This window comes from Haliotis asinina, chromosome 4 (genome assembly GCF_037392515.1).
Source record: "Haliotis asinina isolate JCU_RB_2024 chromosome 4, JCU_Hal_asi_v2, whole genome shotgun sequence".
NCBI lineage: Eukaryota > Metazoa > Mollusca > Gastropoda > Lepetellida > Haliotidae > Haliotis > Haliotis asinina.
In genome coordinates, this window is record NC_090283.1 from 61127164 (window position 1) to 61271342 (window position 144179).

At 42.0% G+C, this 144179-nt stretch overlaps 6 protein-coding genes across 8 annotated transcripts; 2 read left to right on the forward strand and 4 right to left on the reverse strand.

Moving 5' to 3' along the window:
- Positions 1-10260: 10260 nt before the first annotated feature.
- On the reverse strand, positions 10261-11379 carry LOC137281069 (uncharacterized protein F54H12.2-like). The gene has a single exon (XM_067812211.1). It carries the CDS (start codon positions 11377-11379, stop codon positions 10261-10263), a length of 1119 nt encoding a protein of 372 aa, XP_067668312.1.
- Positions 11380-20459: 9080 nt separating this feature from the next.
- On the reverse strand, positions 20460-23315 carry LOC137281070 (uncharacterized). Its single transcript, XM_067812212.1, has one exon. The coding sequence runs from the start codon at positions 23313-23315 to the stop codon at positions 20460-20462; it is 2856 nt and encodes a 951-aa protein (XP_067668313.1).
- A 6168-nt stretch (positions 23316-29483) lies between these two features.
- LOC137281757 (centrosomal protein of 19 kDa-like) lies at positions 29484-43835 on the reverse strand. The gene is made up of 2 exons (XM_067813357.1): positions 43732-43835; positions 29484-34706 (listed from the first exon to the last, which is right to left on the reverse strand). Exon 2 carries the CDS (start codon positions 34694-34696, stop codon positions 34199-34201), a length of 498 nt encoding a protein of 165 aa, XP_067669458.1. The 5' UTR covers positions 34697-34706; positions 43732-43835; the 3' UTR covers positions 29484-34198.
- Positions 43836-44081: 246 nt separating this feature from the next.
- LOC137281759 (BRCA2-interacting transcriptional repressor EMSY-like) lies at positions 44082-68026 on the forward strand. Of its 2 annotated transcripts, none has more exons than XM_067813358.1 (24): positions 44082-44145; positions 45021-45202; positions 45724-45798; positions 46329-46504; positions 48206-48334; positions 48509-48732; positions 49089-49311; positions 49700-49921; positions 51137-51307; positions 51896-52039; positions 52757-52881; positions 53214-53372; positions 53651-53765; positions 54887-55043; positions 55843-55907; positions 58241-58398; positions 58959-59394; positions 60236-60423; positions 61257-61497; positions 62787-62955; positions 63877-63959; positions 64268-64347; positions 64881-65045; positions 65424-68026. In XM_067813358.1, exons 2-24 carry the CDS (start codon positions 45042-45044, stop codon positions 65484-65486), a joined length of 3729 nt encoding a protein of 1242 aa, XP_067669459.1. In that variant the 5' UTR covers positions 44082-44145; positions 45021-45041; the 3' UTR covers positions 65487-68026. The 2 variants fall into 2 exon arrangements, with proteins under 2 accessions (XP_067669459.1, XP_067669460.1); XM_067813359.1 differs by having other exon boundaries at positions 58241-58395.
- A 3265-nt stretch (positions 68027-71291) lies between these two features.
- On the reverse strand, positions 71292-92843 carry LOC137281760 (alanine--tRNA ligase, cytoplasmic-like). Its single transcript, XM_067813360.1, has 22 exons — positions 92784-92843; positions 91933-92164; positions 90278-90466; positions 89639-89784; positions 89079-89270; positions 86613-86757; positions 86268-86413; positions 85585-85705; positions 84640-84678; positions 84193-84339; positions 83948-84068; positions 83518-83687; positions 82484-82600; positions 81686-81823; positions 81240-81380; positions 80069-80148; positions 79389-79497; positions 78171-78281; positions 77886-78005; positions 76288-76359; positions 74872-74973; positions 71292-72912 (listed from the first exon to the last, which is right to left on the reverse strand). The coding sequence occupies exons 2-22, from the start codon at positions 92140-92142 to the stop codon at positions 72739-72741; spliced, it is 2790 nt and encodes a 929-aa protein (XP_067669461.1). The 5' UTR covers positions 92143-92164; positions 92784-92843; the 3' UTR covers positions 71292-72738.
- A 5468-nt stretch (positions 92844-98311) lies between these two features.
- LOC137281761 (uncharacterized) lies at positions 98312-107259 on the forward strand. 2 transcript variants are annotated; one of them, XM_067813361.1, is made up of 4 exons: positions 98312-98326; positions 101491-101669; positions 105557-105646; positions 106297-107259. In XM_067813361.1, the coding sequence occupies exons 1-4, from the start codon at positions 98316-98318 to the stop codon at positions 106926-106928; spliced, it is 912 nt and encodes a 303-aa protein (XP_067669462.1). In that variant the 5' UTR covers positions 98312-98315; the 3' UTR covers positions 106929-107259. The 2 variants fall into 2 exon arrangements, with proteins under 2 accessions (XP_067669462.1, XP_067669464.1); XM_067813363.1 differs by lacking the exon at positions 98312-98326 and adding an exon at positions 98356-98425 and having other exon boundaries at positions 106297-107012.
- Positions 107260-144179: the final 36920 nt, after the last annotated feature.

The window sequence follows — 144179 nt, forward strand, 5'->3', positions numbered from 1 at the left end:
AAGCTTGTATAACATTTAGTCTGATTCCGACACGACGATAACGTCATGGTAAATGTAGTCTGATTCCGACACGACGACAACGTCATGTTAAAGCTTGTACAACAGCTAGTCTCATTCCGACACGACGATGACGTCATCATAAAGCTTGTATAAGATTTAGTCTGATTCCGACACGACGATAACGTCATGGTAAAGCTTGTATAACAGCCTGATTCCAACACGACGATGACGTCATGGTAAAGCTTGCATAACAGTTAGTCTGATTCCGACACGACGATGACGCCATGGTAAAGCTTGTATAACATTTAGTCTGATTCCGACACGACGATAACGTCATGGTAAAGCTTGGATACCAGTTCGTCTGATTCCGACACGACGATAACGCCATGGTAAAGCTTGTGTAACAGTTAGTCGGATTCCGACACGACGATAACGCCATGGTAAAGCTTGCATAACAGTTAGTCTGATTCCGACACGACGATGACGCCTTGGTGAAGCTTGTATAACATTTAGTCTGATTCCGACACGACGATAACGTCATGGTAAAGCTTGGATAACATTTAGTCTGATTCCGACACGACGATAACGTCATGGTAAAGCTTGCATAACAGTTAGTCTGATTCCGACACGACGATGACGCCATGGTAAAGCTTGTATAACAGTTAGTCTGATTCCGACACGACCATAACGTCATGGTAAAGCTTGTATAAGAGTTAGTCTGATTCCGACACGACCATAACGTCATGGTAAAGCTTGAATAACAGTTAGTCTGATTCCGAGACGACGATAACGTCATGGTAAAGCTTGTGTTATAGTTAGTCTCATTCCGACACGACTATAACGCCATGGTAAAGCTTGTTTGACAGTAGTCTCATTCCGACACGACGATAACGCCATGGTAAAGCTTGTATAACAGTTAGCCTGATTCCGACACGACGATAGCGCCATGGTAAAGCTTGTATAACAGTTAGTCTGATTCCGACACGACGATAACGCCATGGTAAAGCTTGTATAACAGTTAGTCTGATTCCGACACGACGATAACGTCATGGTAAATGTAGTCTGATTCCGACACGACGACAACGTCATGTTAAAGCTTGTATAACAGCTAGTCTGATTCCGACACGACGATAACGTCATGATAAAGCTTGTATAAGATTTAGTCTGATTCCGACACGACGATAACGTCATGGTAAAGCTTGTATAACAGCCTGATTCCGACACGAGAATAACGTCATGGTAAAGCTTGCATAGCAGTTAGTCTGATTCCGACACGACGATGACGCCATGGTAAAGCTTGTATAACATTTAGTCTGATTCCGACACGACGATAACGTCATGGTAAAGCTTGTATAACAGTTAGCCTGATTCCGACACGACGATAACGCCATGGTAAAGCTTGTATAACAGTTAGTCTGATTCCGACACGACGATAACGCCATGGTAAAGCTTGCATAACAGTTAGTCTGATTCCGACACGACGATGACGCCATGGTAAAGCTTGTATAACAGTTAGTCGGATTCTGACACGACCATAACGTCATGGTAAAGCTTGAATAACAGTTAGTCAGATTCCGAGACGACGATAACGTCATGGTAAAGCTTGTGTTATAGTTAGTCTCATTCCGACACGACAATAACGCCATGGTAAAGCTTGTTTGACAGTAGTCTCATTCCGACACGACGATAACGCCATGGTAAAGCTTGTATAACAGTTAGCCTGATTCCGACACGACGATAACGCCATGGTAAAGCTTGTATAACAGTTAGTCTGATTCCGACACGACGATAACGCCATGGTAAAGCTTGTATAACAGTTAGTCTGATTCCGACACGACGATAACGCCATGGTAAAGCTTGTATAACATTTAGTCTGATTCCGACACGACGATAACGTCATGGTAAATGTAGTCTCATTCCGACACGACGACAACGTCATGTTAAAGCTTGTATAACAGCTAGTGTCATTCCGACACGACGATGACGTCATGATAAAGCTTGTATAAGATTTAGTCTGATTCCGACACGACGATAACGTCATGGTAAAGCTTGTATAACAGCCTGATTCCGACACGACGATGACGTCATGGTAAAGCTTGCATAACAGTTAGTCTGATTCCGACACGACGATGACGCCATGGTAAAGCTTGTTTGACAGTAGTCTCACTCCGACACGACGATAACGCCATGGTAAAGCTTGTATAACAGTTAGTCTGATTCCGACACAACGACAGCGTCATGGTAAAGCTTGTATGACATTTAGTCTGATTCTGACACGACGATAACGCCATGGTAAAGCTTGTATAACAGTTAGCCTGATTCCGACACGACGATAGCGCCATGGTAAAGCTTGTATAACAGTTAGTCTGATTCCGACACGACGACAACGCCATGGTAAAGCTTGTATAACAGTTAGTCTGATTCCGACACGACGATAACGTCATGGTAAATGTAGTCTGATTCCGACACGACGACAACGTCATGTTAAAGCTTGTATAACAGCTAGTCTGATTCCGACACGACGATAACGTCATGATAAAGCTTGTATAAGATTTAGTCTGATTCCGACACGACGATAACGTCATGGTAAAGCTTGTATAACAGCCTGATTCCGACACGAGAATAACGTCATGGTAAAGCTTGCATAGCAGTTAGTCTGATTCCGACACGACGATGACGCCATGGTAAAGCTTGTATAACAGTTAGTCTGATTCCGACACGACGATAACGCCATGGCAAAGCTTGTATAACAGTTAGTCTGATTCCGACACGACGATAACGTCATGGTAAAGCTTGTATAACAGTTAGTCTGATTCCGACACGACGATAACGTCATGGTAAATGTAGTCTGATTCCGACACGACGACAACGTCATGTTAAAGCTTGTATAACAGCTAGTCTGATTCCGACACGACGATAACGTCATGATAAAGCTTGTATAAGATTTAGTCTGATTCCGACACGACGATAACGTCATGGTAAAGCTTGTATAACAGCCTGATTCCGACACGACGATAACGCCATGGTAAAGCTTGTATAACAGTTAGTCGGATTCCGACACGACGATAACGCCATGGTAAAGCTTGTATAACAGTTAGTCGGATTCCGACACGACGATGACGTCATGTTAAAGCTTGTATAACAGTTAGTCTGATTTCGACACGACGATGACGCCATGGTAAAGCTTGTATAACATTTAGTCTGATTCCGACACGACGATAACGCCATGGTAAAGCTTGTATAACATTTAGTCTGATTCCGACACGACGATAACGTCAAGATAAAGCTTGTATAACAGTGATCAATGAAACACCTGAAATTCCGTAAATGTCATCTGACTACTTTCAGCTAGCTCGGCGAAATCTCAGCACAGGTCCTAGTTACGCACGTAGTGCAGATAAAAATTAACGAGAAAATCTGAATTAATAAAAAAAATTACATGTCTGTACAGAAAGCAGATTCACGAATCTGACATTGGAATGAGCTGTTTGATAAGTGCATAAGTACTTTCATGGATACACGTGAATCTATTTCACGTTCTCAGTCAGTTTCCGGTTTGTATGTAAAAAGAAACTGATTTGCACGAAACCTACCAGGACTACGAGGGTTGGCTGAAAAGTTCTCTGCCTGAGTGGTTTTTCTCCCCACCAGGTAGAGACAGGTGTTTGCCACCAATGAGGACAATCATTTAGTGAATCATAGACACAAGAACTACAAACGTACTAATAGTTTTATCTCAACTACAGCTCTTTTGGTAAACCTACCCTCTGAAATCATCAGAAATGGACAAAACGGAATACAGGGCAGTCATCAAGTACTTGCAAAAGAAAGGGATGTCCCCAACACAGACACATGCTGACATGGTCTCCACTCTAGGGGATGATGCTCCTTCATTTTCCACAGTAAAGAAGTGGGCTGCAGAATTTAAGCGTGGCAGACAAAGCCTTGATGATGGCCCACGCTCAGGAAGGCCTTCAACCGCAACCACTCCAGAAAACATCACGCGAGTGCTCGATATGTTGATGGATGATCGACGATTGACTACTCGACATATTGCTAGCGTAGTGGGCATCTCTCATGAGAGGGTTGAGCATATTATCACCAACGAATTATGACTAAAGTTTCTGCAAGATGGGTGCCAAAGCTCTTGACAGCAGAACAGAAACGTGTCAGGTTCCAGACGTCCCATGACAATTTGCGTCGTTTTGAAGCAGATCCCGATGATTTTGTGGCACGATTTGTAACCATGGATGAGACCTGGATACATCACTTTCAACCAGAAACAAAACTACAGTCAAAACAGTGGAAGCATCCTGATTCACCAGCTCTGAAGAAAGCCAAGTCTGTTCCTTCAGCTGGAAAGGTGATGGCATCAGTCTTTTGGGATTCCAGGGGTATTCTGCTCATTGATTATCTTGAAAAAGGTCAAACTATCAACGACAGATACTATGCTGATCTACTGAACCAGTTGTGAGAAGCAATCGAAGCCAAACGACGAGGGATGATCGCTAAAGGTGTCCTCTTCCACCAAGACAATGCGCCTGTTCACAAATCGGTGGTGGCCATGTCAACAATCCGCGATTGTGGCTTTGAACTCATTGACCATCCTCCTTATTCACCTGATTTGGCTCCTTCTGACTTCCACCTGTTCCCCAAAATGAAAAAGGAACTCGTCGGTCGCCATTTTGCAAGTAATGATGACGTCATTTCCGCTGTGACTGATTTTGTTAGGGTAGCTGTAGAAGATTTCTTCCTGACCGGGATTCGGGCCTTGCAACATCGCTGGCAAAAGTGTGTGAACTTGGAAGGGGACTATGTAGAAAAATAAATTACAAACGTGGACTTTTTTTCACAGTGAGGCTTAGAACCTTTCGGCCAACCCTCGTACTACATCGGGGAAATATCCACGTCCTGCTTCAGTGTCGTGTCCAGAAGTAAAACATAAATGTTTTCACTGAGATAATCCAGCATTTCACATCTTGTTTTGGGTGTTAAAGAATCTGCTTTCATTTCATAAACTGAACCCACTGAGGTGTATCTACATTTGTGACCACATTGTTCAGGAACAATGCCCCGTGGATCAAGGACTGACGTTTGTGGCCACATTGTTTTGGAACAATGCCCCGTGGATCAAGGACTGACGTTTGTGGCCACATTGTTTTGGAACAATGCCCCGTGGATCAAGGACTGACGTTTGTGGCCACATTGTTTAGGAACAATGCCCCGTGGATCAAGGACTGACGTTTGTGACCACATTGTTTTGGAACAATGCCCCGTGGATCAAGGACTGACATTTGTGACCACATTGTTCAGGAACAATGCCCCGTGGATCAAGGACTGACGTTTGTGGCCACATTGTTTTGGAACAATGCCCCGTGGATCAAGGACTGACGTTTGTGGCCACATTGTTTTGGAACAATGCTCCGTGGATCAAGGACTGACGTTTGTGGTCACATTGTTTAGGAACAATGCCCCATGGATCAAGGACTGACGTTTGTGACCACATTGTTTTGGAACAATGCTCCGTGGATCAAGGACTGACGTTTGTGGCCACATTGTTTAGGAACAATGCCCCGTGGATCAAGGACTGACGTTTGTGACCACATTGTTTTGGAACAATGCCCCGTGGATCAAGGACTGACGTTTGTGACCACATTGTTTTGGAACAATGCCCCGTGGATCAAGGACTGACGTTTGTGGCCACATTGTTTAGGAACAATGCTCCGTGGATCAAGGACTGACATTTGTGGCCACATTGTTTTGGAAACAATGCTCCGTGGATCAAGGACTGACGTTTGTGGCCACATTGTTTAGGAACAATGCCCCGTGGATCAAGGGCTGACGTTTGTGACCACATTGTTTAGGAACAATGCTCCGTGGATCAAGGACTGACGTTTGTGGCCACATTGTTTTGGAACAATGCCCCATGGATCAAGGACTGACGTTTGTGACCACATTGTTTAGGAACAATGCCCCGTGGATCAAGGACTGACGTTTGTGGCCACATTGTTTAGGAACAATGCCCCGTGGATCAAGGACTGACGTTTGTGACCACATTGTTTTGGAACAATGCCCCGTGGATCAAGGACTGACGTTTGTGGCCACATTGTTTTGGAACAATGCCCCGTGGATCAAGGGCTGACGTTTGTGACCACATTGTTTTGGAACAATGCCCCGTGGATCAAGGGCTGACGTTTGTGACCACATTGTTTAGGAACAATGCCCCGTGGATCAAGGACTGACGTTTGTGACCACATTGTTTTGGAACAATGCCCCGTGGATCAAGGACTGACGTTTGTGACCACATTGTTTTGGAACAATGCCCCGTGCATCAAGGACTGACGTTTGTGACCACATTGTTTTGGAACAATGCCCCGTGGATCAAGGACTGACGTTTGTGACCACATTGTTTTGGAACAATGCCCCGTGGATCAAGGACTGACGTTTGTGGCCACATTGTTTTGGAACAATGCCCCGTGGATCAAGGACTGACGTTTGTGGCCACATTGTTTTGGAACAATGCCCCGTGGATCAAGGGCTGACGTTTGTGGCCACATTGTTTTGGAACAATGCCCCGTGGATCAAGGACTGACGTTTGTGGCCACATTGTTTTGGAACAATGCCCCGTGGATCAAGGACTGACGTTTGTGACCACATTGTTTTGGAACAATGCCCCGTGGATCAAGGACTGACGTTTGTGACCACATTGTTTTGGAACAATGCCCCGTGGATCAAGGACTGACGTTTGTGGCCACATTGTTTTGGAACAATGCCCCGTGGATCAAGGACTGACGTTTGTGGGATAGTGCTGTAAGAAAAGAAAACTAAATGATCACGATTCTTTTCTGAGATTGTAAATTTCACACAAGGGTACTCCGAAACGTTGTGTCCCCCAGAAAAAGAAGTTGACATCCATGAATTGTAGCTTTATTTATGTATAACTTTAAATGTCTAAGACTGAATCCTTTGAGGTTCTGAGAATCCATATGGTATTGATCCAGCTTGTCTCCAACACTTCCTGTATACATACATGCGTACGTACGTACCCGCATACATACATACATACATACATACATACATACATACACACACACACACACACACACACACACACACACACACACACACACACACACACACACACACACACACACACACACACACACACACACACACACACACATACACACACATACATACATACATACATACATACATACATACATACATACATACATACATACATACAATGTAGAATGTCCTTCCTCCACAGTTTCTTAGGTTATTGTTAATTGAACGGTACATTTGCGGGACCCATATACGATGTACGTTTATCTGTACGGACTTTTGTGGCAGCTTTGCAATCTAATACAAAACCGGAATGCCTTTGTGCCATGCCTTTAAACCAAACCCCAGTAGTTCAGAATGGTTTGGGGAGATTTCTTCCTGTCCTTACATGTACCATAACGAGATCGGGTGATCAAGCTCGCTGACTTGGTTGACACATGTCATTGGTTCCAGATTGTGCAGATCGATGCTCGTGCTGTTGATCACTGGATTGTCTAGTCCAGACTCGATTATTTACAGAACGCCGCCACATTGCTGGAATATTGCTGAGTGTGACGTAAAACTAGGCTCACTCACTCACTTAAGTCGATTCATTCACTCACTCACTTGTCCTTCCATACAGAACAGTAGTGAACAGTGTCTCCCTGGGGTCTTTCGATTGTTCTCGGTCACGTGACCCCCATGGTGACGTCATTCGATTGTTCTCGGATGACGTCATGAGTTGGTGTGTACGGGGTGTGACGTCATTTGATTGTTCTAGGATGACGTCATGAGTTGGTGTGTACGAGGTGTGACGTGGTCGTTAGCAACGGGGGTGTTGCTAAGCAACGGTGGTTTGTGCGCGCGATTTCGCGTGATCTCGCGTGATCTCGCGAGAAGGAAGCGTGTTTCAAGATGGCGGCAGACGGACGGCACGGCACGGGACGGGACGAGGGAAGGGAAGGGAAGGGAAGGGAGGGAGAGGGGGAGAGAGGGGGAGAGGAGAGGGGGAGGAGGGAAGAGTGAGTGGAACGACGGCGATGGGGGATGGGATGGGGATGCATCGTGTTTCAAGCAGTCTTTAGGGAGCATGTGGGTGGCCCTGAAAAGGGCCGTGAGGTGTGGATGCTTCACAGTCAGCATCGGCAGATGAGTTGGAGTCCTCGGAAAACATATTTGCCGGGACAAATGTCATCGTGGAGGGATTGCGTTCCTTTGGGGACACCCCCACCACAATAGAGACATACGTAAAACTTGGCTGTGGGGACGACATCGTATCGATCGGATGGACGGGCTTTCAAACAGGTAGGGCACATGATGAATCGCCATTGGTCTGCTAATTCTTGTAATGGCACCATTTCCGTGTTGGCTGTTTTCTTGGCTGTAGTGCCTGTTCTCGCGGTGGTTGTTGTTGTTGTTGGTGGTGGTGGTCGCGCTGTCATGCCAGCTCCCGTCGTTCCGTCGTCGTCGTCGTCGCCACCGTCTTCAATCTTGATGGTCGGTTCTAGTGGTGGTGAGGGTGTGGTGGTGGTGGTGGTAGGAATGAGGGGCGTTGTCCCTTCTTTCTCTTCTTCTTCCTTCTTCGGGCTGCACCGGAGACACTGTTTTCGTCCACAGTTTCTTCGGTAAGGGGTTGGTCGATCCATTTTCACTTTACGTGTATCCATATCTTCGTCACACACACAAGGAGTCGGCGATATGTGAGGGTGACTAGTCATGGCCACGTTTATATAGCCTCGACGACGTCACAGCCGTGACGTCGTGCTTGCACGTGAGATCGTGACATCATCATGGCGCGTGAGGTCGTGACGTCATGGTCGTGAGGTGTTGTCTTGTGATTGGCTGAGTTCTGTTATATAAGATGAGGAGGAAGACGACAGCGGACAACCATGGAAGAAAACTGGGATCTAAAACTGATATCCGTGGAGACACCCCCACCATCGCCAGCGCCCATCCCTCCACCACCACCGGCTTTTCCATCATGGCGACACTTGCCAGCTTGGCAGTGTCGCCAATGCCAGGGAGGGTTGCCCGTGTATTGCAAGGGCACGAATGACTACAGCGGGACTTTTCAATGTGTGTATTGCGGCACGGTGTTGAAAGATACTTATCATCGCCGGCTGACTCACGGGGCCAAGTGCCCCGTGAAAACCAAGATAACCATTCACCCGTGCCAGTGCATGATACCGCCCCTGTGGTCGTTGTGATCATCACAACGGAAAAAAACGGCCCTTTTCAGGGCCATCCAACTTTCTCTAAAGAATGCTTTCATGCTATGACAATCATAACAAGACATGTGTGTTGGTTTTTTTCAACGTTTTATTTCCCCCGCTAACAAGAACCATGGTGACAAAAGAGTCAGGATTAGGGGCGTCCCTGATCTTTTGTTTACAAACGGTAGGAACTCGAACATGAAGAGAACATCATAACATCAGAACCATAAGAACAACATGTTTGACAGGGCTGTGGATCCTGGACGTCGTTGTTGTTGTCTGGTAGGCGTGTGAGTTGAAACCAGCGTTTCACACGTTCTTCATTGACGAGGGTGTTGAAGGGATCAAACTGTTCCATCACGTCGTCGAAAGTCCATCCACGGGCACGATGAGCCAGGACAAACAGGCAGTACATTCCGCAAGAGCTACTGAACCAGGGTTGAAGCGAATTCACATTCCACCGCTGCGCGAGCCATCCTGTGTAGGCCATGACATGCCGAACGTCTGGATGCAGTTGGGTGGGATCACTTATAGAATACCTTGGTCCATAGTAGTGGGTAGGGACGCCATAACTGTCAAAGTACTCAAAGACACCCGGTGCTGGACGATACACGCACACCCAGTGTTGTCCCGGGAGATGACTAGGGTCCGTGTTGACGATGTAAGCTTTAGGATAAGGTCCGTGTCGTTCACTTAGCACAGTGATGGCAAAGTGATCTCGGGCAAAAGTCCCTTGGTAAAGGGGTCGCAGCAGGGGGTCCTGTTGGACGTAGGCGTTCAAGTCCTTGGTCGTCAATCCATCCATCCTTAGACCGTGTGTCGTGGGTAGTTATGACCTTCGTCTGCTCCCAGATCTTCCGTCAAATCCACCACCCACAGGGTGAATCCGTTCCTGAACTCGTCTAGGGTGAGGTTGCAGGGATGTTCTTGCCACAGGTGTCCCGTGTTGCGAAACAGGTTCATGTACAACTGTTTGAGCGAACCACTGTTGTTCTGAAAGTCACTTTTGATTTCTGTGCCATGCACGTCCTGGCCATTGAGTTTCAGTTTGAGACTGGTCACGTTGTTGTGTTTGAAATGGAAGGGGGTTCTTTTCCTTGCTACCGGCAAAAGCATCGTTGTCCACCAGTTTGGGCAGTTGTCCTCCCACCAGTTGATCTTTGTGGAAATCGCGCCCTCCTCCTGGAATGTTGTGAGCCGTGACTTGGACTCGGGTCAAAGGATATTTGGCCGTGACTCCTGGTGACATGTGTTTCACGTGCTGTTCCCGTATGGCAGGATCGATGTTGACTTGGCGTACGTAAAACTCGGCTTTGGTCAGTTCAAATCGACATTCCACATCTCCAGCACTCATCAAGTAGAAATCACTCGGGCTCGGAATCAGTTCTAGTTTCATGGGGACGCCATCCACCAGGTACCGGTCTTGGAGAAACAGGTCACAGTGGAGACGTCCTGTCAGTTCCACTTCTCGGGTGGGTAAAATGACCCGCCGTCGTGCGACGAGTCCTGCATTGACATTCTGAGCGACGGCATTGAAGTCATCCATTTTTCCAGCTTCATCGGTGTACCATCCTGGGCACTGGAGATGCGTCCCTTTGGCTGCCTTCCCATAACTCAGTAACGTTTCCAAATAGGCTCGGTAGGGATAGGTTCCCATGGAGGGGGTGATTTCCAACTGGTTGTGTCCCACTTGCACACGCACTTCTCGAAAGAGGGAATGCATCATGTTGTTCACCGTGGACATGACGAGTCGGTCATCCCCATCATGAGTGGCATCCGTGCCATCGGTATTCTTGATTTTGAGGCAGATGCGAAGGTAACACTGATTCAAATCGATGTACGCATTCACAGGGTTGGCAGTGTTAAACTGGAGGGGACCCGCCACCGAAGGGGGTGCCAGAGGACTGTATCGAATCCACTGACCCTCTTGAACTGACGTCACCACAGGAGGAACCGAAAAGAGATCCAACTGTGACTTGGCACATTCACAAGCATCCCGGCGCATCATCTTGACAGGTCTGCCCAACAGGTCTTGACAGGTTCGTGTCTGGTGTTGAACTGACCCTTGTTCATGGGAATGATCCTTTTTTATGTCAAGTCCAATGTCACAAAGTTCCATGACGACTCAAAACAAAGCTTGGCGTTTTTGTTGTTGTTTCTTCTTCTTCTTCTTCTTCTTTATGGGACCAGATGACGGATTTCGTTTTCTTTTGTGTGCCGGTGATGACTGTGACTGCAAGGTGGTCAGTAAGGCCTGTTTTCCATGATGTTTCAAACTGTCCCGTACACTACGACGGCCAGAACGAATATCTTGCACTAAGCCTGGCAGCATCTTCACACCGGTTTTGAGAGCCGATTTTCCCACCGTCTTCAGCATGGAGAGGGCTGAACGGCCCAAGCTTCCCAAGATGCTTCCGAGACCTCTCCCGCGTTGATGAATGCGACCTCGGTACGCGGCTAAACCTCGTCCTTGTTGTTGTAGGCCACCCAAGCCGGTGCTGCACCGGTGTCGGATACACTGATGTCCTACCATGTCAGTACGTGCCCAGACGACGGGGACGGAAATGGAGTGTCACGATGGTCTTCCCACTCTGGAATGGCACGGGTCGTCCTATGTCATCCATTAAATAGATTTGAATGGCATCCGTGGTTCCCTGGCGCAATCCCATGTAGCGTACATGCTGGGGAGTTTTCATCATGACGCTGTCTTCCATCATTCGACGAGATACGGGAACATACATCAGTAAGGGAGCCATGGTATCCCCACATCCGAGTAGACGTACACCGTATCAAAGCCAGCCAGATGGTCGGCTTCCTGTTCCCCCACCACAAGAGGACGGTCAAACACACTCACTTGGACAGGGTAAGTGGAGACTTGACTTATTTCCTCTGCTTCGTCGACCACGGGGAGTTGCATGAATCCGAGCATGCGTACCAAGGAAACAGGCAACACCAGTTGCGTGGTGTAGGCAGACCTGATGGCATCGTGGTCTGGTTGGGAGGCTGTTTTGCAGGAAGAACCCGAGATGGCCCTGCACATGTCTTTCGGTGTGGGAGCATAAAAGTTGACGTGCGTTGGGCCGCGCATTTCAAATCGGAGTTCTTCTTTGGGGTAGTTCACGGTGACTGTGTAACGACCTCTGGCATCCGACTGGTACACATTAGCTGTATGCTTTTCCAGCAATCGTGCACAGGCACGCTGAAGCAGGATGTTCAGTCTCTGGACCAGTTATCGAGCGGAATACACGCCTTCGGGAATGATCACCTTTTCGCTGACGGCTCGGATGATGCCTGAGGTCTCTTCGGTCACGGTCGCATCCGGTGCTCCTGAACTGTAAATCCTGGTCAACCGTTCCAAGTTGATGCGAAGCACAAACCAGTTGAAGGGGTACGACACGTTGTACCACGTCATGGGAAAATGAAGTTCACTGACGCCCACTTCCCACTCTTGACGATTCACTTGAATGGGAAAGGGGAGTTTGACTTCGTAATGGTTCACCTTGTTGTCGGGATGAACATCCATGGACGCATCGCTGGGTAAGGTGACGTAAAAGTCCCGCTTGGAGGAAAACAAGGACATGGCCATCCTTGCGCTTAGGGAACCAGACTGGACACGGAGGGAGTCGAAGATGCGGTAGCGGCAGCAGGAGCAGAAGAAGAAGAAGTCAACGATGACGGCGACGATGATACCAACGTGGGTTGTGGGAGCAAGTATCCCAACGAACTGGCCAACAACGCTGTCCACAACTGTTTCTCACCGTGATCCAATGCCAACTGAACCATGCTCATGACGACCACGCCATATATCAGCAACACTTGGGAGAAAAACACCACTTCACTGCGTGGCAAGTCCATGCCAAAACAACACCAACGTGAGGAGGAGGAGGAGGAAGCCTTGTTGTTGTTCTCCTTGCACCTGAGCCTGGGTTCGCTCTGCATGATTGGGCAGGGAGTATGACCCAAATGACGGTGACAGAGGGATGTCACCCTTATTTAAAAGACCAAATGAGCTGCAGGGATCCATGAATCGAAGCTGGCCGGGTAACCTGACCACCTCACTAACACTTCGTCCTTCTTTTGACGCCGTCGACGTTTCAAGACCTGATCGACTTTGTACACGTCATCCGTTTTCTGAATGGGTTGTAGTTCCTCGGGGTAAAAGGTGCCTTGGAGCACTTCTCCATGATCATCTTTCACTCGGTAGACAGGAGGCACACGCCCTTTCACGACGCGATCCACGGTGAACAATTCGCTGGTCCAGTTGGGAAGATACCCTTTGTCAAAGGTCCCTTTGGTCTTGTTCAAGCGAACACGGGTCCCAGGTAACAAGAGAGAATGCTGGTGTTGACGGTGCTTCTGCTTCTGCTGACGTTGCTTCTGCCGTTCCTCCTTCTGACGCTCCATGTGATCCAACACCCGAATTCCGTCGTAAGGGTTGTGGGGATGCACATCCACGGGTCGCTGTCCGATCGTGCGATGAATGCGATGATTGTAGGCATGCATCAGCTGGGGTAAAGGTAGTGACGTGTTCCATGTTGGGTGAAATAACGCCACATACGGTTTTTCAACGTTCTTTGAAAACGTTCCACCACCGAGGCTTTGGTTTCTGGGTTTTGGCTGGTGTAGAAATGAATGTCCTGTTTCTTGAGGAAGGCTTGCAAAGGTTTATTGACAAATTCGGTCCCTTTGTCCGTCTGCAACATGGAGGGCACACGTCCTTCAGCTTGTTTCAGGATTCGTTGAAAGGCTTCGATCAACGTGGTGCCGGTCTTGGACTTCATGGGTTGCACCCAAGCCATTTTGGAGAAGACATCGATGACACACAGCAGATACCGGTAACCTTGGTTCTCTTTCTGATAGGCGAGGAGGTCGCTCAAATCGGCTTGCCACAATTCGTCCACGCCGCTCACACGGTAATGATCCCTGGAAAACGATCGTCGGGCAGGTTTGTGCAAGGTGTACGTGTCCTGGGTTTTCAACCATTGTCGAACCTGATGTTGCGTGAGTGGGGGTTTCCCCTTCTGGGATTTCCCCTTCTGGTGTTTCCCTTTCTGGGATTTCCCCTTCTGGGATCCCACGGCTTGCTGTTTGACTGCTGCTTGCCACAAACCACGCCACCCTCCATAGCCTGCCGGATGTTTGGGATCGTAATAAGTATGGTGAAGCCATCGTGCCCAGGCAGGCGACAAAGAGGAGGAGGAGGACTTGCTGCTGTTGTTGTTGTTTCTCTTGGGACGTCTCATGCTAACACTGTTGTAAATGTCACCCTCTGCTCTCTTTTATGATTAAAAGTCAATCCATTGACGCACTCGGTTCAGAGGGGAAGAGGGAGTCTCTGTCTCCTTCTTCTTCTTCTTGACGCCAGCAAGATTCGATTGAGGTGGTGTTAAAAACAAGGCTTCTCCTCCTGGACGTTTGACAGGGGTGTCAGGTGGTGTTGCCTGTCGTGTGCCAGGTTGCTGGGTGGTGGATGCTGATCCTTTTGTTTTCATCATCCAGGACCAACGGAGAGGGTTGCCAATCAGTTCATGAGGGACGTTGCTGGAAGCGAGATACTGAGCCAGAACGTTCCAACCCCGTGGAGGATCTGCTTTGGTACGTTGTCGCACCAGATCATTGATGAGATCCACCATGTGAGTCCCAGGCATGGGTTCCCCTTCCACCACGAATTGACCGTTTTCATTCCAACCCAAGTCAGGATGGGCTTGTATCCGTGCCAGCAACTGTTTGGCCTTGGCTTGCAGCGTTTTAGGAATCGTTTGCACCACGTCATTCAGAATGAGGTCAGAGGAGGAGGAGGAGGAGGAGTGTTCTGAAACAAAAGAATAAAAAAACCAACATGAGTCAGTGACTCTGTAACCGGCTTCGCGCTCTCCATGCTTAGGATGACAGCTCTCTTAGTCTTGAGACTTGTAGACCTAAGACTTCTAGGCGACCTCTACACAGGCCAGAGTGTAACTCAGTAAGTAAAACCGTACTTACGGGGAGCAGCTAGGAGAGGGGGAGTCCCTCCTTTCCCGAGGGGTGTTGTTCCTTCCTGACTGGTGTTGGCAGGGATTCCGTTCCATGGTTGCGTGTGGCTGGTGCGTCGTGCTGTTGTTGTTGTTGTTGCTGCAGCTGCTGCTGCTTTGTCTTGAAACGCCAACATCTGTTGCAACAAGGTGTTATACTGCTGCTCTCTGTCCCTGAAGGGAATCGTGTCATCACGAACGAGGGTATCCATATCGTGAAGCGTGTGTAACCGTTTCTGTTCCAACAGGTTGGACTTGAGCAAATGACGTTGTCGTTTTTCGTCTTGCAGACTTTGCCATACCTCTTCGGGGACCATGACCATTTTCCGTGCATGCTTCATCATGGTGCAGAGACAACTAACCCCAATCCGAGAGGATCCCTGTATTTATGATCATCGCCCCAACAGACCAGACACCAAAGGACCCACCACCGAGGCCAAGGCAGACAAGAGACCCAATCCCCTGCCTTTCTGTTGTAACAGTTTGCGTTTCTTGGCCACAGACACTTTCTTTTTCATCAACGTATGCATGAGGGGTCCATGCTTTTGTAAACGATGGCGTTGCTGTGCTGTCATGGGAATGTTACCTCCATACAAATTCACCACACATTCGCAGATGGCTTGAATCAGTTCAGACGGAGCATGTTTCAAAATAGCCTGTTGCATGGCTGGTGTTGCTGTAGGACTACACACATGACAGAGCGCTTCTTTGTGACGTTTCAAACGGGCAGACATGATGTTCCTGCTGCTGCTGCTGCTACCATGGAACTGACGAGGATAAGGATGGGATACCTCTATTTATTTATGGTAGCGTTGGTGGTGGAAGTGGGAGTAATGCCGTTGTCTTCTTGTTCTTGTTCTTTTTCTTCTGGCTTCGTAACACCATGCGGGTCAAGGCTGCCCCTGGGTCTGTTTTCTTGTTGTTGCCCTTCTTGGTCTGTTTCCTGGAGTGCCGACGCCCCTGAGGTTTCCTTTGAGGCTGTCTTTGAGGCTGCCTTTGAGGCTGCCTTTGAGGTTTCCCTTGAGGTTTCCTTTGGCGACGAGTTGGGTGTTGTCGCTTCTGTTGTTCCTCCTGCAGGTAGGACTGCCAGTTCAACAAAATGCGTGTCAACACGCCTGCCAACGTTCCACTGCCACTGCGTTTCATCAGGTAATTCAGACGTTCATCCACAGGCAAACGTGGATTAGTAATCTTGGTCAAGACGTCTTGGTGTCTCAACAGCCAGGTCTTGTGTTGCGTTTTCAAAGGAACACGCCCTGCTCGCATATTTCTCACGGCAATGGCAAACCATTGCAACAGCCGATGACGTCCTTTGATAGCCACACTCTCTGCCAAAGGCAAGCGTTTCACAAGGCGGATGGGTTTGACTCTTCTGCGTGTCGTCGGTTTGGAGCGTGTCGGTTTGGTGGAGCTAGGAGCACGAGGTCGTTGAATCATGGCCGGAGACGTCAAGGGTTGAAAGGGTTGAATCATGGTAGGAGACGACGACGACGAGAACAAAGGGGTGGCATCAAAAGAAGAAGAAGAAGGAGGCGACAAGGTGACGGCAGGTGAAGCACGATGCGTATAGACAGGGACAAACGTGTTTGCTGTTGCCGCCATGGTGGGAGTGGCGGGGTACAACTCTTTTAAGGAAGGTCTTCTGGGTTTGGCAGAGGAGGAGGAGGAGGAGGAAGCAGGAGGAAGAGGTGTCCTGAGACTTTCGTACAACCGTTGTACACCCGAGCGATGACGTTCGTCCCAAGGTGGTGGGGAGGGTTTTATGAGCGGGTTTAAACAAGCCTGTGGCAACAACAGCACGTTTGCGGGGCTGGGTCTGTTTTCGTCTGTTTCCCATGGCAGGTCAGACTCAACTGATGGGTCAGGTCGACAGTCAGCGCTATTTATCACTTGGGAACGTAAAGGGTGGTGGGGTTGCGAAAGAGATGGGTACGCACACGATGCTCTTTGGCCGTGGTGGGTTTCAAGTCCAGAAACAGATAGGAATAAGGAGCCAAGGTGGCATCCTCGTAGGCTTCTCGAAGGAAAGCCGTCTGTCCTGGAAAGATTTGTCGAGCCAAGTGATCCATTTGAGAGGCATCTCTTGGGTTTTTAAACAGCACCAGATAGTGAGCATTTAAACTAATGGTGCGATGATGAGGCGTCGAGGCAAAGAGGTTTTGCGTCAGGTACAACACGGACGTGTTGTGATGATGACTTTTCTTGGTAAACCATCGCAACACGTCTGCCTCTTCCTCTTTGCTATGATCGCCCAGCAAATCGTCAATGATCAACCAGTGGGGTGCAGGCAAACCACCCCCACCCCCAGCCCCAACAGACCCTGCTGCAGGTAACTGCGCGTTGGCTTCGCTCATGGTTTGCACAAAGGTCAGGGGAAGGTTTAACTTTGATGTCAACACTTCCAAATCTTCGTGCATGGGTTGCCATACACTGTACACACAAACGATCCCCTGAGGCGGTAGATCGAGAATCCCTGGTTGAAACACGTGTTCCAGCAACGTTTTGACGAACGACGTTTTACCCGACCCTGTAGGGCCTGCAATCAACATGGTAAAAGGATGACGTAACGTGAGTGGGGTGACCATGGCATCCACCAGGTCGTCGCCCCTTAACAGTGCCCCTGACTGTGTCCCTGACATGGTCCCTGACATGGTCCCTGACAGTGTCCCTGACATACGTCTTATCGCCCTGCAGGTGACACCAGAAATGACCTCAAGGATCAATGAACCTTGAAGATATATACAACATATTCAAACCATTCACGTTGAATTTTATTGGAACAACACCAACAACTTGTGAACCACAACAACAACAACAACAACAGATCACCACCAGTTCAAATGGTCGTGGGGATTACAAGTCGAACAACGTAGAAAGTCCATTTGTCCAGGATGAAAATGATTTTCATCGTTAAACATGGGAATGTCTGGATAGTCCTCGGGAGGCATCGTCTCTGATGCAGTCATCTCGGATGAAGTCGTCTCTGGAGCCATCACGGATGTCATCATGGGATCTGTCGTCATCAGACCTGAATGAGCAGACGTGTCGGCGGAAGTCTCCCCTGACACTGTTGTTGTTGTCTGCTTTGCATCAGTCATGGGGACAGTCGACGGTGGCATCTCTGGTGACAGCATCGGTAGTAGATCATACAAGTCTTGTAGATCAGGAGGCAACTCATCGTGGGGTGTTGCGTCGGGGCTAGCAGGAGAGGCTAACTTGTCGGGGCTGACATCAACAGTTTGCTGATCATTGTTCCATAGCACATCAGACGGGGGTGGTGGTAGGGGCTTCCTTCTTCTTCGTCTTCTTCGTGGTAGGGGTACCTTTGGGAGGGGTACCTTTGGGAAGGGTACCCTTGAGACAAGTACTCTTGGGAGAGACACTCTTGGGAGAGACACTCTTGGGAGAGGGACCCTTGGGAGAGATACTCTTGGACACCTTCTTAGGGGATGTCTTGACGGGAACCTTCTCCTCCAACTTCTGTTTCTTTTGTTTTGGAGGAGCCGTGGCAGGGGTATCCATAGGATTAACCAGGGTCTTCTTGGTGGGTGTTTTCTTCTTCTTCTTGCTGACCACCACCACCTCCTCCTCCTCCTTCTGTGTCTTCCTCGTCATTGTGGCGGCAGGGGTTGTCCCTGGTGGTGGTATCACCACCCATTTAGGAGGGACGGCCTTGGGTGTCTTGACTTTTGTCTCTTTGGAGGATTCCGACTTACGAACGGTATAAGTGACACAGATGAGGTCCTCATGGATGATGAGTACGTCCTTCACATGATAACGTTCATCCTGGAGAAGAGCAAAGTACCTCGAAGGGGATTGGATGTATTCAGCCCTCATGATGTGGTCCATGTTGGAAGAAGGGAGCAGTGAACAATCTCTAGTACCTGTAACATGAAATGGAAAAAAGAATATTAACATCAACGTTTCGACGGTTGCATTGTGCAAGCATGATGCCCTCGGGCCTACAAATGCTCTGTGCGGTCGCGTACTTTGTTGAGTTAAGTAAGTGAAAACCATACTTACTGTGCTGACGTGGAGATGCTGACATGCTGACTGAACTGGTACGACTGAAGACGTCTCGATGGATCCCGAGTTTTTTATAGTCCACAGCAGCTGCACGTGCTATGACGTCACGCATTGACGTCACGCATGGCGTCACGAGCCTGTTGCTTCTGCACCGCCTCTTGCACCGCTTGTCTGATCTGTTCTAAGAAGTGTCTCTCTTCCAGATACGTGGCGATCACAAACAGCAACGTGAACAACATGATGATGAATGACAAGTCTCACACACAAACTCTTCTTTATATATACACACACATGCGATGACGTCATGACCTTGGATGACATCACTCGGTCGTCTCTGTCACTGTGACTGCTTCTGCATCGCTTCTCTGACCTGTTCTAACAAGTGACTCCGTGACTCCGTCCCTCCATAAGATCAACCTTCTACGATCATCCCAAACATCCTGCAGAGTCAGTTGTCGTCTGTCACTGGGTGGAGCCTCTCTGGGAGTCTCTGTGGAAGTCTCTACTCCCAACACTCTCATGGCGTCTGTCTCGTCACATTCCTTCAACGCTTTGCAAAAGAGGGTGTAAGCTTGGGGTCCTCGCCGGGGCAGAACATCTAATAAAGCTCTGATCCGATTGTAAGAGGTTTGTGGTACCTCCATGATGTCAGCCTTCATGAAGAGGGTAAGGAGTTTAAACTCCACCAATTTGTCGACCACAGCTTCGATATCTTTGATGGCTACGACGAGACTGAAACGATTGGTCCTGAGCTTATCACGGTGAACAGACTGCATCCTTTTTTGTGTGCGTGTGTGCTCTCTCTCTGACGACTAAAGTCAGAATGAGGAGTTGCGTTGAGGAGGTCTTTATGACACGTGACGTCAGGACAACAGGGTTTGACCAATGAGGTGCTAGGAGGGTGTGCGACCATGGACTCCACCAGGTCTGTGCCTAACAAGATCATCATAAAAAAAAAGGGGTGACCATGGACTCCACCAGGTCTAACCTTGAAGACAAATGACACGACACATGAATATCCATACATCACATACTGTTTTTATGACTCTTGATAAACATACAAACAAACAAACAAACCATGTATACAGTATCATCAGTTTTCTTGTCCATGACATGATCAACAACCACCACAACAGTCCCTTTGTTGAGTCCACAGGTATAGTCACTCGCCCTTATAGCCATAAGGTAGTGTTTCGACGGGCATGCCTTCGGAATCGTAAATCACGCGTCGCTTGGTGTACACCATGCGGTACACTTTGCTGGTGTCCTTGGACAGCAAGGTGTTGTTCTGGCGGAGTCCTGTCCGTATGATCCGACGTGGATAGGGGACTGTGATGCTGACTCGATCCCTCTTACAGATGAGGTTCTTCATGCTGTCAAAGTGAACGTATTGACTTGCCCTGTGATTGAGAGTAAATCCTCGGACTTTGCTGACAGCTACTACACTGCCGTCGGGTTGAGGATGTCGTAGCTTGTAGGTGTAGTTCTTAGGTCCTGCCGAGGCAAAGATCTGAATGCTATTGCCCCCTCCCAGCTCGTCGGTGAGTTCTCCCAAGGTGTCTCCCAGGGGAGGGTTGTACTGTAGGGGACGATGAATGTAAATGATACTGTCTGTATCAAAGTACAGGACGCGGCGATCCAAAGGTTTCAGGTAGGAGTAGAGCTTGAGACGGGCTTGTGCTGTGACCCAGGCTGCAATGACCACGTTGTGAGCAGGATGTGGGTCGCAAAATTCTGGGCGAGGTTCATACGTGACACAGAGGAGGTCTTCGTTGATAATGTTGACATCCTTTACTTGGCACCGTTCATCCCGAAGGAGGGCAAAGTACCTTTGTGGAGAACTGATGTACTCTGTCCTGTCGAACCCGATACGTTGACCAAACTTGCCCCAGTGGTTGTTTAGACAGGCTTTCGCGAGGGCACGTAGTCCAGGGTTTTTGCGAATGTGAGCACGATCCAACGTGACTCCTTCTTTTTGCTGAATCTCCCTGATGTACTCCTCGGGGTCTGTACAACCTTCAGGGTATCCGCTGGCCTCTTGTTTGATCTGGAAGAAATTGTTCACATACTTGGCAAACAATCCTCCCTCTTGCGTGTCAGGGTCGTAGGTGGTGAGACTGTCAAAATGCCAAGCCTCGTAGATGTCAAGCACTTGATAGCCGCACTCTTGAATGGCATACTGCAACTCCTTGCTGACGTAGGTGCCCACCCATGCTCGATCTTCGTCACCGTGGGGACAGGAGTCAACAAACTCTTCTTCAGCACAAGTGCGACACAGAGGAAACAGCAGCTTGCCATGGACGCGGTAAGGAAGCACGGGATGGTAGAGGTCCGTGGGTGGCAAGACCCGACACTGAATGAGTCCATGTAGGTCAAACAAGTCTGACACGGGAGGATGATCCTTGATCTCGGGATGTCCCAAGGGGTACGTGCCATACTTGCAGATGTAAGGGTAGAGAGAACACACGTCCACATATTTGATCTCTTCCTCTTCCTTCGCTTCATAGTAGAGTTTGGTGGCGTTGGTGCGTCCTCCAAAGAAAGCCTCTCTGGGATCCAAGGGATCAGGCAGGTAAGCATGAGGTCCTTGCAGGGTGGTCAGGAACGCTCTCAGATCCTCGTTGTCTTTCTGTTCTTTCAAGAAATCACATTCCCACTGGGTCACTACTTGGTCGATGTCAGGATGCTGTCGTAACACACCGAGCCGGTACATGGTGTGATGGAATCGTTCCCAAGGGGCTGTGCCCAGGGTGGCATGGGGTACACATCGGTCTGTCTTGTAACATCGAGTACACCCATGCCAGAAACAACCCAGGTATTCGTACACGGTACGCGTGTTGGCATCGTAACCGTCCACCGTGTAGCGGCTGCCATCACCACCATCAAAGCCAGCTTCCCCACCATTACGAGCATGTTGAATGTGGAGGCCAGGGTGTTGATGCATGATCCAGTTCAACCAGTGCAGACACTGAAGAGAGTAACGACGCTGTGGACGATAACCTTGAGGAGGTATGATGGCAATGGTACGTGGTTCCAAAAACAGCTTTCTGAAAGTGAGCATGCAAGCCATGGGGAGAGTCACTGCTTCGTTGAAAGGGTCCACGTCATTCTGCTGAATGAAGATGTGACGGAAGGCAGCACAACCTCGACGTAAAATATCCACATCACTCTGACAGTAGGTCAACAGTTCTTCGTCCAGATCAAAGACGGCCCCTTCAGCCACTCGTGCATCGTACCAGGTCAAGAAAGCTTGACGTTCTGCAGGAAACATGCTGTCAGGATCATAAGTGGAGACGGGAGGATAAGGACCCACATAGCCTTGGTTATGATCGGTGTTGAAAAAGTGTGGAAAGTATCCTTTCTTGAGTTCCGTCAATCCAAACGTTTTTGGAAACTGTTTGAGAGCCATGGTGAGGAAATTGAGGGAATCCTTGAAGACGAGACGCCCCACGTTCATTTGTAAGATCTGATTCCCTCGTAGCGTGACCTGCGGTGCTTTCACGAGATGGCGGTGGAAGTACTGTTGGAGCAAGTGTCCATCATACCCACGGTAACTGTGAGCCATGACCAACACTTCGTCATCGTCAATGGCAACGTTTTCTTCTTGTTCTTCTTCATCGTCTTCTTCTTGTTCCACATCAACTGGGGAGGATGGTTTGGCGCGTTTCGAGGGTGGGCGGTTTGATGATGGTGCCTTCTGTTTCTTTACGGTTTTCTTTTCTGCCAGACTGAGCAACCAGTCGCCCATGTCCTTCAAGGTGGTCGCCCCTCGAAACACTTTCATGCGGCTAGGGCCTTCTCCTTCTTTACGCCAGGGACACTTTTCGCAAAGTTCGCTCGAGGCCTCGGAAATACATTTGCCGCATCCCAGATGCACCACACACAAGTTGGGAACGTGTGTGCCTTGATCTTGGGTGCATTCAAAATCGTAGAAGATAAACTGACGCTGTTGCCGTTCTTTGTCTTCATTCCTTTTCTCACCATCATCGTTGCATTTGGGTGGTTCGATGGGTGTCATGTAGCACTGATGGTTGGGTTTCAAGGGCTCTTTGCAGATTTTGCAATCACGATTCGTGCCACACTTGTGATTGGCGATCCCCTGGATGTGTCGAACGTTGACTTTGGTATAGCAACGGTGACAAGTGTGGATGGTGGAGCAAGTGCTGGGATGCTTGGGGGAAGCTGCTTGATGGCGCTGAAAACAGGTGGGGTTGCGAAACCATCCTCCACATTGAAGGCAGGAGAGTCCTTCGTTGACCACGTCACCACAGTACCCAGCATGTAGACACCAATGGCAGCAAAATTCCCGAGTGCAGCGATGATTTTGCGGGTTACTGTATCCTTGGTCACAGGTGTCGCAGTAATATGAATAACCTGTAAAAGCGGCCATGGAGGTGATGACATCGTAGTGGTGATGGTGATGATACAAGTGCAGGATCTTGGTCGGTTGAGGCACCTCGCTCTTGTACAGGAGCCGATTCATGACATCCTGAGAGTAAATTTTGAGTTGATAGTCAGGCGGCAAACGTTGACTGAACAAGTCCCACGTGGCATGCCCTGTACACGGTCCTTCGGGAATCCCAAGTTGTCGAAATAAGGCCTTGGCGACTTCCAGCTGAGCGGGTTTACGATGGTCGCGGATGTATCTCCATTGCTGGGTCCATTCCTTCGTCACGGGATCAGGTTGGTGGACATCCTGATGTATCTCCATTGCTGGGTCCATTCCTTCGTCACGGGATCAGGTTGGTGGACATGATGCATGGCCACGACGAGGGCGCGAGCAAAACAGAGTGGATCGTTTTCATTCTTGATTTGGACAATGCATTGTTTCTTTTCCAGGAAAACGTTCAAACCAACAATGTGTTTGAGACGTCCGTGTCCCTCGCCAAGACGATCAGGATCATCTACGTGCAGTAAGAAAATGTCCATCGTGTCGTCGATGTTCAAGTCATGGTTACTCTGTTGCACTTTTTCCACTTTGGCCATGATGTGTTCCCCCTGGAGGTTCTCCATACGTCGAAACGTGATTCGAATGGGTGTATCCAAGGCAGGGTGTTCTAGGGTCAGTCCCACTCGATCCCCATCATGACCATTCACTTCGTTTCTGAGATCTTGCAAGACGGCATCAAATTGCTCCCTGAGAACGATGGGTAAGTCTTCAGGTTGTTGACGTTGCAGCCATGCTGGGTTAAACCTAAGTTTGTAGCGATGACTGTCAGTACGGAACTTTTTAGTGACTAGTTTGGACGCCGGCTCCAACTGGTAGGGTACAGGATCCTCTTCAAGGTCTTCTGCTTCAAGTTCATCGCTGTTCGTGGTCGTTGACGGCATGATGAGAACTGACAAGACCCACGCGGAGCCGGCTTTATATAGACGGTTTATGACGTCACGCTATGACGTCATCGTAGGCTGAGCAGTGTGAGCCAGTGCTGGCAGTGTTGGTCTTTGTCGGCCAGTGTCAGTCAACCAGGAGTTCGTGGAGTGCACCAGGAGTTCGTGGAGTGCACTAGGAGTTCATGGAGTGCACCAGGAGTTCGTGGAGTGATTTTTTTTGTTTCCGAGGGGCAGGCCCATGACGTCACACATCCATAGGACGTCGCGTCACACGAGGCCAGTGATGCTGATTGGCGGTTCGCACCAGCGTGACGTCATCGACTCTATATATAAACTCGAGGTGTTCCAGCTTTTCCTCATCAGTTGTTGACTGAAGCTTGAAGCATGCAGACGTCTCCCACCGTCGCCGCCTCCTCTGTGTCCTTTCGTTGCCGCCTGTGCGAAACAGATGACCACAGTTATCTGCACTGCCCCAAGGTGACCTGTACCGAGTGTGGTGTTCAAGGGCATCGCCATTACATATGCCCAAAGAAGACCAACAACGGCAGTACCAACAAGCACGATAACGACACGTGTTACAACTGTGGTAAAAACGAAGGTCATCGCAGTTACGACTGTCCACATCCCTGTCGTCACTGTGGCCATGAAGAGCACAAGAGCATGAACTGCCCTAACAAGACCTCGAAACGTTCGGCTAACACCAACCAGTCGAGTGAACCGCCGAAGAAAGTGAGTAAACAGGAAGACAATCGCCTACTGACTCGTCTCCACGACAAGATCACCCTCGTTCAAGAACGCATGGACACCATGTACACTCTCATCCAACGCATCTTGGAGTTTGTTGAACCCATGGACGATGACGTCTCCAGCGACAGCAGCAGTGGACCACAGTCATAAACCAACCCCCAAACAATATCAACGGCCCTTTTCAGGGCAACCCACATGCTCCCTAAAGACTGCTTGAAACACGATGCATCCCCATCCAATCCCCCATCGCCGTCGTTCCACTCACTCTTCCCTCCTCCCCCTCTCCTCTCCCCCTCTCTCCCCCTCTCCTTCCCTTCCCTTCCCTTCCCTTCCCTCGTCCCGTCCCGTGCCGTGCCGTGCCGTCCGTCTGCCGCCGCCATCTTGAAACACGCTTCCTTCTCGCGAGATCACGCGAGATCACGCGAAATCGCGCGCACAAACCACCGTTGCTTAGCAACACCCCCGTTGCTAACGACCACGTCACACCTCGTACACACCAACTCATGACGTCATCCTAGAACAATCAAATGACGTCACACCCCGTACACACCAACTCATGACGTCATCCGAGAACAATCGAATGACGTCACCATGGGGGTCACGTGACCGAGAACAATCGAAAGACCCCAGGGAGACACTGTTAACTACTCAGAACAATCATGATGAAGCTTCACGCTGTAATTGCCGCCGCATTAGTTGGAATCTGTGTTGGCGACATCGTGTACGGTGAGTTCACCCAAATACGTCTGATGTCCTCTTCTGCTGTAGGGAGTGTGTGGGACAGGCCAGTGGTTAAAACTTTCGCTCGTTTCGCTCCGAACTTTTGTCCTTTGATACTTGTTTTGTAAATAGATAAGGTTTTATAATTGGTAGATTATCTACTTCGATTGTTAGTGGCTGTACTCTCAAAGGGGGCTGAAGTATTGTAAAACCATTGTCCTTCTGAGAGAGTAAATAAGTCCCAACACATCTGAAGTAAATTTAAAATTGCCACTTTTTAAATTGCATAATATGTCTGCTTTTAATTCATGAATAGATTTGTCTTTTGTCACCAATGGCTGTAGGGATGTTGTAAATCCAGCCAGGGTCAATGCAGGTAGCAAAGGTACTGTAACTCCCCATGGTCCCTGGTATGGCGACCTACCTTTCGTTGTTGGTGATTTATAGCCCGTTTTTATTTTGCACCGTCTATAGTGAGTTTGCTTAACGATACACACTAGTTTTAAATCTATATAGCTGTGACACTCTAGTATTGTTACTGTCCTTAGATGACAGTTATGTTACGTTCTAACTTTACTGATTTTCATATTGATATAATCTAGATTGTTCTTGCCATGATATGGCTGAAATATTGCTGATGTTACTCTAAATAATAACTCACTCACTCGTAGAATTTAAACCCTTACTCGCGTTGATGTAATATTCTCCCAATGACTAACTGTGGTGTTTTAGAGGCCTGTGTTGGACCTAACGGTACCAAGTACAACGACGGTGACATCTGGACGACAAGCGACCCTTGTGCCAGATATATGTGTCACGCTGACTCACTTTCACACGAGTTCGTGGAGATCACAAAGTAAGTATTCCACACAGACAACAAGTGATACACCGACCATGCAAATCTACAGTTTCAAAAGACTCATGAATGAGTGAGTATTTGTTCTACGCTGTGTTTTTACCAATGTTTCGGCAATTTCACAGCAGGGGTCACTAGAAATGGGCTTCACAAATTGTACTTATGTGGTGAATCGAACCGGAGCATTCAGGGTGACGAGCGAACGCTTTAACCATTCGGCTACGCCACCCCACCAGTCATTTTATGACTTGTCCCTTCGGTGGTGGTTGTTGCCATGAGGTCAGCTAAAGTCAAACACAGATTGGTCAGACTTTGATGCAAAGAACTTACGTGTGTAACTCGAAGGAGACGCTTCGCCCCTTTGTATTCTTTCATTATGGATTACCTGTTGTGTCGAACCATAGATAACTCAAATTACTACCTTCAACTTCAACATGATTTCAACTTCGACACGACCGTTCTGGGCTGTGCTTGATTGTCTGGCGTGATTTGGTCCAGACTTAATGAGACGCCGCCGTCATAAAATGAGTGAGTGAGTGAGTGAGTTTAGTTTTACGCCGCACTCAACAATATTCCAGCTATATGGCGGCGGGCTGTAAATAATCGAGTCTGGACCAGACAATCCAGTGACCAACAACATGAGCATCGATCTGCACAATTGGGAACCGATGACATGTGTCAACCAAGTCAGCGAGTCTGACCACCCGATCCCGTTAGTCGCCTCTTACGACAAGCTGAGTCGCCTTTTATGGCAAGCATGGGTTGCTGAAGGCCTATTCTACCCCGGGACCTTCACGGGTCCGCCGTCATAAAAGGCGGGACATAAATAAGAAGTTTGTTAATTATCACGCAAAATAAAATACGAAAGGTAGGTTAGGATATGAAATGCACCACGAAAAAATATAATATGAAGAGAAGATTATAGAATATGAAGCGTTCCAGGTGTACAACGAAAAACATATTTGGGTTATTTTAAATGGACAGTTGACTTGGTCTACCAACCATTTTGACTTTACAGATCCACAAACCGTACTTAGCGGTTCTGTTGTTAGTCTGGTCAAATTAGTGGTTTTCAAAATCATAAGAGGGGAGTGTGGTAGTGCAGCGGTTAAAGCGTTCACTCATCACGCCAAAGACCCGGGTTTCATCCACCACATGTGTGCAATGTGCGAAGCTCATTTCTGGTGTCATCCCACTGTGATGTTGCTGGAATATTGCTATAACAGGGTCGTAGTTAACCTTTCGTAATAAGTAGGACACGGTCCATGTTCTGTGCGCGCAAGGATCTAGGTGTGTCCGGGATCATGCTCCCCGGGGATTTTTTTAATTAGACGCTCTCAGATGGAATGTCCTGCTGTGTGAAGGTAAAATGACTCAATTTATGTAATCTCCAATTTTGAATAAGTTATTTATATTTTTCCTGCTACGTTTGACCAATTTGTTTTTAAAAAGTATTTTTTGTTCAAAATTGTATGTGTTCTACTTTTTACCGCGTCCGTTTCAAAATTGGGCACAGAGTTTGAACCTCACAAACCAAACAAAACACAGCCCAAACTTTGACGCTGTTTGTGTTGCAGGTGCCCCAAGATTAACGTGACGGCGCCATGTGGCCTGATGTCGTACCCCTACAAACAGTACCCCGACTGTTGCCCCTTCAAGCAGTGCAACCCCGTCGGCTCATATGTGTGGAATGCCCACGGTCATGGCAAGTGATCGTCATCTCTGTATATATGAGCATTGCTTCTATAATAAAATGAACAGGCAAAACTGGTCTTTCCTTGTGCGTACGTACTTTCGTGACTGGTTGTAATGTTTCTTGATCTGTGCCGGTAGCTGAGTGTTCAAGATTATAGTAACGTGGTGTGGTTATATGTTGTTAGTGAGTTCGCTTAGTTTCACACCGCACTCTGCAGTATTCCAGCTATATGGCAGCGGTTTGTAGACGATCGAGTCTGGACCGAACAATCCAGTGATCGACTGCACGAGTATCGAACTACGCAATTAGGAACTGATGACATGTATCAAGCAATTCAGCAAGCTGACCACCGGATCCTCGCCTTTTATGACAAGTATGGGTGACAGAAGATCAGTTCTAACCCGGATCTTCAAGGGTACTTAATGACTGGGGTGAGCAGGGATTTGAGCCCAAGACTATAGGTTTCCAGTTTGTCCAAGACACATCTCTGCACGGTGAATACTGAAGCTTTACTGAGCCTGCCCATGATAGTCCTAAAATTCATTGAGAAACAAACCCTAAATTATTGCTGTTTTGTTTTGGGATTGTTTAATCTTACATCCAGCAATATGCCAACTACACTGCTGTGGTCTGTAATTAATCTAGTCTGGATCAGACAATCCAGTGATCAACAGCATAACCATCAGTCCATGCAATAACGAGCCTGACCACACGATCCTGATCACTTCCTATGACAAGCACAGGTTGCTGAAGATATATTCTTATCCGGATCTGCACTGATCCATGTAATGCATCACAGTCAAACAGAAACAAGAAACACATCCACATGTATGTATTTTGTTTATAAGTTTGTAAAGTTGTAATGTTCATATGATATGGAATAACAACCAATGGCACAGAGAGCATTTCAATAAATTAACATATACGGTAGTCTGATTTATCTATATGGACAATCTAGTACATCTAATATTGTAGTCTGTTTGGCTCAAAAGCGGATCGAAGAATTGCAATGTAACTCAAAAACTAATAACCATAACATACTCAGTGAAACGCTGATCATAATCAAAACATCAACTGTGTGAGGTTTTTGCAGAATTTATGCCCTAATAATAAAAAAAGGTTGCATAACAAAATATCATTAAAATACTGACACAGTTCACTGTTTATTACGAGGGAGTAGTGCAGAGGAAGGCACAGTCAGGTGTTCGAGGAGCATGTGCACAAGTGCTGAGAAAGTTTTATGTTCATCAACCTGTGCTGTGCTGTCTCCATGCTTCATCGCACACCTGGTTGTGGCTTTCTCTGCACTCCTACCTCGTAACAAATAGCTATAGTGAACTGTGTCAATATTTTTAATGATTGTTTGTTAAACAACTTTTCCTCTTAAAGAAAAATTGTCTGCAAAATCCTAAGAGTTGGTATGATGTTTTGATTATTACCAGCGTTTCACTAAATATACTACCTTTATTAGTTTTTGAGTTCGACTGCAATTCATCGGTTTGCTTTTGAGCCAGAGTACACAAGAAAAGTGTAACATTATGTACTGCAATACCTCCTGTTTCAGATACAAATCAGGTTACGTCCACAATACGTTATACAAAAGTGTAAAATGGAAAGTCAAGACATATCAGCCACTGAGAAGAGTTTAAGTTCTGCATTCATACATACCTGTTGAAAACAGAACTTAAAAACACGCTCTTGACATCTAACTTCATTAGAAATATATTCAAAAACAGAAATCCTGCAACCACCTCCTCACTCAAGACAAAAAATGTAACAGCCAACATTCTGTGACCTTCAATATCAAACACTGAACTACAAATAAAACAATGATCACAGATTTGATTATCCTCTCTCAGTAACCATGGCAACTAAGTAAACAACAATAGAGTAAGTGCAAATGAGTTCTCCAACTTTTCAGTTTTATAAAATACAAGTCTAACTGGGTGCCCTTGTACAATACAACCTTATCACTAAGACTACCTTAAGTCTATGAAAAGGTATTTTAGTTGCAGTCATCTCAGAACTAAGATCACTTTGTACAAGGGTACCCTGGGCACCACATCATAATATGGAGTGGGTAAAAAGGTAGCAATTTTTATCGCTCATAATTTAGTGATAAATATTTACAATGAATATTGTAACAATGAAAATGTAAACATGTAAACAGAGCCTCGGGGACTAGGACAGACATAATGGCACTACCAGCAGTCTTCCTCTTGCATCTGGGTCATTTCATCTTACCACAGCTAAAAAAGCAGAAACTGTATCTGCTGGACGGATGTTTGAAATCATATCATATTTGGTCTGCATACTGTCAATACAGACTTTTCCAGAATACAATGATAAATAAGTGCAATTACTTTGACGCTGTTTTATGTAAGGGGAGATAACTCAGACAATGCTTCACAGAGAGGGATAATCCAGACACACTCTCACATAAGGGAACCACTATTGCATTGTCTCACATAAGGAGGACAACTGTTGCACAGGTTCACTTCAGGGGACAACTCTAACACTGTCTCACATTAAAGGAGACAACTCTGGCATGTCCCTCACACAGGAAGGACCACTCTGAACCAGCTTTGCAAGGAGTGGAATACTCCAGTTGTGAATGAATGAAAGTGGGGATCTAAGAAGAAAACTGGAAATGACTGATGATGCTGACAATATCAAAACCAGCCATTAGGACTTCAAAATGCGACCAGCCCAAAACAGATTAAGCCAGACCTGACAATCCTCCCTGCCCCACTCCCCAAAATTATCTTAGTTTAAACTCACATGTGATGTAAAATTTTGACCAGACTATCAGGCTGGATAGCTGTAAATTTAGACTGAGCATCAGCAATCTAGCCCATCTTGGATGGTTGGACAGGCAATATAAAATCAAATTCATGCCTATGTTACTAAGAGATACAACTCAGGTCCTCCTTAGGGCACTAAGGTGATTGTAAGTCACTAAGGTAACCTTAGCGCAAAGTTAAAGAATGGGCGTTAAGGTTAACCTGAGTTAAGGTTGCTTCATGAAAGGAGCCTCAGGACAACATCCTTCACCCCTGATCAGTGAAGCCAGGGTGAGGATGATGAAGTCAGAGAATAACCTAGCTAGAATTCAGATTGATAAGACACTTCTCACACATACACACAAAACAATACAAGACTTAAGAATATATCTGTTTCAGGATCATCTAACAGAGAATGTTCACAACATTCGAACCACTTGGAAGATCTGGGACTGTAATGCCATAATGCTGCAATGAAAGTGTGACCATAACAATGCCCTTATATATTATCTGTGTGATCTAATGACCTGACTTAGTGATGCACATGTGACAATCACACTGATTTCATTTGTTGTGTGATTAATGGAATGGCCTAGAGGTGATAGAATGTTCTCAATGACTTCATATATGAATGAGTATAAAAATGGTTAAACAGAACTGTTCTATGCAAAATATCTCTGAACAAGCAGTGAAGACTCATTAACCCAGATGCTACAGTGTCAGTGAAGCTCTCAGGTTTCAAAACACCTGGTGTTATAAATCATGGTTAGTAACACTGATTGAAATGGATCTCAAGTGGGTCATGCTGCTTTAACAAGGGTGTTCAGGAGTGCCAGAAATAAGTCATTTCGCCATTCACCACAACTATAAACAAACAGTTGTAATTTAGGAAGAGTATCTCCTCTTTTTTTTCACTGAGATGACCAATACTCTCATCAATAATTATCAAGTTTACCTTCAAACCATACAGTGTGTTGCAAGTGTTGACATGCTTGTATGTTACTTGTGAGAAAATATTCTAATGAAAAGATGTCAAAGAATATATGAGTTTTCTACTGGTTATAGTCAACCTTTCAGGCCCCCCAAAAATAAATAAATGTCATTCCGACAACACCCCTTTAAAATTTTAGGGTAGGCATGTAGGATATTTTTTCATCTTTTTTTCCAGAAGTAGAGTACGAACCAATAACACCCTAATCAGTGTGTGATGATTTACTAAACGAAGCAGCCATCATGTTAATTTCTCTCATGGCCATGTATACAAATTTACAGCATTGCTTAACTTAACAACTGAGACTGCCAAAAGGCCAATGCCAGTAAAAATGATAAGACCAGAATTTAATTTTGACAAGTCTTGTTACATAAAAAACTAACATTATTGTTTTTCAAAAACTTAAATCCAGTTGGAACCAAAAAACCTGAATGGTCTGAAAATGGCATTTTAGATTTGACAAGTCTTGTTACATAAAAAACTAATATTATTGTTTTTCAAAAACTTAAATCCGGTTTGAACCAAAAACCTGAATGGTCTGACAACATTTTGGAAGGGAGCAACAGTTTCCAGTCAGCTTTAATGATACCATGGTTTTCAGACCAAGATTTTGGTCTGTTTCCTTACATGGAGATGGAAATAGGGGAGAGCACTCCAATCCATTTACACTGACTATGATATGGCACTTCGGTCATGTACTGAAGTTATATGGATCTGGGGGAGTGAGTGAAGTTAGTTTTACGCCACACTCAGCAATATTCCAGCCATAAGGTGGCGGTCTGTAAATAATCAAGTCTGGACCAGACAATCCAGTGATCAACAACATGAGCATCGATCTGCGCAATTGGGAACGGATGACGTGTCAACCAAGTCAGGGAGCCTGACCACCCGATCCAGTTAGTCGCCTCTTGTGACAAGTATAGTCGCCTTTTATGGCAAGCATGGGTTGCTGAAGTCCTATTCTACCCGGGGACCTGCACGGGTTATATGGATCTGGGGTATTAAAAAAAATGCAGATAATGAACATTGTTATTATTGTTGTTGCTTGAGAAAACACTTTCTATGTGACACGAAATACTTTAGGTAATGTAACGCTTATATTACAATGACCTAGTTTTACTGTCAATGAAGTTACATAACCATCAGTTGAATGAAAGAAAATGTAAGTTTTGATGCAAACTGAGGAATATATATGAAATATCAAAACTTTACTAATGCGAATAATATCATTTCCAATATTGCATATACATGTATATACAGGCCATAGGATGAATGAATCAAATTTCTAATAAATCTAAAACTTGTATAGAACAGCCTTCATGAAATAACATATACACATTCAAGAAGCCATCATCCAAGTTAACTGCTCGAAAGATCATTGCTATGACTACAGAAATAAATGTCATGTTTCTTCAAAATACATTTCGTAAATCAAATACAAATCATAATTTGCAAGCACATTAAAGAAAATATCTAAGTGTAGTCATTTGCAAATTGAAGGAAATTCTGAACATCGTGAATGAAAATTAATTCAAATAGCATTTCTACATCATCATAGCAACTATGAATTCTTAATAATGAGGCATTCTGGGATATGGCGGTGACTATAAGCTACTACAAAAACCCAGGCACATCTGTTCTGAAACCCTTAGGTTAAGATACAAACACCTTGTATCTCAAGATACATCTAATGTCCAACACTACCCTAATATCGACATCTTCCCAACTGACTTTTGTCAAGGACCCATCATCTTCTTCATCATCATCATTCTCATCAAAACTCCGGATCACTGCCTTCCGAGTCCCAGCCCGAGGTTTCTGCAGCCCCAGTGTCAAAGTCAACCTCAACATCATACTGAAAATCTGGGTCACCTGGCTTTTTGCGATTTTTCTCAAATTCATTGTCCATCTGCAGCTTCTTTCTCTTCAATGTTTCTTCATCCACTTTATTCAGATCTTCATTGGGATCAATACTGTCCATGTCGAGATTTCGTGCTAAACTGGCTTCCAGGCTCATTCCTTTAAGCCTGTCTTTGATAATTGTCAACATTCGCAGGAGTTGGGCTTGAGGCAGGTTTTTCACATATTTTGAGTTTCTTGGACATGACCTCAAATCAGCAGCAAATCTGTCCACATATGACAACTTGGTAAAGTTTCTGAGCGGCATTGTTCTTTGTCGTTGCTTTTTTGTCTTCCTGTCATAATATATAAGCACCAAGGCAGGCGGATCTATCTTAATGCCACATTTCTTTATGTCTATCCAGTCCGACATCTCTAGTTTTCTGAAATGTAAAAGTACGAGAGAGAGAGTGAGTGTGTAAGTTTTAACGGCACTTTTTACAAGTGTTCTTGTTACATCAAAGGAGGTCTGCATCAAGTAGGAGGAGTGTCCAAAATTATGCAGGTCAACTTGGAAACATAATCACCCAAAATCAAATCAGCTCAGTGCATCAAAACCCCTTACACATCTTGGCCACCTGTGACCTCTAAAACCATATGAGGTTTTATATATGGTTTGCACAGACTTTGTGGTCGTAATATATACTCAAATGCAAAAGAAGCGCAAGTCAAGTATAACAAATATCTGTATGCAATTTTCAGTATTAAAAAATAATAAATACAAAGAGGATTTGATAGATAAAAAAAACTCTGTGAACAAATTTCTTTGTCTACAATGCTGATGACATTATCAAGTTTTTGAAAGATTAAGTGGTTGACAAGAACGGATCTCAGTGGTGCTGCCCGTAAATGTGCCGATCTTGTCGAGGGAGACGGTAAATCATGGTTATGCTTGTATTGAAATGACAGGCAACAGTTTGGACAGACACTCCAAACATCCAATAGACTGGTTTCTTGCAATTTGAGTTAATATGTCATTGTTGAAGAAGAAGTGACAGAACCAAATTTTGTGCAGTTTTATTCCCTTTGATGGTGATGACAATTTGTGCTTGTTGAATTTCATGAGAAGTGTGTGCATGACACCCACATGTTCATTGGTGTGGTGTGTTATGGTGTAAATCCTTCAACTGATGTGTTTTCACGCGGGCCTACCAAAATGCAACAAGAATTATTGACAAATACCACCAGGCTTCACTATATACCAAAACCCATAACACTTCAGTTTGTTTTTCTGTTTGGATGAAAAACTTAAATTTTTTATGTGGGTGAGCATAAATTTATACAAACCTGTAGAGGTTATGAATTCTTTGAAGAAAGTCCTCCTTGGGGTACATATAAGCATTTTTATGTCCATTAAAAATCCCTACGACAGTTGTAACTATTTTTGATAATAAAATATTTACAAAACAAAAAACTCGTTTTTTGTCTTGTGAGACCACCCTTACAGGGCCTCCCACGCCCCCTACAGCCAAGAGCAGGTAACTCTGGCCGTCTACCTCGCACCTCACTTTTCATGCTGAACGTATCAGACAGAATGAGGGGAGGAGGGTGGCCGTACCCCAAGGAGGACTTTCTTCAAAGAATTCATAACCTCTACAGGTTTGTATAATTCTTTTTCAGAAGAAGTCCTCCTTGGGGTACATATAAGCATTAAACAGACTCCCAAAGATAACCAATAGGGAGTGGTATTCTGTCTGACAGCACAGTCCATTTGATCGAAGTGCGAATCTACAACCACACGGAAGTAGAAAAGTCACCGACCTGGTCACCTGACTGCTGATGTCAATCAAGGCGGGGGCGTGACAAAGATGAGGACCCGCTTGTCAAAGCTTACATGCCCATTGGCTAGAATTTGGGAAATCCCAAATGACACAAACCCCGCCCACCCAAATCAAAGTTTGGAGACCTGGACATACGGGACACTCGCCAAACTGAACCCTGTCCATACCGCACTAGCAAGCTAAGCGGGGAAATGGAAAGGAAAGTAAGGCACCCAGCCAAAGGGGGACGGGACTAACATCGCCGATTAAATGGGAATGGATAGTCACCCACCACCGTGTGCAAACAGATATAGTCACCTGACAAAGCTTAATCAGCTTGAGCGGAGCTATTCTGTTTACTGCAGAGAACTGACTGACCGAACCGAGCACGCTCTCATGAGTGTGTGTTCAGTTGGTAATGACGGATGATCGTGCTCGGACGACTCTAAATAGCCGCTGAGCAGATCCCCACAATGGGCAGAGCCGCGGCCTACGATTTTGACATAGCCACTGCTCTCACTGAGTGAGCTTTCAACCCCTCTTGGGGAGAGAAGCCTTTATGTAAATAGACCTTGTAGTCTGTCGATACAATACAAGGGGATACCGTCTGTGTGCTAGCCGGATAGCCAGCTTTGCCACCACCATAACAGCAAAATAGCTGTTTCTCCTTACGGAGTAAGGCTATTCTCTTAAAACAACTTGAAGAGGTTTCAGAACGTCTAATACATAAGCCTTACGGTATGTATTATCAGACGACGCAGGCAGCATAAACACAGGAAGATCGATAGGCGCAGTAATACGAAGCTATATGGGCGGTATGAATCCGGTAAGCGTATGCAAACCGATCCTTATGGAACATAGTTCCGGGTCTGAAAATATGACGTGTGAGTCGCTAACACGTCCACCAGACGCAACCGCCACTAAATAAGCCGTTTTCCAACTTAACAGTTGTAACGAACGACAGGTTGGCCAAGTTATGAACAAGAGGAGTGGGCACCCATCCCAACACTCTAGACAAATTTCACGACCGGACGCAGTCTGTCCACGCCTGCAAGAAACGCTGTACCTGTGGGTATTGTCCCAACAAGGCACCCTCAACGGGTAGGTGGAAGGCTGAAATAGCCGTGGAGTAGCATCGAATCGTAGAAGCGGCTAAGCCAGATTCTAAACGAGACTGTAAGAACTCCAATACTTCAACTATAGACGAAGAAAAAAGGGATCGAAAATCCCTCTGTTTCCACACCAGCGCGCATAACAGGCCTATCTATCCTCATACTGTACATACGTGGAATCCCTCCACGAAGCCAGAATTGTGTCTGCAACTGATGCAGGAATTTCGCTCTTTTGGAGACGATTCCGGACAGTGGCCATGCCACCCACTGAATCCTGGGATTGGGGTGAGGCTGGCCGTCCTGGGATAGTAGGTTCAGTCGCCGTGGTGATAGTACAGGCGGTCGCGCTAGCGACCTGAGTACTACCGGAAACCAGCGTTGAGACGGCCACAGAGGTGCGAGAAGCACTAGTAGCCGCGCTGGTTGGGTGGCAAGCTGAGACAGAACTTTGGAAATCAGGGGAATTGGTGGAAACGCCCACAAGACCCTGTCCGTCCAGTCCAGCTGGAAGGCGTCAGCGGCAATAGCTCTCGGATCTGAAATCCGAGAACAAAAAAACGGAATCTGGTTCGTCACTCCAGAGGCAAACAGATCCACCTGGAACGACCCGAACAACTGGGAGATAATCCCGAATATCTCCCGATCGAGCAACCACTCGTGGGGAGCTAGAACACATCGTGAGAGCGCATCTGCACGCACGTTGTCGACCCCTGGGAGATAGACAGGCGTAGCCCGTATGCTGAACTGATCGCACCATAGCAGAAACTGCCACGCCTCCTGAAGGAGCGACGGAGACACAGTGCCGCTTTGCTTCAGAATGTAGGACATCGCCGTCTGGTTGTCCATCTCTAGACGAACCGCTCGGCTTCGAACCTGATCCACGAAGCGTTCAAACACCAACCTCACAGCACAGCTCTAGCACATCGATGTGCAAGGTCGCCTCGTGTTCGGACCATAGTCCCGACACTGTGAGTTCGCCTAGGACACCTCCCCACCCTGTGAGGGAGGCATCCGTCTGAACTGTGAGCGGCGGTACCGGAGTCATCAGAGGTAAACCTTTGGATAGATTCCCGGTATCTGTCCACCACCGCAAGTGAGGTATCAACCACTGGGGAACCGCCAGATTCTTCTCGTAGCTCTCCGAGTGGGACCACTGTTGTGCTAACGCCTGCTGAATGGGACACATTCTCAGACGTGCACGCCAAACTACGTCCACCGTCGCCGCCATGTTGCCTAGCAACTGAAGCCGAGGCCGTGGGGGACTGTAGGAACCATAACACTATGCTCTGTACCTTGATAATGCGCTCTTGGGACAGAGAAACCACCCCTCGGGTTGTCTCGAACCTCGCCCCCAAGAAAACCAGATCCTGTGTCAGCACCAGTTCTGATTTTTTTAGATTGATAACCCAACCTAGCCTGGTGAGAATATCCATCACTGACTGTGTGGATTCTCAACTTAGGTGTTGGGACAGCGCTCTGAGGATCCAGTCGTCCAGGTACGGGAAACAAAAGTTGCCCTGCGCCCTGGCGACCTGAGCTGGTACTAGCATGAGTTTGGTGAACACCCTTGGCGCTGTGGAGATGCCGAAGGGGAGCACGCGAAACTGGTAGCAAACCCCGTCGAAGGAAAACCGAAGGTATTTCCTGAACTCGTCATGCATCGGTACATGGAGGTAGGCGTCTTTGAGGTCAATTGACGTAAGCCAATCCCCTGCCTCTACAGACGAGATCACTGACCTCAGTGTCTCCATCTTGAAAGACGGCACCTCTATCAGATTGTTCAAACCCTTGAGATTTAGAATGGGTCTGAACCCTCCGTCCTTTTCGGTCACCAGGAAATAAGTGGAGTAGAACCCCGTATTCTCCTGTCCCAATGGAACAATCTCTATGGCTGCCTTGTACAGTAAAAACTGAATTTCGGCACGGAGGATTGCCACCTTTTCCGGCGATTTCGGCACCGGAGTGCAGCGAATCCCGGTAAAAGGAGGAGGCTCTCGCTTCCACTGTGGCATGTGGCCATCCCTGAGTGTGGACAGGACCCAGGGATTGGACGCGACTCTCTCCCATTCCCGGAGGAATAACGGGAGGCGACCACCCACCTGAATTTCGGGTAGAAGGCAAAGTGTCCCGGCCGACGGCAGAGAGATTGCTGCTTGCAACGGGACAACTGAGGGCTCCGGAGTCGCAGGATAGCTTGAGCTGAGGACCGAAGGCTGCGCGCGATAGGTGGAGGGTAGTTCAAGCAAGGGCTTAGAGTCCTTGAATTGACTAGCTGCCTCCGCAGCCTCCCTAACTACCGCGACAGCAGTGCCTGCTGTGTAGCCGGTAAATACCTGGCGACAGACAGCCATAACCCACGAAGGCCTATCACAGCACACACCATCCGACTCGAGAACTCATTGAGTCGCGCGCCAAATGTGAATGCACCTCTGTAAGTTGCCGCTCTAACGTGGACGAGGAAATACCCTCGTCCCCGTCCTCCTGTGACACTAGCTGGCTCTGCAGGACAGAGAGGTAGACTGAGTGCACCGCAACCTTAAGTAGTTGCACGGCGTTCCGATATGGCTCCTCAAAGGAGCGGTAACCCGAGCGCAACACCTGGTTCGAGGAGGTAAAAGGCGGCAAGCGGCGACCCTGACGAGCCGACGCCTTGCTGTGGCCAGACGACCCCCAAGCGCGATCGAGGCGTACACGCACTCGTCGACAACGGGAGCGTCAAACAGTGCATCCTTCCCATCGAGTAGCGGCGGTTAAGCTCCGGGAGATCGAAACGCAAACGGCTACACGACAGGAGCGGATTAATTACCTCACTGATGAGTGAAGGTAAAATACGCAATTGAGTCTCAGCCACCCTACACGGAGCAAACGCTTCCCCAGGAAGACGAACTCCGCGGGATCGGTGGCGTCCGAAGGGACGACCACCTGCGGCATTTCTTTATAACAACTTCGATAAAGAGCGAAGGTAATCTGAGCAGCTGGATCTTGGCTACCCTGCACAGAGTAAACGCTTCCCAGGAAGACGAAACTCCGTGGAACCGGGTGCATCGATGGGATGACCACCGGCGTCGGTGCTACCGCGATCCATTCGGGTACATGCCCCGGGGACGATCCGAGCGAAAAGCTCCGAATCGGCCTCCGCTGGTTCGCTGAAGAAAGAGGGCGTCGAGACCCCGTGGGATCGACCGCCGAAGCAGGGACACCCGATGCACTGAGCGGAACCGAGGCAGGCGGCAAAGCCGGTGCTCGAGAACCACCAGTTGAGTTGCCGGTAACCACGACGCACGAGGGACACAGCAACAAGGACAACAGACCCCGAAGAGTCAAGTTGTGCGAGTCGGCCAACCCCTAGCTCAACGAAAAACCAGGGTGCCGAGACAACGTGGGATCGGGTGCCAAGACCCCGTGGGATCGGCTGCCGAAGCAGGGACCTCCGATGCACTGAGCGGAACCGAGGCAGGCAGCCAAGCCGGTGCCTCGAGAACCATCAGTTCGGTTGCCGGTAACCCCGACGCACGAGGGACACGGCAGCAAGGACAACCGACCCCGAAGAGCCGAGTTGTCCGAATCGGCCAACCCCTGACTCAACGAAAAAACAGAGTGCCGAGACTCTGTGGGATCGGCCGCCGAAGCAGGGACACCCGATGCACTGAGCGGAACCGAGGCAGGCGGCAAAGCCGGTGCTCGAGAACCACCAGTTGGGTTGCCGGTGACCAACGGTACAAGACCCGATGGACCGGCGCCGGCAAGCGGAACTGCACCCGAGCCGGTGCTCGGTGCAGAATCCTTAGGGCCAGCGGGGAAAACGACACCAGAGCCGTAGCTTGGATCTGACATTCCCACAGGGACAGCACCCGTGCTTGAGCCTAAACCCAAGGCTTGGGTGCACCCTATTCTCTCTCAAACGATCCCCCACCGCCAAGATCAGAGGAACGGATGCCAAGCTCCTGTTTCTTATAGAGATCGGACATCCCGTGCCAGACCGACGTTTGTTGCTGCAAATGCCGGTGCGGGGTAGGGGGGTATGAGAAAAAGAGGGAAGAGGGAAAGAGGAGGGTATATCCCCCGACTTGGCCCGCTTGACCCATGGAGTACGTAACGCAGAGGCGAAACTGTAACAATCAGAACCAAACTAATGGTAACTGATGTACAGAAAACATACGCAATAGAACACACAATATGCAAAATATAAACGCACGGGCGATAATAAATTGCCAAAATACATTTAACCCTGCTAAACAACAAAGTATAAGCGGATAAATGCAAGAAACAAGTGTGCACATAATTGCGTAATGCTATGAAAAAGACTAACAGTCTTAAAACCAACATACCCATTTTGACTGAAACAAGAACAAATGGGTTAAGACATCTTAGCATGTAAAACATACTAATAAGAAACACGTAGGAATAAGTGAGACGCAAGCGAAACACTTCCTGCACTAAAAAGAAGCCATAGAGTCCGCCATCTTGTCTGCCACATGACAGGAAGATAGGACCCGACCGGCAAAGTTACAACAATTCATGAATGAAAATTTCAGCCCAGAAATTCCAACTAACACCCATGCGAAAGAAAAGGAACCATACATAGAGTAGCTGACTCTTTCTCACTCATAATTCCGTAGGTAGATAGCACAAACTATCTAAATGGATCACGCACGTCTTTCTAGTCGAACGACAGCATGAAAAGTGAGGTGCGAGGTAGACAGCCAGAGTTACCTGCTCTTGGCTGTAGGGGGCCTGGGAGGCCCTGTAAGGGTGGTCTCACAAGACAAAAAATGAGTTTTTTGTTTTGTAAATATTTTATTATCAAAAATAGTTACAACTGTCGTAGGGATTTTTAATGGACATAAAAATGCTTATATGTACCCCAAGGAGGACTTCTTCTGAAAAAGAATCAGGCAGACCAATGACTCACAGCATGTTAATAAAAGCGGGACTAGACTGGCAGTGACAACTTTAGCCTTTGCTATATTTTATAAACAACTTTCTTTCTGAACATTAGGGGACTGTAAAGTCTTATACAAAATAATCATGGAGGTGAGTTTGAAAGGAATTGTTTTAACACAGAAAAGACACTACAACACAGTACAACACATTCACCAACCATACATAGAATGTTCAAACAATTACAATACATTTGGGGGGTTCAAAATTATCGAGACTAATTACATGATCATCAAAGGCAAGAAGAAAGAATTCAAAAGGATCACTTAAAATTTGCATAACAGGGATGAAGTAATCTCTTTCTAATGAAAAAGTGTACAGATATAATGAATTGCATGCGCAATAGCATAGACTGTGATATTTGTTAGGCAAATAGAACATTCCTGGAAATGATGACGTACACAAGTGATGTCATCAAGCAGAGTCATGACGTACTGACATCATGGCTCATTAAAAGGTATGGTGGACTTATCGTTGTCTGTTGGAATCCATGGCCATCCACCTCTTACAATAAAAATACACGACATTGACAATAATACTATAAATAGATCTGCAGAAAAAACTAATCGCGAGAAAATTAAATGTACACCAATAATGATGAGCATTTTCAAAAGAAACACTTGTCTGTAGTTGATGGCAACAGAGAGAATATATTAGATTTTGTATCTATTACATGGTCTCTTTTGGCAAAAATGGTCTCTTTCGGCAAGAATATGTACAGCAGTTGGCCATAAAAGAGTCACCATTAGGGCAATCATCTCAGCTGCATATAAAACATTCCATTCTGATGACTATTAAACAACATATAATAGACATACAAATCAGGTTTAATGTCTAGGGGATAGATTAAAATCAAGTTGTACTTAAGGTGCATAAAGGGGTGTCATTCGATAACTAATCAAGAAAATAATGTACATAGCTGAAGATGATTTCCAAGATGTTTAAAATATCAAAATGAAATGACTTGTCTAAACTGAATTTATGACAACTACTCTTGCCAGTTAATTATCATTTAAGTCTATGGCAATGTCATTAAATTCATGATGATTAATGATGATTCACTTATGAACATTTACTGTGCATACGTATCCATAATGTATCTACTTCTTCTGTATCTTGAGATATAAACAAACGAAACTAAACATCTAGCCATAAAAATATGATTATTTCATTTTGTGTTGAAAGTGGGGTAAGATATCTGCCCGTATCCCCCACCCCATGGTCACAAAATTACAAACTGACATGCATACCTCACTCTAAATGTACATTCAATAAACTAGAACAGGTATAAAAACAATTAATGAACTCATTTCAGTGTCTGAAATTGAATATTACACCGGGAAAGGTGGAAATGTTTCTATGTAAAAAGGGGGATATGGGCTTAACTCTGTCACTGACACTTACGTCCTGATAGATATTGGCTTTAATACAAGTTCATTGACATTGTCAGTTGAATATTCAAAACTATGAATACACCACTTTTGCATAGTGTGGTATACACAAACAAAAGTAACACATATAAAAGGCCGAGAAAAACAAACGTGGTACTAAAGTAAGAGAAAGTATAACTTGGGATAACTGGTCCGTATAATTACCGTAACTACAAACAGCATGAGAGAAATATGTCACCAATACACTGACGAAGAAAGTAAAATTTCACTTGTCAAATCTTGCATTCCGGAATTTCTGACCTGACCTTGACCTTTCATGATTGACCGAGATTATGTTAAAATGTGGAGCAGAGAAAAAACGAAAAAGTGATTACCGTGGTTGAAATATATTTTACAATGCATTATTTCATACCAGACATGCTTTACCAAACACAAGAATGTAATATGACTTGTAATTACTAATATTACAATGTGCCCATTGCTCTGAAGATGGGAAAACAAACATGTTTTTCATTATGAACACGCATGCGCATTGCATACCCGCCATTACAGTATGGCGGACAAAGAGCGGTGCTTGTCATCGTAACATTTTACTTTTAGGATTTCCATCTTTAGCAGGTGTGATATGGATGCAATAGAAGACTCAGCTATACTGTTGAGTAACATATAAACAATGACATCTATTTCAGTTATATCAGAGCTATCTATCTCCAGATCTTTTGAATTTTGAGCAATATATTTTGAGACCGGTGAGAAAAATTGCAAGAAAGTGTAAGAAAGTTTCTTGTTCACTAATATAAAGGCAAGCTCTAAAGTCATGTTGAATGTTTTTACACATCTGTGCATGGAATATGTTTTCCGATTACTAGTCTAACATATTTTGTGGTTAGGGTGGCTTATGCCCATCTGGTAACGGTGCCTTTTTGGTCGAACGATGTACATCACAGGATGTCTATCATAATTTAGGTCAGGTCGATCAATGTCCTCGAAAAATCCTTGTATTAACTCTTGAACCAAACACACGACCATACTTTGGGAAATGCATATCATTAGTAAGTGACATTATTCTTTAATATTCGACATTGCTTCATTGAGAAATGCTGAGAGCTTTGTTTGCATGTTGTTTTTGTACATGATGGAAATGTTCAGAAACTCATTCCACTTGTTACTTTGTTATTGTTTTACCTGTACATATAAATACACCTCTGTATCCCTTTCTCAATCACCTGATGAAGGAGTAAGCATTAACTCCGAAACGTTGTGCTCTCACATAAAGAAGTTGATATCCATAAAAATCTTCATTTTCATGGATAGTGATTCCATTTGAGCAAAACAAGATCCTGTCATATCAGGATTTGTTGTCCTTTTGTTTAGCATAGTCAGTGATATTAATCACATCAGAGCATGCTCATTCACAAGAAACATTTGGCTAATTTCACGTGTATGATGATTTCAGATACCTTGAAGTTTCACAGCTATTTTCTCTGTTTCAGGTTGGAGTAAATCTAGCTACAATGTGGCCCATGTTGTTAGATCTGTCTAGGGATGAATCCAAGAGGATTCTTCGTAGACTGGAGTTGGAGGCATATTCCTCTCTAATCTCAGCCTTCCGGGCACAGGGTGATCTGAATAAAGAAAAGAAATCTATGTTACAAGAACTTCAGCATATCCTGAGGTAAGTTGCATTTGGGGAGTATTGCACTTTAACAGACACACTTTTTTAGATTAATTAGTGCTCCCTAAAGATTGGAAAGGGTATCAGACCCTAACTCCAAACCCTAACCCTAATGATGGTAAAGGGTGTCTAACCCTAACCCCAAACCCTGATGATTGTAAAAGGGTGCCTAACCCTAGACCCTAGCCCTCATGATTGTAAAGTGTGGTTGATGGCAGGTGCTGCACTCAGTAAACTGTATTGTAGCCTGCTTTTAATTAATTACTGCTCCCTAAAGATTGGAAAGGGTACCAGACCCTAACCCTAATGATGGTAACGGGTGCCTAACCCTAAACCCTAGCCCTAATGATCGTAAAGGGTAGTTGATGGCAGGTGCTGCACTCAGTAAACTGCATTGTAGCCTGCTTTTGTTTTGACAGTATCAAATAAATTGTCATTAACGCTTATCAGCATTAACCATGTTTAAATGCTAATGGGGTATGTCTTGTATTTGAATCAGACAAATTTCATCTCATTTTCAGCATTTCAACTGAGAGGCACAGAGCTGAAGTTCGGCGAGCAGTTAATGATGAGAAACTGGCAACTATTGCAGATAAGTAAGGAATTCATTGTAGCTCTTTCCCACATGCTTTTATATGTTTAAGAAACATACATGAAATAAACTGACTTCATTAGTCTTATCTATTGTGCTGTTCAGAAATACGTTTTTTGTATGAATGCATAAACTCTTCAAATGGGATAAAATATCTAAATGCATGGCTGCTTATGCAACCTTAATACTTCATGGGTTTCATTCACTTTATTCCACCATGGACACATAAGTCCACTTTGTAGGTTTTTTTTAACATCCCATGTGTGGTTCCTGCACAACCTCAGATGAATTAGTCTTCAGGTTATTATGCAGTCAGCAATATTTCTCACTTGCAAGTGCCACATGAATCATGGCTTTCATCTTCACTGTTTTAGCAATTGTTCTTGGACACAGTATTCATTTGATGTCAACAGTTCCATCATCATTAATCTGTTTTGTCCTACAGGACATCATGGTAAACATTGGTATGTGTTGAAATGTCATCAATACAAAGTATGTACATGATGTGATCTTGATTTTATTCTGGATCTATAGCATTGCTGGATCCAACACAACCACTGAGTGGGTGATAGAAGGGCGTCGACTCATCCCTCTCATGCCAAGACTTGTCCCACAAACTGCCTTCACTGTGACAGCCAATCAGGTCGCCAATGCCCAGTCAGAAAAGAATGCTTCTCTTCCATTCCCATCTCAAACTGGATGTAAAGATTGTAAGTTATTGTTGCAACACCGGTTTAGACTGTTTGATAGTTCACAGCTTTAGGTTAAATGTGGTCAGTAAAACTGTAATGAATATTGTTTTATGTCTGTTATCATAATTGCTATAGATTTGTCTAAGATACAGCACCAATCTCCACTGTTTTCCAAAGTTTGAAAAGTGATTAAGTTAAACAACGTCTGATGAAGAGTGCTTCATTCTGCCAGCGTACCCTCAAAGAAATAGAATTTTTGGACGCCGCTTGAAAAGTGTTTGAATGGAAATATAACTGATCTGGATAGGCCAAGTAATTGTTATCAAATGCCAATGCATTGTTATATGGCCACTTAGAACCTTCAAAGGAAGGATTGTCTTGTGTTTATTATGGGTGGTACTAGTGGTTAAAGTGTTCATTTGTCAGGCCGAAGACCTGAGTTTGATATGCCATATGGATACAAAGTTAGCAGCACTGAACTGATGTCTCCTGCAGTGATATTACTGGGATATTGCTAAGAGCAGTGTAAAACCATACTCTCTAACTCACCCTTTGTGCATTGTCTTAAATAATGTAGTTTCATTGTCGCGTGATCGTGAGCAACACTTGAGCAAGTCATGAATATTATTTGAACAACACTGACCCATGATAGAAGCAGGGCAGATAGACAACCTCGTTATTTTGTGTTGTGATAAGATTGTATTGCTAGAACCCAGCGTTTATTACAGAACATAACCTACTTGTGTGCTATTGCACATACAGGATGTAATTGAGGAAGAATGAAAGTGGTCCTTGAAACTGTTTGAGAGGCATTCTAGAAGTTGCTGAGATAAAGATGACAAGAATTTTATGGATGATCAACTTCTTTATTGCAGGGTAGCGACGTTTCGGTATAGATTCTTATACCGTTTTCAAGCGTGTGGGGAATGGCAGGGGGAGTACAATATATATACAGCAGAGATGAGCATGTGATGACAATACAACAATAACAGGATTAACAATAACTATTTGAGGTAACAATACATTAGAGAAGTGTTGAGGTAAGCTGATTAAGGACTGAAGCCAGCGGGCTTCAACTGCATCATTAACACTAATTAATCAACCCACTCTGGCCCCCAGTCTCAATTTATCCACTCAACTCACCCTGGCTTCCACCAATTAATCCACTCATCTCACTCTGGCTTCTGTCAACTCACCCTCTTTTCCCCCCCCCCCCCCCCCCCCCGCTACACTTCTCTAATGTATTGTTACCTCAAATAGTTATTGTTAATCCTGGTATTGTTGTATTGTCATCACATGCTCATCTCTGCTGTATATATATTGTACTCCCCCTGCCATTCCCCACACGCTTGAAAACGGTATAAGAATCTATACCGAAACGTCGCTACCCTGCAATAAAGAAGTTGATCATCCATAAAATTCTTGTCATCTTTATCTCAGCAACTTCTAGAATGCCTCTCAAACAGTTTCAAGGACCACTTTCATTCTTCCTCAATTACATCCTGTATGTCATCCATAAAATTCTTGTCATCTGGTCCTTGAAAACAAATGTCCTTCCTTAAGGTCCTTTTATAGTGCTTGACTTTGGGTCCAAGTAACTGTGTCTATACTGATCTCTCCAGGGAGTTTTCCCCACCTCTCCAACCCCGACCCCCCCAAACCCTCCTTCATTCCCCCTCTGTCCACTCACTCAATTCCAAATAGTGCTCTGTGTTTCAGCTAACGGTAACTTGAACAATAGTGCAACTGCATCAACCAACACCCCTGTCTCCAGCAAGCTGTCTCGACCATCGAGCCCGACATCCAATGTTGTTGTTTTGCCAAGCGGAACGTCTATCCACATCAAAGGTTGGTACAAGTCGTCACCTGTCAACTGAATCAAGTTGATATTTATTAGACATTTCACATTCTTTTGAAATCAGATCCATTGTATGGTTCATGCCATCTTTTTAATTCAGTTGTTACCTTTGCTGTCCAGTCAGATATACGACAGTGCAGTGTATTGTGTTGTTGTTGCTGTAGGTGTTGTCAACTCTGAAGAAGAAGATGAGCTGCAGACGAGGAAGAGACGGCGCAGTCAGTCAAGTGAAGGCATGAGTTCGTCCGTGGCTACACAGACACCTCGACTCACATATACCACCACGGCATCAAACTCTCTGCCAAGCATGTCTCCTGTGAAGATCACTATCAGCAAGAGCCCACAGGGAAGAACAATGGTGTCCACACCAGGATCCCAACCCCCCAAGGTGGGTGTCTGTTAGTGAATGAGTTGGTTTAGGTCACTTTTACTATTTTTGCCTTTAGTATGGTGCTCATATAGAGAAGCAGACTTAGATCTTCAGCATGGCAAGTGGATGCTTTAGTCATAAGAACACACACAGTCACGAGCACAGTCACACACACACACACATAGGGAGAGAGATATGAACTGCATAAGAAAAAACAGCAAGTACTTGAAAACATGCTGAGATGAGTACTGTTCACTGCAATGTTGAAAGGAATACACTCAAATTCAAATGATATGTTTCAAGTGATCTTGGTTTGATGGGTTGATTGCAGTGGTAAACCAGATTCATTCATATTCAAATGACATGTGTTTCAGGTGATCTTGGTTACCAGCTCCGGTCAGTCTGTGGCATCAAGTGTCCTACAGAAGTCCATGTCTGTACCCATCATCAGAGCATCAACATCATCGTCAACTGTTTCTGCATGTCGAGCCTCCATCATCGTCCCTGGTAGCCCACCCATCACCATGAGCTCTGGCTATGGCAGCAACATTGTGACTGTGTCAACTACTTCCATCACAACAGCTTCATCTCACACATGTATGCAGTGTTCAGATATCTGTGTATTGTAATAATGACTTATGTTGTCTTGTAGCCTGACTCATGAAGATCTGGCTTAAAATTGGTCTGTAGCAACCATGCTTGTAAGAGGCAACTAACTGGATCAGTTGGTTGGGCTCTTGACAAGGTTGATATGTGTCTTTGTATCCCAATTGCATAGGTCTGCTGATGCCTTTGATCACTGGAATGTCTGGTCCAGATTTGATTATATACATACTGCTTCCATGTGGCTAGAATATTGCTGAGTGCGTTATATAATCCAGTCCATAGGTTGGTGAAAGCTGAAAGATTTGTCTTGTTATCAGTGTGACCGTCCCATAATGGTGTTTTTATTTGACTAAAGAATTTAACACCACATATATTTCAGCTACAACTCCGACATCTGTGATGGGCAATCCAACTGTGACTGTTCCCAATCCAGCCCTCGCCAAACCTCGACCCAAAATCATCCCACGACCACGATTCCCCAACCCACAGCACAAACCGGGTGTGGTTATTCCCATGGGTCCCCAGCCAGTCCAACCCTCACCCCAGAACTACCAAGTGAAGACAGTCACTAAGCCCACCATACAGATTAAACAAGAAGGAGGTGAGTTATGTTATTGCACTTATATTTGTCGATCCCTAAAACTCAGTTGTAACCTGTTTAAAAGTTTACAGTTTCAAGAGCTTCTGTACTCATGTAATCATATTACACAATCATTTCACTTAACCATGTAGATATTCATAAATGGAGTTTCTAAACCATCTTTGCTGGTTTTAAGAGGAATACAAATGGTTCGAGTGGGAAAATTCGGTGACTTGGTTTCAGTCTTTGCATCCTGAGACCTTTATGGGTTCGATTTTGTCTTTAGCGACCCATACCGCTATCGGGATCAGTTGGTCCGACTTGCTGCCTTGGATAACACATCATCAGATCCCATTTGCATAGATCAATGGTCACCCTGTTGATTAATGCTTTGTCTCTTTCAGACTTGATTATTTGAAGACCAAACATGATCAGGCTCTCTGACATTGTTAATACACATCATTGTATTGTGCATGGATAGATAGATGCTCATGTTCTTGATCACTGGATTGTCAGGTCTAGACTCAATATATACAGACTGCTGCCAAAGAGCTGGAACATTGCTGAGTGCATTGTTAAACAACAAACAAACTTTGCTCTTCGACAAAGTGTATTGTTGCTCACAGTGTTAATCAGGCGTTGGGGTAGCCTAGTGGTAATGCATTTGCTTGTCATGCTGAAGACCTGGGTTTGATTCCCCGCATGGGTACAATGTGTGAAGACCATTTCAGGTGTTCCCCTTTGTGATATTGCTGGAATATTGATGAAAATGAAATTCGCTCACACACTCACACACAATATTAATCAGTGAATTGTCTGAATCAGATTTGATTCATGGAAGGCTGTCATAACACAACTGGATTATTGCTATTGTGTGGTTGACCCATGAAGATTCAGGGTATAATAGATCTACAGCAACCCATGCTTGCCATAAAGGCGATAGTGCTTGTGGTAGGAGGCGACTAACGGAATCGGGTGGTCAGACTTGCTGAATTGGTTAACACATGTCATTGGTTCCCAGTTTTGCAGATCGATGCTCATGCTGTTGATCACTGGATTGTCTGGTCCGGACTTGATTATTTATGGACCGCTGCTATATAGCTGCACTATTGCTGGGTGTGGCGTAAAACTAAACTCAATCACTCTCTCTGCCCTTTCTAAGAACAGATATACAGATCTGTTTGCTGATAACAAGAAATATCCTGAAGTCTCTTCCCTTTCTCCCACTATCTGCAGGTATGAAGATCATCACTCAGAGTCTTCCCCCAGGGACCAGCAAGATCCTTCCTAAACCGGCACAGTTGTCCGGGAGCTCCGGTACACCTGTTGTAGTTGTCAATGCTGGGCCTTCTGGAACAGCAACCACTACTGTCACCATGGTAACAAAACCAGTGACAACTCTGTCAGGTAATTATTACTTGCCTAGGAAGCAATAAGCGAACCTAAGTTGTCACCTGGGCAATATTTCAGCCATATTGGAATAGTGCGAACAACTTCAATGAACATGAAAAAGTTAATATATTGTTCAAGTGATGGGTTAGACAAGTCATGTCTTGGCCCTGGTATTAGAATAATGATAATATATATAGAATTCCTTCAGCTTACTCTCCTTCTGTTGAAATATTGTGAAAAGATGATGTGAAACCCAGCGTACAGTCTGAGACATGTAATAGAATAGGTGAAACTCAGTCGACATTAAGACATAGGCAGTAGATCAGGTGAAACCCAGTCGACATTGAGACAGGCAGTAGATCAGGTGAAACTCAGTTGACATTGAGACATAGGCAGTAGATCAGGTGAAACCCAGTCGACATTGAGACATAGGCAGTAGATCCGGTGAAACCCAGTCGACATTGAGACATAGGCAGAAGATCAGGTGAAACCCAGTCGACATTGAGACCTAGGTTTTAGACAAGGTGAAACCCACTCTACATTGACATAGTTAGTAGATGAGGTGAAGCAATGTTGAGATAAGGCTCTCTGTTTTGTTTGCAGCTAGTCACACTGGAGGCAAGGTGCTGAACATCACTACTCCAGGGGGGCGTGTCATAGCTACCACAACAAAAGCTTCCAATGTTGTCACTGTCAACCCTAAAACTCTGCATCTCACAGCTGTCAAAACAGCCACCGGTACAACAGGTATTTGAAAAATGTTTTATGTACAGAAGTCTTCAAGATACTCCTTTTAGTTTGTATTTATCACACCAAGAAGGGGTGCCTGGGACAGAAATTGAGAGATAAGCATCATGTGTTGACCAATTTCCGTGTGTTATTGAGTATTTGAAGCACAGGAATAAATTTCAAAATAAATATTCCTGGGCTTCAAATACTCAATAACACCCAGAAATTGGCCAACACATGATGTTTGACATTGTAAACAAAAAAGTAAACCAAAGGGTTTTACTGTCTGCACTCCTTTACATCGATTGGGTACAGCGGTGAAGTGTCATCAGCTGGCCGTTTCAGCTGGTTCCCATGGTAACAATTGGAGCTGCTCTTTTGCAACGTCATTCTAACTTTACGTCACAATATGATTTGAATGACATCACCACTGTTGATGACACAACGAAACAATTGTTATTGATATTTCTACGTGTTAATATGCAGCGAATAGTCTTGCAATTTCCAGGAATCAAATCCCATTTGATCATGTTTCTCAACCAGTCAGATTACAGAACTTGACTACACGGTGACTTTTGGTTTACAATGTCTGATAGGCCAGGAGCATTAGACACAAACAATAGGTAACGTTGTTAAAAGCAGGTTGGGAAAAAGAGAACTGAAAAATCCGAGGCTGTGAATGAACTCACTTAGATTCACAGCATGTACCACAGAGTTATTCTTTATTTTTTTCAGTCTCCAAGCCCAATGTCATAGTAGTACAGAAGACTCAGCCTCGGAGATCCCAGACCCCCACCCCCCAGGGAGGAGCAGGCCGCCCCCAAGCTACAGTCATCTCTAGTCCAGCAATGTTTGAAAAGGTGACTGCTTTGTTTGATCGCATTCTAGAAGTTGGTGAGTCAGTGATGAAACATGGCATCGGTTCTCATGCAGCTAATCACTGGATTGTCTGGTCTAGACTTGATTATTTACAGACCTCCACCACATAGCAGGAAATTTGCTGAGTGTGGCATAAAACTAGTGGTTAAAACATTCACTCGCCACAACAAAGACTCAGCTTCAGTTCCCCACATGGGTACAGTGTGTGAAGCCCATTTATGATGTCCTCCACTGTGATGTTGCTGGAATATTGCTAAAAACTGCATAAAAACCTTACTCAGTCTCATGTAACACAAGCTATTTGTGCCCCCAGGAACTTGTGAACTTCATACAGAAGCAGGAATTGGGGAAACAGGTGTCTGTGTCCGTGACGTCGGCATCAGCGTTACACAGCATCGGCCCCGTCCTTGGACGACTACCAGAGAGGAAGGTCATCATCACTACAGCAACTACAGGAGAGGGAGGCAGGCAGGTAAGTGGTGGCAGCTGAGAGTTCATTTCTTAACATTATTAGACGTCATGTCTCGATTTCAAGACCCAAGTTCGATTTCCCACATGCATGGAGCACATTTCTCATGTCTCTCGCTGTACTGTTGCTTTAATATTCGTAACAGCCATGTAAAACCTCACTCACTCACTCACTCACTCACTCACTCACTCACTCACTCACTCACTCACTCACTCACTCACTCACGCAACCAACCAACCAACCAACCAACCACTTTTATTGATGACTTTTTAATCTGGCAGGCTGCTCCAATACTACACAGATCAAAGTCAGACCAGGAAGGAAGGACGTCGTCACTGTTGGCGGAGCTCATCCAGGCTGCTGGCATTGTTCCTGATGGCGGAGCAGGAGAGGCAGGTATGTAAGGTTTAACCACAGTACCGGTAATCAGAATGTACAGCAGAAGTAGTGATGGGTGTGTTCTGGTAGCCTATTGATCTCCATGTGCACACATTGTGTGAAGCGCCTGCCATGTTATTACAGGAATATTTCAATGTGTCAAGATGAAGGGTCAGTGGTGGTAGCCGTGAGGTTAAAGTGTTCTGTTGTCACACCCCATGTGTTTATAATATGTGAAGCCCCTTTCTGCTGTTATTACTTGAATATTGGTGGGATATAGCTGAAAGTGGATAAGGTCATAGATTGCGTGGCTGACCATGTTGTATCCAACCCATTTCATGTTATCTCCCTTATCTGCCTGGTTTGAACAATGCTGTAATGATATATTGAACTGTTGATAGATTGCAAAAGTCAAGTCTCCGATGCTGGTAATTGATGGTTTGACCAAACAACTATCGATCGTATGTGTGACTATCGATAGTTTAGTTATTGACTTCTGTTGATAAATGTACAGTGCAAATACAGGAATTCAAGATTTGTTCACTGTGATTTGGAGTTATCTGCTCCTGTTACCCCTTCAACAGAGGTGAGTTACAAGAGACTGAAACTACTTCAACTTATTGCACTAGCTGGTCGCCACAGACTTCAGCTGTGCAACATTATGTCGCAATTCACAATCGTCATCACAACAGCTGTTTCTCCTCAATAGTCACCCTAAGGTTGTACCTTTACCATCATCATCACTCTGGGTAATCCACTCACTCTAAGACCTGTGAAGGTCTAGGGTAGAAGAGGTCTTCAGCAACCAATGCTTGCCATAAAAAGCAACTATGCTTGTTGTTAGAGGTGACAAATGGGATTGGGTGATCAGGGTTGTTGACTTGATTGACACGTGTCAATGGTTCCCAATTGTACAGATATATGCTCATGCTGTTGATCACTTGATTGTCTGGTCCAACCTCGATTATTTATCTGCCATATAGCTTAAATATTGCTGAGTGCTGCGTAAAACTAAACTCACTCACTCACTTATGCACTCCCCCAACTTTAAGTTGTCAACCCTAGATGTGTCTGCTGATATGGTGTAACACAATCTTCATTTCTGATGGAATTGAATACGATTGATTCGATGTTCCCAGTGGCAACTCCGGCAGCTGTGGGTGGGAATGAGTGGTTCGAGTATGATATCGCTGATGACCAGGTGCAAACCGATGCGACACCAGACACCCAGGCCATCAGTGCACTCATGCAGATGCAGGGAACCACCGAGGGTAAACACAAGGAAGATGAGGAAAGGTAGAGTGACACAAGTGTATTTTTGTATGCTATTGTTAACAGAAGTGTGCTTTTGTATGCCGTTGTGACAGAGGTGTGTTTTGTATGCTATTGTTGACTGAAGTGTTTTTGTAACTGATTCTTGACAGAAGTGTGTTTTTGTATGCTATTGTTAACAGAAGTGTGTTTGTATGCTATTGTTTAGGGAAGTGTTATTTTTGGTCAGCTATTGACAACAGAAGTGGGGGTTTATATGCTATTGTTGACAAAAGTGTGTTTTCATGTGCTATTGTTGACAGAAGTATTTTAGTATGCTATTATGTGCAGAAGTGTGTTTGTGTGATTTTGTTAATAGAAGTGTGTTTTTTTTATGCTTTTGTTCTTTTGAATTATAGTGTGCCAACTTTCTTTTTTAAATCTGTATGGCTCTATGTTTTCTCAATTGAAGATATTAAATTGGAAGTGATCATTACTCTGTAAGTAAACCCGTGAAGATCTGAGATGGAATTGGTCCCCAGTGGCTCATGTTTCATTTATGAAATGATTAATGGGATTGTACAGTCTGACTTGGATGACACGTCACAATTGCCCAGATCAATGTTCATGTTGTTGATCATATATTGTCCAGTTCTGACTCGATTATTTACCGATATATTTTTGCTGGAATATTGCTAAGTGCGGTGTTAAGCAACAAACAAACATTCATTGTTCAGGTAGCTAGAGGCTTGGGACTTTCTGTTTCAAGATTGCACAGTAGACTTGGTGCACTGTGTTGTCATGTGAGTGTAAAGATCTCATGTGGTAAAGTTTCTTCTTCCAGAGCGGCAGCATCAAACTTAGAACAAATCACAGAACAGATGTCAGGGACGCAGTACTACACCATAGGTATGTTTGGACTTCATCAATCATTTTCACATTCCAATGTTAAATCTGACCCGTGAAGGTCCGGGATAGAATAGGCCTTCAGCAATTCATGCTTGGCATAAAAGGTGACTATGCTTGTCATAACAGGCTACTAATGGGATTGGGTGGTCAGCCGTGCAGACTTGTTTGACACATCATCGATTCCCAAATAGCGCAGATCAGTGCTCATGCTGTTGATCACTCAATTGTCAGGTCCAGTCTCGATTATTCACAAACCACTGCCATATAGCTGCTGAGTGCGGCATTAAACTAAACTCACTCGATGTTGAATCCCTATTTAACTGACAACAGTTACCTCCCCTACTTTTGTGAGTAATGTCCTCAATCAAGTGTAGTGCGTTGTATAAAGCTTGTGAACAAGGTGTGTTCAGCTACATGTGAACTTAGTTTCATCGGCATGCACGGCACGTGCACTTGCCTACATATCTTCTCCCTTCCACAAACCAACCACTAACAGGTCATCAGCCTTCTCTGGTGACAGCCTGTTCTGATGGGAAAATCCCCTCCCACATTCAGCAGTGAAGATGGGAGCAGTCAGTGCCAACACTGCCAACTTCAACATATTTGGTAGCTCGTCCTTGTAGTAAGCATGAATTTGCTTCCACAGTTCTGTCATCTGGTCTCTCTTGTATCCACAGTTGACAAGGGTTTCAACAGCTTCCACTCTTTCTGGTTTACTCAGGATCAATGATAGGAGGTGCTCTTGACTCTTGACCCTTGTACACGTGTACTTTTTCCTGTCAAAAGTGGTCAGTCAGACACTCCACTTCGTTATTTCCCCAGTTCTCATGTTCTTGACTTTGACAGGAAGGACAATGGTCTGCACGCTAAAGTGCCAAAAGCAAACATGACATTACTGTCATTAGCAATTAACCTGTCATTCACCTTTTAAATTAATTTCTCGTCAAAAGTCTTTCTCAGATTGTCAATATTTTTCTGCCCATGAGTGATGGTGTAATTGCCTTTAAATGTCAATTTACCATCCACAGTAACAAGGTGCTCATTCAGCTCTTCATGGATATGAAGTCGTACAGAATCGTTTTGCTTTAACATCCTTTTCTGTACTGAATAATGATATCAGACAGTCCAGAGATCTGTAGACTGTTTCCACAGCCTTGTATATGGCCATCGCACCTCATGGATTGACCCGTTCAATCACTCTTGATCAGGCTTTTCACAAATAACTTCAATTTTTAGATATGTTTTGAACTTTGTTAGTATTTATAGAGTACCTAAATTCAAAAGAGTAACAAAGCCTTGCATTCTAATCTAAGTGTACGTGTTGTTGGAAGTAAAGCCCTGCCTTCAGGACCTGTGAAGGTCCAGTGTAGAATAAGCCTTCAGCAACCATGCTTGCCATATAATGCGACTATGCTTGTCATAACGGGATCGGGTGGTCAGACTCGCTGTTGAATGGAGACCAATGAATGTGATTATCAATGTTTCTTCTGATGGTCATGGCAAGTGATTCTAGTAACCGACCAGCTGTATACTCTGTGTGGTATGTTGCATTTTCCTCAACTTTTAACTTGTCTCATTTTGGAACTTCTAAATGAGATGGAAATTTCATCAGTGATTCATATTTGTGCATTACTATATTTTCTGTAGCCACCCAAACAAACTGCTTTCAATGCTCCTGTAATAGCTTGTTCTTTCTCAGTTAGAGCTTTCTTGATGACTCTTTCAAAACTAGATTTCATACATTCATCTTCTACAGCCGCTCAGTGGTCCACACCGGTCGCATGTCGTGAACCAGAACGTGTTGGTTCTAAAATTCTGATTACCACCAGTCATTGAATTATTTTCTCGTGTACCTTACGTAGGGTTTATGTCATCATTTTAGGCTTTTTGTCATAATCTAACCATGACTATTCTAAAACTGTCTCACACTACTGTTACTAGATTCTCGCACTGTCGTTGCCGTACTAACAGCAGACACGGTGTCATTCTCACTGCCCTTATCACTGTCATTCCCTTCCATCTTCCAAAGTTTCATGAAGAATTTTAATAATGAACAAGTCCCACCTTTTTTATTATCATCGTTTATGGCAGTGTTTGGTTTGTTTCAGCCATGCTTAATTACTGATCCTGCATGATGGCAAACATGTGCAGGAAATGTTACTAACGATGGTTGACACAAATCAGCTAACCAAAGAAATTTACTGTTTCATCGAGGTTTCTCATTCGGAAAACATTCAGCTTATTTCATTTACGAAAATAACTGAGTTGTTGCGAATGGTAAATACATAAACTTCTGTATCATCCCTAATTTCTAACCATTTTTGATATTACAGAACAAGCAATGTCGTTACTAAACCAAGTGGACAAAGACGGCAATACAACAACTACAGCAACAACAACGACATCAGAGGATGGCAGCACAACATATGTGTCTGTTCCTGTGTCGCCCCCGTCTGAGGTGTCTAGACAGCCTTCAGGACAACCTCAGGTAGTGGTACAAAGGACAGATACAAACTTCCCTTCATTGTAGTCTCAGGTGGGAAAGTAACCAAGTCGTTGAAGTGTTCGATTATAATGCTGCAGGCCCACCTTGATTCCCTGTTTGGTACAGTTTGTGAATTTCTAATGTTGTTTGCAATGATACTGTCAGAATATTGCTGAATTTGGTGTGATACCTCTCACACACGCAGTCCTAAATTTGTCATCCTCATTACATGATTTGGAGTAGTAGACAGAATTCAGCATTAAGATTTAAACGTATTTAGGGGCAAGAGCAGGGGATGTCAAAACTTAAGGAATTTAGTGGATGTTTTTATCCTATATTGAATTTTTGAACTGGTTTATGAGTAAGTTCTTGCGTGAAGGGTTAATATAGAAGTGCTTCTAAATAGCCATGGAGACTTAAACTCCATCTCTTTTCCTGAATCATTGCTCTGCTTTATATCAGTCACTGGATTGTCTGGTCCAGACTGGATAATTTACAGGCTACCTTCTAACAGCTGGACAATTGCAGCATTAAACAACAAACAAGTGACACACTTTTTTTTCCAGATTCACATAGTGAAGCCTTCCAGTGGGTCTTCGACCGCAAAAATAACCAAAATTACAAGTGATCAAATTCCCCCGACGATAGTCCGTCATACTCTCTCATCCTCCTCCGGGACAAGTGGCAATAGTGAGGTGATCCAGGGCGAGCTGGACCCTGAGACGGGTCTGTTCTACAAGGACAAGAACAAGATTGTGACTGTTGTGACCCAGCCCTCCAAAACTCTGACTGTGGATAGTGTTGGGAGTGTGCCCCAAGACACGGAGGTGTCACAAAACTATGACTTGTTGAGCAGTTCTCTTACTCAGGCTCACATTGACTTAGGTGATATACATTTCATTAATGATGGTGCTGTTGCTGTACAACCGGTGGACAAGGTCATAGAGGGAGACAACTCTGGACTGCCTACTGGAGAGAGTGTAGTGCATATAGAAGGAGCGGGTGAGTAGCACTTTGAGAATGGTCTTAAAAGTGTTCCAAGAATAACTGAAAATTATGTTGGGAATTCCATACAGATCAGGAGACAGTAAGTCATACCACCTCAGACCACTAACGGGATTGGGTGGTCAGGAGACCACTAACGGAATCGGATGGTCAGACTCACCGACTTATTTGATAAATCATTGTATCCCATTTTTGTGTATTGATGTTCATGCTGTTGATTATTTACAGAACACATCTATACAGCTGGAATATTTGCTGAGTGTGGTGTGAAACTAAACTCACTCACTAACTCCATCTGATTCTCATTAGGCACACCAAGGACCAATGATTGTGGGTCCAAATCTCAGTTCATCCCTGTTATGCACCAAAGTGAAAAAGAGCTGAGTAAACATGTTAATTACCAACTCGACAGGCACTCTTGTGAATGTGCTAGATTTGCTCAGTTTCAAATCTCAGTTCATTCCTAGTATTATGTTTGGAAGTTTGTCAGTTCCAAAATGATGTAGAAGCTCAGGCTTTCATAGTTATAAGGCTTATGAGGCGACATAAGGCAAAACATAATTGGTTGAGTCTGTGCTAATTATACAGTGGGAAATGTTAGTAGTCATCACCAAGTTGACAATGGATTTCATCGCTGAAAAGGTCGAGTGAGAGTTAAATGAACTATGATGGTTTTATTCTTATGAGGAATTGAAATTGAAAATGATCGAGTAGAGGGCGCAGTATCAATAATCGAATCAAATCGAGGTCTGGGTGAATCATTGCAGCCCTACAGTTCACTCACTTATGCTATATTCCTTTGGTCTTGATAAACAAGGGTCAGGTGTTATGTGTTCAGGAGGAGAAGAGGGAAGGACGATACTCACCATCCCTGGATCCACTGGCGGAGATGACCTCTCACAGGTTACTGTCCCGATTACTATCTCGTCAAGCTCAGCCAAGGTCAAGGTTGGATCATCATCTATTCCATTACAAGATGTCGGGAAGGCTGCCACTGCTATGAACATTGTCACACAGCAAACACAGGTATAGTGTTATTATATTGATGTTGTGTAAAGCAATTTGTGTACTAAAATACCTAAATAAATACTAACCTTGCGCCTTACTAAACATGAAATCTTCTAGTAATCAACTAAACATGAGATCTTCTTGTAATCAGCTAAACAAGATACTCTTGTAATCAACTATACATGAGATCTTGTAATCAACTAAACATGAGATCTTTTGTAATCAACTTAACATGAGATCTTCATGTAATCAGCTAAACAACATCTTCTTGTAATTAACTAATCATGAGATCTTCTTGTAATCAACTAAACATGAGATCTTCTTTTAATCAACTAAACATGAGATTCTTGAGGCATTTAGGAGTTAATGTATTCATAGTACAAGTATGTGAAGGTGAAGAAGAGCAAGAAGTAGCCCCAAAACGTTGTGTTATACAATAAAGAAGAAGTTGCCATCGTTCTACTTGTCTTATCGGAGATTTTCCTGTAATTAATTAAACATAAGATCGTGTAATCAAATGAATGTGAAATTCCCTTGTAATCAACTAAACATGAAGTTCCCTTGTAACCAGATATAGAATGAGTACTAGATACACCACTGTAAATATTGTACATGTGTTAGGCTATGGCGGTGTTCTCTTGTCACATGGTACACAGAATATGTTGTCATGACTACCAGTTGTCAGACTTGTTGTCGAGGCATCTAAAACTGAGTGGATTGGATGGCTGGTTTCTGTGGCGACAGGGTGGTTTCAAATCGTAGATGAGACCTACATCCTGTGGCCAGCGGACTAGCATGATTTTATGAGACTGATGTTTCCCAGTATGTTTGGAACTATTTCTCTGTTTCAGTCATCACATGGGTTGAGTCTTCTGGACAAGGTTGGAGGCGAGGAAGTTATTGCCAGCAGTTCAAATGTCAGTGTCGCAGTGGAGCCATCGCCAAGCACACTGGATGAGCTGACGTCACAGCGTCTGGAGGAGAAGGAACTGGCATCATCATCCCAGGGGTCAGAGGAGAGGGTGGAGCTTCTGTTTGACAGCGTGGGAGTCATAGAGGAAGAGATACCCACCTTAGCCAGCCCCCCAACAGGTAGGATACTTGTCAGCTGCACTTCCTGGGGTCAAGTAGTGTAAGCCAGAAATATCCTGTGCCTTGAAAATATTGTGTCAACGTACCCCGAGCCTGTTCTGCGATGTATTACTTTTGCAAGAGTAGTAGGCTTTGTGAAAAACAGTGTAGTTAACGGCATTACTTCGTATTTCATAATGTAACATCATTGTTTTGATATATAAAAAATAAAAGTTGTCAAATGTATATTACAACTTCCTATTTCCATACTTTTCTTACTTTTTTTGTGTGATCATTTAATGTAAATTCAAGTGACATCTCAAGTTTCCTCGCCTCAAACACTCAGACAGGATTTTTAATGCTAAAACGTATACAAAAAGCATTTTTGTCAGGTCAGAATCTAGCATGATACATCCACTTACGTCCATAATATTATACAGCTGGTAAGTTTTTAAGGAAAACCTTCGAAATAGCATGATTTTGCCCAAAACTTTTGCTGAATCTAATTTTTTTGCTTACGAGGACAGTATACATTGCTGTAATATGATTGGCTGTCTAAGGACACATGCGTGATTCTGACCAATCATGGTCCTCACTGTAGACTGAGGCAGAAAAGCGTCATTAGAAACCAATCTTTATCCAATAAAATCGCTTCTTACAACTGCGGAAATTCACTTGACAAGGGGACAGTGATGTTGAAGTTCAGAGCTTTTGAACGAGACCTGCCATTAACGATGCCTTGCATGTTATTGTCATGAAGCTTCATGTCATGAAACCAGAGGTATTTTCCCTGTTGTATCTCGTTACAGAGCGGAAAGCCACTGATAGGGAAATAGATGACCATACATATCATTTGAGGAATCATTTTATGATAAGTAAATGCATCTGGTTGACTAGCATTGAAAGAGTCAGTATTACTGTGCCAAGTATTTTTGGTGTGGGGTAGAGAAACGCAAAATTTGCAAAATATAAACTGACAAAGAATATTTCTGATTTGCAGTAGTATCCTGTAGTTGTTCCATTACGTGTTCCTGTTCATAAATTGAATGTATTATTCCTGCTCAGTTTGTGTGTTGCTCTTCAAGCATCACAGCCATGCTTGGTATAGTCAAACAAATCTATCAAGGACATGCGATTGCAGCCTAACCACAGTCAGTAGCCAGCCAACCAGCCACACCAGCCTCCCTCCGAGGTTTCAACCTAACAGAATTTGATTGAACTTAATAGATAGCCACATTAGCCTCAAATACAGGATTTTGATTGGACTAGAGGCTAGTGTCATAGACTACTACATGTCCTTGTTGTTGCAGGAAGTGGGTCTGACAGCCAGGGAGAGTATGCTGTGTACCCAGATACAGGGACTGCCAACTCCGACCCTAACAGTCTGTTCCGCAGCAAGAGGAAGCGGAAACCCCCTGCTGCTGCTGATGAGAGCACCCCTTCGTCTCCCAGCAACAGCTGGGTCAGGATGGCTCTAGGGTAGGTAGACTGTGTAGACAGGGTGGTTGTTTAGTAGGTGAACTGTGTGGAGAAGGTGGTACTTGGGTAAGTATACTGTGCAAGTAGGTGTTGGTTTGTGTACTGTATAGAGAGGGTGTGGTTTGGGTATGTGTACTATATAGAGAGGATGTGCAATAGGTAGGTGTACTGTTTAGGGAGGGCGTGTTTTGGGTAGGTGTACTATATAGACAGGTTGTGCTTTGGGTAGGTGTACTGTATACAGAGGGTGTGCCTTGGATAGGTGTACTGTATACAGAGGGTGTGCCTTGGGTAGGTGTACTGTATACAGAGGGTGTGCCTTGGGTAGGTGTACTGTATACAGAGGGTGTGCCTTGGGTAGTACTGTATACAGAGGGTGTGCCTTGGGTAGGTGTACTGTATACAGAGGGTGTGCCTTGGGTAGGTGTACTGTATACAGAGGGTGTGCCTTGGGTAGGTGTACTGTATACAGAGGGTGTGCCATGGGTAGGTACTCTGTATAGAGAGGGTGTGCCTTGGGTAGGTGTACTGTATACAGATTGTGTGCCATGGGTAGGTACTCTGTATAGAGAGGGTGTGCCTTGGGTAGGTGTACTGTATAGAGAGGGTGTGCCTTGGGTAGGTGTACTGTATAGAGAGGGTGTGCCTTTGGTAGGTGCACTGTATACAGAGGATGTGCATTGGCTAGGTGCACTGTATAGAGAGGGTGTGCCTTGGGTAGGTGTACTGTATACAGAGGATATGCCTTGGGTAGGAGTAAGTAGTAGGTAGTGGTAGTATTAAGACCATCACCGACATTATCAATCACTTTGACTTCAGCTGATATGATTGGAATGAAACTTTCTGTTGACTCATATGTAAACACACATTTCATAATTCAACAATGGCATGCTATGTTGCAACAGTATTTGTTGTTTACAGGCTGCTTCAGAGAGTGTCTCGCTATCGTGGTGTCAACAGAGAGAAGGGAGAGCTCAATGCTTCAGCATGGTTTACACAACCAGGTAAGTGGTGACAAGTCTCAATACAAGTCTGTCTAACCTGATTAGTTGCAACTAATTCACCTGCACATATGCTCCACTGACAATGCTATTCTTCATGAAATACAAAGTTTAGACTATCAATAATTCTTTTGTCTCCTTTACCTCTATTATATCATAACCTTAGATTCCTTTTTAGGCTGTAATCACATGATAAAATTGTGTATAGTCTCCACAGACTCCCTCTTCATTTGCTATTTATCTAATTAGTTGTCAGATAAACTCTATTCTGAGGCTATAAATATCCTTCTAATGTCTTTCCTTCTTTACAGTTGACCCTGCTGATGCTCCTGATTATTATTCTATTGTAAAGAAACCAATGGATTTCGGAACTATACGAAAAAAGCTTGAGGTGAGTAGAGACAGGATGCAATAGGTCCCCATTTCCCTCACTTGTATTCTGACCCAGTGAAGACAAGATGTAATAGGTCCCCAGTTCCCTCACTTGTATTCTGGCCCAGTGAAGACAAGGAGCAATATGGCCCCAAGTTCCCACACTCCTATACTGGCCCAGTGAAGTCAAGGTGCAATAAGCCTCCAGTTCCCTCACTTGTATTCTGGCCCAGTGATGACAAGGCACAATAGGCTCCCAGTTCCCACACTCCTATACTGGACCAGGGAAGTCAAGGTGCAATAGGTCCCCAGTTCCCTCACTTGTATTCTGGCCCAGTGAAGTCAAGGTGCAATAAGCCTCCAGTTCCCTCACTTGTATTGTGGCCCAGTGAAGTCAAGGTGCAATAGGTACCCAGTTCCCACACTCCTATTCTGGCCCGTTGAAGACTCGACTTTCTGTCGTCTGTCACTCCCTCTGTATCAAACTTCAACTCTTCTTCCATCAATCCGTAATCTTCCATCACTCACTCTCCCACGTTTTACTGCTGACAGTCTGGAGGATACAAGGACCATGAGGAGTTCCACCAGGACATGACCCTTGTGAAGGAGAACTGTGCAGTGTACAACCCCCCTACCAGTCGTGTGTTCCGAGACTGTACCGAGGTTTTCACCTTCTACATGCAGGAGAGTGAGAAACTGGCTGACAAATGGCATAAAGTAGGTCCTTCATTACGATAACATGAGAATTTATTGTTACACAACACACTTTATAGATATATTTCAAAATTTGTTGTTTGATTACAAAATGTTTTGTTCAATAATCATTTTTGATTATTTGATGTCCCCAGCCATGAAATTGTTGGAATATTGCTATGAGCGGCATAAACCTAAACTCATACACTCATTGATTATTTGCTATTTTTGTCCATTTTTTTTTTTGATATTGTGATATTTTGTGTAGTAAAATATTCCATTATGTGTCAACATGGTATTTTGTTTTATTAAACAGAATTTTTCATTGTGTTATGTACGTTTTGAAGAAGTAACTATTTTTTTTTATGACTTCCTTGTTTAATGAAGAATTTTTTCTTCCAGGGACAGGTCAGCTCTCCACCATTGAAGAAGATTAGAATAGACAAAAGTCCTGGGAAATCTTAGCAGAACCTACACGTTAATTGTTAAGTTTGGTTGTTATCTATTTACTCTGTTACCGTGGTTACTTTTTTATTTAGATTGTTGAACTGGGAGCCCTAGTTGAAGCTCTTTGATGCTGGAGGAAGATTGTGTTAAGCATGTTTTACTGAGTCCAGGGCTCAAAAGTACTTATAGACTGCCAATGGCACAGTTAGGAGTATTATGTAAACTGAGGGTAACACAGTGCCTGAATAGACAGTCTAAGTAAACTTATTCTCTGTACTTTTCATTACACTCCACTACTGAGTCTAACAAAACCTTATGGGAGGTCGCGTCAGGTAACCTTTGAGACTGACCAATCAGAACACAGCTTACCAAATCACGAAAGTGGACACTTGCACATATCTTTTGAACTTTTTATCTCGATGATTCCGAACGTTATTTAGCGTACGCTTGTTTCCGGGTGGTGCACACGGCGTAAACCATGACAATGGTGAGTAAACAGTTGCTGAAAATAGTGTTTTTGGCAATATTCAAGGATGTCATCTTGCGGAAATATTAGCTAATGGTAACCATGTCAACAGAAACTCTAAAGCGTATATACTGCAGGTCAAATGAGTGTGTTATATGCAGATTTTTGTTTGTGGGGAGATCTGTGTCAGTGACCTGAATATTTTGAAAGTCCCTCTGATCATTAAATAGTAGCTGTTGTCTGATTGGTTAAATCTATCTAACCATCTCGCGTTTGATTGGACGGTCATTGGTCGCACAAAGGTTACCTGACACGACCTTCACCTAGGTTTTGTTAGACTCAGTGGTGGAGTGTAACGAAATACACTGAGACGAAGTTTACCTAGACTGCCTGAATAGACAGCTCAAAAGTACTTACAGAGTGCCAGTGGCACAGTTGGGAGTATTTTGTCATGGGTTAACTGAGGTCACAGTGCCTGAATGGACAGCTAGGAATCATTGTCTTTTATTGAGAGTATCTTGTGACAAGTTTGTCCTGTGAGGCTTTTGTTGAATTATTTCCCTGCGAATAAAGTGGACAATTTGGAAATAAATAGAAATACTGAGGGGATTCAGAAATTTAGTGGAATAACATCAGTTTCCGTTAAAAAGTAGGAAATTTCTAAATTTAGCCTGTATGGTGAGGTAGGGTAGCTGGGTGGCTAAAGCATTGTTTGTCATGCCCATTTCTGGTGTCCTCTGCTGTGATATTGCTGGAATATTACTGAATGTAGAACTGAACTCACCAGCTGTATGTAGCTTGTGTTCATCCTCAATATCCCCAAACTTAGACTCTCCAGGAATTTTTTTCCTGTGGTTCTCAAATTATCTGCCTTTGATTATCATTTATTTGCTGTGTTACTCATAAGGATGAACCAATCAGATTACAGGTTACAAATAACCCTCTGTGTTGGGGAAGTGATATGAACAATGCGATGGCCAGTCCCGCTTATTATTTTGAAGTTACAACCATTGTAAAACTGAACCAGTGAAAGCCCTGTACAATAATTTTGATGGGGAGAATGTCTTCACGTCATGGGGTGGTAATTTCAGATCAGTGGAACCATGGGAATAGATCTGTGGCCCAGAAATGTGATTCCTAGAGATTCATAAAGGAGGGTTAATGTGAAAAAGACATCCAAGTTTCACGATAAATTTGAAAGTATTCCACCAGACACACCTCTTCACAATCCCATTCCTGGTATTGACTCTGGTACATGCTGTTGATGCAACTTGGCTTGAGTCCACAGCCCTGTTTCACAAAGTGATTGTAATGCTACAGCTGTTTCTAAGTCTATGTTACAATACAGTAGATACGACAGTCATAGGGCTGTGATCGCTTTGTGAAATGGTTTATCAGTGTGTTGCTGAATCTTGATTCACTAACCAGCCAAAAATTTTTCCTGATTTGAGTCAAAATGACAATGATGAGGTTTCAGTGTTTCAATTACAGTTAGTGTTTAATGTGATTCCAGGATTGTTTCTGGTGGTTAACAAATTATCTGCCCAAGAAATTTGTGAAGAAGTGTGTGGCAAAACCGCTGTTCTTTCATAGAAACCTCACTACAGCACCAAACCAATCATGTGTTCAAAAACAATGACAACTGAAGTGGAAGTTAACAGACTAGGCAATTCTCAAGAAGTCTTTTTCTGTTGACACATATCTGATTTGGGGATGGTGGGTTAGCTTCGTGGTTAAGGCATTCACTTGTCACTCTGAAGACCCAGGTTCAATTCCCCACATGCATACAGTGTGTGAAGCTCGGTTTTGGTGTCACTGGCTGTGATATCGCTGGAATATTGTGTAAAACTAAACTCCCTCAAACTTACATTTCTGAATTCTTTAGTTGAAGACTACAGATATCTACTTGAATTTGTTTAATTCACTCCTGCCTTTAAATGAGTAATGTGCTAAGGGTACTTGAGCACATATGCCTGTTTTAGCCCAGTACTCTGAACTTACTTGATATGTGTTGTCAGTGTGCAGTTCTTGTTTTCAAGCAAACATTTGGAAGACAATTATTGGAAAACAGTACGAATCTATATCATTCATCATATATGACTCGACAATGTTCATCGCATTGCAGTATATGTCATATGACAGTCAGTGTTGGAGAAGTACTGTATTTCAGGTTTTCTATTGTCTCTGAAAGGAGAGATGGTGGTGTACATCATTCACTCCCCTTGTCGAAGACCTGTGTTTGATTTACCCAATAGGTACACCACATGCTGTTCACCACTGTGATATTGCTTGCATATTGCTACAAGCAGCATAAAACTTTACTCACTCAATAGAGAGTAATACACTTTGAATGTCCAATGTCTGCCACGTTGCTGTCTTAAATTTAGGGGGTTTGTGATGGTTTAGTGTAGTGGTGAAAGTGTTCACTGGTCACTCAAAGACCCAGGTTCGATTCCCCGAATGGGTAGTGTGTTAATCCAAATAGTAATCAGGCAAACTGATCAGCTGGTCCAGATCCTCAACTCAACTTACATCACCATGGAAATGGTTTCTGTGTGTCCAAGTTTTCATGCAGCCTCATGTTAGAATCCCATGACTATCAAATTGGCACAGAACAACACTTGAGAATCTTTCATGGATACTGTAACATTTAACATTTAAATTATTAGTGATATAAGCTCTGTTAATGGTTTCCCTATACGAGTACAGTATATGAAGTCCGTTTCTGGTGATGTTTCAATGTATAAGGGACTTCAAGGATATTGTTATAGATTTAATTCCACAGAACCGTTCGTATCCTTCTATTATTGCTTTAAAACCATGGGTGGTTCAGCTGCTGATGCTAGTAATGAAAATAGTAGTAGTAACTTAGCATTTTTGTTGTGCCTTGATAAAGGAATTTGAAAAAAATTTTGGAATTTGTTTTCAGTTGTTCAGTTAATGTTTGTGGTTGTCAGTGTTCAAATGCAAAGCGGTTAAAGTGTTCGCCTGTTATGTGGAAAGCCAGGGTTCAAATATCCTCATGATTACAGTGTGTGAAGCTCATTCCTGGTGTACCCCACCATGATATTGCTGGAATATTGCTAAAAGTGGCATAAAACTAAACTCACTCAAATACACGTTCTTTTGCATGAAATTTTATGAGTGGATATTATATTTGATAGGCTCTGGGAGAATTTTTAAGCTGCAGTGTCATTATCCATTTTACCATTACAGCCTCTCACTATAAGACTTGCCAGTGTATATTAAGAATGAAGACAGGTGATTTACTGAATAATTGATGGTAGTTCTGTGGATGAGGGCCATGTCTCACAAAGAGTAAAGTGTCCTAATATGCTTGGTATTCTTAAGTGGCCCTTACATGGCTAACTAAAGTTTGACAACATGTTCAAGTCTGAGAGTGTGAACATTCCAACAACTCACACCCAACACCATTTTTTCAAAGTTGTTAAAATGTTGTCGAAAAATATGATCTGTCTCTATTCTCACCAACTTTTCCATCAAACACTCGGTGTTGTCAAACTTGTGTTGTTCATAAAAGGAACAGTCAACAAAATTGTCACGTGACTGCACAGATGGAGACATGGCTCTCAATTGACATGGAGGTTTGACAACGTGTTTCGCGTGTGAAAATGCGAGTTTGCAACATTTTAATTTCAGTAAAATCTTGTCACACTTTAGTTGACAATTTGAGTTAAAATTGTCCCATGGCTGTATGACGTGGTGCTGATTCAGCTGTTCTTGGTTTGCGATGGGTCGGCTCTGAAGACATCCTTTGCTATATCGTTTGCTTGGAGTTATGTGAATCTCGTTCATGGACTGTATCTAATGGACTGAACAGCTCAACATTGTTAGTTCAAATATTATCATTGAGTGACAAAGTGTCCACAGTACTCAAGTCATGCTAGTATGTACCTTTAATTTGTATCCTTTACATGCTATGATATCCATTATTCAACACTCTCAAATCACCAGAAATTTCAAACCAATATTATCAACATTTTAACTGCAGTGTGTCTGAAGTACTGCTGAAGCGTCGATGTTTTAACATGCTGATTTATTTAAGTTAAAAGAAATTGTGATCGGAGGCTCTTTGCCTACTGGAGAAGTACTTTTAAATTATTCATGACATTGGTGTACAAAAGTTGTTTAATGGTAGGATTTTATGTGTATCCTTACTCTTTCTGGGATGTTTTCACAATACTTGTTTTCTATCACCACTTATTTCACCAATTCTGTTGGAGTCCTTACAATCCCAGCAACCCGTCATTATAATGAACTTTATCTGTTTACTGTATCCTGTTTCATAGCACACAGCTGGCAAGGCTCTTCGCCTAAACAGGGTGGTAGGGTAGCCTAGTGGTTAAAGTTACTTGTAATCTGTAGAGCCTGGGTTTGATTTCCTGATGAACAGTCAGGTAATCAGTAAGCGTATGTAGTGAAATTTCAATTTCACATGTACAACTCGCACATCTGGCTGATTGCTTGTTAAACAATGATCATTTGTTAAACAACTTTTTGTTCAGGTTTCCAAAATTATCAGACAAATCATCAGAGTTGGGCTATCGATTTCATGTGTCTGTACAAAATTTGGTGTTGCAATTATTAGCCTTTGTCAGTGAGCAGTTCATCAGTCTCAAATGAAATCAAACAGACTGTAAAAGTTCAAAGCCCATTTCTTGTGTTCAAGCCATGATATTGCTGTAAGTAGCTTAAAACCTGATCTTGAGTAAAAACACTTTCTTTCCCAGCGACAGTCGTCTGTCAGTCAGCATGGTAAGTGTGTTCAGTTCAAAACTAAAAACCGAAACAGCATTGAGAGTTTCCCTGTCTAAACTCAATGCAGAAATTGACTCAACATTTAGCACCTTAACCACTTCTGTCTCACAGTCTTTTTGATAGGTTATGTTTAAAAGGGCTCTTTGAGAATGAACACTAGTTTCAGTGTTATTTTATCACTTCACGATCAGCAGCAGACATTGTTCGAAACCATGTTTGTCTCAGACATTGTTGAAAGATATCAGCAGTTTGGATAAACACACAGAATATTTCTGAAAGCAGCTTTATGTGTTCTTGTCAGTATCATGCTGAATACTTAAGTATAGTTTCCAAGACATGACAAAGATATCTATGATATGCAAAAATTGAGTCAATAAAATATTTTTGTAATGTTTGTGATATGTCGCCTAATAGGCGGAGAAACTCGGTCACATGACATTCAGTATTTAATGGAGACTCGAAAGATACCACTTTCTACATGACTAATATTATTTCATTGTTAATATGTACATATTTCATTGTAGTAATGTACATAATGTTTATAATTTTATGTAATAAAATGTGAACAAATTAACCAGTGCTTTTCTCATTTTTATTTGTAATTAAACTTCTTAAAATAATGTCTGAAAATTCAGAGAAACAAAGTGTTGTCACTGCAGGATCGTTAGCAATGTTGACCAGCCAGTACAGGTGTCCAACATTCACTGGTATCAGTTGTTAGGGAGATACAACTACATCCATCACTGAATCCTGCAGACATGCTCATACTATACACTTCTAGACCAACTACTGTTGGGATAGTCTTGTGTTCAGTTCCCAATATGGGGAACATAACTGAAGCCCATTGTTGCTGTCCCCTGCTGTGATACTGTTGGAATATTGCTAACAATACCACAAAACCATACTCACTCACACACATCAGCCATGCCTGTAACAGTGTTTTCTCTATGGCAACTAGAAGAGATGACTGTCAAAGGCAGATATTTTATTAATGCATTACAACTGCATGCATTTGATGAATATTCCTACATAGCATCCATATATGACCACTAAGGTACAGACTGATCAAGAAAGTAACCCTTTGTAACTTCACGTCTAAGACAATTGTTTATTAAGCGATGTATTGTCAGTTCTAAAAAATAACCACGTGGTGTTGTCCATGACCTTTACTCCTGTGGCACTGGAATGTATGGACTCCCTAACTCCTGTTCAAAATTTGATTAACCCTTCATTATTTGTGATGAGCACATCTGACCCTGTCATCGAGTGAGGCATAATTCTCTGTTGAGAGTTGTGCCCCTTGGGCTGAAACCCAAGCCTGCAAGTTCAAATCCTTGCCACCATTAAGGTTTGCCTGCACCAAGGTTTGCCAGCATTATCCCGGGTTTCACTAAAGTAGTTAATGTCTGAGTTCGGCATCAAATTGGGCTTTCCGCCCAAAGGAAGCATCTGCTCTGTGAGGCAGCTTAAATACAGCGGCTTTCAACCTCTATTGCAGAGATGCCAACCCCAAAGTGTTGCAAATAGTAGTTTCAACGTTCAACATTAGTAGTTTGACCATAAAATTAGTAGTCCACTAAATAATGGATGATGGATCCATCTCGTGATGGATTCTGAGAAAAAATGAATATTACGGTCAAATTCAATTATTTTGGTTATTATTTTGGATAAAGTATTTCCGCAGGAACTAAATGTGTCAAATTGCAAAGGTATTCAAATCAGCTTCGCTAAAATTACATTTGTTACTTGCAATCATTCCAGTTCAAATATGTCATTAAGTATGATGAATGGAAGGTATGTGAAGTCTGAAAAAGTATTTCATCGTTGAAAATATATGTTTTTGTCTATATAACCAAATTTCAATGCATTTTATTCAAATTTCGTAGGACTTCTAGTGGAATCGTATTGGCGTAGTTTGAAGTTAAAATTCGTAGTGACTACGATAAAATCATAGAGGTTGGCATCTCTGCTATTGCCTTACACAACTTTTATTGAATACCATGAACACAAAGTGTAGCAGTGAGGCTATGTACTGCCAGACTGCACAATGTCCTTCAGCACTGTGTAGAGCTTCTGTGCTGTTGCTCGTCCTTTCAGTGTCAACAAAATGGCTGCCTTGTCCTTCCCACACTTGGCTTTACTTTCCGTCACTGACAACTTATCTTGACAGGATTTGGACCAGGACTTACAGATGTTGGCCTGAAAATACACCACACAAGCTCACAAAATAGTCCTCTGTCAGCTGACACTGAGTGTCGTCACAGGTTGAGATAACTCAACAACAGAGGTCATCTGTCAGATGAAGTCTCAGATATTAGTTGGAAGAACATGAATACATTACATTTATTATGGATAACTTTCCCTACTCATTTTCACATACAGTGTTCAAAATAACTGCCTGCCCGCTAGCAAAATGCTAGTGTACCTTTGCTCGGGTCTACTTAAAAGTTGCCGAAGCTGGTCGCCCGGCTAGTGATAATTTAGGAGCTGATCAGGCTTCCAGAATCCTGACTTTCTAATTTTAGCGACAACATCGTCCTCAAAAACATGAACAAAGAGTCAAGTGCATGTTTTTACAAATAACTATTTCAATCATAAGCAGTAATGTCATTGGTCAGTTCTGAAGTGCCAGAGTAGGCCCCTGTGATTCACCAGTGGTTGAAAGCAAAACCCAGGCGGCAACCCCACGAATCTGAGGAGATGATAGCTTTACATGCATATGAAGCAGGGGATGCAGAGGATGAAAGATTCTCATTGTCACAGCTGCCATGAAAGTGATATCATCTAAGATGCAGACAATTATGATGTGGAGGATTCTTCCAGTGATGATGACTGAAATCCCTAAGATAATTTAATATGATGATATTTGAAAATGTATGGGTATTCTATGAGTATGTCTCATCAATGTCAGAGTGAGTGACTGAGTGAGTTTAGTTTTACGTCGCACTCAGCAAAATTCCAGTTATATGGCGGCGGTCTGTAAGTAATCGAGTCTGGACCAGACAATCCAGTGGCCAACAAAATGAGCATCGATCTGCGCAAATGGGAACCGATGCCATGTGTCAACCAAGTCAACCAGCCCGACCACCCGATCCCGATAGTTGCCTCTTATGACAAGCATAGTCACCTTTCATGTCTGAGGCTCATCAATGTCTGAGGCTCAGTGTAAATAGTCTGAAACAGTGCTGTTTTATTGTCTATAAATTATCATGAATTATTCAGGCCAGTGGGGTGTCTGAAGGGCAAGTGACAGTTTGAACTTATTTCTATGACTGGTGACATCTGAGGAATACTTCATGCTCCTCAATGAGGCAAAGTTCACAGCAACTTGTACCTGATCAAACAGCAAGATGCAGCTGCAAAATGTGAAAGGAATATAAGATGCTGGAATCCACGAAAGTGTCCTATATTCATCAGACCTATCTGGGTCTGACCCAGCAACGTCATGAAGCTCGATCATGTCATGACTTAGTGACAAGTGTATTAGTATTCAGGGACATGTGACACTAACACACAAACAACTGCTAACAGGGCACATACCATTATATTGTTAAAAACAAATGGCAAATGTCTTTTCTTATTACTCGCCCGTGGCAGATACTGCAATGTAATATTTTTACTGCAATATTACACTAGTGTAATACCGCTAGATGTATGACGTCATAAGGGTCCAGAGTTATGACGTCACAATGCTAATGCCGCTCTCGCAATGGTACTGGACCTTGTTTGACTCGAGGAAAACTGGGATTCCTCACACTGTAGCTTCCGTTTCTATCAATTTGTGTTGGAAGTAATAAACAGAATACTAAACTCACTTCCATGAAATACCATTTTCATTAAATTTGTGAGGGATTTAGCATCAAACTCGCTTTCGCTTGTTTGATACCAAATCATTAACTCACTTAATAAATATGGGATTACATGGAAGGTCATTTAGTATCCTTTATAAATACAACAACAAAGATTTAATAAGTTCTGTGTCAGTGGATGCTAGCAGTTGATACAATTTTTAATTAGATGGATACTTATAAAAATTTTGAGGTAAAAACAGTCGTCTGCTTGTCTTATAATCAGCAGTAATAAATAAATAAAAAGTGAAATATGTCTTCAATACACAACTTAAGTTGAGTTTGACCAGTATACAAACACTGTTCTCACCATGGATTGTGGGGCTGTTATCAATGCATAGGATGTCCGTCCACCATCAGAAACAAGAACTAGTGGCTTGGAGACCTCTATGGCAGAAAGTGCCTTCATCATCTGAAACATAAAGCAACCTTAATGCCTAGTGACTTACATAAGGGAGGTAACTCTTATGCTTTGCTACCCATGTATTTGGAATTGTATGTCAGTTTATGAGTCTAGACTGAGTGAGTGAGTGAGTTTAGTTTTACGCCACACTCTGCAATGTTCCAGCTATATGGCGGCAGTTTGTAAATAATCAAGTCTGGACCAGACAATCCAGTGATCAACAACATGAGCATCGATCTGCTCAATTGGGAACAGATGACGTGTCAACCAAGTCAGCGACCCTGACCACCCAATCCCGTTAGTCGCCTCTTTCGACAAGCATAGTCGCCTTTTATGGCAAGCATGGGTTGCTGAAGGCCAATTCTACCCCGGGACCTTCATGGGTTAAAGAGTCTAGAATGTAAGACATCAATGGTTTAGTGTATATCAGTTGCTATGGTTAGTACAGTTTGTTTGACAGGATGTTTCGCTTGCTTCTGTCTCATTGCATGTCCAGGTTCAATAAATAATACTCAACTCCTGATTCTCGACTATGTGGCATGATTCAGCCATCTAATCGCTGAGCATTATGTTATCTCCCTTGGGTAATACAAACCCTTATGATTGTGATGTCGTTTAGCGGCATTTACAAGTTGCATATATGACCAAGATCTTTTATGGATAAATCTTCTTTTAATTCTTTGACACACAACATTTTGGGGTCATTTCAGACAGCTTCATCAGGTGAAGTCTACAACAATATCAAGTAACTATCAGATGATTTGTCCTTTCAAATATGTTGGGGACGGGGGATATGTCATCTTCTGATGACTCGTTACATTTTACGTTCTGCCAATTATTATAAATGTTAAATCAGATGTATATGTTTAATTTTTATTGTTAAAACCTGATGAAGGCATCTGAAAGGACCCCAAAACGTTGTGTGCAAGATTTATCCATAAAAGATCATGGTCACGCTAATCATTGTGGATTTGAATTCACAAAACTGCTCTTATTTGATCAATGGTTTGTAAGCACTGTATGAACTATATGCTTGATGAAAGAGAAAAACATCTAAAACAACATTTGGAATATTTTGATACACACTGAAATACTAAGTTAACGTGGTCATTCAGAGCAAATCCAAAACCATGACTTATGCTCACTTCTATCATTTTGACGTAGACCCCCATGTCCAGTTGCTTGCATATTTCTGTCATACATTATACAATCTATTAGCATCACAGGTGCTTGAAATACACTATTCCATATTCCTCCTGTCACTCATGTGACATGAACAGACAGAGAAATACAACACAATGGCCTGTGGTCCACATCCCTTACCTGCTTTCCATCAAATGTAAAATGCTGTACGATGACATCTTCGGAGCTGTTAGACATAAGTCCCAGGACCATCTACAACCCAGGACATGTAGCAATCTGTTACAACATTTACAGCTATAACAACAACAGGCAACTTATGACAAATAATAACAACACCTGACATGTTAAAACATTACATCATTTAGAGGCTGCCAGGGGTGCATCTACAATCATTAAAAAAAATATGTCTTGGCTTACACATGATTTTTGCTAAAATAGTTGGGCAAGCCGTCAATACTATATAACTAAAAAGCTTTGCAACCTATTAGGGTTATATGAAAAAAAAATGGCATGCTATGCACCTGGTTGCAACAGCAGCTGCAATATTGCTGACAGTACCATTTCAAAGCTCACACACTCATTCATGTCCTTGAACTCACCCATGCACTCATTCATGTCCTCACCCATGCACTCATTCATGTCCTCACCCATGCACTCATTCATGTCCTCGAGCTCACCATGCATTCATTTATGTCCTTGTCCTGACCCATGCACTCATTCATGTCCTCGAGCTCACCATGCACTCATTTATGTCCTTGTCCTGACCCATGCACTCATTCATGTCCTCGAGCACACCCGTGCACTCATTTATGTCTTCGAGCTCACCATGCACTCATTCATGTCCTGACCCATGCACTCATTCATGTCCTCGAGCACTCCATACTCTCATTCATGTCCTTGAACTCACCCATGCACTCATTCATGTCCTCGAGCACACCCGTGCACTTATTTATGTCCTCGAGCTCACCATGCACTCATTCATGTCCTGACCCATGCACTCATTCATGTCCTCGAGCACTCCATACTCTCATTCATGTCCTCAAACTCACCCATGCACTCATTCATGTCCTCACCCATGCACTCATTCATGTCCTCGAGCACTCCATACTCTCATTCATGTCCTCAAACTCACCCATGCACTCAAACTCATTCATGTCCTCGAGTGACAGTCAGTACCTGATTCATTTTCTTTGTTATAGAATGTTATAGAATGCAGACTTGCTGCTTCACTGTTTGTTTAACTGTTTACTTGAACTGGGTTTCAATAAAATAAATGAGAATAGAAATAAGAATAAAACATATATTTCAGATCTAATGTTTATTAAAACTGGCACTGAAATTATTAGAAAACATAAAATGTAAAACCAGTAAACAAGTGTCACTTGTCATATAAAACAACTTTAGTCAAAGTCATTGTGAAATGTACAGTTGGACACTGGGGTTGCTGGATTTATCCAGGGGTCAGACAGTACTTGTGAACACTGGGTAGATAGGCATTTAAGTGAACTACCTACAAATTCCTCATCCTACTTAAATAAAGTTCAAGTCACCCTCAATCAATCTCTCACTTCCTGAGTCATCCCTCACGCAATCACTCAGTCATGTGTCATGCATTCAATAAACAAGTCACCCCTCACTTACTCACTCACCGATGGTCATGTGTCACACATTCACTAGCCAAGTCACACCACACTCACTCAGTCACCATTCACGCATTCACTAACTGAGCCAACCTCACTCACTCATTCACTTATTCACTCACTCACTCACTCAATCACCTGTTGTAAGGAGGCCTGGCGTTGTTTGTTCAGCTCTGTCCTGATCCTGGAAACTGTTACATCCAGCTCCTCCCTGACACGGTCCCTCACTAACTTAGGCAACAAGTCTTGTGACAAACTCTGCAAACAGGAAAGAGTAATTTCAAACATACTGAAAAACATCAAAACAGTTGGGTGCAAGACACTCTGATTGGCCACTTCATCAAATTACACTGACCATTCTTACACTGGACACACACAGGTTGCATTATATAGAAGAACCACACTGGGTACATCTGCTCTTACTGTATTAATGTCCTTGACCTTCTCCATCCATGAGTCCATGTTCTGTCCAGACTTGACCTCTGACACCAGCTGTGACAACCGTGACTCCAGTTCCTGCCCTTTCTCTATAGCCTGGAAGGCACCCTTATACATGTGATCAGTGACATTTGACTCTGTTTAATTATCAGATAAATAGAGGATACAAAACAACCTTCCATGTAATACATGTACCATTTTTATTTCGCTCGTTTGATACTAAATCTTTAACGAGTTTAATAAAAATGGTATTTTGCGGAAGCGAGTTTAGTATTCTGTTCATTACTCGCCAGTATAAACTGACAGAAACTGCAGTGAAATTGCCTACAGTGTGAGGATTCTCAGCTTTCCACAAGTCAAGCAAGGTCTAGTAAAATTGCGACAGTGACATAAGCATTGTGACGTCACAACTTTCAACCATTTTCACGTCATACGTCAAGTGATATTACACTTGCCACACAAATATTACACTGCAGTACCTTCCATGGGTGAGTAACAATATTCAGGTTAGTAGTGGTGTTTGAAATTGACTACATGCAATAAGGTATCTCTTGTCTTCTTAAACTTAGTATGTAGAAAATGGGATGTATAGTCATTGTCACTCAGATTCAAACACTACAGCTTCAAGTATATAGAAATATGTATGGCAATATATACTTCTATTTAAATGCTTAGACTCACTAGTTTAAATATAGCCACTTACTTCAGTCAACTGTACTAAACTAAATTTTGTTTTATATTGTTTAAAGGTACTGTTCACACATGAACTGAAAAATTTTGAAACAACCTTGTAAAGTTCAAATGATTATTGGGTTCAATAAATGACAAAAATCAGCTGAAATTGATGAATTCTTCGAAGAAATTTACACCAAAACACAGCTGTTCACATGCATTATATCTGTAAATGCTTTTCAGCAATTTGAAGCATGATCTTTGTGCAAGTCATCTGCATAAGGTTTGCAGATGGTTCCCTCAAGTTAGTGGAGAAATCAAAATTTGACGTAACCACACATATATACATAACGTATAGTGAATGTTTTCAGCAGGTCTAAACTTTTGATGGGTAGGATATAAGCCTGCTGGGACATAGATTACAATGTGGAAACAATGTGGAAACAGTAGATAAAGGAAGTATAGATACTCATAATGTAATGTACTACATTACTATTTCGTTGCTGACACCCAGCCCTTCTGACTACACACCTGTCTGGCTACCTGCCCTGTCACACATGTTGCCCTCTTGGCCCCCTGTGCCACGCCCTTCATGTTTACCAGACAGAAGCTGACCAGGTCCTTGGTGTTGGTCACGTGACTACAAATAGGAGACATACACCTACTTATAGGTAGATAAAAAAATTATTTTACAATACGTAAACAAAATCCTTCCCCAGCGTGACCATTAAACACTTGAGTTAGTGTTGTCTATCAGGGATGTTTTGAACAATTGATGGCATGACCCTCCTGCTCTCGATAACAAAGCACTGACCGGATAGTATGAAGAAATAACTAAATGCACACTTGCAAATATCACAAAATTATTTTTGTTCATTTTTTGTTCATGACTAAATGAGCTGAGTGATATGTTCATCTGAAATGACAACAGTGTTTGTTTCTGGAGTTCTAAATATGAAAAACAGCAAAGTTTGCATAAATTTGCTACACTGATTAACACATTCTGCCCATTAGTGTTTATGCGTATACCTCTTTAAATGATAATGTCAATTCTTAAATGGACAGATTTAAAAGCCTGCAATCCAAAAATACTGTTTTACATAATGCATGGGAATGAGTCATAATCTTTCACATTTCCCGCAATAATCGTCCAGACAGATGGGATTGTGGGTCCTGACTGTAATGAGTGTTACTTTTATATGAACACTTACGTTCCACCACACAACTCCAGTGATGTCAAGGGAGATAACTCCCCACCAATCCTTATCACTTGAACAGGAGAAGGATAGTCCTGAAAAAGACAATAACAGTATAATGGATTTATGATATCTATTGAGACTTTAATCTTGGATAACAGATTACTTTTACAGTCTTGTGAGGTAGAAAACACGCATGAATTTTCAGACATTTTGTTTTTCAAAATGTTGGTCTTGAAGAAACCATTATTTGAAGGGGTTTTTTTGGTGAACACAATCTTCTAGAACTGTCTTCTTTACACTAACACTAATTATTTAAGTTCTATAAACCTGTAAAATTCAGCGTTAGAATTGGTCTTCAGCAGCCCATGATTGTCGGAAAAAGAGACTTAAGTGATCGGGTGGTCAGGCTCATTGACATAGCTGACAAATCTTGTAGTTTCCCAATTGTGTAGATGGGAGCTTATTGGACTGTCTAGTCCAGACTTGATTATTTACAATCCGCTGTCATACAGCTGGAATATTGCAGCTTTCAGTGTTAAGAAACAAATAACGGTAAGTGGCTATAAATAGTCACTGCTGATAAGACTACTGGAAACATTTATAGACAGAATCCATTTAATATCAGGCTGACTGATGGGAGTTTTATGTAAATGAATCAATGTTTCAATAAAAGGGCACCAGGAAGAGTGTCAGAGTGGGAATCAAAGGCACACTTCTCTAAAAATCAATACATATTATTTATTCTGAAAAAAAAAGTATTAAGATTACAATATGAAATTAAGAAGTGCAAATGAATTAATGCAACCCTACATTAAATGGACTCTCACGCTATCTCCCGACTAAATTTTATTTCAAGTGAACCCCATAAAGTTATGTCCCTTGGAATACTCTTTATGAGTATCACATGACGACTTATGATTGTAGCCAGTTCGGCAAACATGGACAGTTTCGGATGTACGGAGCAATTATTCTCATTCCAAATATGGCAAGTTTGTCAAGTCAGGCCAGTTGCAAGGGATAGTAGGTCTCTTCTAATATCAAGAGGCAGCTAAAGTGCATACGCCCCAATAAATATATTACAGACCAACGTATTATCGAAAAAGCGCTACTTTGGGCCCTAAACTACTGTTCATGACAAGGTAACACTCTGACCACTCAGCTACCCACAATGAAGGAGACATACCTCATCCTCCATCACTGTCAGGTCCTCCATCGCCATGGCAGCATTCAGCTCCATCTGCAGACGTGTCACATTGTGACCTTCACCTATATGCTGCTGCACTAGACTCTCGATGGCAGCCGTTTGTTCCTGACTCACAGTGCCCTTGTGTCAAGATCCACATTATTAGATGGGTTTGTTTGAGTGGCATTTTCAGAAGTTGGAAGTCTTTTACAAATACACATGGATAACAACTTCTTCAATTCTTTGTTGTGAGACGTCATGCTTGAGGAGTAAAGAAGTTGTCATCCATACATACTTGTTTTATCAATTAAATAGGTTGTAAACAAAGTCATAAACAGTCTATGTACTGACTGATTCTTTCTGATGACCAGTTAAAGTAAAACCAATTCTGTGAAATCTTCCAGTAAACATTCTAGCTTAGTGAATATGAAATATCATTTACGCACCACGGAGGCAAAATCAAAGGAGAACTTGTTGTCCTGAACGTCCGACCCAAGCTGTTTTGTCTCCTGCAACACCGTTCGTAATACTGCATGCAGAAGGTGTGTTCCTGTGTGGCCACACATGTGCCCCACTCGCCTCACCTGGTAGGGGACAGACATAACGAGGTGATAGGGAGTATACAAACAGACACTTACCGTCATCGGTTCACAATTGTGCAGATCGATGCACATGTTGTTGATCACTGGATTGTCTGGTCCGGTCTTGATTATTTACGCCGCCATATAGTTGGAATATTGGTGAGTGCGGCATAAAACTAATCTCACACACTCACTATTAATGATTATGTTAACAGGAACCACCTTTGCCTGTATAAGCCAGAAAACAGGTGCATGACTTTCTTGTACGTGGAATCATGATTTCACAATGGTATCCTTGGCATTGTGATGTAATTTCTTTGTACAGTGGAAGCTGTCCAAACTGGACTCTGTCTAATCCGGAAAGTTGTCAACATTGGCACAAAATCTCAGTCCCATCCATGACTTTTACATTTATCATCAGCTCTTCAATCCACCATGTTGTCTAAACCAGATTAATTCTTCAGTCCTGATAAATGCTGGTTTAGATGCTTCCACTGTAGTGTCTGATGTATCTCACCCAAAATATATCGGTGGACTAGGCTAGATTTGTATGATATTGTAAAAGCACCATCACCACAAAAAGCAATACAAAACAGTCTCACCAACAACCTGGTGAGACATAACAAGCTATGTGATGACATGAGAAACATACAACAGCCTCACCTGGTCTAGCTCCATCTGTGCAGACTCTCCAAGAACAACTTCCCCATCCACCACCACGCCAACGTGGACCACGTACCCAGCATGCTCCTGTACATCCAACACCTCAAACAACCCATTCTGGAACAGATACCTACATGTAGCCATCGACAGTACTCTTCACTTCCTGTTGCCCATCAACTAGTTACATTTAATAGCAATGGGTACAGGGCTCCTAGTCTAACAAATTTCCAGGATGGGGTAAGTGAAGACTTATTCTAAACCAACCTTCAAGAGATAAGCATTGGGTATGGGAACCTTTCCTTACCTAGTTTGCTATGGAGACAGCACAGACAAGTTGGGACATATTCTCAAACCCTTACTCTTAGGGGAGACAATCATGAGATACTACAGACTTATTCTACACCTGTTCCCTTTTCCCTTTCGGGACACAAGCATGGAGAAGTGGGGACAAATTCCAAACTATCAGGGTAGGGTTGATGCAACAAATTATCAGTGGATTGCAATTGTTGAGCCTCAACAGCAAATAATCTACGGTAGAAATGAAAAATGAAAATGAAATGTGACTATCAATAGTTTAGTAATTGACTTCCATTTATTTAGCTGACTTAAATGCACAGCTCAAATATAGGAAAAAACAGATTCATTCACTCTGATAAAGAGTTGTCTGCATCTGTTTCCCCCAAAGCAAACTTGATTTGGGTTTCAAGTTTCTTGTCAGTTACTAAAGAGAATGAAACTACTTCAGCTTCTTATATTTCATTTAAACTATACATTCATTTGGAAAATGACTTCAAATGACACAATTCAAGGTGTGAAAAAACTATTGATATACTGTTGCAATAGTTGGTTGCAACAGACCATTGACATCACAATAGTATGTTGCAACAGACCATCGACATCACAATAGTATGTTGCATCAGACCATCGACATCACAATAGTATGTTGCAACAGACTATTGCTATAGTTGTTTCCCCTAAAGTGAGACAGCAGAAAGACAAGTGTGAGGAGTGCAACTTTAACAGGTGACACTTACCTGTGTTCGGAGATAGCCAGAGTCCCCAGCCTGCCCCCCCGACTCGGAATAGAAGCATGTTCTGTCCAGCACCACCCCACAAACATCGCCCATGGAGACACGCCCGCACAGCTCCTCTCCTGTAATAATGCCGACAACTGTCCCCTCTACCTCCTGGCAACCCGAGAAATCTGAAAAAGCAAGAATACAAATATGAATCATACCTGTGTCAACAAACTCTGTCAGAGAGACAGTGTCAATATAAGAAGGGTGCAGGAATTTTTTGAGCTGAATGTATTTTGGATACAATTCATAACATTCATATTTCACTCAGAAGTGTTAGTAGATCCACAATGCTTCCATGCATATCATTAGGATCTCCAATATGTGCCAGTACATTTCTGCATCTGGTACAAGTGTGCGTGGTTGTGTTCAATGACATCCAACCTACCATGGCCATCGCTTGTTCGGGAGTATACCGTGTACTTGTACATGTCATCGGTTCTGATAGCACCAATCTCCTGGAGCTCAGCTATCTTCGGCAGGAACAGCTCCACCTGCTTCATTCCTGTCTGAATGACAGATGATAAAAATTTAAATACAATACACAGATTATGAGATAAGTCTGAGTTTTAGGTTTTGTCAGACTACCCAGACATGTTGATAACCTTGTCAACCCCAAAGTGTATGACTTACCTCACATTTGAACTCTCTGCGGTAAAATCCATCAGATTTTTCTACTTGAGTATGATTTGAAACAGAAGACTGATGGATTTTATTGGATTTTATCCTCTTCTGAAGTTCCTGATACTGTTCGGCTGCCAACTGGAGAATGTCCCTGATCTGCATCACAAGTTACCATGATCAGTTCTGATTTAGGGAATAGCATCTCACGCACTTAGTCTGCATCCATGCCCTGTTACCACACAAAATACACAATGAATATTATCAATAAAACAAGACACTGATTTACATCATTGTCCTTTGTGTGTTTGGCAAGAAACCTTTGTACACATACACCATCATTAGAGACTATTCATAATCTATGGTGAGGAAGGTGTAGTGTGGGTGGGGTTGGGGCTGTGGGGGTAGGAGGTTGAGGAGGAAGAGATCCTACACACAGAAGACCATGGCGAAACTTACCTTAGAAGCGTTTTTAGATAACTCAGGGTAAGTCTCTCCCTGCAACAATAAATAAGAATGAAAACAAGCAAACATGTACCAATTCAACAGCTACAAATTGTACTGCATACATTAAGGAAGCATTATCACTGCATTCTTCATAGTGTTCCCCTAGGGTTTAGAAAGGGCAGGGTAAATTCATGGAAAAGGGCACTTCATAACCTAAAAGGGCATGCTGGTGAGGATTATTGAAAGAACAACAAAATGTACATGAAGTCAAATTGTGTTATGATTTCAATACTAAAGGTTGCTTTAACTCTTCCCAGTTTGTATTTTCAGATGAGAATTTGAAAAAAAGCATTTCAAATCTGGAAAATACACACTTGTCATAGCTAACGACTGTGATTGAGGCGAAAAAGGGCAGTGCGCAAAATAAAAAGGGCAGGATGCAAAATTCAAAGGGCAGGGCGCTGCGCCCTCCGAAATGTGCCTAGGGGGAACACTACTTTATACATATGAATCTGACTGTCAGTTGCCTTACAATTACACTTGTTTATTTTGTATTGCATGTGGGCCTTGCTACTAAAGAAACTTGATAAACTGGAAGATATTCTGACATGTTTTCCTTTTTGTGTGTGAACCAAACCATAAACAGTTTTATAGTGCTAGTGCATTATGATACTGCCGTTTTAGCATGGATACCCTAATCAGACTCTTGGCTCTGCCTCTGTTTAATCCCCTGGGTGTCAAACACCAGCTGGTACTTCTTTGGTATTGACCTTTCATCCTCATGGTTTTATCATACTGGACCATGGAAGCAGTGGTCAGCAGAACAAAAGTTGTAATCACTCCCAGAAGATAATACGGGTGAAATGGTGTACCACGGTATTAGCAAAACTAGAAGACTTACTTCATCAACTTCGTTAATATTGATCTAAACTTCGTGAGACATAGAGAAGATCTCACCAGTGATTCCACAACGTCTTGGGTCAGATCTCCCAGTATGCCTCCACTACGTGTCGCTGAAGTCCTGAATGTAACCTCCAACTCACTTATGGCTCGATGAATTATCAAGCGGAGTTTATGCCTGAAAATGACAATCTGCTTTTAACATAGATACTTTAGATCCCAGTCTTACAAACCAACACAATAATTAAATATCCCCCGAATCCCAAAACAATAATTAATTATTCCCCCCTAATAACTAGTTGAGCTACTGACTGTTCAACACATCCCCTTAATTGTTCTTACAACAAGCTGGGAATCACTAGGAATCTTATCCAATCCATACCAGAGTCCATGAATGGTGTTTCAAAGTAGAGGACATTGGGTCCTATAAGTTTAAGACGTCTGTCTGACACACTGAAAATTCACAGGACTCATAGAATAAAAATCAAACGCATTTCAGAGTTAACATTTCTTATAATTGGCATTGAAATTATCAACAAATGTAAAGTTCATAAACAGCAAACAAGTGTGACGTGTCACGTGTGACAACTTCAGTCAAAGTCATTGTGAAATATACAGTCAGACACTGGGGCCGACAGGTTGTAGACTTCTATCGGACCGTCGGCAAATCTGCCGGAACTGTCCGAGGGTCAGACGCTATTCACGAACACTGAATTCAGACTCTCAACAGCATAACTTACTGCAGTCCATCTCGGCCTGGAAGCAGACCATCAGCTATGGCCACAGACATCATCCTGGCATGGTCAGCTATGATACGATATGCCTGGTCAGTACGATGGGGGTCATCCCTGCCGGTCAGTCCTTGGTAAGCAGGTGCCCCAGTCAGCTGAACAAATACATCCAAACTGTAGTTTGATGTGAAAGTCGCACATGAAGCACAATTACTAAATATTGAGCAGTAGCTCTTGTACCAGTCACAACATCAACTGAATCATAGATTTGTCTGTTTACATTACATTACTGTATGATATTCATTTACACGAAAATGCTTTTTGAACTCCCATATAATATCGGCCTTGACCTACCTTCTGTATTCTCCTGAACAGAGGCTGGAAAAGGTCTGTGTCATAATTTGACCTTGACCCCTGTAACACAGCTGTCATCCTCTCCAGGCCCATACCTGTGTCAACATGTTGCCTTGGAAGCAGCTCAAGACTTCTGTCATGTTTTCTGGGGAATTCAGGTAAAATATTATCAGATCTCAAGTATCCCACTTTTGCATTAGCAGTTTTAATACAAGAGTCATCAGAAAAAGGCACCACTTTGTGGTCTGCCTCAAATATCTGCCAAGTTTTGCTGTGAGATATTAAATAGTTTTCTAGTTGTGCTCCAGAAACGACGCCCATCCCTCCATTTTGAGACTAAGTCCGAAACGTTTCCATTGAAACCAAGAAAATAATATATCACATAAACCTGTAAGTACCACAAGGCACCACTTTAGGTTCTGACTGATGTATGTTACAAGTTTTGCCTAAAAATATTGAATGGTTTTTGAGTTATGCTCCGGAAATGAAGCCCATCCATCCATTTTGAGACTAAGTCTGAAAGGTTTCAATGACAACATAGAAAATAAAACATCACAAAAACCTGTAAATAGCAAAAGGCACCACTTTGGGGTCTGCCACACATATCTACCAAGGTTTGCAGAAAAATATTTAACAGTTTTTGAGTTATGCTCCGGAAACGAGGCCCACCTCACCATTAGACTAACACCAAAATGTTCCATGGAAAAACAAAAAAAATAAAAATGCCCAAACTCTGTAAATAGCAAAAGGCACAACTATTATATGATTATTATATGTATCAAGTTTGCTCTAAAAATACTGAACTGTTTCTGAGTTATGCTCCGGAAACAAAATGATGACAGACGGACAGACGGACAAGGCATCGACTATATCCCCCTGCATTACATGCCGGGGGGATAATAATCAAGCCCGTTGCTGTTGGTGTTACAAGTTTGTGTTATCTGGGTGTTGTTGCCACAGTCAGCAACATTCCAGCTATATGACAGAGGTCTGCAAGTAATCAAGTCTGTGCCAGAAAATTCAATGACCAAAAACATGAGCAGACCACCCTGTCAGAAGCCTATACCAATTCTATGAAGTTTTAGCAGAACAAGAATGTTTAATTTGCTCTTCAACATGCTCAACACAACATCAAAAATACCACACGACAGTAGTCTGAAGATAATTGTGTCTGAAAATAATCAAGTGTGAACAGACAATAATTTGATACTCAATTATCTGAGACTTTGGACTGGTCAGTTTGGTCACTTTTTATCGAACTTTCATGTAAAATACTTTAATCTGATTGGTCAAGGATGCTTTAACAAGTTTCATTGTCACCACCCCAAGAAGGTGCTGGGAGATATATTACCCACTGCCTTGGCAACTGCCCTGTTGAGAGACTGTATCACTAAGAATGGTATGACGTTATAATATGATGCATACAGTACCCAGTGTTCAAAAAACATTTGATTATCTGTTTTCAAGTTCATTATGTACACATTTATTTACTGACTTTCACTGCTTTATTCAAACTAGTTCATACATTGACTGGTTTGCAACTTCAACATAATTATCCTCTTTCATAGCAGTTTTATGCTAGTCAAAATATGTTTCACTAATTCTTAAAATGCACTCTAGAGGCAGAGGCCATTTTGTTTACATGTCATATAGCTGGAAGTGATCTGTAAAACAGAATACAATGATATTTAGTACTTTTAACATGGTGGTAACACTACCAGAGCTCCAGATATGACACATATTTGCATATTTTACTCAATACAAATCAAATTTACTCACTTAATTACAAATCTGGGAGTACAAAAGACGTGTCAGGATCACTTAAAACCCAATAGGTCTACAGTATTTTGCATACATGACTCATTTAACTGAATTGGTTTGCGTATGATTCGTCGTGGTACACAAAGTCTGCAACAGCATTATCTAATGGTGGGTGATGCCTATGTATACGTATGCTGTCATACCCACAGCCACTGTCCAGGGTTTCACTCTAATAGTCAAGTGACTTCCATGTTGAGTATTTAGAAATGGCTGCCCACTGTTTGGCACCATGACAATTGATAAAACCTTTTAGTCTATTGAGATGCATTTATACGTATATATTTAGAAGAGTTAAGTACCCAATAGGTAAAAGTAAAAGTAAAAGTAAAAGTAAAAGTAAAAGTAAAAGTAAAAGTAAAAGTAAAAGTAAAAGTAAAAGTAAAAGTAATAGTAATTAGTTCTTTTAACTAGTGGGAGTATACAAAATGCTAGTAACTCCTCAAAAGATGCAATTACTCATACATACATAGACATGGTAGTAAACACCCAGTTGATTGAAAAATTATCTGGAGCTCTGCGATAAGGTAAATATGTTGTATGCTTCTCCTTCAGGTAATGCTTCTGCTCACTGGCTCCAAAGAAGCATTTTGCTTGGGACTCAAAATCCCCATGTGTAGCAGACGATCTAGTCATGCTTTCCCATACCTGTTATACTGCATGAAGACCAGGTTCCAGATTTCAACAACCTCGGGGGAGTCAGCATTGACGAGGTGAGATGACTCGCGGCTGCCAACATGGTCAAAGTGTATCTCAGTGCACGGCCCGCATGGTCCTGTCTCGCCCATGTCCCAGAAATTGTCCTTCATCCCAAAAGGAAGCACACGATTGGCTGGAATACTGGAAGAGGGATACAACTTTGTCAGACAGATTTTTCTTCCTGAATGGGAAACAGGCTTCAACATAAGCAAATCATATCTGGCGTTATTAGACATTTTCAATTTCTTTCTATATTTCACAAAATGCATTTGTATTTAATATTTACCACCCATTTCAGCAATGTTTTAGCTATATTCTGGTAAAAGAAATAAATTGGAATGTGGACCAGACAGACCAGTGATTGACATTATGAGGCACACACGGTACCAAATCATCCAGTCGGACCACGTGGTTCATCAAGTAGCCTCCTGTGATAAGTGTAGGTTGCTGGTAACAGAATCCCACTAATTCTGATGGTAGTTCCACAACGTGTAAATAATGCCCCTTACCCCAGTGCCAGCCATATATCCCGGCACTCAAGATCTGGTGCTAGTCCCATCTGCTCATCTCCTCCGAAGTAGGTGAAGTACAGTTGGTCTAATGGAAGGTTGTACACCCCCGTCAACAATTCAAGCGCCATCTGGCAGGATTCATACTGCAAGTAGACACATATAATTAAATGAAAAGTCCCAGCTCAGGTAATTAATATTTGGATCCTAGGTTTAAACACCTCAATGTACTGTTTGAAGCATGGGTATCGGATTGTACACCAGCCAACCTGTGCAAATCAAATGATTCAAATCTTGCATCTTGCTGTTTTTCTTGAAGGTATTGTCTCAGGAAAATCACAGCAGTGTAATCCCCCTTCTTAATATTCACAGGGTCTACATTTGAACGCTTCATCAAATATTACTTGTTGGAATGCAAGGCAAATCTTTTTGTAGCCATTGCTAGATTTCGCAGATGACACAAGAAAAACAAATTTAGAGTTATCTTCCTTCCTTTGTTTTTTGTTTATTGACACATTCTGCAACATCTTATTTGTATCACAGCAATCTGTAGACAATAGAGTCCCCAAATGGAACGGTGTCCCTTATCTGTACAAACAGATAAATAAAGGTCGATTCACTTTGCTCTGTTGTCAATACCTTGAAATAATCTCCAAATGACCAACTTCCAAGCATCTCGAAGAAGGTGTGGTGAGTGAGGTCATGGCCCACATCCTCAAGGTCGTTGTGCTTGCCTCCGACGCGGATGCACTTCTGCGAGTTCACAGCACGGTGAAGGCCCTCAAGTCGACTCCCTTGCTGCACAGCATCAAGGAATAGTGGCTTGAACTGAAACAACACACTATCTTATCCATCTTAGAAAAACATGGCTGCTCCTTTATTAGTAGGGAATCAAACCATTGTGACATATTTGTTTGTTGTTTAAAGCTTTGTGAGTGAGTGAGTTTAGTTTTATGCTGCTCTCAGCAAAATTACAATTACATTGTGGCTGTCTGTAAATAACTGAGTCTGGACCAGACAATCCAGTGATCAACGACAGCATTGATCAACAATGGACAGGTTAAGGTACGATGACATGTGTCAACCACATCAGTGAACCTGACCACTCAATCCCATTAGTCACCTGTCATGATGGGTGATGCAACTCTTTCATGAACTGCGTCTGATCCATTGTTTCACTTGTGATCTCAACATCATATCAAAGCTGGAATCATCCCACCGCTGCACGGAGGGACACAAACCAGTAACTATATCTCAACTGTTGAGAGGACAAACACAGGTGTTGCGTCAACACAATGCAAGGGCAAGATGATGGCCAGAAATGGTGCAAGTATTAATGGACAGACAACTAACAACAACCACACCAGTCTCTATTAACAATAATTTTATACAAAAAATGGCCTGCAGTAATGCAATTAACATGAGTCCTAAAACTGGACGTGATATAACAACACTATAAACTTAGACAAACCTGTAGAGGTTTCCAATTCTTTGAAGAAAATCATCCTCGGGTTACTTATATGCATTTTCTGCTGCCGGAAAATGTCATGTGACATTTGTAACGATGTTTTAATAAAAAATTGTATAATAAACAAAAAGTCTTTTGTGTTCATTATACTGCCCCTCACCACGTGGAGTCAACCCTCTGCCGCGCATGCGCAGGCAACCAGGGAAGCATCCAAGCCCGTATCATCATTCCTTCTGCTGATATTTAATCAGTGAACAGAACTGCGGGGAGGTGGGTGGTCCTACCCCAAGGACGATTCTCTTCGAAGAATTGGAAACCTCTACACGTTTGTCTAATTCTTTTTCATAGAGATCGTCATTGGGATACTTGTATGCATAAATCAGACTCCCAAAGTCCGGAGGCTAGGGAGGAGGGAATTCTGGTACAGTAACAACACTATAAACTTTAAATGTCTTTGCTGTCTGATCACTGGTATGGGGTGTACCTCAAAGAAGCTTTCCAGTTATTTGTAAATAATCCAGTCTGGACCAGACAAGCTAGTGATGAGTGAATGAGTGAGTGAGTTTAGTATTACGTTGCACTCAGCAAAATTCCAGCTGTATTACTATCTATAAATAAGCAAATCTGACACAGACAATCCAGTGATCAACAGCATGAGCATCAATGTGCGCAACTGGGAACCAATGACACAAATCAACCAGCAAACCTGACCACCTGATTGTGTTAGTCGCCTCTTATAACAAGCATAGTGCCCTTTTGTGGCACGCATGGGATGCTGAAGACAATTCCTACCCTGGATCTTCATGGTCTGAAGAAGTCTGAATACCTGTATCATGCCAGCATTTGTGAAGTAAGTTCCTTGTTTTTTGTTGGGGATGACTGAGGATGAGGGGACATGGATGTGGTCATGCTGGTCCTGGAAGTAGGAGATGAAGGCACCACGGACGCTGCTGCTGCTCCAGGAACTGCTGCACCGCCATGACAGGTGATGTTGTGGCTTTCGGAGATAAAGTCTCAAGACAATCCTTGGGTACATCTTGTACAGTTGAGTAGAGATTCTGTAAGAGTTGCAAGGTACAATGTGTAAAAGCTGGCATGTACAAAATAACCCTATACATTTTACCCTATACCAAATAACTAGGGGTGTATTTTTGCATTTATTATGTTCATGGAGATATGAACATAAAAAGAGAATGTGTAATCTAAATCCATAATGCTTAGGAATGCAAATTATGCAAGCGGTGCTCAGCAACGTCAAGCTATATACTGGCAGTCTGTAAATTATCGTGTTTGGACCAGACAGCACAGTGATCAACGTCATGAGCATCGGCTACGTAACAGGAATACAATGACGTGTCAACCAAGTTGGCGAGATTGACCACCTGATCCCGTTAGTCACTTCTCACGACAAGCATAAGATTAATTCTAGCTTCCCAAACATCCATCAACGTTGTCACTGTCATGAGTATTAAAGTCGTTTTTACGTGCCGTCAGTGTTGCTAAAACCCATATTACATAACCCTTCTCATGTGTGTGCGCCCATCAAAGAGTAAACTTCATGTCTAAATTGTTGTACTTGCAGATCGTCAAGTAGATCTGCGGCCAAGAACTATAGATGCATCCATGAGACGTGACTGTCATGTTCTACTGCGTTCCCAAAATCATTAATTCCAGTACCTTTCTAGGAAAGTTTGTTTGACATTGACATGTCGTCCATGGGCGCAGCCATATTGGAAATATTAACATACGGACAAAGCAAACAAATCGTTCCCATATTCGAGGATAGGAATTCAGATTTTGAAATATAAAAAATAAAAACGGTATATAAATAATATGCTCATATAAATACCAGTAAAAGTGTGCGTGTTTCTGTTGAGTTTGAATAAGGATACTTGATGTAGTGATAGTTTGACTTGATAGTTTGTCCCGGTTAAGGTACAATCCGAAAATATCCTGATATCAAAGGGAGATAAGCACCCTTGTTACCCCGCGCCCGTGCTTTCAGTACAACATTAAAACAAGCAGACTCGTACACGAAAACAGTCTTTATTCATCACTTACACCCTTTCGCCATCTACAGTCTACATTCGCTTTGTCGTAGTAAATTATGAGTTGGTAATGAAAAACAGATTTCAAATTGGTGATCACACTTGTACCCTAAATTAACAATGGTCTTAATGCACTCAGAGACCATATATTATATGGTCTCTGATGCACTGAAAAAAAAACACATGAACATAAGTGGACGGAGCTTATTTGACCACGTGCACACTCCCTCCTTTTCATGAATCATTGTTACCAAGAACTTGTTTATTTTATTAAATTTCTGAAATAGTCTGCCAGTCATGTTCAGCTTATCCTGCTCTGTACATACCACTGGCCTCTTGCTTTTGTTGATTATATACTGTATACATAACCCTGTTTTCTACCTGTTTCGTGACGAAAGCATCTGGTGTCAAAACGTTGCATCACGTGAATGAAGAAGTTGTTCATCTGTAAAGTTTGTCCTTATCTAACTCTCTAACTCTCCAACTCCCAAAAATGCCTCTCGGAGAAATTTGATTAATCTGACCTAATTAACGCCATTTACCATTGCGTAACCCCATGTGACATCAGCTTTAGAAACTGATTTGACATCCTCACAAAAGCTTTGAAACAAATCATAGTTAAGCTGATCTAATTACCCTGGTCACGTGACTACCACTCCGGAAACTCATTTTGGAGCGTCCAATCAGTTACTATTATTAAAACAAAATACCGACGTATGTCAACCAACCAAAATAGTAATTAAAGCACCTATTAAATGTTCTAGCCAATCGCAAAAGAATTCTAGTGGTCGATTAATGATGTTTCGACTATGAAAACAGGTGAGTTATTTCATGTCAAGACGCTTGACCTCGCAATAAATACTGACTAAGACACTTGACTTCACAATAAATTCTGAAACATCTCCTCGACTGACCATCCAGTGACGTGCGGAATTCTCCATTATATTGTAAGGTAAGATCTTTAGAACTCCTTTGTTGATCAGATCGTTTCATAACTGGGATATATTGGTATATATGAATAGAAAGGGGCAATATCGTGTATATAGTGTATTTGCATGAACATTGTCATGCATAATATCTCAGTCGTTATTGAATATGTTTGTGAACTGGATGTGCTGCCGTGGCATAGTTGTGGGCATGCTACACTCATAAACATATAAGATGTGCATCACTAGTATGGAGATTGAACTAATATAAATAATTGGATCAATGGCAAATAGTCACATATGATATATATTATAACTATAGCTGAAGAGGTATAGTTCAGGTGTGTGTTAAACATGATTTGTGTGAATGGTTCCCGATGATAATGATCATATGATGTAAGGTTCAAAGAAGACATGTTATGATTGTTATCCACACATGCTCTACTGTTTAGATGCTGATTCCCCATCCAAATGTGCACATAGGGTTATAGTTTGAAGATCTTTTATGTATGAATTTGTGTATAAAACATTAAACCCCACAATAGATACAGAAACAACTCCTTAACTGATCACTGATGTCAGTCACTTGATTGTCTGCGCCATACCTGATTATTTACGCTTTATCATCATTATGTTGCGTTTGTACGCGCAGCGGATCGCGTGTGTGTGTGTGTGTGTGTGTGTGTGTCTGTCTGTCTGTGACACACATATATATATATGTGTGTGTGTGTGTGTGTGAGAGAGAGAGAGAGAGAGAGAGAGAGAGAGAGAGAGAGAGAGAGAGAGACAAACACCCCTGAGATACCTTAACCGTTTGCCTTTTGACTTCAGGATTTATGCGCACACGACCCCAATCTAAGTAAACTTAGTCTCAATACTTTCCGTTACACCCATCACAGCAGTGGAGTGTATCGAAAAATACTGAGACTAAGTTTGCCCCAAATCCGGGATGTGCTCATGCATACACTCAGCAATTCACATGGGACAAGAAAACATGAAATCATTAAAGTCATTAAATCGTCTTTGTGTATTCCATGTACAATGTTTATACAAACAACAGATCGGGGAAAAAATAAACATGCATTAACATATGACGTAAATAGTTTCTTCGGACACATTTCAATAATGTGTATAAGATGGAAACGTATCAACATCAATATACTCTGGGTGTTTGCAGGATTGTACAAGAGTAACACAATTTCGTTACTTCATCGGAGATTTTCTATCCACAAGAGCACAAAATAACAGATGAGAGGTTTTTACCATTTTCAGGCTGAAATGACGATTCAGTGCGGTGAACAAGGAGTGAGTGAATTTAGCTTTACCCCGCATTTAGCAGTATTCCAGCAATATACTGCAGGGGACACCAGAAATGAACTTCACACATTATACGGACGTGAGGATCGAACCGGGTCTTCGGCTCGAGAGCAAATGTCCCATCATCCCGGTGAACACAGAAAAATAGTTACAGTCATCTATAACACTGATGGTTTATGAGTGAATGAGTGAGTGTGTTTAGTTTTACGCCGCTATAAGCAACAACCCAGCAAGGACACCTGTAATGGGAATCGAACCCGGGTCTCCGATGTACGTGTCGAGTGAGCGCCTTATCCACTAGCCTATACCACCGCCCCTGTTGGCATACGGACATAACTATGGTCACAGGGACAAATGTCAGAGTCAAACACTGACTATTTGTTGTGGAGGGTTCCCCAGGACTGGGCACACAGAAATACATGTCATCACCAATATCAACACGCCCAACCAAACAATACACGTGACAAAGTGTACACGGGATGTTCAAAGGACAAATTTGTCCTTATGTTGTCATATTGACAAACTGCCTCCCGAGGCTCACAGACACTGTCTGGCAATAACAGACGGGATGGTGGTTTGAAGTTGTGGTGTCGGGCATATTACGCTCCCCATAGGATTATTTTATGCTGGTATGGTACATGTATATATATATATTTATTCGTTGTTCTCCCTTGACTTCTTTTAGGTCACGTTTTAGAAGTATGGAACTACAATGCATGTATAGACAAACGTAATGAACAGCTTATATATTTCGTGAGTGCGAAGTTTCGATAGAGATTTTTTTGTACCGTTGTCACGCGGGAATGTAACATAAAGTTAAATTGATTTAGTGATTGTGGGCTGATTTGGTATGATCAGACAGGGCTGATTTGCTGTCGAAATTGGAACAAGAATGTATATCGAAACATCGCATTCATGAAATATAAGAAGTTGTTCAAAACGTTTTTCTCTATTTGTTCTCCGTTTCATCCGCCATGTAGCTGGAATATTGCTGAGTGCGGCGTCAAACCAAACTCACTCTCCGTTACGTTAAAGTGGGTTCGAATCCATGATTATATTTTTGGCCTGTCACCACCGTATCCGCCTTTGCGTAGAGGTTATATGTGCATCTTTTGTCACATTGGCGTCGATCTGATCTCTCGATTCAAGCTAATACGCTGTAATGGTGACTGAGTTTTGTGTTACCCTTCACTCAGCGACGTGTAAACCCAGTTAACGAGCCTGACCACCCGATTCCGTTAGTAGCCCCTTGTAAACGACAAGCGCGGGTTACTGAACCCGGATCTTCACGGGGGCGCGAAGAGGATTTTTATATTTGTTCTGTACAAATCTGTTAGCCCCCACATCAATACTTGGGACAAAACAAATAGCCCCTCTCGCGCATTTTATGTACACAACACATGTCCCCCCCAATAATATATATGTACCCTTTGAGAAATAGATACTGCAAATTGTTGTCCAAATTGTTTTCTATGCATTAAAAAGTCAATTTTCATCCTTTTTAATCGTACACCAATAAAAGCGCTCTGCTTTTTAATTTGGCATCTTTACGTAAAGTGTGAACGAAGAAAATACAGCTTGATCAGGGACTGGGAAAGGCAGATGCCATGGGCCATTTTGCACATTGGAATGAAACATGGCCCATTAAAATTTGGAAGTTTACTATTGATGCAAGGGCAGTGGCCCATTCTAAATTCAGAAAATGGCTAATAATTCTGAAAATGGCTCATTGGCAATGTTCTCTTTCCCCAATGCCTGCTTGATATCTGAACGACATAAGTGTATATGAAATGGATTTCCGATTTTCTTCTATGACGTCAAACGTCGACAGCGAGGCCATGCAGGTAACTAAAGATAACTATTATAAGGGGGCATAACTCCGCTATGCCACTTGGCCAGTGTAACTCAGATCACATGGAGAAAATTTGTTGTGGATACGGACAGTATATTTTCGTTATGATTTGTTGTTATTGGAAAGACGATAAACTTAAATATATTGTTGCACAGAATAGTTGTACTCTATGCTGAAAAAAGAACGCCGCGACACTTTCTGTACAGTGTACGTTTTGGAAACCGCGACGTCATTACAGTGTGGCAGTGAGCGGTACACAAAACCAGCGGCCGGTAGCTGTGCCTTGAGGCACAATAATGACGTCATTCCTTTATCAGGAAGCAGTGACGTCATCAGTGACGTCACATTTCAAGGAGCATAAATCAGTGTCTGATTTCCCACACTCCGTTACTTTGATGGCTGGCCGCATGGAACTCTGGGTAGGAGAGTAGAAATTTCGAAGATGCTCCGGTGAAAGATCAAAGGCGCCGACAGTACTTTGTCAGACGATAATGTGTACTTTTTGTATTACGTGTTCTGACAGTTCTTACTGTCAATATAATCTGATAAAATTGCAAGAGGACTTAAATTTCAAGTTTTAGTTTTTCGTTGGCTTTTTGCCTTATTTCCGTTCACCGGTATATCCTGTCTTTTATTTGAGATATAATGAATTCTGCAGGTAAATAAATACCATAAACCCTTGAATAAGTGAATCCATGGACACACCGAGAGAATATTGTACCGTGAATATTGAGGAGATAGATTTGAAACAAAATCGTGAACGAAACGCATCTCAGCACCTAATCGCCAGCACTCGTAGTCATAGGAAAATGTTCACTCACATAAACTCCTATATTTTATCATTTCAGCTGATAACACCGAACCCAAACACTGAGTCATTTCTTTTTCTGTCACCAACATTAAGTCACATGTTCAGATGTTATTTTCACGCACACACACCGTATCCTAACTGGTCCCATTATTGGCGCACTACTAAGTTATGCGCGTTTGGTTATAAGTAGACAGAATCCTAGTCCACTAATGGACCCGGAAGTAGGAATTTTACCTTGACCTTGTACATTTCAGAATGGCGGACAGGTGGGCTTGAAATTTCCTTCTCTTCATTATAATTGCCTTATATTCCAAGGAAGAGATTCCAGGCGCAAAGTTCTAAGTATCTTTCAGTTTATCTTCGAGGTAACGGTATCGCATGTTGTTGTTGTGACACTGTGCTTTGCCTGCACCTTGACGCGCACGAAAGTATCTGACTAGTCGTCTCGCCCTCGTCTGTCGTCAGCTTGTGGAAGAGCTACTGACAATCTAATGTTTAGTTCGCCTGGGCGTAATATCATCACGTTCACGACCATTAATGATGTGCGTTTTTTCGACTTGAGAAGAAAAATCTTATCTTTTAGCCCTTCTGTCCGACGATAAGATAACAGCGCGGTAACCTGTACCCACTGAAAATAGCTTATCTGGCGTATCTGATTTGGAAATTGGATGATTCGTACATTCGTCTAGATGATAGTAGCACAAATTTGGATAGTCCGTACTCATATTTTGGGGAGGCGAATTACTTTCACAAGTGGTTGTATTTGTAACGAGTTGAGGTGCCGCAAGTTATTTGAAATCAGATTGCAAAAAATATGCACTACTGAGAGTATATATCCTTTATACAGTCGTGTCCCATTTATCCGAACCTCAGATATCCGGAAAACTGGCCATCCGAACGAAAATTCCTTGAAACGAATTCACAACGTTGTGAAATTACTCACATATCCGGAAATCCGGTTTCCGTAACTGTACGGTCATTTTCACAGACAAAACACTAAATTATGTGCATTTTGGTCTCATATTTCCGGATGACTGAGCACCTGTATTTTTATACACGCGATTACTGAGGCCTCGCGTGCCAAAACAAAGAAGTTGGCGGTCTTTGAAGCGTGAGAAGATTAGTTACCTCTGAGTAGCAAGGTGACACTGAGTTAATTTTGAGGCGTGCCAGTTTGTTGGTCACTATAATTATTAATTATAATTGGATATTATCCAATCAAATGAGGACCCACAAGTAGACATGGCCTAGTCGGAAATTCCCGATGTACTACGATCCTGTGCACAAGTTGCAACTGCGACTGTTACTGACGATGATCTTGTGAATGTCGACAGTGACAAACTGACCGACGAAAGTCCTCTCGCTTTTCTATACTGCCAGTGCAAAAGGCTATGACTGATTTCTTCAAGTTTGCGTAACTGCATGAACAGGTATGAGACATTGTATGCACTGATTTTTGTTTATATGCACTGTAATCAATAAAGATTGTGTCTGATGCCTACTATGTTCGTTTCTTTGTACGTTTCTTATACATATGGCCCGTGATTCAGATATCCCAAAATTCGCATATCCTGACAATTTCAATGAAAACACAAGTGTTCGGATAAACGGGGCACGACTGTATTGCCATATATCCCCATAATCATCTATTCACACCACTAAATTCACATTTTCTTATATAAATTTTGGTAATTTTCTATGCATTCATGCACACATTTGCAACATATTCATATTATTTAACATGCAATGAAACATTTTGAGCACTTTCAAGCCAATATTTTAGACATTGAGTTCACATTTCACTCAAAAGGTTGACTGCAAAAAGCACCATTAACAATTAACACCATCCCAGGGTCCTGTACTTCAATTCAAGATTTCCTGAAGTCTCATGCATATGGCAGTCTTTGTAATAAAAGACATGTTGAAACAGAAAACGGACCTCTGACTATCCACAGCTTGATAAGCACTAAGTAATGTCTCCTGCATGCTGTGCACTATATAAATTATAACCTCATGCATGCAGTGTACTATATAAACATGATAATCCCTCATGCATGCAGTGCTCTATAAAACTCATGTATGCAGTGCCTTATGTAAAACCTCATGCATGCAGTGCACTGTAAAATGTTACAAATGCAATAACTGATCAGTTGTTTTTGTTTGTTTATGCATGAATGTTATCACAGTATTACACCCTAAATATGCTGATGCCATACTGGATGGCTGTCTTCTTAGTCACCAAAATTTATGTAATTGCCTGACCTGCATTCTAGAAGTTGGTGAGTCAATAATGATGCATACAATCTTAGGATAACAACTTGTATAATATTTTCCTTAGTGGCATTTTAGAACTTTGGAAATACATTATGGACAAACTTCATGGATAACAACTTTTATGTGGTGAGTGTGACATTTTGATGCAGATATGTTTTGAAACACTGCATTCAGCAAATACATGAAGTTGTTATCCATAAAGTTTGTTCATATGGAACTTTTTGTTTGTTTGCTTAAAGCACCGTTTCATTCTACATTTGTGCACTTTATAGAATAAACAAGAATTTGTTACCCATAAGATTTTATGCCTCATTATGTTCTATACTTTCTGTATTTTCACTTCTAAACATTCTTTTTACAAACTTTCTCATATGTCATGTATATAAATTTCGTTAATCTTTCCATTTGCAATTAAAAGTCTATAAGAAAGTAGAGAACTGAAAACAGAGAAGGATATAAACAGCAGAAGGAAGTCTCCATGTTTTTGTCCACTATGTCATCATAGTGCTGGAACAATGAAACTACGAAAAGAACTTTGAAACCCAAATCATTGAAATCATTTCTGATAATAATGTGCTGGTTAATATTCTAATTAAATTAAATCTTAATTTATCCATGGAAGATGCTTGTTTTTGTTTTAATCAGGTAATACCTGAAATATTTAAGGGTTATGTTTGTTCTCAATCTACCTGAAATAACTAATAACAGATAATAGATAATAACTATTCCTGGACTAGACATAGACATATACAGCGTAAACAGGAGGGTTTCACCTGCAGGTGCAAAACTGGGGTCCTTCGGGCACCTGTTACAAATTTTGAGGATCCTTTCATGAAATATGATGGTTGTGTGAAGTTGTGAAATGGTGTAGTGTAGTCTACTGTGAGATTTGAAGTTTAGTCCTGCACATTCTATTTTAGTCAGAAAACAGTAGAACAGTATTTTTAAGGTTAATGGAAACAAAAATTGCTTAGCCATTCAAATACCATGGAATCACTTGCACTTGATAAAATTATACAAAATTGCCTCATGGATCAGAATAAACCATGTCAGAATCTTGGAGTAAAATACATGTGATCTGATTTGTAAGCACATCACAAAACACCTGTAGTTGAATTTGTTGCCAGTTAAAATGTTTGAATTTATGACCTTTCAGTTTTTACCACGACGGACTGCGGTCCAAGGACGCCAGTACGCGGGAGAGAATGAAGGCGTACATGGAGAAACAGCTGACAGACCTGCATTATCAGCAGTCAGGGTTTCACTTCAAAGACAAGTTTTACGCAGTTTTCTTTGGAGCGTTGGTCATCATTATGTTGCCCTTCCTACACATAGGTATGTCCCTCTCCCCTACATAGGTCTGTTCATCCTTCCTGCCTACACATAGGTATGTATTCTCCCCTACATAGGCCTGTTCATCCTTCCTGCCTACACATAGGTATGTCCTCTCCCCTACATAGGTCTGTTCATCCTTCCTGCCTACACATAGGTATGTATTCTCCCCTACATAGCCCTGTTCATCCTTCCTGCCTACACATAGGTATGTCCTCTCCCCTACATAGGTCTGTTCATCCTTCCTGCCTACACATAGGTATGTCCTCTCCCCTACATAGGTCTGTTCATCCTTCCTGCCTACACATAGGTATGTATTCTCCCCTACATAGCCCTGTTCATCCTTCCTGCCTACACATATGTATGTCCTCTCCCCTACATAGGTCTGTTCACCCTTCCTGCCTACACATAGGTATGTCCTCTCCCCTACATAGGTCTGTTCATCCTTCCTGCCTACACATAGGTATGTCTCTCTCCCTACGTAGCCCTGTTCATCCTTCCTGCCTACACATAGGTATGTCCTCTCCCCTACATAGGTATGTTCATCCTTCCTGCCTACACATAGGTATGTCCTCTCCCCTACATAGGTCTGTTCATCCTTCCTGCCTACACATAGGTATGTCCCTCTCCCCTACATAGGTCTGTTCATCCATCCTGCCTACACATAGGTATGTCCTCTCCCCTACATAGGTCTGTTCATCCTTCCTGCCTACACATAGGTATGTCCTCTCCCCTACATAGGTCTGTTCATCCTTCCTGCCTACACATAGGTATGTCCCTCTCCCCTACATAGGTCTGTTCATCCATCCTGCCTACACATAGGTATGTCCTCTCCCCTTCATAGCCCTGTTCATCCTTCCTGTCTACACATAGGTATGTCCTCTCCCCTACATAGCCCTGTTCATCCTTCCTGCCTACACATAGGTATGTCCTCTCCCCTACATAGGTCTGTTCATCCTTCCTGCCTACACATAGGTATGTCCTCTCCCCTACATAGGTCTGTTCATCCCTCCTGCCTACACATAGGTATGTCCTCTCCCCTACATAGGTCTGTTCATCCTTCCTGCCTACACATAGGTATGTCCTCTCCCCTACATAGGTCTGTTCATCCTTCCTGCCTACACATAGGTCTGTTCATCCTTCCTGCCTACACATAGGTATGTCCCTCTCCCCTACATAGGTCTGTTCATCCTTCCTGCCTACACATAGGTATGTCCTCTCCCCTACATAGGTCTGTTCATCCTTCCTGCCTACACATAGGTATGTCCCTCTCCCCTACATAGGTCTGTTCATCCTTCCTGCCTACACATAGGTATGTCCCTGTCCCCTACATAGGTCTGTTCATCCTTCCTGCCTACACATAGGTATGTCCCTCTCCCCTACATAGGTCTGTTCATCCTTCCTGCCTACACATAGGTCTGTTCATCCCTCCTGCCTACACATAGGTATGTCCCTGTCCCCTACATAGATCTGTTCATCCTTCCTGCCTACACATAGGTATGTCCCTGTCCCCTACATAGGACTGTTCATCCTTCCTGCCTACATATAGGTATGTCCCTCTCCCCTACATAGGTCTGTTCATCCTTCCTGCCTACACCCAGGTATGTCCCTCTCCCCTACATAGGTCTGTTCATCCTTCCTGCCTACACCCAGGTATGTTCCTCTCCCCTACATAGGTCTGTTCATCCTTCCTGCCTACATATAGGTCTGTTCATCCTTCCTGCCTACACATAGGTCTGTTCATCCTTCCTGCCTACACCCAGGTATGTTCCTCTCCCCTACATAGGTCTGTTCATCCTTCCTGCCTACACATAGGTCTGTTCATCCTTCCTGCCTACACATAGGTATGTCCCTCTCCCCTACATAGGACTGTTCATCCTTCCTGCCTACACATAGGTATGTTCCTCTCCCCTACATAGGTCTGTTCATCCTTCCTGCCTACACATAGGTCTGTTCATCCTTCCTGCCTACACATAGGTATGTCCCTCTCCCCTACATAGGACTGTTCATCCTTCCTGCCTACACATAGGTATGTCCCTGTCCCCTACATAGATCTGTTCATCCTTCCTGCCTACACATAGGTATGTCCCTGTCCCCTACATAGGACTGTTCATCCTTCCTGCCTACATATAGGTATGTCCCTCTCCCCTACATAGGTCTGTTCATCCTTCCTGCCTACACCCAGGTATGTCCCTCTCCCCTACATAGGTCTGTTCATCCTTCCTGCCTACACCCAGGTATGTTCCTCTCCCCTACATAGGTCTGTTCATCCTTCCTGCCTACATATAGGTCTGTTCATCCTTCCTGCCTACACATAGGTCTGTTCATCCTTCCTGCCTACACCCAGGTATGTTCCTCTCCCCTACATAGGTCTGTTCATCCTTCCTGCCTACACATAGGTATGTTCATCCTTCCTGCCTACACATAGGTATGTCCCTCTCCCCTACATAGGTCTGTTCATCCTTCCTGCCTACACATAGGTATGTCCTCTCCCCTACATAGGTCTGTTCATCCTTCCTGCCTACACATAGGTATGTCCTCTCCCCTACATAGGTCTGTTCATCCCTCCTGCCTACACATAGGTATGTCCTCTCCCCTACATAGGTCTGTTCATCCTTCCTGCCTACACATAGGTATGTCCTCTCCCCTACATAGGTCTGTTCATCCTTCCTGCCTACACATAGGTCTGTTCATCCTTCCTGCCTACACATAGGTATGTCCCTGTCCCCTACATAGGTCTGTTCATCCTTCCTGCCTACACATAGGTATGTCCCTCTCCCCTACATAGGTCTGTTCATCCTTCCTGCCTACACATAGGTCTGTTCATCCCTCCTGCCTACACATAGGTATGTCCCTGTCCCCTACATAGATCTGTTCATCCTTCCTGCCTACACATAGGTATGTCCCTGTCCCCTACATAGGACTGTTCATCCTTGCTGCCTACATATAGGTATGTCCCTCTCCCCTACATAGGTCTGTTCATCCTTCCTGCCTACACATAGGTATGTCCCTCTCCCCTACATAGGTCTGTTCATCCTTCCTGCCTACACCCAGGTATGTTCCTCTCCCCTACATAGGTCTGGTCATCCTTCCTGCCTACACATAGGTCTGTTCATCCTTCCTGCCTACACATAGGTCTGTTCATCCTTCCTGCCTACACATAGGTATGTCCCTCTCCCCTACATAGGTCTGTTCATCCTTCCTGCCTACACATAGGTATGTCCCTCTCCCCTACATAGGTCTGTTCATCCTTCCTGCCTACACATTATGTGTATATGCAACTAGGTCTTTATCTTAGGTTGCTCCTAGTGCAAGTCGGTTAACATCTCTTGATTCAAGCCCTGGTAGTTACCATCAAATAATTGCTCTTGGAGAGTCAACAATTGCAATCCATCAATTTTTCGTTACATCGTTATAGACAACGCTTCGTTGCATGTCTGGTGTGTGAACAGCTGACATGTTGGCACTCACACCTGGTTGTTACACCTGAAGTGTGTCCCAGCACCACCTGTTTGTCACCCCTAGGTGTAATGCGTGAAAATAGCTCAATATTGCATGATGGTTTCTTAAACAACTTTTTGACCCAATCTCACTCATGATTTCAGCATTTGTAGGAGTAATATCGCCCTCACTGAGATAATCTTGTTGAGCACAGATGGTGACAGGGAGGCCCCAAGACTAAAGTGCCACAGACTAATCACCATGTATAAGGTGTCTAGACTTGGTGACTTAGTACAACAGTAGATGACTGCTATCAGAATGATTCGATGCTCATGTCAATCACTAGATTGTCCAGACTTGATTACTTACAGATTGCTATCATATAGCTGGAACATGACAGTGTGTTGCATGAAACAATAAACAATAACAACATTATTGTATTGTTCCAGGTGTGTTCTACCGGCTGATCTGGGTGCCAGACAAACCCCCAATTGACAAGTATGGCTGTGGGTGTACCTGCTTCGACACAGTGTTCAGAGGTACCAGCTGTGATTGGATACATTCACAATATTTCAGTATTTTTATCCAGTGTTGTAGAAATTCATAATTATGATAGTAACAATTTACTGAGCTTTTACAAAGAATATCATTACCTTTAAAATAAACTACGCTTGACTGATTTGAGCATGTTAATTAAAAGTCGACTGCATTTATATTTCTTAAGTTTCATGTTTCCATATTTAAACCAAAGGGTCTTCAGTTAATTTCAAAACTTTAATTTCAAGGACAAGAAGTAATGATACTCCTATATTAATAACCTATTTGTTAAATACCGATAATACAAGAATGGTGTTAAGAGCTGTTGGTCACTGAGGAGCCAACAGGACCGTAGCAAATAATTCTTGGTAGCCATATATGTTACTGAGCAGATATACTGAGGTGAAAAAAAATAAGGGATTGCTTGAAAGCATGTGATTCTTTATTTTTTTCCAAGGTTTCTTCACAAGCTTTGTATTGCACAACTTAGGAAGAAACTTACACAGCTTAGGAAGAAAATAATGGTACACTTGGGCTTTTCATGTGACACCTTATTTTTTCACCTCGGTATATTTGCAACATAATGTATCTTGAATAGCATTGACAGTGGCTTTAGATTTGGGTTAAATCCAATTTCCGGAAATCTTCACAGGTCGTTACGAGATGCCTGGTCCAGGAGTCTCGTACAAACACATTTACTTCAATGCAACGAAAGAAACCTTCAAGATTTGGATTGCTACAGTGCTCTTCGTTCTGCTGTTCTACGAGAGCGTCAAATACTTAGTAGCGTTGTTTCGCCGTGGGTCTGTCCGGTGGAGCATGTTTCTGCTGTATGTCATCAACCTCTACCCGCACTACTACTCTTGGTGGTCCTTCTTCAGCTACTACAATGAGGAATTCTACACATACTTCAAACACCACATGTTCTTCGCCATCACCGAGATCATCGCCACTGTCATTGTCCTCAGTCTCTGCAATGCGGAGAATGATGTTGCGTCGTGGAAGATCTCCGCCATTGTTACCATCAATACCATTCATATTCTTGTTAGTGGACTTGATCAGTTTATTTCTCATGTTATTGAGGGACATGGAACAACATTCCAGAATGTTCGGAATATCGGTTTGATGATTCCGGACTTTTTACACATTGTTATTCCTGTTGTCGTATTCCTTCGATGGGCAAAGAAAAATAACATTCCTTTCTTTCAGCTGTGTTATAAGGAAGAACTGATAATGTGTGTTGTCTTGACAACGCTTGGCACTGTGCTGGGACGGGTGATGTAGCTTGATACTTGTGAAGATCTTGGTTAGAACTGGTCTTCATCAACCAACGCATGCTGTGAAAGGCGACTGGTGGGAATACTGCTGAGTGCGTTGTTAAACAACCAAACAACCAAACAACCACACGGCATATCAGTTTATCCTTCAGTGACTCGCAGGCTCGTCAATAAGAAAGTAATCAGGCAAAAAGATATTTTTGTCAGAGAAATCTGTAATAGGCTGTCCACATTTTTCTGTTGGTCTTATCTCCATTTCAATGGGAAACCGTAACCAGATTTCTTGTCTTGGTTTTCCCAACCTCCATGTGAATTCATGCCTATCTTCATTATACAAACATTCCTGTAAATTCATAACTCTTATGTCTTTCTCTGTCTGCATTTATTGAAATATGGCATCATTTTTGTTTTCATTAGCACAGTCTACATTATATGCTTATTTATAGTATATATATATATTTGGCTGCACCTCTCATAAAGACACACTATGTTGCTCCATTTTGTAATTAGCAAGTAGAGTGAAGCCCATTTTCTGGTGTCCCCCGCCGTGATATTGCTGGAATATTGCTAAAAGCGGCGTAAAACTAAACTCACTCACTCACTCACTAATTAGCAAGTAGATTAGCTCACGTGAGGATCAGTGGAAAACACGATGGACCAATCAGAATGTCTAGAATACTCTGAGAACTTTGATCAAAGAGTTTTCTCATAATACAGGGCGATGGAGTAGCTTAATGGTTAGAGCGTTCGCTCGTCATACCAAAGACCTGCATTCGATTCCCCATATGGGTACAATGTATGAAGGAAATTTGCTGAAAGCGACATAAAACCATAGTCACCCATGCATGTCCCATAAGAGACAGCTGAGGGACCCGATATGTTTGCCTGATTCATTGTAATCCTGTTGTGTAGGTGTGTGTTCATAGTATCGATCACTAGATCGTCAGATCCACTCTTGATTATTTACAGATTACCATCATATAACTGGAATATTGCTGAAAGCGACATAAAACCATAGTCACCCATGCATGTCCCATAAGAGGCAGCTAAGGGACCCGGTATGTTTACCTGATTCATTGTAATCCTGTTGTGTAGGTGTGTGCTCATAGTATCGATCACTAGATTGTCAGATCCACTCTTGATTATTTACAGATTACCATCATATAACTGGAATATTGCTGAAAACTGTAAACAAGAAACAGACAACCATTTCTTCACATGAATTCTTAACTTATTTTGTGATGATGAATCAAAGGCATCATCACAATATCAGTTATTGCATTTTTCTGATTTAATCATTGATCTTTCTCATCAGACTTTCCAGATGCATGCAGGTATCATCAGTATAGGATTATTGTATTATTTTTGTAATGTAATTTTGTATGATTGATTTATGAGGTTTTGAAATGGCAACTTGTGGTATGTGAGAAGTGATTGGTGAGTTTGATTTGGGCACTTTAAGGTTTTATATATTTTACATCAAATTAATGCCCTTACACAAGGATACTATGACATCACAGTTAGGGACCATTCATGATTTACTCCTTGGGGGTGATGATGATTTTTTTAAGGGGTGTTACCTGCCTTTTCTGGGGGAGGTAGTGCGGGAGGGTGGTAAGCAATTTTATACACATATAGTAGGGATGGGGGGAGGGGGGATGTCGGCAGATTTGTCCACTGAGATATTAGGAAATTATGCTTAAAAATTATGGGAAGGGAGAGGTGGGCCATTGATTTTGTCCGTGATGTCCAAAGGGGGTGACTGGATTGTCTGGTCCAGACTTTCATGCAGCTTTTATTTTGATCCTCGTATTGAGGTACTCAGGGATGAGAATTTGCGAATCCGCGGAATTCTGTGTATTTTTCATGGCACTGGTGTCATTCATGGTATATGATATATTGTTTCAATTAACATGACTGCAAAGATGCACATCCCATTTTTCTCTTTTTCCACTCATACCCATTCTCATCCCTGGGTATTACAGTGATGACTGGTCCATCATCTGCTGGGGGGTGGGGGGTGGTTGTGGAGCCTGCAACGGCTTAAGTAAGACACAATCTTATGGATCATAGACAACATGGTTGCACATATATAAACATATCAACCAGAGTGAGTAGTCTGATGATATGAGTTAGATCTCTGATCTTCCACAGAGCACTTCCATGTTATGTCATATTGTAGATATATACATCAAATATGTAGTGTTTAGTGTACAGGTGCTTGAACTGATTAATGCTGAAATTCTATTACCATCAAAATACAGTGACCTAGGGCAATAAAGAAAAGAGTCTTTCTGTTGTTGTTCACTAAGAACAGATTCTTCGTATAAAGAATGTAAGAATCTGTAAATCATAAACGTGATGCCATGCAAATACAGTGTGTACCCAGTCTTTGTAATAATGATGTCATGTCAATGTATTACCATTTTCACTCAATAATGTGAGTGAGATTTATTTAATGCTGCTTTTTGAAAAAAATATACACTGATGTCAACTGTCGTAGATCCAGTGAACTGAAGTGTGAGCTGAGTTTAATGCAGCTTTCAGAATATTTCAGGGGCGTTTGGGTAGCGCTCACTCATTACCCCAAAGACCTGCGTTTGATCCCCCACATGGGAAGCCCATTTCTGATGTTCCCTGTCGTGATATTGCTGGAATATTGCTGAAAGCAGTGTAAAACTAAACTCACTCACTTGCTCACCAATATTCCAGGAACAGCAGTCGTGGACACCAGAAATGGACTTCACACACCTGTGTTGGGACTGAACCTTGTCTTTCAGTTGGAAGGAAAAGCAAACACTTTGACCACAGCCCCTGTATGTCCCATGAGACATCTTAATGTTAAGACTGAATTTAGTTAGTGAAATACATTGAATTGTTTTCAGTGATTCTGAATCAGGGTCATTGAAAAGCACATGTTGTATTTAAATCTATTCCCTTATAGATGCCTGGAAAGTCAGCAATACCCAGATTTCTTCGTTGGAATTGGGAAAAAGGTTGGGAAGTTCAATATTGAAAATGTATTATGAATAACAATTTCTTGTATTTCGTACATGTGACAGTTTCATACATATTCTTGCATGTACTTTGTCATTCCCCCTTGACAGTGGTACAGGAATCTGTATCAAAATGTCACACTCACAAAATACAAGAAGTTGTTATCCATAACGTTTGTTCAGTACAGTACACTGATTGTGTGGGATACTTCCATGTAGATGACTGGTGTTCAAAGCTGGGTCTAGCTTGCGACATTTAGTATATGATGGTCATGTAAATGTGTTAATACTAGCTTAGAGTGAATAAGTATTTTAGGAGCACATTGTGATTGTGTTTAGTGAGTCTTCTACTTACATTCCGCCCATGGTAGACATCTATTTACCTTGTCTATCGGTTGTTAGACTGATGAACCCTTTCCAACCAATATTGTGGTGAATAAACAATATATATATATATATATATATACAACTGCTGGTTTGTTTGGTGTCCCCATTGGTGTGAACGGGTTTGAATTTATATTAACTAATACATCCTGCTCTTATTGTTGCTCATGCTGCTGCTCACTGGACACAGACTCGCTTATTTACAGACCACCCTTCATATAGGTGCTTGACTGATATTTTAGAGGATGAATGTTGTTTGATGAACATAGAAAAAATCTGTGTTTCATCTCCATGTTATTCTTTGATGCAAGGTTTCAGGGCTTGTTTTGAGTTGTCATCCGGTGGAATGTATTTGTTTTATATGATGGTGGGAACAAACCACAGGAACCCGCACTGTAGGTTAAACATTGACCATAGATATACACTCATGTCATATATACTCTATTAATATATATGGCATGAGGATATATCTGTGGTCAATGTTTAACCTACAGTGCGATATCGGGTTCCTGTGTTGCACATGCACCTTTGGCGGCAAACACATGATCTCCAAACGCCATTACGTAGTACTTGAGGAATACGGTGATTAACGCGAGGTATTCTCTTCAAGTGAATACAGTTCGAAAACATTTCGACAACTACATAAACATACTATAGCCATCGTTCATGCGGTGGCGGTATTTTTGTTTGGCACCAATTTGTTCAACTTGAAAACTTTGACCGAAAAAAGATTGGCGACATAGCCGCTTGAAAATGACCTCATTACACATGATACTCTTCCACTGGCGGGCTGCACTCGCCAAGTTTCAAACTTGGTTACTGATTTAATCACCTGGGACGTTTTGAGTAGATAAGTTTATGGAAAAGATTAAACACCCAATTCCCGACTCAAAATACAGTCTTTCTCTTGAGAATTAATGTGGTAGATACCCCGCTCATCACGCCATTTTAGATTGACGACAAGGGAAAGATAAGCCACGCAGGTCGTTATGTATTCTCATAATATCCCCACTCCGATATTATAAATAATACTCATACCGTACAATCTCTCTCGAAACTACCAATCATCTGCTAATTTCATTGGCGGCATTCGTGCCCGGGCGTTAATTTCGGATCGGTCCAAAAACAAGTGATTGCAACCAACGTTTTTGTACAGCTGTCAAAAAGTTAGGCAATACACTTTAAGGATTGAAGATAAGATAAAATAGTCCCACTGGTGAATAAGCGAGTTCAGTTCTACACCGCATTTGCATCATTTTAACAATATCGAGGGACACTAGAAATGAGCTTCACACATTGTACCCAAGTGGGGAATCTAATAAGAATCAATAAGTAGACCTTTTTCTTGATGCAAAGTCATATTCTCTCAAACGCAGTCAGTTCCTTCACTAACACCCCCTCCCCCCCCCAAAAAAAAAAAAAGAAAAAAGAACAAAACAAAAACTATTCCTTATTGAAATATAAACTGACCGACAAAAGAAAGCATACATGGTTTTCAAGAAGTCATTACAATAATTGACCCACACTACCTAGACACACAAATATAATACAGTGGTGTTAACATCATCTTTACTCAGCCTGAGCTAAAACTCACACGTAAACTACAGAAACACGCGGCGTCACTCATGCACAAGTTCATCGGAAATCCTGAAAATCAACCACACATTGGACACGCAGATACCGAGTTACTCACAATAAATCTTCACTTTCATCACTTTAATACTCTGTATGTCCACCCCTTGCATTTATACACGTATGCAAACTCCTTCTAGCCGAAGACGTCGCACAAGGTCACGTGGTATGCGATCCCCAATCGTCCTGGAGGGCTTATGCAAGTTGCTGTCTATTCTGTGGTGGGTTAGGGCGTTTCCGCACGTGTCTGTCTAGTGCACCCAGGCATGTATCGACCCCATCTGGAGCACACCAGTGGCCTTCTCACGTTCAGCTGTAGATAGTCGCGGCACATCTGTGGTGACGTTCTTCAAACTGCACGTGTAACCTGCCCGCACTCCAACTTTTATTCTCTTAGTGCATGCGATGCTGAGGCCCCAAATCGTGGTTTATACAGTTGACCATTTCGGCGTTTTATTCACGACGTGCACGGGACTTTCACTGCAGATATCAAATTACTACATTGGGACAACGTGTTTCAGTGTGTAATTTTGCCAACAAAAATATATTTCTTTAAAATCTGAGAAATGGTAACTGTTGGTATACTTTCTTTTGCGGTTCAGTTCAGATCAACGAATCCTACTCAGTCATAAGTCAGTATGAGTTTCTTCCTTGAAACGAGCAAACGTTTACTGTATCACTGTTATATTAATCACTATCAAATAGGTGACAACTGGTGTTCATGACAATGCGAGCGTATCCTTCCACCACAAACCCATGCAATGACAAGGCAACTTTTCATCTGAGCAACCAACCACACTCGTGGTACTGGTCGAAATAGGGAAATGCAACGGACATTAACTTAATCAGTTTTACTTGGACAAATTTGCTGATATCCTCAACATGTCTGGCATTAGACTATACTGAAAGGCAAAAGAATTGTCGTAATATTGGAACTCACATTAAATATGAATGGAGTATTTGAACCTATTTAAATATAATGTATGCTGCACATGAAGTCACGTTTGAGGAAAACATCGTGGTCATATAGCAAGTGAGTGAGTGACTTTAGTTTTACTCCAGCTATATGGTGGCAGTCTGTACATGATCGAGCCTGGACTAGACAATCAAGTGATCAACAGCATGAGTTTCGATCAATTGGGAAACCAATGACTTGTGCCAACGAAGTCAACGAGCCTGTTTGAGATAGATACAACGCCACGAACAGCGCTACTGACCGTTCACAAAAAAACACGTCACCAAGACTGTCATATCGTCACATGTAAGACCGATTCGCAAAGGCCATAGAAAAGTTGTAATTGTCTGGAAGTTTTTCAAGTATACCCTAACAATGATCCGAGTGACTGTATACGCTGAATTCGTTTTCATTACACCTCTTTAAAACGCTCCCCTGACGTTTCTTTTACCTTTACGTATATTGAGAAGAGCTTCAATGCTATAACCCTGGGCCTCCTTTCACAAAGCACTAAGGTGATCGTAAACCGCTAAGGTAGCATTAGTGCGATGTTACAGAATGGGAGTTGAGGTTAACCTTAGCAAAGGTTGCTTTGTGAAAGGAGCCCCTGATCAAACATCTTCCGCGCAAGCATCGTTAGACGCTCTTTTGAGACCATTTTTGACCACTTTTGATGCAATTTATGAAGCCAATTGCTTGTATTCCCGTATCTTGAATAGTCCCTCCAGAGCGGGCACGTAAGGTCCAAAACATTTAAAGCGAATTCAATCTATCCACTGCTTTTAATCGTAGAACATGTGTGCTTATAGTGTATGGCTAGATTTGTCTAAATTACTAACGGCTGAAAAGATGGTGTCGAGCTAGGGTCCATGGAGGAAGGAAATGTACTTTAAGTTCCCGTGATATGGTGATCTACCTTCAGTTCTTGGCATTATATAGCCTGTTTTTTTATATTGTATTGTTATTCATAGTTAAATTGGTTTAGATTTAATTACTAGTTTTAAATTTATTTCTGTAATAATCTAGTTGTTTTCCTGTATCTTGGTAACAATGTAGACAGGTAGCAAAAGTCTAACTTTATTTTAATTTATACATTTACAACTTTCTAGCCACGATACGGCTGAAATACTACCGATGTGTGACTTCTGTTAACTTACTCACTCACTCACTACTTTTGGTACATTGCTAAAGCGGCGTAAAACCGTACTTACTCACTAACATGGATCAATATTTTCATATCACGCATTTGCAGACTCAATCTGTAATTTTGTACCTTTCAACCATGTGACGTAATCTGTAGCGGTATATCCGATCTCTTTGTTGTATTCTCGTTTGACGTAGAAATATTCCAATTCAATATTCAATATGGCTGCAGCCTGCGCATACGCGCGTTTGGATCAGACGATCCTGTGATCAACAGCATCAGAATCCTGCCTGTTTTCAAACTGTACTAATGATCTGAGCCGTACGTAAAATCTCTTATTTCCACCATGCATTCCAAGTGACACTCCATGGTCCGTGTGGTGGCAGACAAATGAACGCAGATAGAATCCATCACCCATTGACAATACAGGGATTGACTCTTGCCATGAGACGTATTTATTAATCGAGGAGCTCTGTCTCAAATGTTTGGTACAGTTCGGTTAAGCTGAAAGAGATCCGTGAAGATCCGTGGTACAATAGGTTTTCAACAACACCTGCTTGCCACACAAGGCGACTAACGAGATCGGGTGGTCAAGTTTGCTGACGTTGTTGACACATGTCATCGGTTCCAAGTTGCCCAAACAGATGCTCATGGATTGTCAAGTCCAGAATGGATTATTTACAGACCGCCGCCATATAGCTGAAATATTGCTGAGTGTGGCGTAAATCTAAACTCACTCACTCAAGCTGAAAGATCCGGAGGTAGAACCACTGGATGGTAAGACGGACGCCGATTCTTATTTCATATATTAGAAACCTTGTTCAGTGGATTACCATTCAGAAAGTCGTTCCTCAAAGCGATTTGGGCGATACTTTGACTGAATGCCGATCAAACCATCAGAGATACGATCACGTGAGGGAGGAAGGGAGCGAGTGAGGTTTTACGTCTAGAGCAATACTCCAGCAATATCACGGGGGACAATTTTCCCAGGTGGGGAATCGAACCCGAGTCTTCGACGTGACGAGCAAACGCTTTAACCATCAGGCTACCCCACCACCGCGTGAGTGCGCGTGAGAGTGCAATGTTCCAGTAATCTCATCGGACATGGGCATCACGCGTCTATATTTCCTCCGAGGTCTAAGATACAGCAGTTAGTAGCATATACATATGTATTCACAAGTTACAGAGTGTCACAGTCAAAATTAAAACAAGCATTTTAGTTGATACAACTAGGGTTTTACAGAGTTTGCTATTAGTCTATATACATGTAAACCACATTTCTTGTTCAAGCTCTTGAGCATGTGTGTTCGGTAGGTCACCGAGCATAAATGAGACCAAAAGGTAATTCCATAAGCTGACAACATGTGTCAACATCTAGAATGTCAACTAGTGACTCAGCCAAATCGTTTCTGCAACTCTGTATGGGAGAACAGTGTAGAAATACATATTTCACAATATCACAGGCAATTAGGCCACCTTCACACTCAAGAGACTGAATGCTATGTGTGCTGATACATAGAAGCGCAGCATTATTATGGAAACATTCTGGCATGTTATACTCTTCAAAAAAAGTAGGGGATAATGGACTTTCAATTTGGAAAGGAAGTGTAAACGTTAAGAAACGTTTCAAGGACAGGCGTCTTATGGACTCACCGCCATTTCCCTCTATTCCCCCCCACCCCCCAAACAAAACGCATGGTATGCACGTGCACAACGCAGTAGCCCCTTACACGTGCATGGGGTGCCATTCTTGATTTTGACGTTTGTTTGAAGAGGGTAGAGAAATCACTTAGAACATTAATTTTGACACTCATCTTGCATCACACATTTGTCAGTATTTGTTTCTAGTCGTTTGTTTTAAAATGAAAATCGTACACATGCAAATTACATGCCATGAAACAAACATCTTTCAAAAGCGACGACATTCCAAATAACTATCGTTGTAAGGAAGTGCAAAACATTCAATAGTGTCAAATCAACACTGATTGACTCCGATAAATCTTTTGTGGCCATCGCTAGATTTTGCAGACAAGAAAACAGATTTAGGGTTATCTCCCTTCCATCGATTTGCATTCGCAAAACATCGGTAATTTCCGTATATCATACGTAATTCCATTCGTCACCACTCGCCCTTTTCCGTATCCTCCAAGAAGAAAACCGGCTTGTATCAAAATAACACGAGATGGTCACGAATGACGTGATTCAGTGTTTTTCGAGATAAAGAATTACTGCAACGAAGTACCATATGCGTCCGGCATTCCCAGCGGGGCACATGGAATGTTACCTGCTTGTAAGCAGTATACATTGAAAATAGCGAAAGAGCGCTCTGCCAATCAGAAAACGACATTTAAGTATGAGGTAAAATAAATGCCGCTATCCCGCACTACACCTGCTGCAGTCAACATCCCATCATACTTCTTGTTCATCTTTTCCCCATATTCAGAGATCACACTCCGGCGCAGCGATGACTTAGCATAACATCACTGCCACAGGCTAATTTGCATATCACGTGGCCGGACATTTCTCTTGTTTGTAAACAAATGCGCACACATTAATAAACTGAGACTGGCATAAGGCAAGCGAATCGACGAGATTTTCATAATGTTTCACACTGTTACGTAAATATTTTGCTACAACTGCGTCAGTAAGGTTTATGACAATACATATTTATATTTCAAAACGGCTGTATTGTTTGCTATCCATTTGGCTTCGATGACAGCATGTGGAGCCGTACAACCCACGTAAACAAAGGGTCGCTGCGCAAATCGAAATAGTGCTACAAGTTTTAGGATAATTTCTCCATGAAACTGAACCAGTTTAACAAAGATGTTTAATTAGATTTGTAGACTCATAAAAAATAAAACAGTTTTGAAATTTGTACATTATATTGACTGAACTGTGTAAGATGTGGAGAATCGTCATATCTTTCTGGCCTGTGACAGAGATACTATGCTGGTTCGCCGAATGGAACTCTGGGTAGGAGAGTGTTCAGAGACATGTTCAGTTTTCTGTGAGCTGGTTGTTGTTAAGGAAATTGTCATAGGTGATCGATCTTTTATACGTTTTTTTCTTGTCTGAACATCACCGACAGCATTCTTTCATCTTGCAGTATTGCATAACCTTTTTATGGATTTCTTTCATGTTTTTTTGGTTTTTTTGTTGTTTTGTCTTTTTTGTTTTTTGTTTTAAGTTCTTGAATGTTCAAATACGACGCCATTCTTTCAACGAATTTCCTAAACAAGGTCTTCGAAGAAATGTATGAAATCCTGGTTGTCGTCAGTTACTGGACTTCAAACCAATCTGTTACAATGGAGCAGCTCAATATCCTTTTTCTTCCAAAACTGTAAGATCTGCTTCCGAAATAAAAAAAACCCATTAGTACATTTGCAATACGTGCTTTCTCAGTGATTCCTGGAAAGAAATGTTCGTCTAGAATGAATAGAAAGTAAATGGTGTTTTTCATAATAATTCTCAAAGCCTTATGTTGAGGAAAGAAACATTTTTCAAAAAGTTTAAAAGAAACATTTGCAAAATTGCCGATCAGCCACTAATACCTTGTGTCAAAGGTTGCGCAACGCATTGGGAAGAGTGAGTTCATTGTTGGTTTGAATCCCACATCGTTCTGGTTATGTCTCAGAGTTCGTTAGCACCTTGCCAATGCTCCTGGTTTCACCAGGTAATCGTCCCAGAGTTATACTTCGGGATTTCCTCCCCCTTAAAGTTGAGCGATGTGTGCAGGATCCTGTTCAAAGCGGCGTTGAGCCTAACTGACTCAGGCTGACACACCATGATCTAACTGAAAGTGATGTTAAAGGTGGTGTTGTAATTTACCGAAGTAGTTATATAATTAAGCGCATCCCACAGAGTTATGTCCCTTGGAATGGCATATCTGATGGAAACCGTTTCGGTAAACATCGATAGCACCACGCGCGATACTTTTTTATATAGGGAGCAGTTATTTTCACGCCACATGTGGCAAGTGTTCTCTGTTTAGAAGTTCATGACCCCTGAAAATGAAATTGTAACTGATAATAAGTCTTTTACTGCATCACCAGGAAGCTAAAGTGAGTGCATATGCACCGAATCTGTAAAATACAGGTCAAAATATTGTCGTGACATTGTGCCATTGTTTAATATGAAACACCATGGTGTTATCGTTTCAGTAATAACATGATCTTAAAAAAGAACCCCACAGGCTGGATGGAATGTCAATAAACGGTGTATATGCTCAGCTAGGAACACCGTCAATGTCACCACCTCGTAACCTCTTTTCGAACGAAAGCTGAAAGGTTCAACTCGTTCCAACAACCATACAAAACCCTTTTCAGAGTTCCCATTGTGCACTGGCTTCAGTACCTGTGTCCGCGCATAGATTCAGCAACTAACGACATCAAATTATCTTAGCTGAACCACAAACCCATAGGCTAAACAATTAATTGAGTTAAATGGGCTCCAAATATCTTGCCCTGAGTTAGGATTCAGGCCTGCCATTCGTTGAGATTCAATACAGTCCCCCCGAGGCGCGCGTCAGTGGGTACGAATAAGGTATGCCATACAACTAGTTGTCGTCACTTCAGATGAATATATTTTCTACAAAGCAATCCGTAGACTGCTTGTCGTCAGTGTCTCGTTAACGTGAACTACATGAACCCCGAAAAATGATATAGTTCTCATTTTTACCCAGGTATATAAACTGTCGGACAAATGATCGCAGCAGCGAGAAAATGCATTTACGAAAATTGAAAACTAAAGTTTTCATACCGTTTATACGCTGAACATTAGCACCGGAATATTGCAACACTATGCCTCAAAAACACATCTATAAAATCTCTATCAAATACATTACGATCTGAAACAAACGTTTTCTGTTCCCGTTTTAGCCACCACAAAGCATGGTTGTATGATCATAGCTGTTTTATTTGCTTCCGCTTGATTGTTGAGACGATGCATCCATTATATACTCCACCAAATCACCACCTGTACAGTTTGTCTTGAAATGCATGGGAACCCGGGGTTTTGTTTTGTTTGTTTGGGGTTTTTTTTGTAAATAACTCTGCATTCAATGATCCAATCGATCTCGAACTTTGCAAGTAGACGTTTTGTCAGACAACCTAATCACATTGTAAATCACTGATTTTATGCATTTGTATGAAAGAATCTGTCTATGTAACTATCAACAAAATATACAGCAAAACGCAGAGTGCTTGCAGAGGGAGGGAGATGATGACCTGTAACAGCGGCACAGTGAGAGACCGTTTGGATTATTCATATTGACTAATTCCAGCTGTCATAGTGAAAGTTTATTCAGATGATTCCAAACGTTTAAGTAGAATGGTTTTTAGCTATTTAACTGAAAAAGAGAGCAAACGTAGCAAACCGATTTATAAGGTGGCATGAAAAAAATAGAACGTGATTCACGTTATTCTGTGAAAGCCCATTCGTAGCTACTCCCGTGATTCCGACAAGTCGTGTGGTCACGGAAAGAGGCGAGTAGGTACAAATGGGACAAGCCTCCTTGGAGGTTACGGAAAGGGGTGAATGGTGACGAATGGTGACGAATGTAACAAGCCTTCAGTGGAGACTGAATCATCTGACAGCTGCGATTGGATGGTTTTAAGTTGTGTTTTTCCAAGTGTAAATGAGCATTTTTGAAAAAAAAAAAAAAAAAAAAAAAAAAAAAATTAGTGTTGCCTTTTTCAGCATCACGACTTACACTGAATTTGGCCACGGGTGTTTTCTAGCGGGTGACATTTGAGGGGTCGGTATTTAGCTGCATGTACTGGGAAAAGGAGCTAGCAGGTATAAGCATTTATATTGGCTTTTATCGTCGCTTTCAGAACGGTCTATTCACACATGCACATACACTAACAGTTGAGGACTTACTGAAAAACAAAGAACGTTACTCGGAAAAATATATATATTTTTGTGTAACCTGTTGATATTTTGCGTACATTGGTCAACATACAGCAGAAGATAATCCCTATGTCTCGAACAATGAACGTGATGTATGATAGAAATCAACTTCTAAGCTCGTAACAGTGAAATTGACAGTGACGGCAGCAAATTTCATATTTTAACCAGCTTACTATACAGTATATCATGTTTTACAGACTGAAAACAGTATGCAGCATGGAGGATTCAGGTGATCCTGGTACAGGAGGTTAGCAAGGCTCATCATCAGCTCAACTCAGGGCCCTTGTCCCCTTTGCGCGTATCCCCAGTCAGCGAATGGGACTTCTTCCAGGAAACGCTGCCGAGTCGAACCACCATTATTATATGGGTATTTTATAGCGTTATGGTCCACCCCGCATGCATGCTCAATGCCCTTCTTTGTTTTTCCATCGATCATTGAATGTCAATCTCAGCGGCCTAACATACTCAACTCCCTGAGGAAGATCCAGCTCTTGCAGCCACTTGGTGTACTGAGTTCATGTGGCTTTTCCTTCCCAACGAGGTACCCATTCACTACTGGGTGGACTGGGGCACACATTCACAGTATTTTGTCCAAGGTGTGCTGCATGTTGCTCTACCTGTAACTATTTGTAAGCACGTATTCATGTGGTCACTATTTGGTCATCTACCAACGGATTCATGGGTCATTTTGGGTGCAAAGGGTTGTGTACAGTACACTAGGTGTTGTGACAACATGAAAAGAGTCTGCACATAGTTCACTCTAAGGTTTTCACGCCAAGCCACAGATGGGCTCGATCCCGGCAATTATAAACTATATCGAAAAAACGCCGTCCTTCAACAACACGCCACAGATGGGCTAGATCCCGCCAATTATCAAATATATCGAAAAAATGCTGTACTTCAGCAACATCATTGTTGTAGTTTGTGAAGCGACAAACTAACTAACGCCGACAAACCAGTCTGCGTATCCCTCCTTCCAGCTGTACCAGTCAATGCACAAAGCCTGTCCTATTTTCGATCATTACTCCTCAAGGAAAGGCGGACGCCACCTGGCCCTCGGGACAAAGAAGCGTTAATTGGTCCTTAATTGCAACGTGTCAGCATGACCATGTTCTATTGTGTCATTCGCCTGTTTGCGTTAAGCTCACTGATTTAACCATTACTGATGAGAGTGAAAGTGCTGTATTGCAGTGAGTAAGTGAGTTTAATTTTACATCGCTTTTAGCTATATTCCAGCAATATTGCTGGTGACAACAAGAATAGACTTGAGACACTGTTCAGATAAAGGGAATCGAACCCGGGTCTTTTGCTTGACGAGTGAATGTTTTAACGACCAGGCGACCCCGCCCCCCAAATCACAATGCAACTCCATAACGATATTAGACGCGGATACTGCAGTAGCATGCGTACTGTACAATAATGTGACAAGCGCCTGGCGTTGTGGTTTTGAATAATGAATTCTCAACTCCTTTGGGAGTATTCAAACTATTATTCTTATTCATATTTCACAGCAGTTTTAAGATTGTCAGAACATGTTTCACTTTCTTTAAAAAAATCCAGTCGAGAGGTAAATGCCGTTTTATTGTCACGTCATATCGCCCAGGTCAATAAAGGTTGCTATGTCCCTTCACAATCCGGAAAGCGATTTTCAGACGAGATAAAATGATATTTTGTACATTTAACATGGCTGTAAGATAAACACGTTTGTTTGGGCAACACTGTTGCAAAGAGCGTACATCAGACCGATCTGTGGGAGAAGCATACAACTTATAGTATCTGTCTGTCCGTTGTTTATCGATTGTATCGCATTTATGCTACGTCAGTATAATTTGTTTATTGTCCTTTGATCTTGTGTAACCATTCAGACCAGGTTGAGTCTGGTCTTCAGCAATACAATCTTACGCAGCGGTTTTCCAGTTTTACTCAGTAAATAGTCCCGGCAATCCAGCATTTGACATCATAAGCATCGATCATATGTCACACTGCACAATGACAGCACGACCACCGTGCCAGCACCCTTGGATGTATCTTCATAGAAGAAGATAATATATTTCAGTGTCACATGCTTTACAATATAATCATTAGATAAAAGTACATAAAATATATTACGTATATAGTAAAAGTGAGTATCCGGCCATCAAGATTCGAGATAGAAGTCAGAGTGTCTGTCGATATCGAAATGAAACGGTCTGCACCTAAATGGGGTCGACGGGTCAGCAGAATCGGTGGCGGGATCTGTCAATCTATAGATTGGGGAGTCTGGAAAGATTTACTGGAAACACAGAGTCTGCATTAGATTTGTTTGAACGGATAATATGTTAAAGACCAGCTGACATAAGCAAAGACACATGCACGCACGCATGCACAAATATATATATACAGTATTAAAGAAATATAATATATAATGTTGTTGATCATGATCTGTCGTTCATTGTGCTATAGAGTCTATGTGGCAAAGTATTTCTATACCATTAGGTTTCTATTTCATCGTTTAAAATGAATCCAATTTAGTTTGCTGCCATAGACATGAGGTTTCTGTTGTGAAAAACGCATCTCACTTCGCCAATGGGGATGAAAACTGTTGCGAGGTTGTCAAGCGAGTTCATGTTAACACTGATATTCACTTTATAGGCACGAACATTAAATACACACCTTTAGCCACAATGGCTTGGCAAGAAAATCTCCCAAAACAAAAAACAAAAAGAAGGGTAAGAATAGACACCGGAGTATTTTCAATGTACAATATTTCAGCAATATTGCGTTTCATTTGCAATGTGGCCATGTAAGGTCAACAGAACAGACATCGATTCATTCAAAACGCGTTGCCTGTTTGATGTTGAGAGAACATAGCCTGTTGACAAAACAAAGAAGTAGGAACTGGTGGAATGTAACTGTCTTGAAAACGTTTGATGAGTCTCAGCGAAGAAAAAAATACTTGGCGGAATGTCTAGACGATGTTCGATCGTGTTTACCAGACACTTCATTCCGCCATGTCTTCAAAAGGAATCTGACGCTCGAGGAGCTTCGACATCCTACCACAGGGTTGCAGGTGCATTGAATATCGTTCAGATGGAAATCTGTTTACCTTAATTAATCCATAATGTGTGTTCGTGTCAGTGATGTCTGCAGATTACATCGCACCTGTTTCCGGTCGTTGTAAAGCATCCAAGGCGTTGATGACCATGAGGATGCAACAATGGTTTTCAGAACCAATGGAATACTTTGGACGCTGCGTTGTGATAGTGACTTGTTGCAAAATATAGTTCATCGTAATTTTCTTTCTGTTCCAGCTACAGATAACTGTCTTACTAAAAAGATCAGTGTTACTTTGATACTCATCAGTGTCATTATCAAATGAATTATCAATGATTGGTCTCAGCTGTCATTTAGGTTTTGAACGACATTTCAGAGTGACGTCGGTGTCCCCACCAATATTGTATTTTGCTCAGTATACATCCCTCCTAGACTGACCACTTCTTTTGAATGTATCTGTGTCACATTTTGGGCATGTTTAGCATCTTTCATACGTTCTCTGTATACATACCACGTGGACTGATAATCAAGTTAATATCTTGGGTTATTGATTTTTGTGAACGACGTTTCAAGGGGTAGGTTATCAGATAACTAACCTTCTCCAAGGGTTTGTCATCATATGGCATGCGCCAACTTGAGATATGCAAGACAGTACCAGATTTTCCGTGATAAGCGAATATTTAAGAACCAGTTCTGGTTACAAATTGCGCGACCACCAACTACGAATTTACTAGACAGGACCAAGTGTACGTTGTTTGTCAGCTACTAAGGTCTCGCGAAGTGTCGCGAGCAACTTACGGACCCTGTAATTCCAGACAAACGATGCCTTCAAACTCGATGCCTTCAGTAAAGAAACATCAATTTCTATGGGTGCTGAGTGCTTTCTAACAGAACGACCCGGGAGAGCGAACATTTATCACTTAGGGGTGAAATATAAATTGATACCATCAACGTTAACGTCCATTCACCGCGGAGACTACTTTGTTCCGCCAATATTGATCTGTAAGTACAGGTTAGGGGTAAATTTACTTGTAAAGGTGGATATGGTCAACATCAAGACACAAGAATCGTTATCCATAATGTTTTATTACTCCATTGTTCCATATGTCACAGTGAGCCGCTGAGTGATGTACCTTGACCCAGACAGGTCACGTGTTTCAGGTACACCAATGACGTCACGCTATTATTATAAATGGAACGAGTCCACCTTTCTGTAATGTAAACATTTCTTCTTGCATTGATTCTAATACCGTCTTTCCTCTAATAATCGCCCGGATGCTTTATTTTTTTCAACAGACGTCCAGATCCGGACCCCGTTTCATAAAGCTGTCACAGCTCTACGACTGTCGTAAGTCTATGTGACAGTATAGGAGGTACGACAGTCGTTGGGCTACGATAGATTTGTGAAACGGGACCCCGGTGCTTATTAGAGGAAATACAGTACATTGGATATCACGTGAAACCACGTAATTCAAATCCTTAATGGAGTTTAAGATGTCGGTGGATAACGATTGCACCGGACAAATCCGAGCGGTGTAGTTTTGTTGTATGTATTTTCATGAGTTTAGTTCCGTTTACTTTAATTTTCAGGTTGTATTTCCAATGTGATTATATCAGATTGTCTGCTGAATGTGTTTTTGATGTTTTAGTACTATCTATTTAAATGTCAAGCATGTATTTTCAGTCTGATTAAATCAAATTTTGTTTTGTAGCATTGTAATTTGAATAAAAGCGACAAAAGCCTTTCAAAAGTAAAATAATATCTCTAATTCTGGCCATGTCATGACAGTGCTTTTATGATCAGATAGTCAGCACTTACCCTTGTAACCTTTCCCCACGTGTGGCGCCCGCCACAAACACACGCAAACGCAAACGAACACCTGAGCAGACGTTGCACAGACACTACACTGTTGTTACTTGCGAGTTATCCTCGGCGTGTGTGCACTGGCGGAGACCATTAAAAGCAAGAGCGCTGATGAGAGGACGGCAATCCGGAAAGAATCTCGGATCTGGACCAAAGAACCGTACATTCTGGACTTTTCAATGAAATGCCTTCTGCACATCCAGCCGCCCTCCGCAACAGCTTCATTCGTGTCCTGTGTGAACCAGACACCCTACTTTTATTTTTTTTCACACCGCTTGTTTGATGAACGCTCATTCATCCAAGAGAATTATACGGGCAAAGAAATACGCCACATAGCCTGTTCTTAATGAAGCATGTGTATGTATGGTCCCTAATGGCGTTGAGAGCATAAAGACGGGCATGTTACCACTCTCGATCTCACCAAATGAGGCTAATTTCCAACACACGGCAATACCACAGACTGCCTTGCGGCATGTCGTTATTGAGCTTCATTGAAAGGTAAGTGGATTAACGACATTGATGTCGCTAAGGGAAACGTTGCTAACCAATTTTCGGCATTTTTTCTCCTGGCAGTAATTAGCGATATGAAACATAAAGATTTCGAACATTTCCAACCTGCCTTTGGGAGACTCCTGTAGGCAAGGCATACGTTAACTTGCCGAGAGTACAATGGTCTATGTTCTCGCCAGAGGCGAGGGGAAAGACTCTTGTGTTATTAACTCTCCCGCCATACTCGTTACTCATTTTATCATCCTTGGACTCACTCGTGGTTATAGGAGCAATATTTTTCAACAGAAATTCATTCAACACGCACTGATGGTCAGGGAGTCTATGTATAGTCTGTTTTAGGCAACTGGGATTCAGCTATTGAGATAAACATATTGAAGACCAATCTGGATGGTTGTTAAAGAGTTAGGATGTAACGCCATTCAGAGATTTTCAATGTTTACCAAAGCTAAGCTAATATTGTGCCATTTACCTGGTATTTTAATAAATAAACTAAAATAAAAATATAATTGGAGAAATAAAATCTCATTAGACGGAAAACACTACCTTACATCTCATCTTAAAATTACATAATATACTGTCCGTTTGGTTTTATCTGAGACCGATAAATTATTAACAAACATAACATCTAATAATTGCAACAAAACCAAATTTGGAACCTGTCACCATATGTCTGAAATCGACAGACAACTTCGATGATTTGTCTCACAACTTTGGACACCCGAATACAAAATGTTGATTAACATTACTTTGTTGTCACTTTTCGTGACACAGATTCTTGTACCGTTATCTAGCATAAATGGAAGATGAAGTGGAGGGTAGATACACAGACTGAATGAAACAATGTAACGAAGGTATAACTGTCTAGGCAGTAGGCTGATGAGGCCAGTGAGCTGGACACAGGAAAGGCATGAAAGCCAATGTAGTACACGTAGTGAGATGTACAGAAACGTGTGTGAGATGGGTTTACCCACGTGGGTAAACTCCGTGAAGTGATATGACTGAAATATTGCCAAACGGCGCAAAACACTGTTCACACAGTCAGACCACGTAGGTCAAATACAGCCCAAAGAAAATTTATGGTAGGGTCATTACACCTAGTTTCCTGTAGATTAATTAATGCAGTGCTAGAAAGCTTTAAGTCTAAATCCCTGCAGCTGAGGAAGAAAGAAACACAGAAGCTCAGAGCGTATTTCAATTACAGAAAATGACCACTTCCCGGAAGTGCCACTTGATTGTTACATACGCCCCCTGGCGGTGTGTACTAAATGAATCACTGAACATTTCTGATACGAAATGTGACACATAATAATTATTATTCAAAATACCTAACGTTGTGACCCAATAATAATTATTACTTAATTAATAATACAATTTACAGAAAATACACTCTCGTAACACAATGAGTTCCCTTGTTCAAGACAATGTTAACGATGTTATTAAGCAGTTGATAGAAGATTTTCTGATCCATACATTAAATCAAACAAGAGCATTCTTCGGAAATATGTCTGTATGGCTGCTTTTTTCCAGATCTTTTTCTGCATGTAGGTTGACTGTACTAAGCAACAGTTCTCCGTTGGAACTGGTCTTTAGTAGGAGCTCAGAGATTTTATTATATACCCATGTAAAACTAATGATGCCTGTTTTAAACTTGGGCGACGTTTTGAGGTACTGAATGCATATGCTAATCATATGTACGCTCTACGTCTACTTCGTGTATCTATCGCCACCTACCATTACCTTTTCGGCAAATGCCACGGTCTTTCAAATTGACTTCAAAAAGCTCACACGCTTAATATCAATCATCACTGTTTAAATAAAACCACTGAAATCACAACCAGTCAACAGTAATCATAACAAACTAATCACTTCCCTTCACCTAACGCCAATTATTATTTGAGCTGTGATGGTCATGGCCAGAATTATGCACAATAATAAGCAGTGGCACGAATGATTCAGTCTGAAACGTTGTGGTCTTTTTGCAGAGCTGCCTCCCATGAGGACGCCGAATTGTTCCAGTTTTGCCTCCATTATGTTTCAGGGTCAGACAGCATGAAATCCTGTTGGTAGGTTTCGAGCCTTCACACTTGTCCACAATCATAATCAGGCGTTATAACGTTCTTACATGTTTCAAGACTAGAACTGACACAAACCCTGACGGACTCGTTCCTCGGTGTATAGTTAAATGGCAATTGTCATACACTGGAAGATATTACTGATCGGAATGAATTTGAAGAAATGACTCGCTGCGACCTATAACGTTGGCCAAAAGGGGATATGAGGATATAAGCCCGCTAGGCCAACAAAACACTGTCTGTTTGTGCGCCGGTGTGTTTGTCTGTCAGTCAGGCAGCACTGGGGGCACCCTGTGAATCAATCTGACAACAGAGCTGATCGTCCAACCGTTCCATGTTTGTAGGAAATTATGTGGTAAATCTCCATCTTAGTGTTTAAAAATTTACTTTGTTGTCAGACACTCCACAAAAAGGCGTCTCTTTGTGCCATAAGAATAATCCGTTCTCAATATGGCGCTTTAATGTGACACGTCACGACACACAATGTAGTATACCAGAATGGCTACAACTGAAGACTATTACCAGATGAGACATGCTGTCATCTCAAGAACACGAAGACGTCGTACTTCGAAGTGCAATTAGTGGACGTGAGCCAAATACACTAAAATCATCCATCCTGAGGTAACTAGACGCCTGTATACTTGCCGAGTCTGTCCATCAGCGACTGTAAGTATATGGATTCGTATCAATAAAGCTGACGCTATTTATGGACGGAGTTCGTCTGATATGTATGTCCACTATATATGGACACAGCTGACCACACGTGTCAAGACGATCTGACCTTGTCTCAACACCACGCATCTAATTTCGATTCTTTCAGGAAAAGTAACGATGAACACAAAATTATCATCACCACCACCACAATCATAATCTTAGTCATCATCGTGGTCCTGATGAAGTACACCAGTTGCAATTATAATTATAGCCTGCTATAAGGTCAGGTCGTTGTATTAATCGACAAAGCCACAAAAACATCGTTGTCAACGTCGCCGTCGCCGTCGCCGTCGCCGCCGCCATGGTCGTCGTCACTGAATGTTAATGATGAATAGGGAGGAACAGCCGCATTGAAAGTATACCTGATGCAAGCACAGTCAAACCCTGCTATTACGTGGGTTTCATGGTATTATTCCACGCAGCCTAATACGTCTCTAAAGTCCCACTTTACAAAACATATTGACTGTGGAGCCAATGAGAAGAAAGGAATTATCTGTGATCTGGATAATAAGGCAGGGCTTACGCAAATACCACACAGCAGAAGAGGAAATGGCAGATAATTTGTTCTTCAGTTTATTATGTGCTCACTTTCTTGAAATGAACTTTCAATTAATGTCGTCGTTTCATGCTTCATTTTCTCTGGTTTTCCTTTCTCGCGTTAAAACCTTAAGACTTTGGCGTTCAGAATGAAAAAAGTCGCTTTGAGAGGTATGAGAGAATGCTGTTTCACATTAAGGACAGTCTAAATGAAACAGAACACGCTGACATTGTCAGTGTGACTCCTCCATTGCTCTAACACTTCCTTGCATCTGAAAGACAAATGGGTTGTTGCCTATTTTCATTGCATGAATAATGTATGCATTTCATGTCGTGTTCAATTCTTTAACTTGAACCTCATTCCGTGTGACGCCGGTTATAATCAAACACAAGGAACTGTGCCTTTGCATTTAGTGTGTGAGTTTAGTTTTATGCCGCACTCAGCAGTATTCCAGCTGTATGGCTGTAACAATCGAGTCTGGACCAGACAATCCAGTGATCAAATCATGAGCATCGATCTGTGCAAGTAGAAATCGATGACATGTATTAGCCTGACCATCCCGTTAGTCGCCTCTTACGACAAGCATAGTCAGCTTATACAGTAATCATGTGCTCCTGAGGTCCTATTCTACCCTGAACCTTCACGGCTCCTGTACATTCATCCAGTACAAGCAATTATTTATAAGCTCCCTGCATAAATGATGTTGATTTACAAATGAACATATAACACCTAATGGAAATAGAAGTGAGAGACAAAGTTCTTTACTTATCCATGAGAAATATTTCCCAAAAGCTGAGTCGATTCTTCACGCGTGATTATATCATTCCGTATGGATTTGACTCAGCAGTATTACAGCTGCTGTTTGTACGTCTAGACCAGATAATTCGGTGTTTGTCACCATGCAATATTTTAACAAGGGATGTGTTTTAAACACTATGATACAGTGATGAAGAATATTCAGTACATAAAATTCTAGAAAATGTCTGTAGGACGTGCTTTGGTGAGTGTGCGTGACTGTGCGTGCGCGCGCGTCCGTGCGTGCGCGCTTTCTTTGCTGGTGTATCTGCATACAGAAAGAGACTGATCAAGCTATGAAGAAGTATTCTCTAACGCAACATCGATGTGGTGTTTTATCACGACAATCATGGTGATCACACAAGTCCTGTTGCCATGACTTCTGAAACAGAATATCGACACATACTTCCTTCCTTTAGAAAAGTGTTGTATTCCAATTCCAAAAATCTATTTTCTGAAGAAATTGGCCACGCCAATGTTTATCTTACTGTATGGAGCTTTTAACGGCCGGAAGGGTAAAAGAAATAATGCCAGTATAAGAACCAAAGACCTAGTTACTCTGTCTCATTGTCTATCATAGATTATCTTACTGGAGCTCTAAACGACCGGAAGGGTGAAAGATGTAATGCCAGTATGAGAACCAACGACGCAATTAGTCTGCATCATTGTCCTGACAGGTGGTTTTCCTCATAAATCATTCGAACTCGGATTTCCTGAAGCACTCCTCTATGTTGCACATGCAACGACAAACTGACGCCCAGTATACAACGAAGCCTTGTTCACCTGCACAATACTGTCTACAATGACATCTTTCTCACCGACCGTTCTTCTGATGAAGCTCTGTTAGGCTTATTGTTTTCATTTGATTCACAGACCCGTGCATCTTAAAATTTAAAACTTGAAAATTTTTTGTTTATAATTTTTTTTATTGTTTTTCATACATTTTACAGTTTTATGGGAAAAGGAAAACAATTTGACATCCAGGTTAACAGAATATAAACACAAGGAAATATTGGCAGAGACAATAAATAACATGAATATCCAAATTCATAAAAAGAAATTGTGAACATCAAATGAACAGTCCGTGACATGACGACCAAAACTTAGAGAAGGTATTGATATTACACTCCAATAGGGAAGAACATTTAGTTATCATATAGTAGTGCCTTAGTTCATTCTGGAAAACTTGAAAATTTCGCACTTTCTTTTTAAATCTGCTTCCAAACTTGATGTTTTTGAAGATAATGATAATAATGTTTAAAGTATCGTTATTTTTATCGGGAAAACCAAGAAGTACATGTCTTTTTGTTATTTTAATAATAATCTGTGCTTTATATTTAAGCCAGACTTTTGCCAGATATGTATGGTGTTGTTACAAGACCAGAAAATGTGGTCAGGTGACTTACTTTTGTGTTGACAAAAGGTGCATTTTGAATTGTCTACATATCCAAATTTAACTAGTAGTGCATTTGTCGGCAAGATGTGACGTATTATTCTATATTGGAACCACTGTAATTTAGGTTTCCTTGGTACATCTGAAAGGTATCTTATTATAGTCATGGGATAGCCCTTCATCCGTTAAAATATTTTGCTCCCATTTTTGACAATGTTCATTTTTTGTAGTAGCGTCTGTCAATAATATTTTGTAAATGCGTTGCGTCCCCTTTATGTCTTTAAGGAGGTGTTTAATATTTACGGGTACAGTTGGATATGGTATCTTTGACAAGTTTTCAAAAGGTATATTATGTGATTTCAAATAGAGCTTTATTGATCTAATAAGAACCATATATGTATCAAAGTACGTTTCCAGGTTAAAAAGTCTTACAAAGATTTCGAAAGGGTATATTTTGTTATTAGAATCAAGTAGGTCATTAATACATCGCACCCCCTTGTCAAACCATTGTTTATAAAACACTGGTTTGCCTCCAACATTAATGTTTTTGTTGTACCATAGACGTTCTGAAAGTATATCATTTATGTCATGGTTAGAATGGTTTTGAGATATAAAATGTCACCATGCAGTTACAATATCTCTATAATATCTATTGTGGATCAGTGGAAGTCAGTCCTCTTTCAAATATTGACAATTATAATGAAAAACATGGCCTGCACTAAACTTTGGGAGATTATACATAAAGAGATGACACCAATTTGACTCAAGTCTGAGAAATCTTCAAACCACAGATAATGTTTGTGATTGCATTAATGTTTTTTATATTTGGCATATTAAAACCTCCATCTTGTTTGTTGCAGATTGCTTGGCTTCTCTTAGTTTTGTCAGGTTTATTGTACCAGATAAAGTTGTAGCATTTTTGCTGAAATTTATTTGTAACGTCTGAATCTGGGTCAGGAAGACCACTAAATAAATAACTTGGGAATAATCAGCGATTTCAAAACGCTATTTCTTCCAAAGGGAGTAACATTACGTGTGGACCATATTGACATTAAATTTTCACAACTTCTTTTTTTTTCTTTATAATTTTTATCTGCTATATCATCTAAATCTAGAAAAAAAAAGTAATTCCAAGAAGGCTGAAGTCACCTTGGTCCCAGTTTAATTTAATGTCCTAGCATAGTTTAATTTTTTATCTCATTTTTGATCCTGTCCATATGAGACGTGTCTTGTCGATGTTAACCATTAAACCGGAAAATCTGGCGACTGCTTAGGACATTAAATACATTCTGAACCATCCAACGTACATGTTGTGTCATCAGCGAATTGATTTAGCAAATACTCAATGTTACCAATCGAAATACCCTTAATATTATTATTGTTACGTATCATTATTGCTAATATCTCTGCATATAAGATGAAAATATAAGGAGAAAATGGATCCCCTCTTTGAATTTCGAACAGATCCCATCCATAGCCGTTGACAAGAACATTTGATTCAATACCTTGATATAAAATTCTGAACCATTTTGGAATTGATTCGCCAAAGTTGAAAAAGGATAGTGTTTTATCAATAAATGACCAATCTATTGTATCAAAAGCTTTTTTCAAAATCAATAAGCAAAAGAAGGCCAGGAATTTGGATTGTTTCTGTATAATATATTAAATCATAAACTAGTCTAGTAATTTTCCCGACATATCTACCTGACATGAAACCCTTTTGATCATCGTGTATTAATTTAGCAACCACTGATTTTATCCTTTTGGATATTGCCATTGAAGCTAATTTATAAAAAAACAACAACAGATAACAGGGAGATAGGTCTCCTGTTTTGGAAGTACAATTTAGTCTTGTTTCCTTTACGTATACACGTACACGTTTCAGTGAAACAGATAACTCTCCTCTCATATAGGACATGTGTAAAGATCTGATTAAATATTTACTTATAACGGTCCAAAAGAACTTTAAAAAATTCGGCCATGAAACCATCTGGTCCAGGATTTTTATCATTTTTTAAACATTTCAGTACAGCCACCAGTTCGTCATATTTGAGTTGCCCTTCCAACGGTGCTGAAGCAGCATCGTCCAATTTTGCAAAGTTAAATTTTTCAGTAAATTTTCACGGTTTAAATCGCTTATGTCATTGTTTTTCCTGTATAGTTTGGAATAAAACTTCGTCCTGTATCTCCTTTTGTTTTGTGAAAGTTTTACCGTCATTACTTTCTAGACAGGTGAATGATTTATTTAAGAAGTTTCTTGTTTCAAGGCCAAAAAATACTGGGTAGGTTTTCCCCCTTTTTCGGTCCAAATAGCCTTTGATCTAACCATTTGTCCCTGGGTTTTTGTTTTATTTAGATTTTCTAGTTTTTCATTAAGGTCACTGATTTGTTCCAATAAGGTAGCTTTAGTATGCGAGTCATTTGTTTTGTCCAAAGCTTGTGTTGTTTCTTCAATGTTCCGTATCAATTCTCTTTCTTCTTTTTCTCTGCTGCGTTTTTTATTTGAAGAATATTTTATAGTTTCTCCACGAATAAGTAATAATAAGGTTTCCAAAAAAAGTTGGTCATCAATTACAAATTCCCTGTCGTTCCAAAACCCCGCACCTCTATCTAAATCGTTTAAAGAAAAGGAAATCGATATTGGAGAGTGGTCTGATTTGAAACTGGGTTCTATTTTTGTATCAATACAGAAGGAATCATATTATGGGAGACCAAGTAATAATCAAGTCTAGCTTGTTTCAGCAGGGATGGTTGTCTCCAAGTATACCTTTTTTCATTAGGATGTCTTTGTCGCCAAGGATCTCGAAGGTCAAGTTCATCTTTCAATTGAAGGATTCTATCTCTGGCTTTTACATTGTTTTTATGTTTGTAGTTATATGTATCTATAAAATAGCCTTGCACTACATACCAATCACCACAGACAATTACATGGTCGCTATGAAGGGAACGTATTCTCGAATCAAGTTCGTCATAAAAGTTAGGGTTGTCAATATTTGGGCCATACAGATTGATAATGGCTAATTTGTAGTTATCTGGAGTCAGCTCCACAGTTAAGGCAATACCTTTATCGTCTCTTTGCACATCATTAAGCGTATAGTCTACATATTTAGAGAAGAAGATCGCTACACCTCTAGCGTGACTTGGAAAGAACTAAAATAACAGTTTTGACAGCCCCAATCATCCATAACTTGCTTTTCCATATCTTTGGTAAAATGAACATCTTGTAAACAGTAGATTAAAGCACGTTTTTTAAAGAAATCTAAACATTTCTTTTCTCTTTAGTTTGTCGTATAGTCCGTGACAATTCAGCGATGTTATTTTCAATTTAGTCATGTGTTATGTTCATTTGATCCATCCAAAGATTAAGAAGACTTGAAAACTTGATAAATGAAAATGAAAAGAAGATTAAATCTTAGCTACTGTCAGAATGTAGTTAGTCCCATTCTTAAATACCGAACCATGTTTTCATTTTTCAGCTCAAACGTAAATTCATATTCATCCGTCATATTTGTTGGTTGTATCTACAGGTAATCAACACACGACTAAAAGTTTGTCAACTACGAAACATTTGATATCATTCAACAGTAACAGTTCGGTCGTGGAAGAGCAAGTATACCCACTTGTTAGAAGTAACAGCAAATTGTTTGATCTAACACACAGACAAGAAGTTCAGCTAATATCTAATTAGTTCAATTTCTAAAACTCATTTTACTGAATGTAAAGCTGGTGCTTGGTTCAGAACTATTCCAACGTTTACCTCAGGATGCTGAGTGAATCATGCATACAAACATTATTGAATTCAAGATAAACGGATGACATAAAAGCGAGGTCTCGAACCTCAAATAGTCAAAGAAGAAACATTCATTAATCCTTAATTAACATTCCAACAACCCCGATAACGTCACTGTGATTGATGACAACAGTTGAATAATCAGCCAGTTGTTTCCTTTCAGCAGTAAGAGGTTTATTGAAGTGGGGATATCAATCAATCACTGTGGCAAGACATCAATACATCACAAAAAGTTAAAAACTGAAGCCTTGGAACTTCTTCTGTTATAAGCTGCTCAGCAATTCTGTATCAACCTTCATTAGACAGAACTGACATCCTGGGACGAGAAGAAGCGTTTTGTCACGAATTTGTAATCCTCTACATGTTTTCATTTCTGCAGCATGATTTATTCCTACACTAATTTGTTCAATAACCTGCCCTGTTGCAACAGACTGGTTGTAAAACAGATTGCAGTAATTCTGGTAGAAACGGTAGAACCCACAATTATTTGAACAACTTGTTTTGATTCCCAAAATCGAACTAAAACGTTAAGGGGAAATCGGGGTGAGTTTTGATACCACCAAAGAACAAAGAGATGTGATATAATTAACATCTGTATTTCAAAACTCGTTTCACAAATTTAATGCAAATCACAAGAATCGTATATCCGAGGCAGCACAAAACACTGACTGAGTGAGTGAGTGAGTGTGGTTTTGCACTGTTTTTAGCAATATTCCAGACATCATGGACACCAGAAATATGATTCACGCATTTAACCCTTACAGAGAATCAGACCTGGGTCTCCCGCCTGATGAGGGGATGCCTTCACCATTGAGAGACCCCACCATTCTTGGCCCAGACCAGATTATGTGCAGAAAACCATGAAATTGTTGCAACATTTCGACGTGCGGCCTAAAACAAAATATTCTCAGTTTGAATCCATGGCTTCATTTCCAGACTGATGATGGTAATAATACATTTTATCTGTTTTTTCTGGTGTTGTCTTTTGAATTGTCATGTGCAGTTTGTTCAGGTGCCATCAGACAAAGCAGTTTTCGGATTTACAAATGGGATACAACGACATTCATGAACCATGCAGACGAGTCCGACCCCTGCAAGCAATAAGTCGCCTCTTGTGGCTGTTATGTTTTGTCTAAGACCAATTCTACCCTGCATTTTGAGGAATCTATCATATGCTCGTTTCCTGCTGTGGTAAGGATATAAGCACATGGAGAGAAAGAATAGAACAGACTGTGATGTCTCTAGACCAGTTCACACATGCCTTCCCTTGTTATAAACACGTGCGTTCACCAAACTCTCTGATTAGACAGAGAGTTTTCTCCTTTCGGTAGGTTTGCCTGTATTTGCTGATGGGTAGAAGACAAATCATGTATGTTGTTTACAAAGTCATGATTATGTTCATAATATTGTTTCATTGTCATTATATGAGGTTCCGTCAACGAAAGTCATTACATCGTTTCACTGCTATAAGACACTTTACTACATCGAGCAAAACCATTAACTGCACTTCAATATTTCTTGAATACATAATTGAAAATGTGTATATTTCACATGGAAGCTATTAACTAACTGTGATCAGTAGCTTAGATATCATGGCGAAAGGTGACAATTTGTGTTGGTAAAACATGATGTTTACAGTACAGAAACACATCAAGCTACGGCTCCCTTTATGCAAGAAAATCATGCTTAGACGAATTATGTGTAGCTGTTGAAGGTATTCCTATTTACTATAGTATGTTTAGAGGCAGCACAGGAATCTAATTCCGTTTTGTTATTAGCACCCAGGGATTTACAGCCACGTTGTTCATATAAACACACCTCAGGTTCTTTGAGTGGTCTTTTACAAGTTGGGAAGTGCAATATTGACAATCGTAACGGACAACTTCTGAATTACAATCGCCCCCTTGGTTTGTATGTGGCCAAGTGCAGCCCTCCACCAACATCATCAATCTACCCGCTACAACATGTATATCTGTGGCTTCTTCCTCTTTTCCATGTGTTAATTCACTCCCTTCATCAACCAACTACCTCGCCAAGTATGTTAATCGTGTTGTTGCCTTTGTTAGACTCAGTAATAGCTTTGAGAGCTATGAGAGAATGCTGTTTCACATCAAGGACATCGGCACCTTTTCACGTTACGCTTCTTTACAACAGTACAAGGATCTGCAAGGAGACGTCCCTCTCACGAAAAAGAAATGTTATCAAGCTGTTGTACAAGTAATATGCATCCCCTCCACTTCATGTTACATTGCAGCTTTACAACAGTACAAGGATCTGCACCGAGACGTCCCGCCCACGAAAAAGAAATGTTATCAAGCTGTTGTACAAGTAATATGCATCCCCTCCACTTCATGTTACATTGCAGCTTTACAACAGTACAAGGATCTCCACCGAGACGTCCCGCCCACGAAAAAGAAATGTTATCAAGCTGTTGTACAAGTAATATGCATCCCCTCCACTTCATGTTACATTGCAGCTTTACAACAGTACAAGGATCTGCAAGGAGACGTCCCGCCCACGAAAAAGGTTGTTATCAAGTTGCTGTACAAGCAATATGCATCCACCACACTTCATGTTACATTGCAGCTTTACAACAGTACAAGGATCTGCAAGGAGACGTCCCGCCCACGAAAAAGGTTGTTATCAAGTTGTTGTACAAGCAATATGCATCCACCACACTTCATGTTACATTGCAGCTTTACAACAGTACAAGGATCTGCAAGGAGACGTCCCGCCCACGAAAAAGGTTGTTATCAAGTTGTTGTACAAGCAATATGCATCCACCACACTTCATGTTACATTGCAGCTTTACAACAGTACAAGGATCTGCAAGGAGACGTCCCTCTCACGAAAAAGAAATGTTATCAAGCTGTTGTACAAGTAATATGCATCCCCTCCACTTCATGTTACATTGCAGCTTTACAACAGCACAAGGATCTCCACCATACGCCCCCCTCAGTTGCTGTTGTACAAGTAATATGCGTTCCCTCCACTTCAAAGTACCTCACATATAATTGGAGAGGCACAAACCACATGCTGTACAGTAACAGCTAACATTAATTTTAATTTGGAAGTTATGGATAACACCTTTGAAATTACATCTTTGATTTGTGCAGCTCTGGTTGCCTCACACTCTGTCACACACAATGTACAGTACTGCCCGTTTTGAATTACTGTTTGTGAAGTAAATTCGTATGTTATGTACACAATTATTTTGTCAACGTTTTCTGGACTCATTATTCTATTGCTTAAAAGGGTACTAAACGAGTGTCTGTACTTTAATAAACAGTACATTTATGACCATTGTAGTATTAACGGATCTAGAAATATTTATAAGTTGTGACACAGTGGTCTGGAGCATACCCATGTATCTGCTTTTGATCCAGACATCAGTGAATTATGGCCCCTTACTGAACTGACAACTCGATCAGACTCGACCAACGCTCTCAGTCAGGGGTCAATCAAATCAATGGCAGTAGGATTGGGTAGGGGGTGCAGGTTGGAGGATAGGGGAACATAGTTATGTGACGTCACATGTATGGCACTTTTGCATGTGTGTAGCCTTTGTGTCACCTAAACGATTTTGACTGTTTTTCCAGTTTTCTTTATCACACAGATTTTCATTTCAGTAATTTTATCAACAGATAATCTATTCTCTTTTATTTGTTTTTCTGGTTTATGGTTGATTTAATACCGAGCTGAGAGAAACATCTAAGTAGGTTCAGCATAAGTTTCACGTTACTCAAATGTGTTTCTTAAAACGGATTGATTTTATTGTAATTTATACAGCTGACTGCTGCAGTCGGGAACATTCCTTTATCATTCACCAGTTACAATTTAATAAAACTAACCTGTTAGATTGTATGATCTATCATTGTCACTGAAACCTTGTTTGGCCCAAATTATCATTAAAGTGAAAACGTTATTGTAATAAAACTCGAAAACCCAATAATGCATTTATGCTGTAAAATTCATTTAGGTCACAGCACGTGTTATGTTCTTTTTATGCTCACTTGCTGATCAAATTTCTGTATGGTATTGATCAAATGTGGAGAGCTTGATAGAACTATCCCCCATTTTCGTCCGTTCTGCAAACAGTCGAAAATATGCTTGAAGGTAATCAATTGTTGGAAATACCTTTTCAAATGTTGTTTTCATTCTCGTAACCAGAGTGGAAGTGTCTCAGTCAAGCTGAACAGGGAGCATTATAGGTTTCCACACCCTCAATATAAGAGTCAACGCAATAATTAATGCGCAGAGGGATTGGTACAAGGTGATGGGAATATTTTTTTGAGAGACTGATAAATGATTTTGTTCACAGTATCAGAAAGTGGTAAGCATCTAAGACAAGCATTACTTAAAACTTTCCTCCGACAACTGAAACACTGTTAAATGTAAGACGCTGTTTAATATAAAGCCGGGTCTAACACAAGAAACTAATGACAGAAGATATTTTAGCAAGATATAATATTTTTTGTCGGTGTATTACGGTTGATTTAGCACTGCTATGCGACCATCACCATTCTCCCATTCGAGCTCTGGCAAGGGGGATAATCGATCTGGAACAAAGGGGAGCTTGCGTGAAGTCACACGTTTCAGTGCGTGACATCACAATAACAATCATCAGTCTCCCATTACTCAGATCCGTTTCTATAAATGGACTCATTTTTTTGTGCTTTAAACAGTTGAGAGATACAGTCAGGAATCGTTCGCCTTCATTAAACAATTCGAACGTAACAAAGATTTACCCATTAGATTGCATCACCTATCATTGTCATTGACGAATTTCAAAATAAGAACTGGTCAATTCTATTAAGCCCCCCAAAATCTATTGAGCCCCAATAAATCTCAGAAGCACAGGAATGTAATTATATTGTGACATGAATGTAGTTCACAACGTTTAGAAATGATTTTCTTTTATGTTGTTTTATCAACTGGATGATTTCTACTTTGTCAGGCAAAATAAAACACTCCAACCACTCGGCCACAGATAATGGATTCCACAAAATGTGATAGTCTAGATTGCGTCCAAGTGCACCTCTGTAAATTGACACAGCCCCCACAGCCAAAGCGAGAAAATACTGTATACCTTGTAAAATGTGGTCAAATGCAACAGATTACACTTGGTTTCCAAATTGCCTTTTGAGTCAGGTCACTGTGACCTGAGGGTAGTCTAATGATGGGTCAGGATGACCTAACTACAATTAGGTCGTGGTAAAACCCAGCGAGAAGTTTTCTGATAACACCATATTTTTCACGCTCAGTCAAAACTTAGTCAACCAGTTTGCTGAATGTCACCTAGTATACTGCCAAGTGTTACATAAAGAACAACAACTATATAATCATTCGACTTCATTCAGAAGCCATGAACGCTTTCATGTTGGGCGACAAAAAGGCAGCTATCACTGATATACATTGATTCCAGTAAAGTAGCAAAACCTGTGACAGATGTGTGTGCCTCCCAGAAGACACTGAAAAGTGAAATGTGTTGCACGCACACGCACACACACAGACATACGCGCACACCTAGTCTCAAAGATTCCCATTCTAAATATAGCAACACGCACACCATACCCCACTACTGAATGTCAACAGTTACAATGTAGCACAAAAACTACATTTTATACGTTCGATCCCGCACTGTCAGTCCAAAAGACATTAAAAAGTGAAACTTGATGTGAAACTGAGTGGTGCTCGACAGGTTCTTATCAACACAGGGTCATCACACAGAGTCCGATGTGGGTGTCCATGGTAACACTGTATCATGTTATGACCAGTGATATCCCTGCACATACACACGCTGACAGATTTTCAGTAAGAAGCGCACCACTAAATGTCAACAGATACCATGTTGTATAAAAACAACAATGTTTTACATGTAGAATGAACCACGCTGCCATATATACTAACAAGCGCACCACTTCCCTCTACTGAATCTCAACAGATACAATGTAGCTTAAAACAACACTCTTTATACTCGTTCGATTCTTAACAGGGTCAGTCCACAAGACATTAAAAAGTGAAACTTGATGTGACCCTGCCTGGTGATCGACAAGTTCTTATCAGCACAGGGTCATCATACAGAGTCTGATGTTGGTATCCATGGTAACACTGTGTCATGTTATGGCCAGTGATATCCCCACACATACGCACGCTGGCAGATCCTCAGAAAGACGCGCACCACTAAATGTCAACAGATACAATGTTGTACAAAAACAACAATGTTTTACACGTACAAAGAACCAGGCGGCCACATGACAGTGACAAAGCAATACCTCATGCATACGATAATTCCTTCTGACAATCTACTTCTTGTCCTTAACCTTGCTCAATGTAACACATGATTTGGGAAATTATGACAATTTATACACAAGTCCATATTCCTGATAGGAGAAATATGTGTACGTGTACACAGCATTTTCTATGTTATTTTTAAGGAGAAGAACTGGTATGCCAAGTGTAATCAGGATGTATTTGGGCGAACATCTAGTTTTCTCTGCAGCTATTATTCACCTACGATTGTAGCTGCATGGTACAGTAGGTTCACTGATGAAAGGTTCACGAGTTTTTCATTCTTATGATAACCTCGGAAAAGTCCTGCACTGTTCCTCTGTTGTATGGAATGAGATCTTTTGAAAGCAAATTAATATCATTAAGCTCTTTTCCTTAGTTAAACGAATTTCACTTCAGTTAAGGGTAGACCTTCCACCAAGTAAAGTTTGAGCGTAGTTGTGTTAATGATTGGCTAGTTTTCAATAGGGCTGCCTACTTTTAAATTTTCCATTTTCACATCTGTATGTGTCTCACTGACACTGAACACTATGTACTTGGATACAGAGAGGATCGTAAACAGAAGGGGCTAGTAACAATTAATATATACTTTTTCTGCCATACTAATGTATAAATGACTATATAAATATGAGTGAGTGAGTGAGTTAAGATTTTAAGTCACATCGGCAGTATTTCATCCATATCCTGATTATATCAGGCTTATATAAACACGTCTTTATCAGTTTCATGTTATGTTTAGCAAGTGACAGCTCTGATAAACTATGAAAGTACTGTTTTGGCATTAAATGATCTAATTACCCCAAATCTCTTTCATGCTTCAACTTTGGGATTAATTAGTCGAGTCTGTCGTCACGTAGGCACTTATGGTCATGGCCAAAATTTGCATTTACAATCATTATCAACTATGGCTCAGTCGTCTAAAATGTGTCATTCCATGTGAAGACTTGTCTCCCTTATTGTGACTCCATATGACAGATTGCCGCCATTATGTTTCAAGGTTCGTCAGCATCCATTCTAGTAGGTAGGTTACTCGGTTACGATCCTTCACGTTTGTTCATGGTCGTTTTTGAATGAAGTTGAAAACATATTCAAACTGCCTGATTGTCATTGATTTCCACATTTTAAGCTGACACACGTTGACAGAATCAAAACTAGCATAATGACGTTCTTACAAGTTTGAAGACAAAAATGACACAAATCCTCACAGACTGATTCCACATGGTCTAGTTGTTCAATTGTTATTCACGTATACTGGAAGATGTTACAGATTGGAATGTGTGTGAAGAAATGACTCTCTACGACCTATCACACTGAGCAAAGTGATACATGTCCGTTAATAGAAATGTGGACTCTATTGTCTGTCAACATCTAAGCTGACAAAGGATTCTTCTGTATTTGTCTACCTAGCCGTCCGCCACTCTCGTCTCCCCATGTGTGTGTTTCTCCGTCCGTCTCTCAGACAGCTCTAAATACACCCAATGAATCAGGCAGACAAAATAGTTCTTCGTCAGACCGTTCCATCATTGAAGGAAATTATATGGAATAAAACCGCTTCGTCCTCGTGTTTAACAATTCAGCTTATTCTCCAACACTCCACAATAAGGTGTCTGTCTGTGCCATAAGAACAATCCATTCTCATTATGGCGCTTTAATGTGGCACGTCACGACACACAATGTAGTATACCAGAACGGTTACAACTGAAGAATATTACAAGATGAGACATGGTGTCATCTCAAGAACACGAAGACGTCGTACTTCGACATGCAATTAGTGGACGTGGGCCGAACACAAGAAGATCATCCATTCTGAGGTAAGTAGACGCCTGTATACTTGCCGAGTCTGTCAATCAGTGGCTGTAAGTATATGGATTCATGTCAATAAAGCTGACGCTATTCATAGACACGGGTCGTGTGATATGTATGTCCACTAAATATGGACACAGCTGACCACATGTGTCAAGACGATCTGACCTTGTCTCAACACCACACATCTAATTTCAATTCTTTCAGGAAAAGTAACGGTGAACACAAAATTATCACCACCATCATCATTATCATAGTCATCATCGTGTTCCTGATGAAGCATACCTCTTACAAGTATAAATATAACCTGCTGTAAGGTGCGTTTGTTTCATTATTCGACAAAGCCTCATTGATACGTCTCTAAAGTCCCACATTACAAAACATATTGACTGTAGATGATTTACGTGCGTTAAAAATAGTTGCAAATGAACATATAATACCCAATGGCAATAGAGTCGAGTCTTCAAGTGTTACTAAATCATGTGTATGGTCTTGGTTCAGCAGTATTACAGCTGTTGTTTGTGCGTCTAGACCAGATGATGCGGTGATTGTCATCATGCAGTCTTTTGACAGAGGATGTGTTGTAAACGCTAAGATATAGTGATATAGTGATAGGATACTGAGTACATAAAATTCTAGAAATTGTCTGTAGAACGTGTTTTGCTGGTGTTCGTTCATATAGAAACAGACCGAACATTCTGTGAAGAAATAAACTCTAATGCTACATTGACGTGGTATTTTCCTGCGTCACGACAATCATGCTGATCACACAAGCTCTATTTTCATGACTCCTGTAACAGAATATGGACACATACCCCCGCCCTATCTGTTATACACCAGATCTGAACTCAAGCGATAGGCACAGGTCTTCACTATTTGGATAACTTGTTTAACTTGAAGTTCGTTCTTAGCAATGTTCCAGGTTTATGTCGACGGTCTATAAATGATTGCGTGGACCACATATTCCAGTGACTAATATCATGAACATCATTTCACCCAATTGACATGCACGTGTTTTGTAAGTGTACATGCACAGGATTTTTGCTGGTGTATTTTCACATAGAAACAGGCTGAACATTCTATGTAGAAATATTCTCTAACGCAACATTGACGTGGTGTTTTCCTGAGTCACGACAATCATGGTGTCACACAAATCCTGTTGCCATGTCGTGTGAAAGAGAACATGGACACATGATTCTTCCCTATGCATTATACACCAATTCTGAACTCCAGCGACAAAGACATGTCTTGAGATTTGGAAAAAAAAATTAACCTCGTTCTCACAATGTTCCAGTTCATGTTTCAGTTCTCATTCGACGGCCTGTAAATGATTGTTTGAACCACATAGACAAGTGACTAATATCATAATCATCGATTCATGTGTGTTTGCTGAAGACTGATTTTCCTTTGTGCCGTCTAAGAGAGAACCTT

Bases quoted from the DNA above. Each gene is read 5' to 3' on its own strand.
- LOC137281069 (XM_067812211.1), bottom strand. From the start codon at position 11,379: ATGGAACTTTGTGACATTGGACTTGACATAAAAAAGGATCATTCCCAT.
- LOC137281070 (XM_067812212.1), bottom strand. From the start codon at position 23,315: ATGACACCCATCGAACCACCCAAATGCAACGATGATGGTGAGAAAAGG.
- LOC137281757 (XM_067813357.1), bottom strand. From the start codon at position 34,696: ATGTCGGACTGGATAGACATAAAGAAATGTGGCATTAAGATAGATCCG.
- LOC137281759 (XM_067813358.1), top strand. From the start codon at position 45,042: ATGTGGCCCATGTTGTTAGATCTGTCTAGGGATGAATCCAAGAGGATT. The intron at 45,799-46,328 runs GTAAGGAATTCA...CTGGATCTATAG, and splicing joins CTGGCAACTATTGCAGATAA to CATTGCTGGATCCAACACAA. The intron at 55,908-58,240 runs GTATGTTTGGAC...TTGATATTACAG, and splicing joins GACGCAGTACTACACCATAG to AACAAGCAATGTCGTTACTA.
- LOC137281760 (XM_067813360.1), bottom strand. From the start codon at position 92,142: ATGTACCCAAGGATTGTCTTGAGACTTTATCTCCGAAAGCCACAACAT. The intron at 89,271-89,638 runs GTAAGGGGCATT...TCCCTCTTCCAG, and splicing joins GATATATGGCTGGCACTGGG to TATTCCAGCCAATCGTGTGC. The intron at 79,498-80,068 runs GTAAGTGTTCAT...TCCTATTTGTAG, and splicing joins CTGGAGTTGTGTGGTGGAAC to TCACGTGACCAACACCAAGG.
- LOC137281761 (XM_067813361.1), top strand. The intron at 101,670-105,556 runs GTATGTCCCTCT...GTATTGTTCCAG, and splicing joins GTTGCCCTTCCTACACATAG to GTGTGTTCTACCGGCTGATC. The intron at 105,647-106,296 runs GTACCAGCTGTG...AAATCTTCACAG, and splicing joins CTTCGACACAGTGTTCAGAG to GTCGTTACGAGATGCCTGGT.